The sequence below is a fragment of the Ostrea edulis genome, chromosome 8, assembly GCF_947568905.1.
Source record: "Ostrea edulis chromosome 8, xbOstEdul1.1, whole genome shotgun sequence".
NCBI lineage: Eukaryota > Metazoa > Mollusca > Bivalvia > Ostreida > Ostreidae > Ostrea > Ostrea edulis.
In genome coordinates this window covers 36,042,041-36,186,219 of record NC_079171.1, presented here as the reverse complement: position 1 = coordinate 36,186,219, position 144,179 = coordinate 36,042,041, and the positions used below count along the sequence as shown (strand labels likewise).

General features: G+C 35.9%; 3 protein-coding genes, 2 long non-coding RNA genes and 1 other non-coding gene across 16 annotated transcripts; 4 read left to right on the top strand and 2 right to left on the bottom strand.

Moving 5' to 3' along the window:
* Window positions 1-23,394: 23,394 nt before the first annotated feature.
* LOC125663151 (hepatic lectin-like) lies at window positions 23,395-28,026 on the bottom strand. The gene is made up of 3 exons (XM_056145976.1): window positions 27,952-28,026; window positions 26,210-26,297; window positions 23,395-23,833 (listed from the first exon to the last, which is right to left on the bottom strand). Exons 1-3 carry the CDS (start codon window positions 28,021-28,023, stop codon window positions 23,622-23,624), a joined length of 372 nt encoding a protein of 123 aa, XP_056001951.1. The 5' UTR covers window positions 28,024-28,026; the 3' UTR covers window positions 23,395-23,621.
* A 27,436-nt stretch (window positions 28,027-55,462) lies between these two features.
* Window positions 55,463-60,844, top strand: LOC125662593 (uncharacterized). Its single transcript, XR_007365447.2, has 4 exons — window positions 55,463-55,521; window positions 58,159-58,173; window positions 59,333-59,489; window positions 60,723-60,844. It is a non-coding gene; the product is annotated as an uncharacterized LOC125662593 (long non-coding RNA).
* A 3,418-nt stretch (window positions 60,845-64,262) lies between these two features.
* On the top strand, window positions 64,263-68,521 carry LOC125662592 (prisilkin-39-like). Its single transcript, XM_048894845.2, has 3 exons — window positions 64,263-64,378; window positions 65,303-65,317; window positions 68,183-68,521. Exons 1-3 carry the CDS (start codon window positions 64,345-64,347, stop codon window positions 68,407-68,409), a joined length of 276 nt encoding a protein of 91 aa, XP_048750802.2. The 5' UTR covers window positions 64,263-64,344; the 3' UTR covers window positions 68,410-68,521.
* Window positions 68,522-72,827: 4,306 nt separating this feature from the next.
* On the bottom strand, window positions 72,828-123,562 carry LOC125662582 (multiple epidermal growth factor-like domains protein 6). 10 transcript variants are annotated; one of them, XM_056145966.1, is made up of 25 exons: window positions 123,079-123,562; window positions 111,596-116,845; window positions 110,226-111,116; window positions 108,850-110,019; window positions 108,028-108,154; window positions 107,437-107,486; window positions 106,421-106,561; window positions 105,997-106,041; window positions 97,004-97,110; window positions 96,281-96,368; window positions 96,094-96,170; window positions 95,814-95,850; window positions 92,390-92,484; window positions 91,419-91,544; window positions 90,480-90,622; window positions 89,964-90,099; window positions 88,352-88,501; window positions 88,157-88,247; window positions 87,124-87,197; window positions 85,874-86,008; window positions 84,861-84,986; window positions 80,472-80,498; window positions 77,605-77,762; window positions 75,698-75,833; window positions 72,828-73,410 (listed from the first exon to the last, which is right to left on the bottom strand). In XM_056145966.1, exons 1-25 carry the CDS (start codon window positions 123,146-123,148, stop codon window positions 73,342-73,344), a joined length of 9,519 nt encoding a protein of 3,172 aa, XP_056001941.1. In that variant the 5' UTR covers window positions 123,149-123,562; the 3' UTR covers window positions 72,828-73,341. The 10 variants fall into 10 exon arrangements, 8 of the variants coding, with proteins under 8 accessions (XP_056001941.1, XP_056001943.1, XP_056001944.1 ...); XM_056145968.1 differs by lacking the exon at window positions 80,472-80,498 and having other exon boundaries at window positions 123,079-123,532; XM_056145969.1 differs by lacking the exon at window positions 105,997-106,041 and having other exon boundaries at window positions 123,079-123,532.
* A 1,726-nt stretch (window positions 123,563-125,288) lies between these two features.
* Window positions 125,289-125,371, top strand: Trnal-uaa (transfer RNA leucine (anticodon UAA)). The gene has a single exon. It is a non-coding gene; the product is annotated as a tRNA-Leu (tRNA).
* A 1,773-nt stretch (window positions 125,372-127,144) lies between these two features.
* On the top strand, window positions 127,145-137,702 carry LOC125655959 (uncharacterized). 2 transcript variants are annotated; one of them, XR_008797550.1, is made up of 7 exons: window positions 128,138-129,816; window positions 130,004-130,350; window positions 130,554-130,672; window positions 130,972-131,028; window positions 132,689-132,820; window positions 136,704-136,826; window positions 137,198-137,702. It is a non-coding gene; the product is annotated as an uncharacterized LOC125655959 (long non-coding RNA). The 2 variants fall into 2 exon arrangements; XR_008797551.1 differs by lacking the exons at window positions 130,554-130,672; window positions 130,972-131,028; window positions 132,689-132,820; window positions 136,704-136,826; window positions 137,198-137,702 and having other exon boundaries at window positions 127,145-129,816; window positions 130,004-130,343.
* Window positions 137,703-144,179: the final 6,477 nt, after the last annotated feature.

Below are 144,179 nucleotides of genomic sequence, written 5' to 3'. Positions count from 1 at the left end.
AAAAGAAGGAGGGGAAAAGTCTAATTTATGACTTAATAATGCTATCAAATTAGCAATACTTTTGATGTAAGTTGATATAGTGTGCTTGGCATATATCTTACTTACTTCCTTAAAACACAGGTCAAGATTCAAGACATACAAATGAGATTTTTTGGACTTTTTTACATACAGATTCGTACCTTGTTCTTTCATTTTTGAAATTATGTGAAGGTACAAACTACAACGCTATCGTCGGCATACCCCATGCAGCTCGTTAGCTCTTAATGAAAATATGCCGATATGAAGAGTATGCAGTCAATACCCTCGTGTATTTTTTATCTCAAATTTATTTTTTATCTTGACATTCTCAACTTTTCTTTCTGTCAGTATCGATAAACGTTAAATAGTCGCACTATATCTATCCAGATTCATACGCGCATAGTTTACAACTGTAGCACCTTCATTCAAAAATGGCTATCATTACAATATGTAAAGGTATTAAAGATAAACTCATTGGAAATGTAAATATGAAATTCATTTCTACAACACTATATCGTCTGCATTAACTAACACTACAAAAAAGTTTTGATCTTTAAGTTTTAAAGGACACATCGCATGTTTTCAAACTTTTTAATTTTTTCAGCAAAATTAATTCATTTCATGCCTAAAACTACTTTACATGTGTTTTCAATTAAACAGTTTGCGTAGTTTTCTAGTTTGAAAGCGATGAAATTTAAATCTTGCGATATGCATATTTTCTTCGATATTTTACGCGCCATTATCTGTGACGTCATATGCGACCTCGAGCGAGAAGATTTGAAAACAGTTGTTAGCCATTTCATAAACAGATTAGATTTAATTGACAAACAAACAATTATCACATTAACGGCTTGTAAATAACACTGCATTCGGGTGTTTTGTGCCGTTTAAGGGTGCACTTGCTGTCAGTAGAGAGAATTTGGACTGTGGTTTTTTTTTCAATTTTCGAAGGAAGGTATGAGAGACAACACGTGAATATTTTTTTTTCTCGGCACAACGACTTTGCCATAAAAAAAAGCACTTGGACAAAGACGTACATAAACTGCGAGAAAATGGTTCTATCGAAGCTATGGCACTGTTACATATAGGCCTACGGCATATACTTTCCGTTCTGCTCTCAAATTCAATACACACTCGCACCAACTGACCTTCACCTTGTAACAACATATAGGCAGAACTTTGCTAGCAGTGTCTACCAACTGATAGTTTTAAAAAAGAAATTTAAAGATAAAATATAATTGAACTTTCAATTATAAATAATAAAATATGATATTTCCCAACTTTGAATTGAATTATAATGCTTTCATTTTTTAAGGAACGCGTGTACGTAACAACAACAGCACGCCGCGCTCCCACTTCCTAAGTAACAACGTGTAGATATAAAATAATAATGCTTAATAAAATTGCTTGAATAAAATAATTTAAAAGTATTGTGATTTTCACAACAAGTTTGATCATTTTTATTACTTTTTTTTTTCTTTCGAAATGCACCCGTGATAGCAGGCCTAGTTGTCAATGATACATAATTGTATCATAATTTAGGCCTACATGTATCTAACTCCTCAAAAAATGAATTTAATAATAATTGCACTGTTTATTTTAGAAAAGCAACAACGCTAATTACAGTTGTTTACAGAAATGGCATTACCAAATAGTGTTAAGACAGTGATCCCATATCTAACACTACTTTTACAACTAGTTGATCGACGAAGATCGCATATGACGTCACTGTACCACGTGACTACCTATCTAATTAACCAGGCTTTTTGAAATCAGGGCTTAGATTTAAGTCCGTATTGTGGCTAATTATCGCAAGCATAAGAAAGACAAAATGCATATAATTCTGGATACTTTGAAAACACAAGATGTGTCATTTAAGTTACAGTAAGCATGTGTTCACCAGAGGACGCAGATCGTTAGGTCACTCTCATTCCATTCTACCCCAACCCACAAAAAAGAGTATGATCCGATATACACAATATTGACCGTTGTTCTGATTTTACATCACATTATACATGGTAGCCTTGTGGTTATGCAGGTGCGTAGCAGACCGCCTGCGTGTACGCAAATTCGTACACATCATTTGCGAGAGAGATAGAGAGACAAATATTTGTCGTTAAAATATCTGTGCTTAAAATAACTGCAATACATAGTGCCGGTTAATGATTTGATCACCATCAAGATGTCCATTCAATGAAATGCACGGTCCATGTTGAATTTCAAATCACCAACATCATGTTGAATATCACTTTAATGTACATCATAAATGTCCATTTAGTAGACGGGTCTGTATGTTCTTTGTTATCAGTAACATTTACCATATATATACAGGTCGAAAAGAACCTTTTAAAAAACCGTAGAACCAGATACATATAACTCGTGTAATGGTAGGCGTTGGCACAATAGAGAATCCTCACTGCACCACACATTGGTTAAAAATATACAACTGTAGGTGTCCCAATAGTGGATAACTATGAATAGGATACAGAACAAGATATATAAACACATCACACCGAAGTGCAGCGCACTTAGTGTAAACTCAAATTGGTGGTTGTAATTTTTATCAGTGTGTAGTAAATTTTAGGGACATTGAAGGTCCTAACGGTACTCCGTATGGTTTGAGAGTTTCCAAGGCATTTGATTGAAACAGTACTTTATTGTGGATTTTAGTAAGCAGGGCGATGATTGAACAGATATATATGAGCCCTCGATTTCAAGTGGTGATCTGCGGAGGTTGATAAATTTAAAATGCTTTTGAATCTTGGGTTGTGTATGTATATTGGGATTCTTAACAAACTGGTATAATCATAATTACTCTCCAGCACGTGCATGCAAGTGTGCTAAATTCTGATTGGACAATTTTCAAATCGCCATAACTTTCTTATAAATGATGGAAACAATATGAAATTTATAGTGGAAGTATATATATATCAAATGTATATTCAATAACATCAACATTGATACAGATTCATTCTCACGTGAGCGTGTATGCACGTGTATAACTTTTTTTTTCATTTTCCGGGTACTAAAATGGCCATACCTTTTGAATTAAAAACTGAAACGAATTCAAATTTATCCTGTAGATATATGGTATGAATGCCTATTGAATGGTTCAACAAAAATTCCATTATCAAAATTGCGTGCGCGTGAATTCGCGTGCATTGTAATTCTTTTATGTCAAAATTCAAGTATTGGTCAATAATATTTTTAAATTGCAATGAATAGTTTTGAAATTTAGGTTGCATATATGTTGTTGGCCTTCCATTCATTGATGGTGTCAAAATCATTTCCACGCACGCTCATGCACGTGCGCTAAATTCTGATTGGACTATTTTGAAATCACCATAACTTTTTTATAAGTGAAGCAATCGATTTTACATTCATACAGTAAGTATATCGTTCAAATGTCTATTGACAAGCAACAACAAAAATGCTGTATTGTACTTACGTACGCGTGTATGCACGTGCATTGATTTGGGTCTTCGTAGTTTAGAGTTGCTGTTAATTTCTCGTTTTCTCATTGAACTGTTGTATGACTTCTCTTTCAGTCATATATTTAGACTTGTAATGTATAAACATGGTCAAAATACTCACACGCACGTGCGTACACAGAATTTCCAGATGTGTACAACGTATTTGTTTTAGCATGAAATGGACTGAACGCTATAAAATAGTTATATATTTAGACACTACACAGATTGTTATGGTCAAAAGCACTTGTACTAAAACAAATGACACCACTTTCTAAGTGGGGGGTGGTTGGGGAACATCTGTTACAATAAGTACTAGTTATATATAGATATGGATACAGGAGAGGTTGGATTTAAGATAACTCTTTGAGAACATATATCTAATGGTCAATGATGAGATGGGAGTGAATCACAATCGCGTGATTTCAAACTTTTTCTAGCCCCGATGCTTCCGTTGCAAACGGCACATTCATACAAACACACACACATTATGAGTTCTAAAACATTACGATATTGAACTGACGAGGAATGCCAAGCTGATATACGGAAAAGAAGACATGGCTAAATTGCAGACGTGAAGTTGCTAACTTTTCTAACGTAGAATAAAGATTCGAAAAGCAGGCGAGCTTGGCTGAGTTTGCTGCGTCGGTAAGATCACGATTCGGTGGCACACCACCGAGTACTGTCTTGCATATTCACGCGTAAAATATATATTTAAAACAAACAAGGTGTGTTCATTAAACACAAATGCCCCTGATAATGGCCAATTCTAAAGATGACCAGTGTCACAAGGACAAATATCTTGGTACCAGTAGAAAGATTTTGTCACAAGAAATGCTCATGTGCACTATGAAACTTGTATTATAAATTTACTATTTAGAAGTTATAACGAATGTCATTTTTTTAAAAGTAGGTCAAACTCCAAGGTCAAGGTCACAGGGTCTAACATTTTGGTACCCATGGAAAGGTCTTGTCTCAAGGAACACTCATGTGAAATATCAATGCTCTACCACTTACTGTTCAAAAGTTATTAGCAAGGTTAAAGTTTCAGACAGAATAACAGAATGATAGGCAGAATTACAGAATGACAGGCAGGACAAATACATTAACACCCCAAACCCCGATCTTTGATCTCGGGGGCATAAAAATTATATTTTCTGCAAGATGTATTGTAGGTATGTTCCCGATATTTTGTTCTCATCCTCCATTGACTTTATTTATCTCTCGATTGGACCCCTTCGCAGGTTCATAAAATCTATTAAGGTCTATATTACGCCATCAACTACACGAAATACCTCGTTCCTATAAATAAATTGCATTAATTCGAATACTGTAAGCGAGTTGAAATCAATAATTAATCAACTGTGTGTTTGTATTCTTTTGCATATACAATATTTACAGGACCAAGTGGACAGTATACCATCTTAGTTAACTAATCACAACCAACGAGTGTAAGGTCAGGATGTAATTAATGAATGATTATGTAGTGTTGGAATTTTACTGCTTTTGAATATTCCCTGTGTCGATATATTGAACAAACTGTACAATGGAAACAAATATATGTTACCAGATTTGTTCAATGCAAGGTGAAGATAACGAACAGTCATCAATCTCATAACTCCTACAAGCAATACAAAATAGATAGTTGGTCAAACACGGACCCCTGGACACACCAGAGGTGGGATCAGGTGCCTAGGAGGAGTAAACACCCCCTGTTGACCGGTCACACCCACCGTGAGCCCTATATCCTGATCAGGTAAACGGAGTTATCTGCAGTCAAAAGCAGAGTGCCAAGAACGGCTTAACAATCGGTATGAAACACGTCAGACATCATTTGACCCAATGCGAGGTTGTATTGACGAACTAGATCGTTATAACGACCATATATTTAATTGATGCTGAACACTATTGTGGAAGTAAATATCTTTATCCAACTAACGAGATATACAATAAAAAAATCATACCGTTATTAACCAAGTCTGTTTATTATGCTTAATGATATTTCATTATTTATATTGATTGTAAACTTTGTTTCATCTAAGTGTTCCATTAAACAGTTGATAAGATTTATTTACAAATAATAATTAATAAAAATTGTAACAATAGCAAATTATTAACTTTCGGTAGTTGAACAATAAATTCGAACATAATCTACCCACACAAATATAGTAATTGCAAAATCCTAGTTCCCAGTATAATAGAAATCCAAATGCATGGAAACTGTCTAACCATAACTTTTGAAGTGTATTTTAATAGGAATGAATATTCTAGTAGAATTTTCAAAGGCAATGATACAACCATTACGTCATCTTTCTAAGAAAGAAAGTACATATGCTCTAAAACAAAATAGGTCACAGGTGTCAATTTCAGTGCAAGTAATGTACAACATCGAACTCTCTAGAAGAACCTAGGTCAGAGGTGTCATTCTTAATGCTAATAAGTACTACACAACATAAGCACGAGGGTGACTCAATAAATAACTAGTCTAACTTATTTCCGGTTGAGATCCACCTCTTCTTTTTCGATGCAATTGCCCTCTAGTGTGATGTACTTAAACTAACGGTGTTCAAGTGTCACCAGCCCAAATCTGAAAAAGTAAGTATTTCCATTGACCCACTCCTCAACTGCCATCAGACCGGAAATGACGTCCATGGATTTCCTTTTTTAAGTGTGGGAACAGGAAGAAGTTGCTAGGAGCTAGGTCAGGCAAATAGGCAGGATGTGATATTAATTCATACCCTTTTCGTACTACAGCATTCATTGCAACTTTCCAAGTGTGGACTCTTGCGTTGTCCTGTTGCAGCAAAACACATGTTTAGATAGTTTACCTCGGTGTTTTTCATGGATGGCGGTTCTCAGCTGCTCTAGCAAATTTGCATAGTAAACTTCAGTCACAGTACTTCTCTTGGGTAAAATGTCCAACATAATAAAGCCTTTTGCGTCCCCAAATACTATGACCATTCACGTGCCAGCAGATGGTTGCGTCTTGACCTTCTTTGGCCTCGGCCCTACCCACTGACGACTATGAGTTTTATTCTCTTGCTCATGATAATTACCCCAAGTATCATCAACAGTCACCAGACGCAAAAGTACATCCCCTTTTGACCTAAGACGCACCAACAAGGCCGTAAGATTTGCGAAATGATGACTCTAAACGAGACTGTTAAAACCCTTGCAGCAACAACTTGTTTGTCAGCAGCCTGCCTTGATTTGAAATACACAGAACATCTTTCGTTTGATGGATCCGTTGTGCATGATGTTTCGTTTGTTAAAAACCTGGGTGTATTTTTTGACAGAACACTAAGCATGCGAAAACAGGCAACTGCTACATCAAAGGCATGCTTTTTTCAGATCCGAAACATTGGACACATAAGACTATTCATTACTGAAGACGCCTGCAAGACTTTGGTCAGTTCGCTAGTGACTTCGCGTTTAGACTATGGAAACGCCCCTTTTATGGTTTAAATCTGACATGGTGTCAAAGTTACAGCGTGTGCAAAATTCAGCAGCACGGCTAATTACCAGAACTAAGGAAAATGAGCACATACCACCAGTTTTAGTGAAACTCTATTGGCTTCCAGTACATTTCAGGGTTCAGTACAAACTGTTAATGTACAAATTTAAAGCTCTCCACGTTCTTGCACCTGTCTACCTTGAAGAACTGGTCAGTCCATACAATCCATCAAGGTCTTTATGATCCAAAAACGCCATGCTTATTCAAATACCAAAAGTTAAGACCAAAACGTATGGCGACAGAAGGTTTGACAAAGCAACCGCCACATTCTGGAATAATCTTCCAAGTTACATCCGCGCAACGAAAATTCCTTCGAACTTTTCAAGAAAAATTTAAAAACTTACTTCTTCAGACTTGCTTATCACGATTTTATGTAAGCCATTTCCAGTGACATTATTAATATTCTTTTTTATGAAACCTTTTTGTATACATTTTTGGTAGTTTAATCACGATTTTGTGTAAGCCAGTACTAGAATTCATATTCTTTTTAATGAAACGAATTTTTTACACTGTTTTAGATATGTTCAGTTTTTAATTGTAGTTTATTGTTGTTTTAATATAAAGCGCTTAGAGTATTTTTTATTATATAATGCGCTATATAAATACTGTAAATAAAAAGAAATAAATAACCAAACTTTACCATATCGAATCAATTGAGAGGTATAAACACCATATAATGGAATATTGCTACATAAATATGGGAAGTTGACGATGGAGAGCTGAAATCATCCCGTTTATCATAAAAGTTGAATTGTTAGTTTGGTGTTAATATCTATTTTCAATAAGATATCTAAGTATGAAATAGATGTGGAGGACTATGTGATGTCTTATTTCGAGTTCAAAAGGATATATCGAATCAACGTATGAATGAAAATGATTATTATTCTTAGAAAATAGTCGTCAATGTATATAAATCTCGAGTTGAAGGTCATTGCAAGAAATGTTTTCTTCTCGTATATACGCTTTTGTATAAAGTCTGCTTCATACGAATATAAAAACAGGTCAGCTAACAAAGGAACACATTTTGCACCCATGGGAATTCTAAAAACCTTATCACCAAAAGACTACAAAGATATTGTCAATGCGGAACTCCAGCATATTTTTAATTCAAACTTCAGAGTACTTGTGCGTGAAATCAAACTGGTGTTTAACAAAGTATGTCTTTGGATGAGTGATGTCAATATTCGAATATTTCCTATATCCATTTATATTGATGAAGCAACTGTCTATAAATGTCAAAAAGTACAGCATTTTATTTATCTTGAGGAATGGTCGTTTAAAATGTTGATAAGTTTTATGTTGATTTGAGAAAGATTTAGAGATTTCAAATTTACTAAAACTTCTATAGAGGAATCCAGATTTCATTTTTACCACGTCTGGCATATGAAAGGTGAAGTTAATGAACAAAGATCAATTTTGTTGTTGTACTGTACAGTGCGTTTCAAGTTTATCCTTCACATATGTTAATATTTTTCAGAGGAGGAAATATAGGCGCTTGGAAAACATTTACTCGATCCAATAATGCGTTTTGCTTTTTATGGGTTTTCGTGAAGTTCAGAAATGCAGTATTTGTACAGTACCTCATATCCATCCATTCTGTTGATATTAAATGCGTTTAAAACTAAAGTATGATTTTGAAGAATTTCATCTTTTGAAAGGGTAGTTGGGGTATAAGTACGATTATGAAATGTGAAAACGAATGGCAAATTCGTTTAAAGTACAGTTGTAATAATGAGCCTTACAAACATAGACAATGATGTTACATGTTTCGTCAGATGGAACTAAAACATATTTCTCAGGTAATATATCTAATCCTTCCATTACCTCTGGTTTGCTAAACACAGAAGGATATATAGCAAGTATTTCTGTTTTGATGTGTGTAATACGATATTTTGATATTCCTCTGATACATTTAATCCATTCTGACACACTCTTCTTATTGGCATTTAGACCATCGTCTGGCATAATCTTCAACCTAATTCACATAGATGAAGTTTTGTTGCCAATCGAAACATCGGAGTTCTCTGAATTTAGGACCTTTCAAAATAATTGATTTCAGGTCCCCATTTTCAACTATATCAACATCACCAGTAATGACATGTCCAGCTGAACTATAGTTGAAAAAGACGAAGAACAAAAACACGTATGTGGATAAAGTTAAGGAAGGTCTATACCTAGACATTGCCAAATTTGTTTATAATTTAATGTTCGGATGCAATAATAGTATATTTGTAGGAAATGCAGGGTGTAAACTTGAAATATATTGGAATGCAAGATTGAACTTCTTTATCAGTAAATATGAGTTTAAGGAACTGACGACAAAGAAATATTGGGTGTATGTGTTTTTCACTTGTTAGTTGTCCATTGTAAAAGAGCCAATTGATACCTTAAGTTTTGGATACATGTAGAATTGTATAGAATATATCTAAATCACAATCATTTCTTATGCGAGGACACAAAGATGAATATGTCCATGTCAGACACTCGCACTATAGCTAATAATAGTAGATTATCGCCTGCTTATGTTAATATCTCTCAACTGGAACGGACAAATACATTGATGGTACAGGGGTTTCAACAGTTTCCTTTCATTTCGCAAAGTATATGATCGTTATAACAATCTACTTTGTTCATTACAACCTATCATTAGGTCAAATGATGGCTGATGTTTTTCATTTCCAACTGTTAAGCCATTCTTTACACAAAAGTTGACTATGGATTACTCCGTTGACTCGATTGCTGGCGCCTTCGGGCGATAGCATATACATTGCTGTTTTTGCAGTTAATGCGCATAGTGTGGTATTCTGGAAGTAGTCTCGAATTTTATTTTACGGTTAAATCCCTGATAATAAAAACATTTTCCTCAAGTAATGAAATGTATTAAATTGTATTGCTTGTGGGAGTTATGAGATTGATCACTGTTCGTTATCTTCACCTTGCATTAAAAGAATTGACAGGTAGCTATTTGATTTTTATTTTACGGGCTAATTACATAGTACACGGGTTCCACATGCTGATACTGTCACATGTATTCTGGTCACCTGCCCCACCACTTATTGTTCACTCGTTTTTGGTCCAAAAACGAGTGATCAATGAGTAGCGGGGACAGGGACCGGACTATGTAACAAGTGGCTGAAATCATTGATAAGGCTTACAATTACAATGTTTTAGATATCATGCTGGACATTCTGATATTAAGAACCGGATCGGACACTAAGAACCGGGTCAAAATGCAAGGTGAAGATAACGAACAGTGATCAATCTCATAACTCCTACAAGCAATACAAAATAGATAGTTGGGCAAACACGGACCCCTGGACACACCAGAGGTGAGATCAGGTGCCTAGGAGGAGTAAGCATCCCCTGTTGACCGGTCACACCCGCCGTGAGCCCCATATCCTGATCAGGTAAACGGAGTTATCCGCAGTCAAAATCAGTGTGCCAAAATAAAAAATCTGAAGCACCGCTCTTGAATCGTATTTATTAGTGGATCATGTAGTCATCCCTGGATGATTTTCGTTTTCCGTGAATGCGAATGAACTTGCTTTTATTAAATGTCATTTACCAATTTCTATCCTTTGTATTGCATTGAATTTAGGCTAATTATATACATTGTCTTACTATCACGTTTGCAATACCGATAAATGATATTCCCAAACTTAACTTGCAGAAAATAAAGGTCTTTAAAAATTATAAATTTTAGGTAATTTAAATTCCTATGATATAAATTTTGTAAATAATTAAACATTTCCCATGACCTCTACTTGCATAGTAGATAATAGAAATGGCGCTAGTACCTTGATTTCTTATTAAAGATAAGATTGTCAAGATACAGGAATCGCGGAGGGTGTGACCTGTCAACAGAGGATGTTTACCCCTCCGAGGCACGTGGTCCCACGTCTATTATATGCGGATGAATCTCAGTTTGAATATGCATGCAGGTGTGAAGCGTTGTAATTTATATCCCCATGTAACTTCACTTCTTACTTATGATATGGATATAAATTAACTGATGATATTATAACTGATTTTCTGTTCTTCTCCGTCCTGTCGTATAATCTAGACTTTCCTGTGCAGCAGAAGAAAACGCAAATCATTGAGACAAACAGTCTTTAATGTTGAGCAAACAAATTATTATGAACGCGTCCAATTATCATTAAGTATTGCTAATTATGATATATTTAGAGCGTGGATGATTAAGATTTGTGATGATCAATATGCAATAAAATATGACCAAAGGAATTTTGAATGAGATATACATAGATATAAGATTAGAACCATATGCATAATCGGGTCTTTAAATGAATGTCGCAGACGAGGCAACCTCCTTTCTTTTTGTACAATATACATAGCGTCTTTTAAAGATAGAATCAAGTTTGTTGGAATGGTTTCTCTCCAGTTCCAAAGGCGAATTGTCGTATGTTTTACACTCTGTGCGTCCCTGACCCCTGGGGAATTTTACACATCGTCGAACAAAGGACATCGCAAATTGAGTTTAGGTCGTGACCATGCTTATGATGGTGTGACGTCAGTGAACAAGCAATATTATGTTACACCTTTACACGAAACTAATTTTGTGACGTGTGTTCGAAATTGTTTCTTACATTCACGTAAATGTGCTGCCCTTCTGTACAGTGAAACCCTGTTATCCTGCAGCCTCCTAAAGTGTCACCTCAACGATAAACTGGTCAACAACAACACAGAGGGAGCTGATTGGGAATACTGGAGAAACAGTCAGGGTAATGAGCTGTTTTTCTTTTCATTTTTTTTATTTTACTCTTCGTCCCGCCGAGAATTTTTCACTTAAATTGTTATATGTCACCGGGTGTAGGTAAAAACCAAATTTAGACTTATGTTTAGTGCCCAGGGCTGTAACAGTGAGGGCGTTTTGACTTACCAACGACTGCGCCTCGGTTGACAATGGTTTTATCGGGGTGAAAATTTTTAATGTTACCCTCAACTACATGCAATATTTATATAGTAGCAACTGACTGTAGTGAAATATAATTATTGATATTATTATCTTTTGTTAGTATTTTATATAAAGTGCATTAAAATCTTGACAAACGTTTCGTGCGTACGGAAGGCTTTACTCTTTTGTTACCACAGAGTGATAAATCTGTTGTTTGTATTTAATTGTAGCTTGTGAAGAAGGTTGGACGCCTTTCGACGGGCATTGCTATTTCTTCAATGAAACAAAATCAACGTGGAACGATGCTGTGGTATAGTTTTCTACAAAATCAGAGTCAAAAGTATATTCAACTATAACACCCCAGATATCTCAAAATATATCCCGTGGGAATTCGGGTTAGAATAGGTCCTCAGTACCCTTGCTTGTCGTAAGAGGCTACTAAACAGGGTGGTCCTTTTGATGGTAACGTCTCCATATGAGTGAAAAATTTTCGAGAGGGACATTAAACAATATTCAATCAATCAATCAATCGGATGAGACCGCAAAAACACGGTAGGTGTGACACGATAAAGATCCCTCCCTGCTTAAAGGTCGTAAGTGCCAAGCATAGGCATAAATTTTGCAGCACTTCACCGATAGTGGTAACGTCTCTCAAAATATAACCATATATATCCCCAGATATCTCAAATCATAAACAAAAATGTATCTATATGTCTCAAAGCATCAATAGTAAATATACCCCCATACATCTCAGACCACAACAAAAATATCCTCAGATATTTAAAACATACAAAAATAATATCCCCATATATCTCAAAACATAAGCAAAAATGTCCCAGAAACATAAACACATATTTCCAGGCATCTCAAATTATAAGCAAAAAGATTTCCATACTTCTCGATTGATTTCGCCGTTTTGGAAATATTTTAGCCAGTCTACAGTGCCAGATATCTCAAAATTTAAAGAAATATTCCTCCAGATATCTCGAAACGTATATAAAAATATTTCCAGATATCTCAAAACATGTACAAACAATATCGCCAGATATCTGAAAAACATCAATGAAAATAACTCCAGATGTCTCGAAAGAATAAAACAAATATTGCATGATGCCTCAAAACATAAACAAACGATATTCCCAGATGTCTCAAAACAACTAAATATCTCCAGAAATTTCAGAACCTATAACAAAAATATCCAGATGATTAAAACCTTAAACAAAAATATTTCTAGATGTCTCGAAAATTAAACATCTCCAGATGTCTCAAAATATTAATAAAGATATCTCCAGATGATTTGAGTTGAGTTACACAAGTCCATTTTTCTCTCTTGTATATGCTTTATAAAAGGTTCACAATCTCTATATCGTGTTCAATCATAACTTATTGAACCTTGTTTTTATTGGTGTATTCAAATTATCTTTTAGAGGTATATTTTCAAACTCGTTGTCACCCTGTATGTCATTGTTTCACTATGTTTTAGGATATCTGCCATCGTCAGGGTTCGTACCTGATCGAAATGAACTCACCTGAGGAAAACACCTGGGTCACCAATTCGTTCCTTCTACCTGAAACTGGAGGTGATGAACTTTTTTTTTTATCTTAAGAATCTTTAAAATTGTATTTTCTCTTTCATGTTTAAAATTGCTTTAGAAATATCTGTATATTTCCTTTCATGTTTAAAGATTCAAAAACAAACTTATATGTTGACTTTGAAACATTACATAATATTAAGAGATGATTTATTGACTTTTGTTCACATTATTAACATTCGATACTACAGAAAATTACAGAACAAACTACAGACGTGAATATACATACAGATCAAAACACCTTAAAGACATTTGCGACGTATCTGACATTTTCCTTCAACATTGATTTTTTTTTTCATCGCATCGATATGAAGAGTTTTTGAATGACTTCCGAAATAGTTTTGAATTTTATACAGTAGTTATATTTACATACTCTATATAGTGGCGTAAATAGCTTAGTGGATATAGGTCTCACGGCGGGTGTGACCGGTCAACAGGGGGAGCTTACTCCTCCTAGGCACCTGATCCAACCTTTCGTATATCCAGGGGTCCGAGTTTACCCAACTATCTATTTTGTATTCCTTATAGGAGTTATGAGATTGATCACTGTTTGTTATTTCCACTTTTCATAGATCACGTAACTAGAAATGTACGGGTGGCGTTTTAGATGTAGGATTGTGCCAAAGATTTTTGCTATTTCTTTGCTACCATAATGTCCTTTTGTACAACTTACAGTAATGCATAAGAGCACTCTTTACATTTTTACTTCAACAATCTGGAACTTTTAAAAAATATACTAGCTCTAAAACAGACATGATCACGTCTTCCAATAGTCTGTTGGAATACCCATGGGTACAAATTGTGTTCCTTTGTGAGCTGAGCTGCTTTTATATTCTTATAAAGCAGAGTTCTTTAAAAACACTTCCTCATTAGAAAAAAATTATGTAGCTGTGGCCTTCAAATCGATATCCAGATACACGTATATCAACGTTCTATCTAAAAACACTATAATTTTCATTCATATCTCAATTAAATATATTTTGGGGAACTCGAAATAAGAAAAAAAAAACATCACTGAGTCCTTCACATTTGCTTCATACTTAGATATTTTTGAACATAAATATTAACGGTATACTGACAACTCAACGTTATGATAAACAGGGTGATTACAACTTCTTCATCATAAACTTCCCGTTCTTATGTAGTACTATTCCATTATCACATACATATGGCGTTTATATCTGTCAATCACTTCGATAAGCAAGAACGTGCTCTGCATATGATCAGCTTTTAAATCGAGGCAGGCTACTGGTAAATCAGTTGATGTTACAGGGGTTTCAACAGTAGCGTTTAAAGTCAGCATTTCGCAAATTACATGGTCGTCTGAAGATAAGTTTTACTGTTCGTTATCTCCACCTTTCATATGTAACATTCATAATTTTGACCGGTCGACAGGGGATGCTTACTCCTTATAGGCACCCAATCCCACCTCTTGTACATCCAGGGGTCCGTGTTTCTCCAACTCTATTTTGTTATTTTCGCCTTTCATTACTAGCCATCCAAATTTAATGTTACGTTACTTGTTAATAGTCTCCCGATGTTAGTATCTCATAAATGACATTCAGGATCATTCTTTACATTACTACCCGTCCATATTTAGGATCACATTACCGGTCGTTCTGATCTAGTTTTTCATTATTGGATTGTAGCATTCTGCGGTTCTTCCAAAAGTAAATTGTAGCGTTAATCAGAGGAAATTTGGGTTGTTTTGTCGTTAGACGATTGAGTAAGAATAAAGGAAAATGTCTAAGCATGCTTAATTCTCCTAGGCACCTGACCCCATCTCTGGTACAGTGTGTATATCCAACTTTCTATTTTGTATTGCTTATAGGGGTTATATGAGATTGATCACTGTTCGTTATCATGACCTATAATGCAAACTAGAGGTAAAGAATTCATGATTTTTTAAAATATAAAATAATGTCATATTATCAAAAGTTTTCAAAAACAAACCTGAGGTCGAAGTGAACACGAAGAATACTGTTGAAACATACGTATTACGGGAAAACGTTTTCTCTATTCATAAAACATTATTGGTATGTCTACTTTGGCAGAAAAATCTAGGTATCAAAATTACTTTTAACTTATCCTGCTTAATTACGGCAAAATTTCTAAACTGCCAAAAACTTGCATCTGCTTTTTTGTCCCCTACCGACGAAGTGGAATGGGACTTTAGGTTTGCACTCTGTCCGTCCGACTTTCTGTCCTTCCGGTTTTTTCAATAAGTTATGGCCCTTGGACTTAGAAAAAAGTATGAACTATGAGTTTTCCAGACTTTCTTTTGTTGTGCTTGCAGATATTCATTATATATTTGGTACATTGTTTTGCAATACCAGGTTACAGATGAAAATCGAATTTCATTTCGGTATTGAGTTTTCATGAAGTTATGGCCCTTGGACTTAGAAAAATGGCACGAATTATCAGTTTTGCGGACTTTTTTCCTCTGGTGTTGAAGATATTCATTTGATACTTGATACATTGCTTGATCATAACAAGTTACCGATCAAGTTTGAATTTGGTTTTCGTCCGTTGCTTTTTCACTGAGCCCTTGGACTTAAAACTATAACATGAATTATCAGTTTCCCGGACTTTTTTTTGTCCTAGCAGATATTCATTTGATACGTTGCTTTGCCATAAAAGGTTATAGAAAAATTCAAATGTCGTCCCTGTCTGCTGATTTCTCACTAAGTCATGGCCTTGGACTTAGACAAATATAATGAATTATCATTTTACATCCAAGTTTCTTTTTTCTGTAGATAAGAGTACTACACTCATTAATTCTGTCAAGTACAGTAATACAACAATGTAGTTAGATTATTCATTATCGCCTACATCTCACTATGTAATGACTTAGTGACGGACCTACATCTAATTATAGATTTGTCTTTTTTCCTGGTCTAGTCTTTGTACCTGAGTAGTAGTTGATTTCTAACTATTCCTTTTCTATCCTCGTTCCCCAATTTCCCCTTTACCATAACCTACATGATGTTCCGGTCCAATAATTTTTGCTACCGGTAGTGGAATATGTATTGCCATGCAAAAGTAACATTTGTCATGAATATTGAGTGAATTCTACATAAATTCTTAAAATTTCATAGTTAATTAATTCAATAGTTATCAAATTTTGGTGAAGTTGTTAAAATACGAAATTTTTAATGAATATATAGTGAAATTTAGCAGTGCGGAAATACTTTTGACCCTTGAGTGTACATGAAAAAGAATACCGTATAACTGGGGTTTTTTTAGCGGTAAACAAATTTTGGCATTATTAGCGGTGGTTCTGAAAACGCTAGGAATAATTCACGCTAACAAAACATTTACGATAAGCAGAGAGTATTGCTTAAAAAGCGAACAGTGTTATCCCTCTTTACACGCTCTAGGAAAATGTCTTGGAACTAAATAGAGTTATCCCTCTTGACCTACTCGTGGCATGCAAGATTTCATGAGATGTTCTCAAAGTAATTGACAATAAAAAATCGCTTTCACTGCAATTTCGTGTTCAGTTTTCTCTTGGCATTCATATTGTACCGGTATCCTATTGGGCAATGGCTAGCAAGGGGGCCAAGCGTGCCGATATAAAAGTATAGGCGTAGCTTGGGTTACCGAGGCAGGGGGTCTGGGGGGCTGTGCCCCCAGAAGCTATCGACATTTTAGCAACGTAAAAGGTGGGTTTTTTTTTTACCGAGGCAGCTGCCTCGGTTGCCTCAATGGAAACTACGCCACTATATAAAAGCCATCGACGACCAACGCCAAATAACGGGTGATTAAATTTAATCTTATAAATAAACATATCGATACCTTATCAAAATAACTCGTGCTACAAAATACGAGAATAATCACCGGTATTATGCAATTATTCATGTTTAATCAATGTAAAATCAAGTTATAGATCAATAAATTTATTAGCATTTCATTACAATTTTAGCCGCCTTTTTTGGATCTCTCTCCGGTGACTTTTTGCCAATTCAGCTCATATACGGCGGGAACACTATTTTATTTGATATGTATTTTACAGCAATTCCGTTAGAACTTGATTTTGGCTTTTATGCAATGTATTTCCTGCCTTTTGAAGTCGGAATATCTAGTGCTTGTATTTATATATGTTTTAGTTGAAGAAGAGTGTCCAAAGATATGGAACTGTCCTTGTTGGATTGGCGCAACTTACCACGCTTCTTCAAGTACGTTTGTATGGAATCACAGCGGCGGCGAAATGGTGGTACCAGAATGGGCGAACAAACAGCCTAACAATGCTACGGGAAACCAGGAATGTGTCGCCCTTTTGCGATCTGGCACAGCCAATGATATACAATGTAAAGGTGTGTTTCCATTCGTTTGTGAGAAGGATTGAGGAACACAGAAACAAATATTTGGTTTTCCAAGAATGTGAACATAACCGGGATTGTTCTCCGGAAAATTTCTTATTATACTAGAAATGAGATTATCTGTGACTCTATATCTTATGGCTACGTAATATGTTTTTGTTTCTTTCTAATTGATGTTCTTCCTGAACAGACTTGCGCATGCATAAATTCTGTACAGTTCAGTTTGTGACTTATTTTCGCTACTGATAATTTTATTTTACTTGATGAAGAACGTGGACGTGACCGGTCAGTTCAGGATCCTTACTCCTCTTAGACACCAGAACTCAATTATGGTATTTCCAACAATCTATCTTCATTTTATTGGAGTTTTTGCATTCTATATGAGATTGATCATTGTTCATTATTATCATATTTTCCATTAAGCTGGTTGTGTCTTTATTTTGATAAGGTGGAAATGATGTAAACAGGAAATCCCATTCAGTCAATGAGATGTGACACTTGACTCTCAAGATTTTAACAGCATTGTTAGATAAGGATTAAACCAATTTATTTAATCTACGCACGTTAAATCTATAAATTTAGCACTTCAGTTTCACAGAATTAAAGACGTTAGCTGATCCGCCGTTTAGTACAACCAAGGGGAATGCTATAACTTTGTAGGTAACAGCGAGGCAGCAAGAAGCGCTGTCTCGTGCTGCGAGCTCTAATGACTTAAGCGCGCGAAATAATCCGAGCTAAATCGAATCATTTAATAATTTTTAAGCCAATCCCAGAATTCCCTTGTCAAAAATGGCTGAGATCTCGCAAAGTCGTTTTTTTTTTTTTTTTTTGGACTATGATTGTGAATTTACGTGGTTTATCATCCTAATCTTATGGTATCCTAGCTCTAAATCTTTACGCGTAATGTTTATCGAAATGTAATGTTCATGAAAGGTAGGGTAAGATGAGATGTGAAGTTATGTGTACGTTTTGACGTACGTCATAATAAGAGCGACAATGGCGGATCTAAATACTTGCTATTTCCAATTGTAAACGTCATGCTACCGGAATAATATACGTATACAAAATATGGCATTAAATACAAATTGTGTATTACGACTGCAAACCACTTATCCGATCAAAATACTTAAGTCTCAACTGGAATTTACTATTCTAATAAGAAAAAAAGACTAAATTGTTAAATCCGATTGAAGGGAGCACAGGTACTGAAGCTATTTTAATGAAATACCGAAAAAATATCGATGGTATTCGGCCGGATCGAAATTATTTTTTTAATCTTTGATTTTTCAGCGTCTAAAAATAAAAAGTGCTTATTTTTTTTTCCTTGGCACGTTCGGTGATGAAAAGTCAAGATTATCCCCCCCCCCCCTCCCGATAGCCAACCATGTCATTTGCTATTAACGACAGAGAAATCATTAACATAATCTAGTTTTATGAATAAATCGTAATGTATCTTTACGGCAACAGTGGAGAGGGGCCGAAATATGTTGCAATTTACTTAATAATCATATGCAAAAGCTGAATTATTTCATCACTGTTATAATTAGGATTATGTATAATGTTAATAATATAATTCTGTTGGGGTTTTTTTTTTTCAGAAACATGCCATTCCTACAAGGAGATTGTTATATAAATTTCATTTTTTTTAAAACTTAGATAGGTACGCATAATGGATGTATGTGCAATATGAATAGTGTTGAATTTATCGATTTATTTGAAATCATTATTATATTGTAATGCGTTATTCTGTGTTCAAAGTCAGTGCTGTTCACACAGTTTTACAAACTTGAAAGGTTTACAACAAGACTTTGGCATTTTATCACACAATTAGTGACTTGGGAATATTGAGAGTAGAAATAAGGAAAGTAGAGGTAGTCGATAGCAAACAGCTCATAATAAGTCGCGCGTCATAGATTAAGAAAGTCAGTGAGGGCAGCTAAAATAAATTGTATATAATATTAAAATACTTCAATCTCATTGATCATGTTTATGTACAATAAGTTTTATGTTTTAATGATTTGATATAAAACCCTAAGAGGAAACTTAAATGGACTGTTTCTTGTTTAAAATAAACCTGATCAAAGCATGAACATTACAAAGGTGGCTGTAGGTGGAAAGGATAACGTTTTAGAGCCCGGAAACCATACTTCCAACTGCGATGTCCAGTGCGCTTGACCTTTGACCCCAAAATGAATAGCGAACATCTTCGTCCCATAGGTAATTCATGTGTATGATATGATGCCTTTAGGTGGAAAGATAACTCTTTAGAGTCCGGAAACTATTGCATCTACAGACGGACAACCAGATTTCAGTATACCCCCACAAATTTGTTGCAGAGGGGGGGGGGGGGGGTATAAAATATGTATACCCAAATTAAAGATTCTCATGTTCCATTAAGAGATGAAAATGATGATTCCTTTCATGTTAAAAATGTAAACCTTGTGCTATACTGATTCACTAGTAATCCCATCGGATGTAGTTTCTGTGCGAAAACCTTGAATTTGACATGTAAATCTTCTAACGTTGTTAATGCTAGTGAGTGTAACATCTGCCTGGATTTATGTGGGAGGAGCTAAGGGTTCACTTGATAAAAGAATATCCGAACACGGAGTTCAAATAAGTAATGGTGGTAACAAACTTCTCTATAAACATTTTAATCTCCCGACCAATTTACCCGCCAATGGGGTCAGGATTCTAGAAAATATACCAACATACAAACAATCTAACTTTGAGAAGATCACTGGATAAGAATGTAGACACATTTAGCTGCCTTTCCATACGGATACAATGCTAATGTACACAATGTAGAAAATTGACTAGTGCACAAGGAAATAGCGTTAATTTGATGGGACTTTTCGAAATACACAAAGACGTACATGTAAACTCAGTCATGGACATCGTGCATATAAAAGACCAAGTATACACGACATCACGCTTGATTCAGTTTTACCTTGTGTCAACGGACAATTAAGTCCATATCATATTCGCACAAAACTCTATTCCATTAAGAGTTTTTGCATACGTTATTTTAAGAAGCATAAGCTAGTCCATATTTGGATTTTTCAGCACCAGAATATAGAGGGAATTCTATGAGCATGGATGTTGTCCATCACAGGTTCTTCACACCACCGCGGATTTTGGATGATATTTCCTTCGATTCGCATTCATATACCGTCAACCGAAGCAATAATTTTCGTCATAGAAAAATTCAGTCTTGTATTCCAACTTATTTCAAGTTCAATTGTAGACCTGTATTTCCTAATAATATACTTATACTATTTCATATAAACTTCTTAATTACAAACCGATTTTTCAGTACTTACATATTGATTCTCTTACACTTAATCCACCTAGTTGTTTTTCATATTCTATCAATTATAGTCCAGCTGGACAAGTGGTAACTGGTAATGCCGATATAATTGACAATGGGGGACCTCAAATCACTTATTTTCAAAGGTCCTCAATTGAGATAACCTAGGTTTTTCTATTGCTGACACACCTTTATCTATATTATGAATTGTGTCGAAGACTACGCCAGGCGATGGGTAAACTATGAAAACAGAAATCAATACCTCGTCAGAATGGATTCAACATCAAGACAGGGCTCGCGGTGGGTGTGACCAATCGACAAGGGATGTTTACTTCTCCTAGGCACCATCTCTGGTATATCCAGCGGTCCGTGTTTATTGTGTATTGTGTATCTTCACCTTTCATTGGAGGATTATCGAAATCCCGTATTACACACTTGGAAACAAAAGTACATACCATCTACCCTTATGTGTTTAGTAAACAGGAAGGAATAGAAGAATTAGATAGGTAATGATAAAACTTGTAACAGCATAATTTTTCTGGGTAAGGATTTTATTACCGATCGCGGTAGCTCAGTGTTAGAGCGTTCGCTTCGTAACCGGGTCGTGAGTCCGGGCCGCGCTCGTGTCATTGCCGCGTCAAACCTAAAACGTTAGCATGGGTAGCGATTGCTCCTTCCTCAAACGCTCGGCTTTTATAAGTTAGAATCACGAGTCTTCCGGATATGACCTTAAAAATGGATGTCTTGTGTCGCGACAGGCGTTGGCACGTTTAAAAACTCACTGTCACGGCCCTGTGCGCTAAGTATATGTCTAAATTTGTGGTATTTCACTTACAGCTGATGTCGTCTCCATATGCGTGAACAATTCTCCACAGGACGTAAACAACCAATCAACAACTATATTTCAAACGACCTTGACATTGATTCCACTTCCGGTAATCGTATTTACACTGCGCTGTCAAAAGATGGAATTCTTCAAAACCATGCTTCAGTTTTAAAAACATTTAACAGCCCAATCAATGGGTCGGATGGATGAGTTACCGTATATATACTAAAATCCAAAACTTCACAAAAACCCTTACAAAGAAAGATAATTGCTGGATCCAGTAAATGTTTTACCAAGCCTATATATATTTCTCCTCACGAACATATTAACAGCTGTGAAGGAGAAAATTCAAACGTATTTTGACAAAAACATGTGCCAGAAATGGTGTAAAGTGATGTAAATCAAATGTGGATTTTAAAACTTTTACTAAATTCTAAATCGCAAAACCTTTCTCAAATCAACATCAAAACGTATGAATTTTAAATACTTTACACGACCATTCCTCACGATAAAGTTTTGACATCATAGACAGTTGCTTCTTGACCCAAAATGTAACAATAGGACAATATTCATATCTAGTGATTAGTAATCCAAAAATTACTTTGCTAAACACCACTTTGATTCCACGCATAAGTACCCTGTCTGTGAAATAAAAAAAAATATGATTGACATCCTCTTTAAACAATACTTTGGTAGCTTTGGGTGATCAGGTCTTCCAACAGTCTGTTGGAATACCCATGGGTACAAACTGTGCGTACGTGATAATTGAAATTCGCCATGCGTGATTCAAAATTCTTTAAAACAGGAGAAACGGGGGTGATGAACTTAGTTGAGAAAGATATGATAATTCTGCAGTGACGGCGACATATTTCCAGAGCAAGACATAAGGCTCACAGCGGGTGTGATTGGTCGACAGGGGATGCTTACTCCTCCTAGGCACCTGATCCCACCTCGAGTATATCCAGTGGTCCGTGCTTGCCCAATTCTCTATTTTGTATTGCTTATGCAAGGTGAAGATAACGAACAGTGATCCATCGCATAACTCCTACAAGCAATACAAAATAGATAGTTATATGAGTTATGAGATTGATCACTGTTCGTTGTCTTCACCTTTCCTTTCTTGTAATCCCCATCTCCCCCCCCCCCCAGCTTATGAAGAGCACATCACGTGACCCAATAGTGTAATCAATGGAGTGAACTCGTCACGTCGGGAGATATTCATTATACTCAATAAAATATTCATTTTAAAAAAAAGTTGTGTATCTCAGGAGATTTTTATTGAATTTTTAAATTGATCGAGTTCCCTCCTCTAATTTCATCGGACAATGAAGTTCAAAATAGAGAGAAATATCCATTTCAGTGAGAGTCGGGTCCCTATTTACACATTAAAGAGACTGTTCTATAAATTTTAATCACAATATCGTCAAATCAGCTATGGGCTTTGTCATGTACACTTTCACGAATACTCAGCAACAAATAAAGTACTTTAGACATATTTTACAGCAAATATTGGATGACACTGAGCAAACACTGATACATGTACTGTCTTAATAGCATCTACACGACCGTCAAAAGTTACAAGATACGGGATGTTCAGTTTCCCTTGCAATCCCTTTCTTCAGAAATTTTTCTCTGGATTCGATTTAGTCTCCATATACTAGATATATTTCTCACAGAGAAATGAATATTTATCGGTGCAATAAGCATCGCTCCATTTCCCGTGATTTCGGATCTCCAGACATTGCGCATGCACACCGTTGTTTGGTTCCCCTGGCACCCAGTTGGTGAAACTCATCGCAGTCTGGAATTGCTGCCACAAAAACACTCCTTCGGTGACGTCATCACGACCTCCACTCCAGAGTGAACCCCCTTAAAATAAAATACATATACTTTAACACGTACTTTGATTGATATTCATCAACACAAATACATTACAAATCATGTTGTTTGACCTTTTCAAATGATAGGTTGCTAAAATACATGGTCTCACTTTTATTGAAGGAGAAATGAAAAAATGTGGCTTAGATCAAAAGTGAGTTTGTCTCAATCAAATAGCCTGTCAACCAGATTACATTATAAGACTAAAATAATCAATTGATGAGGAACTAGGCTAGCGTGATAAAATAAAGAGATCCATGAGCCACAGCGCTCACCTGTGTCACCTTGGTCCTTCTGTTCCTCAGAACATTATTACCCCCAACTTACCCCATTAGGGTTATGATTCAAACGAACTGAAACATGGGGATGATTCATTAATAATTTCATCATATATTGTAATATCAAACTTTATTCAGTTATTAAAGACCCATTCTACCCTCCATGGCCATATCTTGAATGGACTTGAATTTATACTACCTAAGAATTTTTGCATATCGATGTATAATCCTAACTTTCCTGGTTTTGAAGATTTTAAAAGCTTCCCCAATACATCCCCTTTCCCCATACATTACCATATAAGATATTGATTACACGGTAGCTATTGGGGCCTTATTGCCTCCGTGGTCATGATTTCAACAACGTTGAGTCAATACAATAACTGTGGATGCTTGCATATCAATATGACTTATCATGACATTGTTACTCTTCAGAAAATGGGGTTCACTATCTAAAACGTCGGTCACCCTACCCTCTAGAGTTGGAACAAAATTGAATGTACAGTACTTCAGGATACTTGCATAGTAATATGACTAATCATGGTCCTGATGTTCTTGAAAGGATTTTACGTATATATTCCCATGTAAAGCTGGCTTTAATTCCCTAAGTTTATGGGCTATGATGTGAACAAAATTGAACATGCACTTTCAATTAATGCTTAAATATCATGATTTTTCATGATACTGTTGTTCTTCAGAAAATATCTTTAGAATGCTTCCCTATGTTTCCATTAACAAATATCTATGTTTCCCTGTTGTAGCCCCACCTTATCCATGGAATCATTCATGAATAAACTTGCATATTTTATGACTAACCATGGCCCTGATGTTCTTCAAAAGATTATCTTAAAGATAATTCATATATATTCCCATGCAAAAATGTTATCCCCTGCTGTGACCCTATCCAATCCCCGACGGCCATGATTTGACGAATTTTGAATTCACACGCATTAAGAAAGCTTTCACGTAAGTTTAGGCTTTGTTGACCAGTGGTTTTAAAGAAAATATTTAAAAGATGCCATCATTTTTTTTTCATTATTTCGCAATTGTCGCCCCTTTGAAAAGGGTTTGACCCTTTAATTCAACAATTATGATTTCCGTTACTTAGACAGAAAAAAGAAGATCAGAAAAGCACACTTGATGTCAGATCCTGTGAGCTAAACATTAAAATATATAAAATAGGTTCCAGTGGTTTGTTTTACGTATTTTACAGTTTTACATTAACATTGTGATATAGATATTATCATTCATTATCTCTCTGAATGGTCACTGAAATGTACCTGCTATTCAGTCGACTGAGAGGTCCCATTTCCTCATTTGTAAACTTATATTGTGATACGAATAGTATAACTCATTATCTTTTAAAGATGCAATATGCTACTGTACTTGACAAACATATTGCTGTTTATTATCTTATGATCACAGTGACAATAATACTTTAAAATTAACTCCCGGGTGTTCTTACGTTAGATCGTAAAAGTGCGCACAAATTATGCAGTACTAAATTTATCTATAAAAAAACTGGATGACTAATAATTTCAAATAATTAGTTTGAAGGTTTTGCCTCATCCCGTCACAACCCAGTGGTAAGAGGGATGCTCTTGCTTCTGTTTAGTTTATCTATAATGATGTAGTCAATCCATCTGAATGGTGTGGTCAATCCAGCTGTTTAGTAGCTATAATGATGTAGTTAAACCTTCTGTTTAGCATCGCTATAATGGTGTAGTCAATGAGGCGTAGTTAAGAAATGCGGACCTCACCGCTTGAAAAAGCACATCTACACAGTGCGTCCTTATTAGATAGAAAGTTTTACGACATTGTATACAGCGGTCTCAGAGGAATTGCGCTGACCAATGGGGGGACTGACAGATTCACAGATGGGTAAAAACATTATACCCTTCTTAAAGGTCGAACCAAAATTAAGACACCCCCCCCCCAAAAAAAAAACATGCTATTATACGTATTTCCCGAGGCATTGATTGTACAGTATACGCAAATAAGCATGCGTTCTGAGCTTTATATTCTTTGCAGGATTTATGAGACTGTCCATTATCTTCACTTTTTCAATGGTAATTAATTCCTTCATTATAACCTGCTGGAAGGAATTTTTCTTTAATCCAATCATTTTCATCCTGGTCGCCAATTTCAATAAGATAAGAAGTTTTCCTGTCACAGTCAGCCTGTAATATACAACATATTTGAAATGAAAATGGATTTAGTACGTGTTACAGTCAGTTTGTAATATACAACATATTTGAAATAAAAATGGATTTAGTACGTGACGTAAGTAACTCATAGAAACTTTTTTTTAAATTCTGGCCTGGAGGGTGTACAACTTTTACCATACTCAAACTCAGCCATGTTTGTTTTGGGTACAACTCTTAGCAAGTTCCAAAGCATACTTAAAACATAATTGAAAATATACTACATTTGAGTATGAGAATGATTTTATAGACGTTTTATAACCTTTATATTTGAATATGAGTACGATTTAGAGCACGAAGTTCAAGTTTGAGTTTGAAAACGTGCTCATAAATGTTTTATAACCTCCAGGGCTGGTATGAAGTATCTTTGGGATTAAGGTGATATAAATTATAACATTTCAAGACTTCTGTACCCCCGGGACTTTAGTAGTAGAGTACACACACGGCATAAATTGTCCAATTTCAACAAAACAAATTCTCTACAACCCCATATCTGTATGAAAAACTAAATGCCTAGACATATAGAGTAGGAAGGTGTATACTACAATTATAAATTTCATGATCTCCAGGGTAGATATTCAGACTCCAGGGCGGACATGTAGTATCTTCTTTAATGTTATCGATACTAAATTAATTTAAATACAGTCCACTCCACTTATATTGAAGTCGGTTATATTGAAATATCTGTTATATTGAAGTTAAATTTCATTATATCCGGAGTAGACTGTACTTCGATATTTAGACGGAGTACGAAGTCGTTTGCCAAAACTGTACATTTCATGATTCAAGGGGGTATTACAGTGATTTCTTTTCATCTTTTGAAAAACTTTCCGTTTGCTCATCCACTATACGAGTATTCAGAAGGAGCAGGTACCTCTTTACCATAATGATATCAGGACCCAGGGATTGGAGCCAAATGGGATGGAGCCAAATGGTTGTAATGATTAAATGTATTTTCATTTATGATTTTAAAGACATTTCGTTATTTCCCAGTAACTATATCAAAACTAAATGCATATCAAGGAAAGACAGAGAGGGGTTAATTGTGAATTTGCAACCCCCAGGGTTCTGACTAGGAGAGATCCAAAGAATAATAATACTAGAACGTTAATTCAAGACATTATATTCCGTAAAATATTTCACCAGTATGGAAATTTTCAGAGGCATTTGTGTTTGAAGACCACACCTTATTTTATATACAGATGTGGAATATTATACTTTAGCTTATATATGTATGTACAGAACAGAAAAATTATAGCTTTCGTAGCCGTTGGGGTTAGTGATACCGAGGTGACATAAAGTCCTGTGGGTCTCTTGTTGAACTGATGTATGCAAGGTGAAGATACCGAACAGTGATCAATCTCATAACTCCTACAAGCAATACAAAATAGATAGTTGGGCAAACACGGACCCCTGGACACACCAGAGGTGGGATCAGGTGCCTAGGAGGAGTAAGCATCCCCTGCCGACCGGTCACACCCGCCGTGAGCCCCATATCCTGATCAGGTAAACGGAGTCATCTGCAGTCAAAATCAGTGTGCCAAGAACGGCTTAACAATCGGTATGAAACACGTCAGACAGCATTTGACTCAAGTTAAATAAAATCATTTCATCACTACAGTATCTTTACCTTGGCGTCGTCCCACTTAGATCTAGATTGGTTGTAGAAATAACAGTGTCCACTAAACTCGATCCAGCCCATTTCACACGCTACAAAGAAATAAGACCGATGGTATACGGTGAAAAATTTCTAATGAGACCAATTCTCTATCAGTTTAAACAGCATCACTGACTGCATAGAATAAAGAACATGGACAATAGAGATACCGCAAGAATTTCAAACACTTTTGAAAAAAAAAACCTGTGTTTACTTTAATTGGCGAATGTTTTTTTGTTTGAGTGGAAATCAGTATATTAATAATACCAGAATACGGTCTTTACTCATCTGTTTACAATGTCGGGATGTTAGCTTAATATCAATTTACAATGCTGTAGTTTTTACTTATCATTTCACAATGCCGTAGTCTTTACTGATCAATTTACACTGTGGGGGTCTTTACATATCATTATCACATCACAATATTGACCTTTTTTATAATCACATAATACTATCGGAGTCTTTACTCGGATGAAAACGAAACACGCAAATATTCATATCTTGTGCTCAGTAATCGAAAAAAGTTTCTGAACACCCCTTTGGTTCTAAGCACAGGTACTCAGGGGTTAATATTAAAAAGATATTCGAGTTCCTCTTATATGCATAGTCGTTGGTAATCAGGTCTTCAGTCTGTTGGAATTTCCATGGGCACAAATTATGGCCCAATACTATCTTACCTGACTTTGTATTCTTATGAATACAAAACATGTTAAATACTTTATCAGTTTCTTGTAACGAATGGGACCTAAATGTTAACATTCAAAAAAACAAAAGTTCTTGTCTTTCGTAACGCAGAGAAAGCAAATGATTTTTCAATGGTAGCGAACTAGAAGTTGTTGGCAGCTTTGATTATCATGATTTTACTTTAAATGTTAATGGTAAATTTATAAAATATCGGTGTATTATCGCCGAGCAGGGTAGAAATGTATGTACCATATTCTTCGATTTTGTGATAATCTGTCACTAAATATTGTAACTAAACTTCAGGTATTTGATACTTATGTTTCAAGTGTTTTGAATTATGGTAGTGAACCCAGGTAACGTTGTTGAACAGGTACGTGCAGACTTGTGTAAGCGGATTTTACATGTAAAGAAGTGCACTCCATAATATATTGTTTACGAGAAACTTGATCTTGTGCCAATGTATAATTTACGTATGATAAAAATTGTTAAGTATTGGTTGAAAGTTATCAAAACTGAAAATTGTATTCTTCAGTCTATATATAATGATATGTTAATTTGCAATCACAAGAACTGTAATTGGCGTTGCCAAGTTAAGCATTTATTATTATCGAAAGGATTTGATGATGTATGGTTTAACCACTATGTAAAACTTATACGGTACCAATTTTGATGCACCAGATGCGCATTTCGACAAATAATGTCTCTTCAGTGATGCTCAACCGAAATGTTTGAAATCCGAAATAACTATGAAGTTTTAGAGCTTAATATAGCCAAAAACAGCGTGCCAAAAAAGTGGAGCCAAATTCGTCCAAGGATAAGAGCTATGCATGAGGGAGACAATCCTTAATTTTGAAATGAATTTCTAAATTTTATAACAGCAATTAAATATACATCCGTATTTTCAAGCTAGTAACGAAGTACTTAGCTACTGGGCTGTATAGACCCTCGGGGACTAATAGTCCACCAGCAGAGGTCTCGACCCAGGGGTCATAATGTAAAACTTATGTTAATAATGAAGTTTTATTTCTAGAATGTCTTAAATAGTGTTTAACTGACAACTTCAAGCAGTCACGAAATGAATTGTTTGATAATTCACCCAAATGTATTCTGTATAGACATCTTGTTAATAATGTTACCATTCAATTTTACTTGACAAAATCTGTTCCGGAAAATTTTGTTAATCTTTTAACAAAATTTTGATTGTCTGCTCACCAGCTTAGGATATAAAAAGGTAAATCTAATGGCACACCAAGACAAGATCGATTGTGTAATGTTTTGATTTTAAAGAAATTGAGGACGAATAAAATTTTATTTTAAAGGAAAAGGCAACTTAAAAAGATTTTTACATGATAAATGATAGGATTAATCATATGATAAAGATTTGTCATACAATTATGTTGATATATGGCCTAGATATGCTTCAGTACTAGTTTGAAAACGTCAAAAATTGAAATTCTCGCCATCTATAGAGGTTGTCATGATGTGTAACTCTTTTGTATTCAAGACCACAAAAACCAATAATTTTGACATCACACCGTCAGTTCCGGTTTTGATCAGATTCTAATATCATCCACAGGTGCTTGGGTTCACCCCCCCCTTTCCGAATAAGCTACATGAGTTGATTTAATTATTTTGTTTCTTGAAAATATTTCTAATGCATATCAACAACGTCTTGCATTACAAAAAATTAATTAAATCAACTCATGTAGCTTATTTGGAGGGGGCTGAACCCAAGCACCTGCGAGATCATCAAATATGGGCATGTGGTAGATCTTACGAATAAATAGATTGATGCCTTCCTGGCAAGCAGTTCATTACACTAATGCGAAGGGGAGATGTGAAAAGGGGTTATTTTTCGAAATTCCTGACCCAACCAAGTCATTTGAAAAGAAAATATTACGTAAGCTGTGGATCCATCATTTGCGTAATGACAAGTTGAGGTTCGAGAGATTTGTATGAAGAACGTGTACCGTCTGCCTAGTGCGCGACTCGACTGAACGTCTTCTTTTCCCAATTTCTTGAGAAAGAATGGGCACAAATCGATACGGCTCCAAACTTAACTATTCATGACTTGTCATGCTTACAGTGCTGCTGATGAAATAAACCGGAATAGACGGTGTGACGTCATGAATTAAACTCCAATGGTCACTCTCTTAGCGGTGGGTAATTTAAAATACATGATAGATTAATATTGCTTTAATTGTTAAACAAGGATTTTTGAAGTTAAACACTGTCAATTGCGATATCAGTAAATGGTACTTTATTCATAAAAACAACTATGTGATTAGGGTTGCCTTTCCCTTTAATATGTCTTTTGTACAAAAACCTCAGATCTGCATATATAAATTAATAAAAGGATTATTGGTCGCATGCTTGTCAATTCATAATAGAAAACTCTGTAATCTGTAATCTTTTTAACAGAGCATTACTCTTGCGATCTAATGTATGCAACAGACATGATCTCTCTCCGTATTGAAAATTAGATAATGATATTACGAATGCAATGCATCTAATGTATATGCTGAGGTTTTGTAAAAGGAAACTTGACTTATAACTATCTTCATGTATGTCTATCCTCTAATATTCACTCCACTTTTCATATTGTATCCATCTTATTTGTTTATACTCTGTAATTGAATATATGTATTATGCAATCGGAACTCCTCGAATATCTCGCACACTCGACATAAATCTCGGATGAAATACGATGGATGTCATGAGTGAATTTGATGCATGGCTAGCTATGAAGTACGTAACGTCGTGTAGTAGGCTGTGGCGTCATAGTTGACAATACATCAAATTCACTCATGGATGCCATCGTATTACATCCGAGATCTATGTCGAGTGCGCGAGACATTCGAGGAGTTCCGATTAATGTATTATGCTGGTGAACCGCAAGGCTTAAAGCCAATACACAATACAATACAATGAAGCAGAATTTAATCAAATGAAAAGAAAAATAGCTTGTTATGGCCTTCTACTCTTCGTTTAGATATATCGACTACGGTTTACATTTTCATTTATATTTCGATTTGATATATTTCAGTAAACTCGAAATAAGAGCACCATATAGTATTCCATATCTGCCTTATCTATGGACATATCCTTGAACATATACGTCCACGGCAAACTAACAGTATAACTTTATAATACGCAAGACGAGGTCAAGGTCAAGATATGCGATTACATAACACGGGACAATGCTGGTTTGATCCCTAGATCCTTGTAATATCAGAGAATTCACACGCCCTGTTATTTTAACGGGTCCATGTACAGAAAATGCATGTAGAATCAATTTTGACATTGATAATAAAATAAAAAAATAATGAATTTCATCGCAGTCGAGAACTTCGATTGTTTTGGATTTAGTTCCGTTTGCCTTTATTTCAGTCATTTACATTTTCGGTGAAATTATACTCACTTAAACATTGAAAGGTAAAAGTAAAATTTAACTTGTCTAATTAAGCCATCTAGAAATTATATCTTCCATATTTTGTTCGTGTGTGTTTGTCTTTGTGTGAAAAGTAAAATTTAACTTGTCTAACTAAGCCATCTAGAAATTATATCTTCCATATTTTGTTCGTGTGTGTTTGTCTTTGTGTGAAAAGTAAAATTTAACTTGTCTAACTAAGCCATCTAGAAATTATATCTTCCATATTTTGTTCGTGTGTGTTTGTCTTTGTGTGAAAGATTGATGAGATTGTTTGTTGAAAAAGAAGTTATACATGTTTTTCTTTAAATATCGACTTTGATGTTACCATTTGGTAGCTACCAATTATATATGTAAACATAATGTAAGACTTGTTAGATGTATTTTAACTTAAAGAATCTGAAAAAAGGAATTATGTACAGAACTGTTCAAATAAAAAACAATCAATTTACCTATTACGAAATATTCTGTGTTTTATTTCTTGAGAATTATAATGAAATTTGATATTTTACGTTATCCCCTGACCATTCTCATGCTAAAGGTAATGTAATTTTGTTCGATAACTGTTTTTGAATAGAATGTATTGAATTAACATATAGCTAAAGAAGGAAAATGACTAGTCTTGGAAATCAGTGTATCTAAAAACATCATATCTGACTAGAAAATATCCATGGCCAAACAATGAAAATCGAACTTTTTTTTTATTTCAAGGTGGATTTGTGATCATAGGTGGAAATTGTAATCTTGTTGAAGATGTAAATGTAAATGATTTCTATCATGATAATATATGGATATTATGCCAGACGATGGACTAAATATTAAAAAGAAGAACTCGATACGTTGTCAAAATGGATCAAAAGTATCAGAGGAATATTAAAACAGCGCATTAGACACTTTTTTGGCACGCTGTTTTTTGGCTATATTTAGCTCTAAAACTTCATAGTTATTTCGGATTTCAAACATTTCGGTTGAGCATCACTGAAGAGACATTATTTGTCGAAATGTGCATCTGGTGCATCAAAATTGGTACCGTATAAGTTTTACATATTAAAACAAAACTTCGTACATTTGTACCATCTAACCCTATGTGTTTAGTAAACAAGAAGTGATAAAAGAAATAGGTTACATGAGGAATATGTGTTGGTTCCAGCTGACAAACCTTGTAACAACATTGTATTTGTTTGTAGTTCTCATTATTACAACTGTATTTTAAACGAACTTGGCATTAATTCCACTTTCGGTAATCGTACTTATACTCTAACTGCCCTTTCAAAACATGAAATTCTTCAAAACCATGTTTCAGTTTTAGACATATTTGTAAAATACCCCAATCAATGGGTCGAATGAATATGAGTTACCGTACATATAATGGAGTCCTAAACTACATAAAATCTCTTGCAAACAAACATATATTGTTAAATCCAGTATGTGCTCTATCAAGCCCCTATCTCTTCTCCTCACGAAAATATACAACAACTGTAAAGGAGAAACTTCAAACTTACTGTGCGACTATATATGCCAGAAGTGGTGTAAATCAAATGTGGATTCTAAAAACTTATAAAGAACTTTTAGTAACCTTGAAATCGCAAAACTTTTTCTTAATTCAGCAATATCAAAATGTGTGACTTTACAACACTATACACGACCATTCCTCGCGATAAAATGAAATGTAGAATTTTTGACATCATAGACGGTTCCTATTTCGACAAAAATGGAAAACGCAAATATTCATATCTAGTGATCAATCATCCAAAAATAACCTTGTTAAACACCACTCTAATTCCATGCATAAGTACTCTGAAGTTGAAATAAAAAAGATATGCTGGAGTTCCTCGTTGACAATATCTTCGTGGTCTTTGGTGATCAGGTCTTCCAACAGTCTATTGAAATTCCCATGGACACGAATTGTGCTCCTTTGATAGCTGACTTTTTTTATATTCCTATGAAGCAGAGTCTATTCAAAAACTTGTACATGAGAAGAAAAAGTATCTTACTGTGGCCTTCAACTCGACATTTAGATATATCGACGAAGTTTTATCTATCACCAATAATAACTTTCACTCATATGTCGATTCGAATCTATCACCAATAATAACTTTGACTCATATGTCGATTCCATATATCTCTGTGAGCTCGAAATAAAAGACACCACAGTCCTCCACTTCTGATTCATACTTAGATATTGTATTGAAGGTAAATAATAACGGCAAACGAACAACTCAACTTTATGAAAAGCGGAATGATATCAAGTTCTCCATCGTCAGCTTTCCATATTCATGTAGCAATATTGGTTCCATTACCACCTGCGTATGGTGTTTACATCTCTCACCTGATTCGATACGCAAGAGCTTGTTCTGCGTATGGTCAGTTTTTAAATCGAAGCAGGTTTCTTACAAAATATTTTATGGTGCAAGGGTTCCAACAGTCTCGTTTAAAATCAGCATATTGCAAATTATATGGTCGTTATAACGATCAAGTTTGCCAATACAACCTATCATTGCTGTCTGACGTGATTGTTAGGCCGTTCTTGGCACACTGATTTTAACTACGGATATATCCGTTTACCTGATCAAAATCTAGGGCTCACAGCGGGTGTGACCGGTCGACAGGGGATGCCTACTACTCCTAGGCACCTGACCCCACCTTCAGAGGTCCGTGTTAGCCTAACTCTTTATGTTGCATTGCTTATAGGAGTTATGAGATTGTCGAGGATCTCTATAGCCCAGTAGCTATGTATTCCGTTACTAGCTTGAAAATACGGATGTATATTTAATTACTGTGATAAAAGTCAGAAATTCATTTTAAAATTACGGTAAGGATTATCTTCCTCCTGCATAGATATTATCCTTAGACGAATTTGACTCCACTTTTTGGCCTTACAAGTGTATTGTTATTTCGGATTTCAAAATTTTCGTTTGAGCATCACTGAAGAGACATGATGTGTTGAACAGCGCATCTGGTGCATCAAAATAGGTACCGTATAAGTTTTACATTGATCACTGTTCGTTATTTTCACCTTTCATCACCATGAACTCGAAATAAAAGACACCACAGAGTTGTCCTCTTCTGTTTCATACTTAGATATCTTATTGAAACAAAGTAGATACTAACGGCAAACTAACAACTCAACTGTATGACAAACGGGATGATTTCAGCTTTTACATCTTCAACTTCCCATATATATGTAGCAATATTCCATTATCACTTGCATATGGCATTTAGCATGTTAACCCTTGGTTGTCGTAAGAGGCGACTAAATGGGGGTTACCTTCGGATGAGACCGTAAAAACCGAGGTCCCCTGTAACAGCAGATGTGGCACGATAAAAATCCCTATTTGCCCAAAGACCGTTAGCCCCGAGCATAGGTCTAAATTTCGCAGCCCATCATCGGCAACGGTGAATTATCCATATGGGTGAACAAATTCTCGTTTGGGACGTTGAGCAATATACAAACAATCATAAAGAGTCCAAGAGTAGTAGTGCGAATTAATGTAGTGCACATTTACACGTGTTTGCACTGATGTCCGTATCTTTACAAGAGGTGTTGTAGAGAGATATACAAAATTGATTAAGGGGGAATGCTACATCAGGGAAATTTATATGGATGTATTTTGAAATAGAAAACTTTCACATTTACTTTATTTAGTCACAAAATGCAGTTTTAGTAGAAAGCAATCTGAATTTTTTAAACCCCTGCTGTACTCGAACAAGCGATATACGCTTCAGTAGTCCAGGTGCTAACCTTGTGAGCTACGCAGCTAGAAGATGATTTTGAAATTAATAGACTAATATTGCTAATATTTATATTTTCACCCATGTTTTAAAAGGAAGTCAGCCATTATGCCAGCTTAATATTTTTTGTTTATTAATATCTTTATGTAGGTATTAGAGAAAACATTCTGTATTAAATAAACGTTATGAAAATTTACTTACAGCTAGTTAATCGTAAACTCGTAAGTATTTTCAAGCAAAATGTGCTCATGAAACAACGGTGCACCCGTTTGGGCAAAGTCCAAGTTCATTAGGTAAAAGATATTGGCACCAACAGAAAGGTCATGACACAAGAGATACACAATAACTAACAGCGATCAATTTCAAAACTCATATAATGTAAAACTTATACGGTACGGTATAAGTGATACAAAATAGAGAGTTGGACAAACACGGACCATATGGTGGGATCTTATGAAATAAGCAATAACTGCCTAGTTTGTCGGAGAAATTAACACAGTGAAGCCTAAAAGGATTATCACAAAAATAGTTAGAAATTTAAGTATAGCCTCGTTACCACCCATTCAAAAATTATGACCAAGGCTAAAGTGTTTACGGACAAACAGATATAACAAAAACTATATCCCCCAAATCTCCGATAACAGGGACATGTCTATTTTAGTACAGGGGTGATGCATTTAGATTGGTTCACATGCTAATTATATGCCTACATATCATTTTTTTTTTATACAGCCATAAAGTAAACAAAGTTATCGTTATTCAATATCGCCTTTTTGTTTACCTACTCATGTATGAAATGAAATTTAAATTTTAATGATGGTTTTGTTCAATGATAAATAACGTAGTTATGTAAGCCCTTGTAATGTTCCAGTAGAATTCATTTCAAGACATGTCACCCATCGATACATATATATTATTACTACAGTAACTTGACCCGAAGAGTTGGATCACGCGTCGAGTTGACAGGCGCGGATCATCAGATCACACGAGACGCGAAGCGTCGAATTTGATCTGATGATCCGCGCCTGTCAACGAGACGTGATCCAACTCTTCGGATCAAGTTAGTGTAGTAATGATAAATAGTAATGATAAATTTATTATATACCCCTTTATGCATTTCAAATTCCCATTTATAAAATAATAAATGTAATCCAAATTATCAAAAACACAAACATACTATCAAATTATGTTTGGTGTACGCCGTTTCGTTTGTGACGTGGTCAATATTTTCCACAAATAACATTGCGTTGTTGCATTGTGACGGCATCAGTTTCAGAGGATACTGATACGGAATCAGAAAACCACAGTGTGGTGATCCGGAAAACCGGACCACACGCTGTGAAATCCACAGTATCAAAAAACGAAACATTGATGGGTATATAATAAATAAGTAGTTCTCCGTGCAATGGATAAAATGAAGGTTTATTTCTTCAAAACTTAGTCATATGCTTGTTTGTCTGAATATATTACTGAAGTAATAAATTTCAGAAAATGAGTTCTAAAAATGTATGAATATTTCATATGTAGTTAACATAAAGAATATCTTTATATCCGATGAAGCAATTAACGCGTTAAATCTGCATTTTAGAACACATGCTCAAAGGAGCAAATGAAATCATACCGCATAACCGCATTTCAATTCCTTCATATCTTGGGCGGGTTTTCGTAACCTTTTATATTCTCTATGATTATTGTATAACATTTTTTCACTGTAATGGTCATTGTATAACCTGTGGTGAATTTTTTACTCAACTTACAATTTCTACTAAACATTGCATCGCAAAATGTTACATCAATGTTCATTTATGAAGTGTTTTCCTAGTATAGAAAATACACCACTATTAGAAAAGTTCATTTTTACTTTGATGAGTTGCGTATGGATGATTCTTAGATCGTGTGTCCACTCGTTAACCTCAAGAAATATTGAAAGTTTAAAGAAAGGTAAAATAAACCAATTTCTTCTGGGATATGTTTGAAATATGGATATTTGTAGATAAGTCATGAGGTGTTCCGAAACAATAATGTGCGTGCACTGTATGAATCATATCAATGACAGATGTAACATCAGTACTGATCAAGAAAAGACAAGAATATCTATAATGGATGCTCTCTGAACTGCATTTAACCAAACAACTACTTCATATGACGATTGATTGATTGATTGATTTGCTGGGTTTTTTCGCCACACTCAACAATTTTTCAGTTATCTGGTGGTGCCCAGTTTTTATTTTTTTTATTGGCGGAAGAGAGAACCCAGGTACAATGTACCTGGGAAGAGACCACCGACTTTCCGAAAATAAACAGGGTAACTTTCTCACACTTACGGGTGCGAGCGGAATTCGAACCTGCACCAACCAGAAGTGAAAGGCCGTGTGAATTTTAGCGCGATGCTCTAACCCCTCGGCCACGGGGGCCCTTTCATATGACGAATGAAGAACAACGGTGGAAATATTATCGAAATGAAGGGTTTTTATATAAAGTCTGTGTTAAATACAACATGAGTGACTTTGTGTGAGAGTCATTTGCCTATTATGTATTTGTGTGGTATACATGTATGATCAATTCCTGTTCAAAATCTATTGAATTAAGATGTTTTTTCCTCATATAAGGTACATTTATACGTTCTGAGTGACATTGGCCTCTCTGAAATGACCACAGTCTGAAATCCATTTATTTATCTTAACGTTCTGAGTAACCCTGATCAATTTGTAATGAAAGTTTTAAGAGATGGGAATCAAAAACTGTTAAAATAAGGAACTTTTTATGTTCTGATTGACCTTGATTTTCGAAAATGGCCTTCAAAGACCTTGGTCCACAAGTCCTTGTCTCAAGGAAGATGTGTGATCAATTATATGAAGAACTAAACACGTTAACTCTGGATTTCCACCTATATTTCAACTGTATATTTAGCAATTCTGCTAGTGAGTTTATTTAAATGCAAAGTATAATTCATTACCATTGATTATCAACTTTTATATAAGTGTTAATTAATTAATTGCTTAATTACAACTGCTTTTGCTGACGGGTAGAAAAATATGTACGTTGAAATCAAACTTTAAAAGTTGTATATTTTAAAATGGTGATTAGTATCAATAAATAGCCGTTCATTTTGTCAAATTACTTTGTATCATTGAGTAAACAAGGGATATTAACCACTTTTACTTAAGGAATGAATTTCGTATTTTGGAGGAATTGAACGAAAACAAAGACGGAAAACTGCATCATTGCGCGTAGTTTTCCGTCTTTTTTTTTTTCGTGGATTTCCTCCATCCAACGAAAAAATAAGAAAAACATTCCTTATCATTTAATATTTTAAAACATTGAGTTTATATGATAAAACGTTATTTGATTTGAGTTGAATTAACGAGTTATTATTGGACTACATTCTGTAATTTCGAGATGGGCGTAGTAATTTTTGAATACACAACTTTAAAAAAAAAAAAAAAAACTAAATCCGCTAGGTCTAATGGCGACTTCCAGGAACTGTTGTTTACTGTTGAGCAAACGGTTTGGGTTTTTTTTGTGGACTGAAGAATGTAGTTTTGAAAGGATGAGTTAGAGATAAATCCTGTTGAGAGAAAATTGCAAGAATTTTGTTGAGTGGAACTGGAATTAAGTGCAAAGTTCGATGTCGGTACTAACGGAAAGAGTAGGACACGTGCGTAATCAAGCTGTGGGATACCGGGTAGGGTTCTCTTGAGGGTTGTCACGGCTTCCAGGTGGACAAGTGAGTGTTACAGAGGAGTTTTCGAGTTTTATCAGTGAATTCCCAAGGCGTCACAGCTGTTGTAACGTCGTACGGAAGTCTCGTTTCGGTGCCCATTCATAAACATATGTAGTCCGAAATATCTGACGTTTCCCTGGCTTTTTTATGATTTTGATATTTACCGTGCCTGGCAGGATTATGGAAGAACATATTATGCCGGAGTTCAAACCATAGTCGTTTTAAAGGGCTACGATATTGCAGTATCTCTGAGGCAGTGTGCGGTGTATCTGATATTTTGGTTCGTGACATGAAGGAAGTTGTTGCAAGGTGCAAACTGGACTATTGTCATCCCCGGTTGAATACATTTAACTCTCAGCCCGGAATTGCAGAACTCACAGGCCTCTGAATGTCTATCAATAAGCCGTTATATGATTGATCAGAGTGATATATATACCCCTTGTGGTAGAAGAGACGTGTGTTGTTATATTTGGGGGAGGGGGTCCTCAAATAGCCATGTTTATTACATTTTGCATAATTAATCATTATTTATATTTGATATTTGTTTGTTTTTGTTTCATAAATTTATATAGATCGATAGAAATAAGAATTGTTACATTTTGCTTTTCAGGATTCCTTAATCTATATATAAATACGAAGCATCCAGAGGAATCCCCAACGTTCCAATAGAAAGTAGTTCCGGCCATTTTTTTTTCTTCGTTGGATACAATATTCCAATAATTTTTCAACCAATGAAAAAGCGTGGAACATGTCAAATTAAATGATATGTAATTTACGCTTATAACAACACTCGACAATTCAGTAAATATGAGAAATGTACGCCTCAAACAAGTTATAATCTAATAATAAAAAACCGTACGTATATGTTTATTTCACAATTCTTGTGTAAATAACGAGAAATGAACATTCCTGTTTCAGCCACCTCCATCTTAGTATAGCTATAACTAATAGCCTGTTAACTAGCATTGGGTTTTACTTCACATTAAATTTAAGTAAAATAATGCGCATTGATTCCAATGAAATAGCTTAAAACAAGGTGATAATGCAAAATAAATATCGCGTTTTAAAGAGGTTCGCACCTGACATTTAGAGTAATGTCAATTTTTTGGGAAGTGTAGTTTTGATTTCTACATTGAAGGAGAATTAGGAAATTAAAAAGAAAAACTGGGGTTGCAACACTTGTTATTGAGCTATAGTTTTCTAAACATGACCTTTTCACACTTAAAATTTATTCAATTAAACTTGATTTTTCTGTTAGTGTCAACACAACATAATCAACACAAATCAATCATTACATAAAATAGATACATAATCCTGTCCTCTAGCACTACATAAGAAAAAAAAAGAAATTAATACTAGTAAAGGAAATAAATAATGACCTTTTTGCACTTTATATACGAAAAACTTCATGATAACAAAATTGTGAGTTTAATAGGACATATTAGGAGTAATGTCAATTTCTAAAATTTTACATAATTTTTAAGGTCTGGTCTTCCAATCTAAAATGCAACTAAAAAAAGTGGGGGTTGGAGATCAATTTTTTTAATTATCGGCAAAAATACTGAATTTCTATGCAAAATTTCAAGTAAATTAATTGAAACTTTTTTTAAGAATCGGTGTTCTGTTTGAAAAAATATATCAACCAAGTTAATAAATTACAACATTTGTACTAGTTCCAAGTCTCAACTACCTGTATCATAAATTATAACATTGAAATACCAGTATACGTACAGGGGTATAAACATAGACGATACATTGGATGAAACAGAAACTGTAATATCATGCAGAAATAGAACTTTTTGATTAGCGGATCCTTCCTCCACAAATTGTAGTCCCTGTCAAACTCTTTCAAAATCTGAATTGACACAAAACATTTCAACTGTATAGGGTTCATCAATAGATGTGTAATATGTTTGCGCCAATGGGATGAGTATTGAACCAGTAAATACTTAGTTGTAGCATCCTGCGAAGTTGTACTCAAAAGCTCAGGAGCTAACTTCCCTAAGTCCTATGAATTTCCAAATCAACAGGAAATGAAAATTAATAAGATTGAATAAATGGGGGGAAATTCAAATAGGACTCACGAGTCCTTTGATATTTGTTCGACATGACTTGCAAGCTAGGCCTATATGAAGTTACACAAAACACTGAAAATAAATGAAAACACATAAAGACACTCTATGTTTCCACATTTAATCCGTATCAGCTCCGTTTTGCGTTCACACGGAGCTAATGCGAAGTAAATTTGATGCGCATTAAAGATGCGACGTAAATTTTTATATGAAGTAAACTAATGCGCATGAAAACGTCCGTGTGGACGCGATTTTATATTTAATACGAATTGATATTTTTCATATAAACAGGGCATGAAGATACGGATTTCGGCGATGTGTGAAACTTGATACGTTTAACAGATGGGGAAAGTTCTTTCGCTAAGCGCCCGACAGCCTAGTGCCACAGAAGGTGTTAACACAACCAAATAAACCTCATTGCTATTCACCATGCATTGGTCAACCTATGTGGTACTTTATCTAAAAGTTAAGGAGGTATCTACACGAGCGCATACTTGTGGACATAAAGCAAAATAAAAAAACAAATATTCCAACAAATGAAACATGCTTTCACTCTGATATAAAACAACATGAAATGACATAAACCAATCTCACCGTTCGTATAACTGTAATAGAGCCACCCGGGGGTCGGATCCTTGTCCAATCCCTGTAGGGAACATCGCATTAAGCTACATTGCTGCTGTTCAGTTTTATACAGAAAACCTTCACAGACCAAGTCCCTATCACATCTATAGGCACACACCCACAAATCTACTCCTGTAAATGACAACAGAATGACCGTGGACGATCCTGGCAGGACATCGTCGACAGATGGATCTCTCCGATAGAGGGCGTTCTTTATGTTGCCAAATGCCACGCAAAAAGACAATACTGCGGAAATTAGAAAGCCCAAATTCATGACCAATTATTTCAGGTGAAAAATACACTGTTGTATTTGATGCTTTTACCAAGTACATAAGATGCGTTTATCCTTCTCTAGTGAATTTAATGATCTTGAATGCCAGGGTACAACAATGTTCCCCTTGATGAGGAATGACGGATGTTCCCCCAGAGAATCATATGGTTGATTTAAAGAAAAACAAGAAGGCAATCGATTACTTCATTTGCTTGTTTGAATTGATAATGGCAATTTTTAAAAAAATCAATAAATAGAAAACTGATGCCTGCAAGTTACACATGGGCATTAATGTTTCCCCTTTTTTTTTATTACAGTAAGCTTTATGTGTTGATGAACTATATCATTGTAGATTTTCTACATCTCGTCATAAACAAGTCCTGTACGGGATGAAACGTGAACGTAACGCAGTTACCAACCTCGCAATCCCTATAGAGAATACCAAATTAAGAGTAAGGCAGTCATGGGCACCTGGGCATACCAGAGGTGGGGTCAGGTGCATAGGAGATCATAACCACCGTCTTAAACAGGTAACCGTAGTAGTCCGTAGTCAAAACCAGTTCGTAAAGAACGCAACTCTCTTTTTTGTATTACTTATAGGAGTTATGAGATTGATCACTCTTCGTTATATGCACCTTTCAAGTCAGACAGTGAATGTTTGTTTGTCTCCACGGAACACATTGACAAGATTGGAAATATACAGCGTGACTGTAAAAAGACTTGACAAGTACAGGTACCGTTCAGCGCAGACGATCGTCAAAACATTGAATTGAAATTGTACATTTTGAAGTCATTCAAGTGTTTTGATAGTAACAGATGGCAGCCACGAACGCTGTATATTTCAAATCTTACCAATTAATGTTCTGCGATCTGATGTTAATTTTCTTGGAACAAATGTAACTTTGCATTACCCCAGGATTTGAACTGCATGATCAACTTAAGGATTCAAGAACACAGTATTCTACTAAAGGCACTGCAACGCCCTCAACTTTTGAAATATCTTCAAAACATGAATAAGGAAGGAATTGCAAGGATCTCTGAAAAATGGATATTTTATTCAACATAGATGTTAACGGAAAACTAACAACTCAAATTAATGACAAACGGGATTATTTCAGCTTCTCTATCGTCAACTACCCCGATCTATGTAGCAATATGTCATTATGAGATGCATATGGTGTTTAGGTCGCTCACATGCTTCCATACGTACGAGTATGCTCTGCGTATGATAAAGTTTTAAAATGACGTATACTACTTAAAAATAAGTTGATTTTACAGAGGTTTCAACAGTCTCGTTTAAAGCCGCCTCACACTAGACCGAATTGCATGAAATAAGCCTTGCGATGACTGGCGAATCAAAGTTTTGACAAAAATCGTTTTCCATGGTAATTGATAGTAAATTATAGTTAGCCTTCGTTTTTGGTTTCGTTGACCTTCTGAACCAACAGTTGCGATTATTCAAATTCGTGCTGGAATTTTGAACATGTTTAAAATTTCCCGACGAATTGAAAAATCGTCTATTATCTGCTTGAATTCGCATCTCTTATTTACTCTGTGATAATCATTCGTTTATCGTTCGTGTGTTATTGTCATGCATCGTCCCTCACCGCACTGTTGCCAAAACGGACCGATATCGAAACACCCTAAACGAAGCGACACGATGACTAAATATGACATGCGTGTATAAACGAAGACTTACTATGACAAACGTATTTTCGCTTGCCATCTTCTATGCGAAGGGCAACTAAGACTAACTTTTACTAAATTTGAATAGCGATGCATACACGAACGCAAGACTAAGAGTCACTATAGCAAACTATGGATTGCGAATTGATACGAACACGAGCGAGTTACCAGACGAAAAATTTGGTGCCATCTGAGCCTCTCGGACCTGCCACGCACCACGTTACTCATATATAAAGGCCCATCACCATGATTGTGCTTCATTCCTGGCCTAAATTTCAAAAGCACTTCACAGTTTTATATTTCAACTCACATTTTTAAAGATTCTAAAGTCGCCTTTTTATATTCCCACACACACACAAATGTCCGATAACGCCCGATCTATTCGTTCGTCTTCGTTTTCAATCGCACGTCATATCAAACCATCGCTTTTTTTCCGTTCGTCTTATCGGTCCATATCAACTCTTCCCTCGCCTTCGGCTACAATTTACTCTAAGAAGTGAACCGAAAAATCGTGATCCTTCGCAAGTCATATTTATCCTTCGCTTACCGTTCGTTGATAATATTTGACAATAGTTTATAATCGGATGATTTGAAGGCAATTTTATTTGAATTCGTCGAATTCGCGCGCATTTTTTCCATTTTCCCCATTCGTTCCCCTTCGTCTCCCTAAATTCGCTCAAGTGTGAGGCGGCCTTTAAAGTAATGTAAAACCTATACGGTACCAATTTTGATGCACCAGATGTGCATTTCGACAAATAATGTCTCTTCAGTGATGCTCAAACGAAATGTTTGAAATCCGAAATAACAATAAAATTATAAGAGATATTTTAGGGGAAAACAGAGTGCCAAAAAGTAAAATTCGTCTAAGGATAAGAGGTAAGCATAAGGGAGATAATTCTTAATTTTGAAATGAATTTCTAAAGTTTATCACAGCAATTAAATATTCAACTGTATTTTCAAGCTAATAACGAAGTACTTAGCTACTGGGCAGTAGAGACATCCGGGACTAACAGTCCAACAGCAGAGGCCTCGACCCAGGGGTCATAATGTAAAACTTATACGGTACAGATTTTGGAGCACCAGATGCACATTTGGACAAGAATTCCGTAAATTCTATAATCGTTATAACATCTAATTGACAAATGCAACCTATCATTAGTGTTAATGCTGTCTGACATGTCTCATACCAATTCCTATTCCGTTACTACACACTAATGTTTAGATACTAATTTTGACTACCGATTACTCTTTGAACCTGATCAAGATATAGTACTCAACCGTGACCAGTTAAAACGTAACATTATTGACGGAAGCATTGGAGGTTCTCAATAATTGAGAATAATTTTCCAAAATAAAAAAATCCACTTTGACTTTTATGAATAGTGACGGCAATGAACACCTCTGGTATATACGGGGTCCACATTTCCTCAATTCTCTATTTTGTATTTCTTATAGGAGTTATGCGATTGATCTTTGTTCGTTATCTTCACCTTTCCTCATTATAACGGTAATAGAATTTGCAAACCCCTTTGACATTAACTATATATGTATAACTATATACATTAGGGACACATGTACCCTGGGGAAAATAGCCAAACATTCTTCAATTTTTGAGAAATCTTTCCGAAAGTATTCTCCCCTTCAAGATAATTATCATTTATAAAATGGGGGAAATTTGAGATAATCGAGAATTAATAATTTTTTGGGTATATTTCAAAAAATCTTTTTAAGAACAACGGGGCCAAATTCAAAACTTGGCACAAATCATCCTTGGATGAAGAGAATTAAAGCTTGTTCAAAGTGAAGGATCATTATCTCTCCAAAGGCAATAAAGAGAAGGCAACTACTAGCTTAATATCCTACCAGTCGTGTATCGTGTGAGCTTCTTCAATACAAATTCTACAAATGTGATCTTACACAGCCTTGTTTTCAGGGTTGGGCGATTAAAACCGCCCCTGGTTTTAACCAGTGGTTTTAACAGTCCCGGTCAATACTCCCCAAGTGGTCAATGATGGTCAATAATGGTCAATTGTGATTTAAACTGTCCATTTTCCTATTTTTGTAAATTTCTTGCAAAGATAAAGATAAATTAAGTCTTTTCATTATATGGATCAATTGTTGATTAATATTTTTCATTAGATAATCAAATGTAATTTCATAAGTTTAATATATTTGGTTTGCTGAAACTGACCGAAATATCTTCAATACCTACCAGAGGGTCACAGTTCTCTAGCATAGCTTGACGATTGGAGACAGACCTCTTAATACATGTACCTGGACAGATTAAGAATAAAAGGTAGCTGGACATTACCTGAGCACATGAAGCAGATTTGACAGGTGTTAGTAACCATAGGATGGGACCAGAGATGACCACTGTGCCTGTTATTGTTATGAAAACCTCACCAACACACATCCTCAAATGTTTATTCAACAGTTAAAGTGAAGATTGATGAAACAATACTTATAGGTCGTTCTTGTTAAACTAAGGAATTTGAACAGAAAGTTTTACATCTTCCCCAATTCAAATGAATCATTTGTACATTATTTATAATATTATGACTTATAAGTATATCATAAACTGATAGTACATGTTATGAATTACACAATTTACCATAATGGTCACTTAAACATTTAAAATAACACAGACTATAATGACCAAATAATTTTCAATCGACAGTATTAACTAGTATTGACCGGTATTAACCAGTATTGACCACCGGCCAGGTCAATACACATATTGACCACTTTTTTGCCAACCCTGCTTGCTTTGCAAATTTTCTTTCAATCTTTGGAGGAAAAGAAAGTCTCACGATGTGCATAAATGAGACGGAATTTCCCAGCTGCCACTTCTTCTTTTGATACTTAGATATGCAGCTGTCCAGCATCTTCACCAATGGCATCATTGCTGCCCCTCAACATCACCAGCCAAAAGATTTACAGGATCTGAATTGGTTGAATATAATCATATGTGTACTCTACAGAAAAGTAGTGTATTAGTCAACAGAGTACCGATATAAGTTAAAATCATAATTAGTTCCAAGGGCTGTGAAATGTAGAAGAAAAATTCCGATTCTATATATCTAAGTTGAATTCTAATATTCAGCAACAATGGAAAACATAATGTGTTATTAGACTTACATTCCTCAAACACACCTCAAGTAATGAAAGAGTTTACAACTTTTGAACAAATATATTAAAAATCCAATAATCCAAAGCATTTTGGAATAGACATGCATGTTTTACTGTGTAGTACTGTACAGTTTCATGATGATATAAATTTGCCACTTCAAAATTAGCACACATACCTTTTATATTTCTTGCATAGATTGCCCCCCCCCCCCCCCCCTCCCCCGGGATTCGAACCTCGACCTCCTCAAATCCAGCATATTACTAGTAGCTTGAGGTGTGTTGACCGTTTACAATAAGGCATTCTGTAAAGTACAGTACAGGTCCAGCACTATCTCTATATTTACCTATATAACTTTATTCAGCTACATGTTGTTGTAATCTATTTCAAATATCGAATTTCACTATATATTTCTATAGTGGTTGTGCTGGATCTGCGTTTACAACGATTGAAAGTTTTAACATAAATTGTTTATCTTTCCCTTAAGGAGGTACGCTACACCAGAGAAATTTGCTGTAGATGAAAAGTGGAGGATATGTACAACAATATTTTGAAGTTGAAAATTTTCAAATTTACTTTATTTTGTCAAAAAATACAGTTTTAGTAGAAGGTAATCTGAAAAAATTTAAAACCCCTGCTGGACTCGAACCTGCGACCTACAGTTCATCATTCGGTATTCTTTTTTTTTTTTTTCTCTTTTATTGATTAACATTTAAACAGATATCACAGACTAATCATCAGTTACAATCACATTTAAAACACTTTGTATCTAAAATATGAACAATAATATTCCCTCTGTTTCTTTCAATAGAGGATTTCTATGTAAGAAAAACTTTTTAAACAGGTTCATTTTCTTTTCTAAAACAGTCAATTGATAATGGTTATATGAAATGTAATCATTCGGTATTCTAACCTACTGAGCTACTCGGCTAGGTATTTAAATGGAAAAGGAAAAGTCCAATATTGCTGATATCGATTTTTTCATCCATGTTTTAAAGGAAGTCAGCCATTATGACGATGTAGAGTACTACCTTAATACAGATCTGTAAGTGTAAAAAGTGAACAGGTGTGAATGACATTTTAGAAAAGTGAAATTTCTAGTGTATATGGTATATGGTGATTCAGCATCGTTAGCCAAGGGTTTATGGGGAGCGGAGTGGACCGAAAACTCTTGGCTAGCAAAGATGATAGAGATTAAAATTAAGGGAAAAAAATGTATCCACAACATGTTTCAGCTTGAAGGTGGAACCATCTCTTTCTGTAATGTCCAGAAAAACAAGTAGGAATTCCATTTTCACACAGTTTTCGTACTTGGTCCTTCATAATGACGTTCAGTGGGGATTTAACGATAACACAAGCCATGGGGTCCTCCGAAAGAAATGGCATCATCTGAAATATTACACTTTTCCCAAAACCAGTGGGTAATAAGCAAACGATGCCTCTTCCCTCTATAAAGGCACAAAGTGCAGTAAGTTATTCTGACTTCAATTCATAACAGATTCCCAATCTTTGCACGTGTTATTATATCCATGTTTAAAGTGAAAGTAGAAGTAGAAAAGTGAACGCTTATAACATTCACTTTAATTAATGTTGTATTGAACTTTTCTTTCTTTCTTATTTCAATATAATCCAATTTCGTACCTTGCAAATTCAATTCCTATAAGAAAATATATGCTTGTTATCAATAGATACTTCTGATAATAAGTGTGCACTTATTGCGCTATGTAATTAGGCTGCGTTGTAATCGCGGACGTACATTGTCCCAAAACGGTATGTGCTATGCGGTATATGGTAGTGTAGACACAGACGACTTTAGGTAGTATGAGCTCGCGTTTTAAATTGTAACTTAGGACAGTGATGTCATATTTGCATTTGTATATACATAGTGACTGACTTTGATGGCGTCGATCTACATACTAGGTTCATTTGCGGTTACGAATATAGCCGAGTATTTACGACTAAGCTGAAAAAAAAACAATTATGTCTGATAATCAAATACCGATTACAGGATCATAAGTATGTATTCCAGATTTTAATCCATGGATGTACTTTACATATAAATTAAGAAAATCTACAAGAAATGAAAAATAAGGAAATTACAGTGTTCGTAAAGTTTGGTCTTAGTGGTACGATATTTTGTTAAAGAGACACTACAGCTCATTTTCCACATTTTAATAAAGTGTTTTTGAAAACACGTATTGATAAAATGATAAATATCATATCGATACCGACAATTTTGAACAATTGGGATGCATCAATTTACTCTCAAATGCGCTTTGAAGATCGTGGGGAATTCAAATGTTTCTTCATGCTGACTCGGACTTTTGAATACTTCTTTACATCACGTGGTTTTAAATGACAGCAAAGGTGTTGTGTAGGAATCCCCTTCAAAGGGGTCCACACCTTTCAAGTATAAGATTATTCCCTGCTCCTTATAATAAATAATTATATAAATCATAGTTTCAACAGAAACCCTTCCATGTTCCAATTGACCGATGTTTTTACAACTAACACGTGTCGTGTTCAGATAAAAATAGCACTTACTTTTAAAACAGCGTCTTCGAGGATAGTCCCAATGGCAGAGTTAGGGGGGGGGGGGGCAGGATCCCCCTCCCTCTCGCCACAAATTGTGAGTGAAAATCCAAATTTTGCACCCAGAAAGCCGATTACTTTGGCTAATATTTGATTTTCACACACACCCCTTCGGAAATCCTAGATCCACCACTGAGTTACAATCGTTTCTCCTAGCCCTTTGTTTTCCAACAGTCATACTGATCGCAAGGTCAATTTTATTTCACATATGAGTTTTATCTCATTTTATTTTAACCTCTTTTCTCACAGAATCTGTCAAAATTCTGGATCTATCCACTACACTTTCTCTCATGGACGACATGCTGCACTGTTTACTGTCTATGCGCATGCGTCTGAAGACCGAAAGGAGGAGACTCGATATTTTTTTTGTATAGGCCATCAAAAAGTATTAAATTTTACGTTAAAATGAGAATTTTTGACTTTAAATAAGTGTTATTTTCACAAAGTTCATACATTCAACAATGCAACAAAACTTGAAAAAGCGCTGGGAAAATTGTGATTTCATGATTTTTACGCAAAATGAGCTGTAGTGTCTCTTTAATAAGGCGTATTTTTCATTGTGACGTCATGTAGCGTGACGCGTTCTCATGTACCTTTATAACAATACTGATTTTTTTTTCTCTGAAAGGTGTGCAACAAGTCTTGTGTCATTATATTTCTCTTTTTCCATTTTAAAGGGGCCTTTTGAGGATTTCCTCTACCGATTTTTCCTGTGGATTTTGCACTTTCACAGACAAGGCACCTGAGCTGTTATTCGATACTTAATTGGATGCACAGTGTATATAGATAAGTTTTCAGTTAATCAAGTTACGCATTGATCTGCTGATTCTACATGCCGTCACGGTTAGATTTTTCGAATTAAATTAAATTTATAACAATGCAGCGATTCTTAAACATTTCAACATCAAATCGATTACCAATTATCTAAATTGTTTAGTACATTGATTTCCATATTCGCAGATAATTTTATTGTAGAAAATTCATGGAACATTCTTCATAAAGTAAGCCGACGTGAAGCGTGTTATTTCATATTCTCTTGCATTTTCAGAAATAAAATTTTATTTCTTTAAAAGTGGGATGAAATTCAATTATTTATGATGTACCTTTATACTACAGAATACCGCGCACGCGACTCTTAAAATTCCCAGCTGGTTAGGAGATGTATAATTTATCGACCTTTGTTAGACCTACGTACGGAACACATAACACCGCTGGAATATTCATACACCCATTGACATGGATACCATTTTCTTCTTTAGAATTTACGACTTGAAAGAAAGCTATTTAGGATTTCCCAATGAGGAATAATTTAAGTACTTATGGCGCCGCGTGCTATTTCTAACATGTGTAGTGATCCCGTGGGGATCCGGGTTAGAATTGGTCCTCAGTACCATTTGCTTGTCATAAGAGGTTACTAGATAGGGCGGCCCTTCGGATGAAACCGTAAAAATCGAGGTTATTGTCACAGCAGGTCTGACACGATAAAGATCCATCCCTGCTCAAAGGCCTTAAGTGCCTAACATAAGCCCAAATTTTGCAGTCCTTCAACGACAATGGTGACGTCCCCATATGGTTGAAAAATTCACGAGTGGACGTTAAACAAAATACAACCAACTTATGCAGTGAAATAATATTTTGTATGCTGTTGAACATATTTTTATGCTTCTACTATACAAAAATATCTAGTCAAATTTTAAAGAATATACATTGTACCATACAGTAAATCACATGATTTTGGCGTCGGGAATGCTTAGAGGATGTTTCGTAAAGAAAAAAAAAAACCCGCTGTTTTTTTTTTTTTTTTTGTTTTTTTTTTTTTTTGGAGGATCAGTTTCATAAAACAAATTTAAATTCAAATGAACAGAAATTTTGGCGGTTTTTCCCCCCAAATCGCAAACATTTCAAGCACGCTAAGATTATCTGGCATCGGTAATCAAAACGAGGTTCGTCTTTACCGGTACCGGCTAATCAATACGATAAATAGGCCCGCCCGTACAAAGTGTAAAGATCTCTCAAATCATGGTGATTAAGGTTAGCATGGTGGCCCTTGAGACTCTGAATTTTTTTTTTTTTTTTTTTTTTTTTGCCTTCCCCCTTTTATACTGGAAAGAGGCTAGGTAATTTTACTATTGGACGGAAGTAAATAGACTGCGAAGTTAATTAGGCGCAGTACACTGCATGATGAATTATGATGAAATGCTAAAATCCGTTATCATTTTCTTAATGTGTCATGTGTATTGACAATGTCCTTGATTCAGTAGGTCGGTGACATCGCCCTTGTAACAACATTATCTATAGCAATTAATTTGACAGTGTATGTGCTCTACGTCCTTAGTTAAACTGTTTATGCTTAAAACAGACACGTACATGTACCTGTAACATCGTTTGTTTGTTGTTGTTTTTTCAAAGTGGCAGACCAGTTGGATAACAATTCGACACCCACCGCCCTAAAAAACAATAATTCTTGTTAGCATCTCGCAGTTTAGATTGTATAATGACAAGCGTGGAAGACGCATATAAATAATATGTATGTTGTATGCTTTTCGTAAAACACAAACAATTCATTATAGTTTTTAGAATATTTCGTTGGTCATAGCTTTCTCCGTGTGTATATTATCTTTATGGATCATTCAGGAACAATTTACCCATTCTGTGACGCAGAGACTTTGACAGCTTTAGCAGATGATGTGCCACAAACTTTAAAATATGCATGGCGCTCAAAGGTGAAGTAATGTTTGTTTTGTTGTTGTTTTCATTGTTTTGGGGGAAAATTTAAAGGTGATCCCCCATGGTGAATGCACAGTGTCTACCTACAGATAATGTAAATGTCCTTTGTGCTGCGTCGGGGTTGAGACTCGAAGCTAGGACGGAGAATCTCCTGGTTTTGAAAGGAGCATCATTACCACTAGATTACAGTGACGTAAATCAGAGGGACCGCCGACTTGTGACGTCATCCTTATGTTTATATTGAATGTATATCCTTTCGATTTCAGCGTCCTCAATAGGGTGCAAAGAAAGCGACTTCTGCTGTTAATGACATGAAGGAAAACATCGTTGTTTTTTGGTACATCCCAAGGAAAATACAATAGCAAGAACTTAGCTATACCAAACATTTTCACATCTCTTGCTTTGTGTATATACTATCTAATTGTTCGATCTGTAGTTAAAGTTTTTAACATGGTTTAAAATTCAGATATTCATTATATTCCATGTATTCAAAATCTTTTTTTCAAAAATCGATACTTCTTGATTGAACTGGAGTTCAGGAGTTTCACAAGATGAGCTGGAGGAAGGTACCCACATATATTGGTCACGGGTAACAAGAATCATGTCAAGTACCAGAGAAATGGTGTAAATTCGGACAGACAGATGTATTTTCTGATTGTATATTTATTTTTGTCAGGTGCACAGAATGAAAATTATGGGGATCTCAATGTTAGATGTACGACCTTACATTTGAATGACGACTATTTTCAAATTACCGGTATCGTTCCATTTCTGATTAAACAATTTAACCTAAAGATTACAAGTACCTGTTCGACATCACAGCCATTATATTACTATTTACAAAGAGATTTGGAACCGTTGTATCGAGAAATACCTATAATTGTTTGTTTTCATTCTTAACTTTCACAAGAATTCAAGACAAGTTGATGTTTACGTTACTGTCGCCACACATTGTGTGTAATACGTTAGAGAAAAGCTTCCCTGTCAATAAATTTCACCCTAAATCACCATGTAATATAAATATCGATTTGATTTGAACAGTATTTTATTCGTATATACATATGTATATTAATCACATATTCACTCTTTTATCCAGTGGGTATCATCCATTACATCAATTATTACACTATTTTCTTACACCGTTTGTGACGTCACAAACAAACGTCAATTTGACGTAGTTTGTTAGAAAACGGCAGAGAGCGAAGCAAAATTCCGAACAATAGTAACGTAAGTGAATATCCGAGGGGGGGGGTGTTAATGTGATAAAAAAAATATCCCATGGTTTGTGGTTTGATTTGATTTATATTTAACTCGTGTGTTTTTTATATCCTCGCCAAGGCTCGCGGTGAGAAAACACACAAGTCATTCAGTATAAATCATATCAAACCATGGGAAATTTGAGAGAGAGAGAGAGAGAGAGAGAGAGAGAGAGAGCAGGCGCAATGTCTATATAAGCTCTCTCCATTGACCACAGGTCAGTTATAACAGGGTCATGTCGATGTTTAATGATTGTCCATAAATCAGATCATACTATACATGTAATGGTGAAAGCAGAGGTAATCCTTAAAGAAGACCGATGCCGCTGAGAAATTAAAAATTCTAAAGATAATCAGACAACAAAATGAAATCAATTATTATTCTTGTTTTGGGAGAAGGAAATCATTTTTAGCAGCAGCAATTAGGACATGCAATTAGTCATCAATCAGCGGACAATCCCTCATGAATCCAAAAAGATTAAGATTCTTTTTTTATTTACCATTAATTCTTGTTAAAAAAAACTGCGATACTTACAAATCTAGGCGCGTCTCTATATTTATATATGACTCCCAGATAAAGAAATATATATGATGAACATATATTTAATATGTTTATTAAGTTAATTTAAGAATAAGATGATTATTGATATATCGAAACATTTTTTTGAAAGAAAAAAATACGAAATAGGTGTCAGAAATGCTTAATGTTACCGATATTTATGTTACAAGAAATTGCATTGTGGTATATGAATATCATTTCCGGAAAATTATTGCGATTTATGCGACTCTTATATTGTTCCCTCGCTAGAGTATAACCGTAATGTTCCCTGTAACAATTCAACTTGTAATGAACACCCAACAAGAAGAACCCGTCCCTCTGTCTGATAGCCCCCGTGAGGTCAGATCGATTAATCTCCCAAATGTACGTACGAAAACCAATGATATATAGGCAAGACCTTAATTAAACATTGATGAATGTGATGTTGAGGTAACCTTATTGGAGAAAGTGGGGAAAAAACTTGTGTAGACGGCTGACACATCTCGATATTCTTTGGGATGTGTACGAAGGAAAATTGATTGATTGATTGTATATTGTTTAACGTCCCTCTCGATAACTTTTCACTCATATGCAGACGTCATCATTACCGGTGCTGTTTTAAGTGTTGTTATCGTTACAGTATATATTTGAATAAAATATATTTTCTTCATAGTTTGTGTTTCATTTTTCTTGGGAGTTACTTGGATAATAGAATTATAATAAAATAGTCACACTCCCATCACCACACTTAATCACAGCTAATTCACGACATTAACAAGTGTCGCTAAGATGTAACCAAAAAAAAAACCAACCCCAAATTAATTGGTATTGAACATCTACTGCTATATGAAGCAGTGTTGTTTCTCTAATCAGGTCGACATTACCCCTACAGTTACTCAAACCTCCAATCCATCTCCTTAATGATAGGATCGATTGGATTTATATATCTGCTATGCATACATATATATCTCTATCTATGACGTCATAAAGCTGATAAATACCAGCGTACCTCCCAAATCAAAATCCAATCAACCATGAACATGAAAGCGATCAGTATCGTTTTTTTCCTGTCTGTGATAGGTATGTATAGCAACTTTAAATTGAGATCCTTCTATTAACTTAATTTGACCGGGGTAAAAAAAAAAAGGTGTTGAACGTCTCATGTTAATTTCCCTAGAGGTGTTGCATGAAAAATCGAAAACTTTAAGTTATTCAAATAGATGACAAAACAAATTGGAACGTATGTCTTGATTCAATACTTTTTGAAAATAAGTTTAAAAGTCGTGTATTAACAAAATTAGCCAAAAAATTTCGAGTTTAAATCAAGCAATAAGCGATTTATATGATTTTTAGAGTTAAAATGGAGGGGTATCCCCGAATTTCAGAAAAACTGCCTCCGTGAAACAAAATAAATTTAGCATGAGCATGTTCTTCGAGTTTTCCTCTAAAAAAATTGTCGCTTTGAAATTTTGTTTCGCGAAGGCATTTTTTTTTTTTGTTTTTTTTTTTTTTTGTGAATTTAAAAAAAATCAAAATGACTTCACTAGTATTATTTTCAACTTCACCTGTACGTTAATTTTCCTCAGTAATGTATGGTCTAATGCGTGGTTTAGTGGATAAGCTTTTTTTTTTTTCATATTCCTTTCCCATCTAGATTTTTATTTTCTAATTGAAACACGCTTCTAGTTTTTATAAATGTTTCATGTCAAATCTCTGTTTATTACTATGTGCCGAGTTTGAAATAAGCTTCCAACCTGGACACTGTTTAGTTTGTGAATAAGACTCGACAAACACGCCGAATACAGCATGTAATACCTGTGTTTTGATAGTCAAGGCTGCTAACGAGAACTTGTATGTTTTTCTGAATGAAAGTTGTTGACAAAGGCATGGTACCTTTTACGAAAAACCGTTGTGAACTTTACAAAGCTTTGCAAGAAAAACTTTAAGGCCAAACGAGGTAAATAACCATTAAACAGTTTGAATTTACATGTTTTCCAGTATCAAATTGCTATGTTGAATCAATTTTTACAGGTGCATGTACTTTGAATAATGTTGAATTTCATTAATGCGTATTAAACTTCCCATATATTGTTTTGTGGCCAGAGTCATGTACAGTTGCCAATTGTTGGTTGTAGAAAATAAAGAATACGAGTACAAGACTTTTTGGACTGTAGTAATATAGAATATTAAATATTTGATACACTCGTAACATATAACCGTATACATTATATCTGATACTCAAGAAAAAAAAGAAGACAATTTAATTTTCACGATTTCAAAAATTATCTTTAGACTACATGTATAATGTATTGACACATAAAATGTATTAGGCTTGTCCCTAGTACTGGGGAATCCTTCAGGCATTTAAATGGCAAATGCGCAATGAGTATAAATATGAATGAAGGTCAGTTCTACGTCACGAATGTTGGCAAGGAGCTCCGATTTGGGGAAAATCCCCGCTTCTGTGCAACACCCTCTTTGTCATAGTGCGAGATCCGTGGCCCTGATAGTGTGGTTGTTAATTGTGTTGTGTGTTGGTCTGCACTGCTTGTTGAGAATTTTTAATTATTTAGTACGCCTGTTGCTTTAAAACAGTTAAATGTGCATTATCTGTCATTTTGCCACCAAATCTTGAATTAAATGAAAATTGCTCGATCTTACATATTTCAGTAACATCACTAAAATTTAATCATTTCCAAGACTTTTCAACCTCAAAGCAGGCACATGAATGTGTAATTTTGGCGATTAAATAATTCTTGTCTTGTAAGACAGTCATTCTTCCTTGTATATCCCTTGACACTAAAAGCGGTTATATAACGTAGTTTTATTGGGTTTGTCTTGTCTTTGTACTAATTTAATGTTTATACATGTATTAGTCATTAATGCATATTCCCATGCCATTGAGAAATTTTGTGGGGGGAAATAGTTGTCATCACTTTCACAGCTAATGCCTCTAACATTTAGCCCCCCCCCCCCCTACAAAATGATGCTACCTCGTTGGAATATATACCTCTTTTTAAATAAAAATATATCTTTTTAACAGATAGTTTGAATACGTAAATAAAATGTACATGTAGTTCGCGATTTAGTTTCCCTTTGAACAAGTTCTTAGACGTTTTATCGATGAAAAAGTGAAAATAACGAACAGTAATCAATCTCATACATGTTATGTAATTCCTATAAAGAATACAAAATCAATGCATAGTAAGGGAAACATGGACTACTGGACACAGCAAAGGCAGGATCAAGTTCCCAGGCTGTTATTTTGAAACGAGATTTATATACTTAATCAAGGGTTGTCCGTGAAATAATTCAAGTTCATTCCATATTCAAGATTATGAATTATGTAATTCAATAGTTTTGGTGGCTTTAAGATTTTTGGATTTGTCAAAACTTAAGGTATATTCGTTATGTACTATCTGGTAAACTAAGATGTTCTTACTGTATGCGCAAGACCAGTATTACGTAATTCGTGTGATTTTAAAATCTGGATCAACCTAAAAAAAATAATTGGTTTTCACTGCATTTAAGCAGCGCTTGTTTCCGGAACAATACATTAATTTTCGAACTATTTGTCAGTTACACAAAAGTAAAATTGACACTTAATTAGCGATATTAGCGATCTAACTTAGCTCCCAATCAAGAAAATTTTAAATAGTGAAAATCATTATTGTATTACTTGATATTGTTAATATCTACACTCTTTTGTATTTGTAGTTGGAACCGTGTCAGGTAAGTAACAATTCTTTTGTCATGAGCTTTTAATCTATCTACAAATCCCTCATTTTGAGTATCGCTGCAACAGTGATCAAACTCACAAAGTTTAAACGTACAGAGTCTACAACATTAAGACAAGGGCAACCACCGACCCCTGAACACACCAGGGATATGAAGGGGTGTTGAGGAGAAATAAGCATCTCCCGTTTACCGGTCACACCCGCTGCTGTTTTCGTGTTCCTATGAGGCAGAATGTATTCAAAAGCTTATATATCAGAAGAAAAATATGCTGCGGCCTTCAACTCCATATTTAGATGTATGTAATTTTATGACGTCTTATCAATTAACAAAACACGTCAGTTGATAATGGACGACAATATGCGCTCATGGGAATTCCAACACACTGATGGAAGACCAGACCACCGATATCGGGTTGGGGGAACCATAATTCCGCTATAATAGTGGTATATATCACTATTATCATAGTCAGATTCCGCTATTTTCTCAGCCGTAGATAGCCTCGATTTCATCAAATTACATGCTGGCAGATTACAGTGCAAGTCATGGTGGGTTTGATTTGATTTTTTGTTGGTGGAAGAGAGAACCCAGATACAATGCACCTGGGAAGAGACCACCGACCTTCCGAAAGTAAACTGGGAAACTTTCTCACTTACCGGCGCGAGCAGGATTCGCACCCGCGCCGACAGAGGTGAGAGGCCGTGTTATATTAAGCGCGATGCTCTAACCACTCGGCCCAGTCATGGTGGGTATAAAAACGAACAATAATTGACATGCTTATGAATTTTATTAAATTTTTCTACCCTTGCGTTTAATAATGCGAACACGCTTTTTAAAGCGTAAGTTACATTTTTAGCATAGCAACCGGTGATTACGGAAATATTCAAGCATGTTCAAATCTCACTTTCTCTCACATATGTGCACAAGTTGTTGTTTATAACAACTTTGAACTCGCAATGGAAGAGGTTTGTCGAATCTACCGAGATAAATATGGCGGAATCTCACTATAATAGTAATGCACCACCAATAGAGCGGAATTTACGTTCCCCTGAAAATATTACATTCATATCGTGAGTTAATGAGGAACTCCAGCATCATTTGTATATTGTCTTCAGCACTATTTTTACCTATCCATTGCATTCTCGTTTCGTTTCAGGTGATTTACCGAACTTCTTTGTTCGTCAGTGGTATGGCAATGCCTTCCGTCCCCGGAGCCCATTGTCCAATCTGAGTCCCTACACCCGCGGTTACTATAACGGGCCGCCATATGGCTTCAGTTCCGGCCAGTCGTCCTCCATGGAGTTCGATTAAAGGTCTCATTTCTTTTACTGTAGATCATGTTTTATTCGCAAATCTTTTAACTGTTTCGTAAAATCACAAAACTTGCCAAAATATCAGTTTTGTATCTGAATGTTTATTGGTTACAGTAGATTCCTTATTTTACGCGAGTACTTAATATGGCGAAACGTATTTTAGCAACAGAAAATTAAAAGCGAATAATTCTATTATATCCCACGCAACGAAGCTGTGGAGGGTATAATGTTTTTTTCTTCGTTACCTTTCATCAGTCCTGTTCTTGTCAGCGCAACCCCTCTGAGACCGCTCTACATAATTTCGTGAATCTTTGTAGTTAATAAGGACACACTGTGTAGATGTGCATATTCCAAGGAAAATCGTATTTCATATTTTTTTCTGAGAGTTATGCCCCTTTTGATCCTGTTCTTGCAGTAATGCATAACATTACCATTCATTATGTGAGGCGTTGCCAAGCAATGTTGGAGCGTGGGGTATGTGAGCTTGCTCACTTTTACTTTCTTTCATTTTGCGAGAGATTTCTTTCGAAATTAGGCGATAGTAAACTCCTCATGTATAGTTAGGAGTCTATAGTACGTAGAATATCAAAGGTTTGTTTTCGTTTAGTGATGTACAAAGGCGATTATGATAATTAGATTAAACACCTCCTCAAGAAAATACCACGACCAACAGGACAATGAATTGATTCAGTCCTGATATTTTTGTTTGGTTTGGTTTTATACTGTTGAACGTCCCTCTTGAGAATTTTTCACTGTTATGCAGACATCACCATTACTGGTGAAGGGCTGCAAAAGTTAGGCCTGTGCTCGGCGTTTACGGTCTTTGAGCAGGGAGGGATCAAACTTAGTCACTTAATTCATTCCGTGCTCCCCAAGATCGGGGACGTATGGTTTTGGTGTGTCAATCTGTCTTTTCTCAACCACAGAACAAAACTGTTATTCAGTCAACTTAAACGTGACTTAACAGTTACTGGGTGGGGAAACTCTGTCATTCAGTCACCTTTAAGTGAAAGATTAAGTCGACTAATGACACAGATTCATCGTGTACATTTTCATCTTATCTCACAAATTTTAACCATACAAAATACGAGACCATTAGACCAATACTTGAAGATGTGATCTCCTGAAATCGGACGTCAATTTTATCAACCACGTTCAAGGTCAAATTTGCCATGGGGCATGCTGCGGTTTACCATGGTACAACATCACATATGTTTTGTTTTCTATTTTTAGATATATCCACTCAGCCAATGAGAAAAGACGTCCAGGCGTCCTTACCCCGATTTGTACTTCCGAATTTTGTCTGTTAAACTGAAGTTAATTTATCAATAAAGTAACTCTACGTTTTTGTACATTCATATCTCATGTTAGCATTAAACATCGAACTCTACACGAGGTGGAAATCGCATGTGGTTCCCTGTCTCTATTTGGCAAAGTGACATCACTTCATATGTGTACACTCAAACTTTTATCGGAAAATTATGACATCACCTATTGGCTTAGGTGAGCTAAAACCACGCGTCAATTATGGATCCATCAAATGATCTGCACTTGAAGAACTAATTAAACAGTATGTCCCAATCGTTCATTCACGCGCGGACGAGCAGTACGTCCTACAAGGTAGTCCAGAGATTGTGAAAAATTCCATCATATGTAACTTTTACAATGGTATACCCTTTTAAAAAAAGTAAATCTTCTAATGCTGGTAAAATATATGGGTCTGAAACAAACATTGAGAAACAGATTTATGAAAAAGTACATTTAAAGTAGCAATCACTTGTTAAAGATTATTTTGAAACAATTTTTTAACTTTAAGAAACTATGCTTGAAATTATTTCAACCTCTTTACTAGATAACTCTTATATAGAAATTCAATTCAGAGAAATACTACATTGTGACGTCATATTAGCTGCGTTTTTTTTTCCCCCCTTTCAAACCAAACAATTATTAACAACAACAAAAAAATCGAAGGTATGAAAAACCTTTTCTGGAATTAATAAACGTTTGTAGTACTTCCCACACTATTCATTTTATTTATGGGTTGTCAATTAAGTATACCGCAGCAACTGCGACATTTTTCCAGAAACATTATGGGTAATATCCATCATTTTTCAGCTGATGAAGAGTAAATCACATGAGCTATCATTAGAGCGAGCTTGATGGTGATTATTTCAAGTTGAAATTTGTCTCACGATGTTCCCAAAAATTCATCTAAATTGATTTTTTCTGCTGAATATTCGCTTGAAAAAAGCAAAGACATATGCTAATGAAAATGTGGGTTAGTGCAAATATTAGAACGTTTTTGGAGCAACATATGTCTCCATCTCCATCATATTTGTAAAATATTCTCAACTGCGAAGTGTAACCTGGACCTTAATGTTAATTACTAACATCAGACTCTGGCCAAATATTCATAACGTTTCGTGAAATGTTAATAATATATCATATGCATTCGGGAGTGTGTCTTTTTGAGTTTTTTCCGAAACTTAAAAGAGGAGTTTTGAACATTATCCATAATTTTGGATTCATTTGAGATTTTTATTTATTGCAAAAACATATACACGCAAGAGTTTTATTCCTGTATAGTCAGTAAAAAAAAATGTTACGTGATTCATGCAAGTGGAAATATAAAGCATTGCGACACAACATCAAATATTTACATTGCCAATGTATTTGCCTTTGATATATCTAAAAATTGTATTTTCTTAGTGAATATGTTGCTATCGTGAACAATGCGCGTATGGATTTTGATATTTCGACGACTGGGAATTATGACAGAAATGAAAGTAGAAAGTAATATAAGAATTGAACTTCATTTTTATATATATGATGAGCAACGCTTCATGCCGGCATACTTGTTTTTGATGAAATATTCGACGTGAAGCTTCGCAGTTCATATCCTCGCGCATTTTCATCAACCTCCTATCTCCTTCCTTAACCTGTTAATTTATTTAATGCAAAACGTGGAACAAGGTTTAGTTAATTTGGGAACTGATAACCAATACTTACTGGTAACAGTTTTTGATTGTTTTTTTGGTTTTTTTTTTATATGTCCCGACCGAGAGGTTAGAGCGTTCGCCCCGCATGCGGAAGGCCGGGCATTGACAGTTCCATCGCCAAACGCTCGGCATCAGGTGTGAATGTCACGGGTCCTCGGAGATGACCTTAAAAACGGATTTACCCGTGTCACAGTAGGTGTGGCACGCTAAAGAACCCTCACTGCTCAATGGCCGTAAGCGCCGAGCATAGGCCTAAATTTGAAGCCCTTCACCGGTCTTGGTGACGTCTCCATATGAGTGAAAAATTCTCGAGTGAGACGTTAAGCAAGATACAATCAATCATATGTATGTCCCGGCGATAACTTTCCACACAAATTGAGTAGGTTTAGGCATTTGCTTAGCGCTCAGGACAGTAGCGGGCGAGGATTCTTCTGCGTGCCAACGCCTGTCGCGACACCGACATCTCCGTTTCTAAGAAAAACCAGTGATTCTCACTTCTAAAATGCCGAGCGTTTTACGATGGAGCAATTACGACTTATTTTAACATCTCAGGTTTAACATGGCCATGACACGCGCTGGATCGAACTCACGACATCCCCGGTTGCAAAGCGAACGCTCTACCACTGAGCTACTGCGATCGGTACTGTTAACTGTAATGTAAGAAAAAGTAGTACAATGTACTTAGACATACTGATATCTGGTGTTGTTATTCCCCCGTCATTGATTGCGAGAGGGTATACAGTAACGGGACCTTTTTTTTTTTATTTATTTGTTTGTTTTACGGTTGTTTTTTTATTTTGGGGGGGGGGGGGGGTGCTCGGTCAGGACTTATATTCACTGATAGTCTACATTGGGAAAGGATCTTCTGCCTTTGCGGAGTTCTTGTTGATTTTTGAAATTGTGAAAGTAAATCTTTTAAACTTGAACTACAACTAAAATATTTCTCTAGTATCAAACTCACCAAAAATCATATTATATACACACCCGCAGCCAGGGGGTGGGGGTGGGGGTGGGGTGGGGGGGTCGTGCGAACCCCCCCCCCCCTTTGAAAACTACTAAGCACTATTAAAGTCGGCATTTTGTTTGAATTGTGACTATTAAAGTCGGGATTTTTTATGAAAATCATGAAAATTCATAGTAAAAAAGGCATGATTCCAAAATTCAAATAAGTTCCAGGAAATTGCTAGATTGCAGGATTTTGCACCAAATACCCCAGAGCTTCTGGGGGCCTTGAGCGGCCCCAGACCCCCTTGAAAAATCCTGCCTACGGGCCTGATATACGGTATTCCAATACATGATAGGACGGAACCCAGAAGTTCATCCGATGTAGTTTTCTTCTTTACTTTTCAGTAGTACGTGACTGAAACCTACTGCATTGTCGACCCTTCAGACGTCTTGAATCAGTATATTACACATATCATGTACACGTACTAATAATTCGTTTCATCTTGTACCAGACTCTGTATTGACGTGGTTTTGCTTTCCATCTTAAAAAAAAATAAAGAAAATGCGCAGTTAGAAATTCTTATTAGATAAAAAACCCTAGACTATTCAATTTGAATACCTCTCAAAGAAAGGTCACCCAATCTGCAATGTTTTTAACCCAAACAAGGAAAAAACATACAAATTCGGAGTAAAATGAATGAAGATGAATGGAACAATACGCAGTGACTGTTGAATAACTTTAAAGGCATGGGTTCGTTTTGGGGTTTTATGCTTAACAGCGCGTTTTTGACAAATAACAAGAGAGTAATATATATACCACGGAGAAATCAATCCAACCTCATCCGTTACACAGGAGACAGGTGCGAGTTTGTCCTTATTCCCCGGTGCTTACCTCTTTAGTGGATTTCAGAATGAAGGCTGCAGTTACCCTCGCTCTGTTTATCTGTAAGTTGTTTTTTTTTAAATATTGTACACAATTCAGAATGAGGATTTCGCTTGCGTTTGCCAAGCAAAATCCGAGCTCTTTCAGTTTTGTTCGTTGTTTTACGAGCTCGTCTGCAATGAATGCTCTTTAAATAAGATTTTGTGATCGAAGTATCTGCCATTTGACTGCCTGTGTAAGATAAGGGTTTTCTAGACTGTAGATTCCTTATTTTACGCGAGTATTCAATAACGCGAAATGGCTCGTGGACGTCAAATCGCGTGAAGATGCATTCGTGAGTGGTCCAGTGATCAAGATTTTTCACATGTATTTCATCAATATAAAAATTAAAGCGAGTACTTTTATTTCAAATGTAATGCTTCTCGTGAAATTACGCGATAATAAATTCCGCGCGTGTATTTAGGCGTCTACAGTAATATATATCCCCCCCCCCAAAAAAAAAACAACAAAAAAACAATATCATACATAAACCAGTAAAACAATGAAAACCTTCCCAATCAGAATGATATATCAGAGCATATCGTTATATGATGAATATAGAGGGTACAAATTGTTCGGGGAAATCCGCGCGCTAGATTCTTAGAAAAATTCTAAACAAAACCATGTCTACACGCAGACAAATACACGGACAGAGAGACAAATACACGGACAGACAGATGAATCTTCTATTCCAATATCCCTACATGTACTTCGTTTGCTGGGATATAAAGATAACTGTTTCAGGAAAATTTATTTATCTAGAATAAGTGTATATCAACTTCATTCTTCACGAATTAGATATTTAGCTGACTCTCTCTCTCTCTCTCTCTCTCTCTCTCGCAATAACCGCATTTATTTTATACATATCTGATATAACATTGTTTCCATATTTTATGCATGCAATGTGAAGATTTCCTTTGAAGCTAATGTACGTTTTCATTTTGCAGGTACTTTGGCGTTATGTAAGTAGTCTTTTCTTTTTCAAAATGGAATTTGAACACTTTCTAATATTTCGGGGGGTGGGTGTTGTTTTATGATGATATATACATGCAGTATATGGTATAATGATATAGTGTCTATGTTCGGTTATTTAATGCTACAAATCTATGAAGATTTGTATGAATTATCCCCCCCTCTCGCTGTCAATTTCGCTTCCTGAACGGTATGAATAGAAAAACGCTACCTCATGACCAATGGACCGCGAGCTGTTGTAGAGGCAAAAACATGGTCTTTCCCGCTGCATGTAACACGGTATCGGCGTGGTCAGAATATCAGCTCTTGTTAGCGAGCTCTGATACTGTCCGGATTTTTTTTTTTTTTGGCGTTACGTTTTATACTGGCTGATTTTAATTAATCATTGTATGATATATGTGACCTCTTTCTTTGTTTCGAGCGCTACATTATTTTTTTTTTCTAGAATGGAAAGTTTCAGACAACTACTTCGCAATGTTCTGTTGAGCTTTTATCATTCATTAGCTTTCGGCTCCACTGGAGAGACACTGGGAGACTAGTCTATACGTAATGTAGAATATATGATGAATCCCCATTCAGTGATACAGATTAGTTTAGGTCATCGTAACCTGTAAATAGATAAGCGGGTCCTACCTGCCATTAGGTTAGGTCACCGTAACCTGTAAATAGATAAGCGGGTCCTACCTGCCATTAGTTTAGGTCACCGTAACCTGTAAATAGATAAGCGGGTCCTACCTGCCATTAGTTTAGGTCACCGTAACCTGTATATAGATAATCGGGTCCTAACTGCTATTAGTGTAGGTCACTGTAACATGCAAATAGATAATCGGGTCCTACCTGCCATTAGTTTAGGTCACCGTAACCTGCAAATAGATAAGCGGGTCCTACCTGCCATTAGTTTAGGTCACCGTAATCTGCAAATAGATAATCGGGTCCCACCTGCCATTAGTTTAGGTCACCGTAACCTGTAAATAGATAAGCGGGTCCTACCTGCCATTAGTTTCTTTACAAGTGATGATAAATTCATTCTGCTCTTTATTATATTTTAAAAGACTTCTGTAGAATTCCTCTTATAACATCCGTGCCCCCCCTCTCAATGGCGACATTGAGTGTGTGCTAGAAAAGTTAAGAGATCTCTCCCCTCGATCAATTCCACAGATGTACGAGTGGTGGATCAAGAAAAACATTCAACTTGTGGTTGTCACTCAAGTTCGCAACATTTCCACCCATGGAGAAGATTGAAGACCCCAAATTGGCAAGAGAGGACATCTTTTTTATGTTCAGCCAAAGTTGGGGTGGGGTACAACTCCTCATACACTCTCTAGATCCGCCACCGATGTTTTAATTCCACTCAACGACAAAACCAAAAGTCAGCCTTGAATACATAATTATAAAGTTCACGATCCGTAATAAATATTCACATTTTTCTTTCAAGGCCACGGTTTCGATGGCTTAGGTTGGATTGATTATTGCTTTACGTCCCTCTCGAGAATATTTCAGTCATATGGAGACGTCACCACTGCCGGTGAAGGGCTGCAAAATTAGGCCTATGCTCGGCGCTAATGGCCATTGAGCAGAGAGGGATCTTTATCGTGCCACACCTGCTGCGACACCGGACCTCGGTTTTTGCAGTCTCATCCGAAGGACCGCCCCATTTAGTCGCCTCTTACGACAAGCAAGAGGTACTGAGGACCTATTCTAACCCGGATCATCACGGGATATGTGGCGTAACTACAACTCACGCCTATCAATAAAAATATAAGCACTCTCTTATGGACTTCTGTTTTATGGGATCAATCCTTTAAAGGAGTCACAAGAAAATAAATTACGATAGCACATTGCTTAGAATAACGTTCTGTGCAATATTTGTGATTCCTTTCGGTCCCTTGTATAAGGAAGACCCCTAAAACTTGATATATCGTCAAATAGGTCTTCTCATTATCTACAAATTCTGTGCTACGTATAAGGTAGTACTCTACATCGTCATAATGGCTGACTTCCTTTAAAAACATGGATGAAAAAATAGATATCAGCAATATTGGACTTTTCCTTTTCCATTTAGATACCTAGCCGAGTAGCTCAGTAGGTTAGAATACCGACTGCTGAACTGTAGGTCGCAGGTTCGAGTCCAGCAGGGGTTTTAAATTTTTTTCAGATTACTTTCTACTGAAACTGTATTTTTTGACAAAATAAAGTAAATTTGAAAATTTTCAAATTCAAAATATTGGTGTACATATCCTCCACTTTTCATCTACATCAAATTTCTCTGGTGTAGCGTACCTCCTTAACATAAAAATATATAGGATTTTCAGTTTTAGGGGTCATCCTTTGAATTCCTTTAAAAATGGATGTAAGTTATATTTATTAGAGTCACATCCGACCAATCATGAATGTATGTTCGGTAATGCTTTTTATGAGACAGGAAGAATAAAAACTTTCATACATTATTCCTGATAAATTCCTTATTCCGTAATCAATTATCATTCTGCTGTTATCAGCACGAACAGAACAGCCTTGCTTCAGTAAGCTTCACAAATTCTGTTTGTATTTTGATATGTTTAGAAAATACTTTTGATTCCTCTTTGGTGTCTTATTAAAGGGCTGCCCGCTAATATTTTCAGCTTGTTTTTGTCACCCAAGTTATGCATTTCCCGCACAAAGAGAAGGTTGAAAACGCCAAAATAACAAGAGAGGATGTCCTTTCTATCAAAAAAAAAGTTTACCCAAAGGAGGTGGGGTGCAATTCCTCATACCCTCTCTAGATCCGCCACCGACGTGTTATTTACGCTTGAAGCAAGTCATAAATACATATAAAGTTGGCGATCCTTAATCAATGATCACAATTTCTTTTCAAGGTCACGGTTTAGGATATTACCATGGATACAGGGGACTTAATTACGGGTATGGAAATTATGGATACGGAGGTTACGGATACGGTGTCCCTAATTACGGATACGGTAGATATGGTGGATATCTCCCACACTATCCTCACCACAGCTTTTACAGAAGAACATACTACAACCCAATTCACGGGCTCCACACCCACGGTAGTACCCACGACTACGACCACCCCGTGTACTGAGAGGACTTCGCTGGAGTGATGACAGGGGAATAAATACCAATGTCATTGTTAACAAATCAGATGTGTGGCGTAACTACAACTCACGCCTATCAATAAAAATATAAAACAGCTATTTTGGACTTGTGTTCTGTGGGTGTTAGTAGTATTCAGATGCCCCATATTAGAATAGGTCTCCAGTGCCCATTGCATGTCGTAAAAGGCGACTAAATGGGGCGGTCCTTTGGATGAGACCGCAAAAACCGTGGGCCCGTGTCATATAAGGTATGGTACGATAAAGATCCTTCCCTGCTCAAAGGCCGTAAGCGCCATACATAGGCCTATATTTTGCAGACATTTGCCGACAATGCTGACGTCTAGGCGTACATATGAGTGAACTATTCCCGTTAAACAATATACAACCAACCAAACACTCACAAAATATATTTATTGCATTATGTCATTTAATACATTAAAATGCAGATGAAAAGGCGAAGATAACGAATAGTGTTCAATTTTATAAGGAATACAAAATAAAGAGTTGGATAAATACGAATCCCTGGGTACACCACAAATTAGATCAGGTGCTTTAGAGAAATCATCATATGTTGACTAGTTTGAATTTTGATATTGTACTCAAAATTATGACGTAGGTCGCGGGTTTGCTTACGTCACAACTTCATGGTACACAAACCCTACGACTCGACGTCTTTTATGTGTATTTACTTGTGACGTAACAATTATCTTAACAAAGTAATACATAGGTTGTTGACTGATAATAAAGAACGTAATACTTACATTGTACGTTCCGAATACGCAAGTTCCGATTTATCAACTCTTCTGTGATGGAGGTACATTCAGTATTCCGTTTAACGCTTGTGTGGGTACAAGATGTATACATATGTATGTAAATAAGGATAAAAGTTATGAAAGCGTAAATTTTGTTTATATCAGCCGTTGCTATACATTCCACTGACCATATGAAGAATAATATTTGTTTGAATTAGGCCATTAAATTAAATATGAATTGATTTATCATTTCCTCTTTTGCATGAGTGATACTTTAATCAAAGAAAGTTGTAAATTATCGATTTTTATTTGAGCTTTTTTTATTATCAAATAATCATAAACTTACTAAACGTGCGTGTCCTAACAGTTTGGGTGGTTGCATGATGTCTGATAATCATCCTTTAGGCAATATATAAAGGCAGCAATAACCATTTGTACCCGACGTGTGTGGAAGAAAGTGTGTTTTGCGTCTCACTGTGCTTAAGAGTTCCACAAATGAAAATAACTATTGGGTAACTTGGAAATTGCGTAATACGTTTTCTTTTCACCTTGTAAAAACGCTGTTAAAAGGACTGGTTCACGATTTTTGATAAAAATATTTTTTATTTTTGATGTTAAATATCAGAAATATAAGTCATTTAATGTTGACAGCCAAAATTTTGACCATTTGAATGCAAGAATAAAAGCAATATTTTAGCCTTAAATATGTGTTATGTAAACAAAGACTCGAGTCTTTTTATGTAAACAAACAAACAAGTGAAATATTGATTTTGTAATATAATGCATCTTAAGTTTGCATAGTCACAAATTTTAACTTTTAGATGACACATTTCACCCCAAAAATGCTTGAAATGTGAAAGATATAATAATACTTAGATCGATATCCATTTCGTTTGAAAATTTCGTAAACAATAACATACCGCAATCTTTGTTTACAAAACAAATAATAAACTCTCTAAAATGAGCTTCTGTGATGATGTATAACCTTAATTTTCATGTGAAATCTTTCAAACACATTTGACAGTAGATTTTGATCATTAAAAGTGAAAACAAAATTTTGGGTAAAATCGTGAATCAGTCCCTTTAAATCATCGCACTTACATTGCTTCTCGACGGCATACTATTCATGAAATATCCTACATGTAGGTGAGGCGTCGCAGTTCATCCCACAGGATTTTGAAACAATCTGAGCAAACTGATATATATAGTATATAGTGAGATGGGAGCTAACAAAGCAGCCGAAAATTCTCGTTTACTCTCTTCAAACTCTCAAAACTTTGGTATTAATCGTGATAATGAATAATTTGTTTTCCTGTTGAAAGTCAGAATATTGTTCTGTTTTATAATACATAAATCGTTTAACTGACTTCACAGAAACTTTGAACAAATAAGTCAAACTTCTGAGAATTAGGTCGACGTCGTTAACCCTACACCATTTTCTCCATTCAATTTCCCTTCATTACGTTGGATTTTATGCATCCGTTGCAGTCCAACATAAGATTACCGTGTAAACTATAGCTACTTGTGGTCATCCTCACCGGCAGATCAGATTCATTTTCACCAGCTATTAGCCTCGACTTCAAACGAGTCAACCATATTGAAACTTTAAATTTCCGGTGCAGACACGCAGCAAAAGTTGCAATATTGCCCAATCGCTTTGCACCTTTTGAACTTGAGTCATTCAGTGCTGAACAACCACAATATGGTTCTACAGTAATAAGAGTTTTTGTGATCAAGGTTAAACTCTTAACACTGTTTATAATCGATTAGCAGGTAAGCTCTACACTTCATTTTAACGTCTGCATGGATTTGATCAATATGTCGGCGAGTTTATTCGTGAGATTCATTCACTGCACCATAATACATGGTATATTGGTGTCAAAGGATACGAGAGATGACGTCACAGCTGATGTGCAAAAGAATGGTACAATAAGTCGACCTTTAGCATTACTTTATTTTTCATGAATTTGAAAATGTACATAAATAACGTTCAACCATAAACTAACAAAAATATAAACGCCTAAAATACGTTTTAAAAATTCATGGATTTGGCTCATAATCAACATGTGCAAACAGGGGGGAAACTTACAGTGAAACACGTTACAGCAATCACTGTCTGAACTCCAAAAAAAGCGTATAGCGCTGTCAAAATCATTCGAGCCCAGTCCCCAGTAATGTGATACATAATGTTATTCTGCAAAGTACTTTTAACCACAAACTTTACAATCTATTTATTCTAAAAATTTAATTCTAGTAAATTATCTTTTCGAAATACGAACATTGGTTTCTTTTTAACTCCAAAACCTGTTCTAAGATAGAACGTTGTGAAACTTATCAAAGATCAAATCAGGTCATTTGTATCAATTAAAATATTTAATGTACATTACATAAAGACCATATTTCATGTGTAATAAATGGAGGGCGCGATTTTTTGTTATTATGGTATTTAAGGAGTATATTGAACGAAAATCATCTACATGGCAAACATGTGTATCGATCACATCAACTTGAGACTCCAATATCAGTCTGAGGGCATTAAGTCCAAGGGCTGATAATGGTCGAGGGTTGATATGGAGTGTGATACAGATTTTGCCATGTATTGTTGTTTGAGGTAAATATTTGAAAATAGTTAATTTTAAGGGCCTAATAACGGATAAAAGTTAAAAACACGAATATACTGTTTTTGGAATGCTTATATATATAATGAATGTACGTACCAGCATATTAAATAGATTGTTTCAGTTCTTTATAGTTTTATATTAGTATTTACTAAAAATTATCGTTACATTTCAACTCTCAATTTATCCAAATCTTCTCCCTAACAATTCCAACTTCTATCTGTATTGTTGTTTATCCATTTCTTCGCAAAATTTACATCATCTGCTTCTAAGCCGAAAAAATCCGAAGTACTCCGAATGAAAACTACAGAGGTGTTCCGGAAAAGTACGATAAGGGGTGAAATAAAGGGCAAAATAAAGGATGCTGATACAGGGTGTATAATAGGCCGCTTGCCTGTGTTCATTTCAGGCATAAAGAAATCCTGTGTCATATAACAAATATATAATTAACAAAAATAATCCACCCAAGGACTGTATAACATTTGATGACTGCTGGATTTATTTCACTTAGAAGTCTGAAGAGCATGTTTTATTAAAATATTTTAAGAAATTATATTTTCATACAAAGTCCATTGGTAAAACGTACATGTACTATGCAAGGTGAAGATAACGAACAGTGATCAATCTCATAACTCCTACAAGCAATACAAAATAGATAGTTGGGCAAACACGGACCCCTGGACACACCAGAGGTGGGATCAGGTACCTAGGAGGAGTAAGCATCCCCTGTCGACCATGAACTTCCTCTTTATGACAATACATTTGCCGCATGGACTTGATCTTGTAATCATTTACCAGACATGTGAATTTGATCGACTTGACTTTATTCATTAATTAACAGCAAACATTTATTTTGTTTTAAATCATTCAAATTTGTTTATTCTCCTTTTGTTTATTGTTAAATAACGGGGGGGGGGGGGGGGGGGGGGGGGGGTCATGTAGATCGAATTCACATGACTGGTTTATTCTTCTTTCGTTATAACGTCTCTATTTCAGTGCAAAATTCTCGAGCAATATACGATCAATCAATGAATCTTTTCGTTACACATTTTGTACCTTATAAACCTTTATCACACATGTGTTTCCTTCAGATTGTATTGCGCAATACTGGTTTCTCACGTGGTCCAACATTCAATTACCAGGTTTTGTTTCCCATATATATGTATTAAAATGTTCTACAGCGTGTCCTTGGGTGTATCCATGCCCATGCATGTAGTTAAACAATTGTCAAGGTAGCTTTGTTCTTTGCAAAAACAAAACCAAACAAACAAATAAAAAATAAAATATAAATGTGTACGCATGAAAGTTCAAAGGTCACGTTTACATGAAAGGTTTAGCCTTAATGTTAATTGCTCTTCGCCTAATAATAAAACTTGAACTCAAGTTAATACATAACATATTAGAATACACACATGTAACACCATAACATTTTTGGATATATATATTTCTTCTAACAAGACAATGAAAGAAACATTCTAATATTTCAAGCACCATGTAATAGCGTTGTTATTTTGACAACATCACAAATAATACAAATATTGTGTTCTCGTTATGAAGGAGGTGGTGACATCTTTGCTATATGTCTGTCCACTACGTCATGACAGAATTTGTATTGGGTCTGAAATTTGAAAAAAAAAAAATTATTTATCCGATTTATAGAGTTTCCTGAAAGGTGAAGATAACCAACGGTGATCAATCTCATAACTCCTACAAGCAATACAAAATAGATAGTTGGGCAAACACAGTTCGCTGGACATACCAGAGGTGGGATTAGGTGCCTAGGAGGAGTAAGCATCCCCTATCGATCAGTCTTATGATTTTATGATTTCAACTTTGCATAGACGTAAAGATTTCCAAACTCCACTGTGATGAAATAGTAGATAACGGGAAGTGATCAAAACCCCATAAAGAACACAAACATTAGACTATGGCAAACACGGACCCTGGACCATACCATAGATGGGATCAGGTGTCTAGGAGGAGAAAACACACCCTGTTGACTGATCATACCTGCCGTGATTCCTATATTTTGACCAAGTAAGTGGAGTAATCGGTAGACAAAATCAGTATGTAAAACTGATACGGTACCAATTTTGATGCACCAGATGCGCATTTCGACAAATAATGTTTCTTCAGTGATGCTGAACCGAAATGTTTGAAATCCGAAATAACTATGAAGTTTTAGATCTAACTATAGCCAAAAACAGCGTGCCAAACAAGTGGAGCCAAATTCGTCCAAGGATAAGAGCTATGCATGAGGGAGATAATCCTTAATTTTGAAATGAATTTCTAAATTTTATAACAGCAATTAAATATACATCCGTATTTTCAAGCTAGTAACGAAGTACTTAGCTACTGGGCTGTAGAGACCCTCGGGGACTAACAGTCCACCAGCAGAGGTCTCGACCCAGGGGTCATAATGTAAAACTTATACGGTACCAATTTTGATGCACCAGATGCGCATTTCGACAAATAATGTCTCTTCAGTGATGCTCAACCGAAATGTTTGAAATCCGAAATAACTATGAAGTTTTAGATCTAACTATAGGTATATGATGATCGGCATAGTATTGGTATGAAACTTGTCAGACAACATTCGACCAAACAACAGGTAAGTTATGTTTGCAAATAAGATCATTATAACGTCTTCAGTATTTGCGAAATGCTGACTTTGAATGGGTCTGTTTAATCCCCTTTAACATTAACTTATTTATCAGTAGCCTGTCACGGTTTAAAAAATGATCATATATAGATCTATCCCAAACAAGAGGTCCATGGGCCACATCGCTCACCTGAGTCACCTTAGCCCATATCCAAAGATTTTTCATTTATATTTGCATGTAAAACTTTGGTTCTTATTGGGTCCCAACCTACCCCTGGGGACCATGAGTTTTACAAACTTGTATCTGCACCATGTCAGGAAGCTTCCATGTAAATATAAACTTCTTTCACTCAATGGTTCTTGAGAAAATTATTTTTAATTTTTTCTCTATATATTAGTATGTAAAATTTTGATCCCCTATTGTGACCCTTGGGGACAATGATTTGAACAAACGTAAATCTGCAGTACGTCAGGAAGCTGTCGTGTAAATTTGTACTTTCTTAGTCCAGTGGTTCTTGAGAAGATTTTTTTAAAGAATATATCCCTTAATATTTGTATGTAAAACTTTGATCCCCTATTGTGGCCCATCCTACCCCCAGAGATCATGATTTTAATAAAATGGAATCTGCACAATGTCAGGAAGCTTTCATTTAAATCCCAGCTCTTCTGGCCCAGTGATACTTAAGAAGAGAATTTTTAAAGATTTTCCCCAATTATTGCCATTTTAATCTTTGTTCCCCTGTTGTGGTCCCATCCTACCCCTGGAGCCCATGATGTTTAAGAACATGAATCTGCACTATGTCCAGAAGCTGAAAACTTTCATGTAAATCCCAGCTCTTCTGGCATAGTGGTTCTTGAGAATATTTCTAAACATTTTCCTTGTTTATTCCCTTGTAAAACTTTGATCCCCTAGTGTGGCCCCACCCCTGGGGGCCATGATTTGAACAAACCTGAATCTGCAGTATGTTAGGAAGCTTTCATGTAACTTTCAGCTCCTCCGGCCCAGTGGTTCTAGAGAAGAAGATTGTTAAATGACCCCACCCTATTTTTGCATTTTTGTAATTTTCTCCCCTTTGAAGGGGACCTTGCCCTGGAGTTGAACAAACTTGAAAGCCCTTTACGCAAGGATCTGTTGTGCAAAGTTTGGTTGAAATTCACCAAGTGGTTCTGGAGAAGAAGATTAAAATGTTAAAAGTTTACAACGACGACGCTGACGACAGACAACGGACAAAGTTTGAGCAGAAAAGCTCAGCTGATCTCATAAATACAAAATGAACGTGAATTATTTGATTAAAAATCTTACAAAATAAGGAACTAGTTCTTTCCGTCTCGCTCGCATGTGATTAAGCGTGTACGGTAGCGCAACGGTTCCATCGGTGGAGATCCTCTCTACAGCCGCTGCACACACACAAAAGAGTCCACTACGATCGGCGCCATTTCTGAAACAATAAGATGTGAAAGGGAAACAAAACTTATACAATAACTGATCATCCGGGGAAATACCGGGGGAAGTAGTTGCACTTATAACCCCCAGATAAGTTTTTTTTTACAATCACACACTAATATTGTCTGAACAAGTCGCATGCATGGCGAGAAATATAAAAACTTTCTTTTTTCAAAATGCTCAAATTTTCGCGATTTATTGGTTAAATTCATTATTGTTTCGTCCTAAAGAATGAATAAATCAAAGAAAACACGTTCCTTTTGTTTGTTTGTTTGTTTGGTTGGTTTTTTTTCTCTTTTTTTGTGTGATAGATCAATCGAAGGGATCCAAAACACTTAAGCGTAGTTATTGCCCCTGAAAGTCCCCAATATGGTTGTGTTTAGAGACATGACACCATTTGCATAATCCCCACTTTCAAAACAAGGTCAAGGTGAAAGGCCAATGTTAACATTAAAATGGAATTTTACATATTTTTCAAGGTGTTTAGGCTCTTATAAAACACAGTGGATGCTCTCAGGCCTTACATAGAACTTACGATTATTGTCAACCCCCATTACCACCCCTTTCAGTTCTTTATGATTATATTTGATACTTTAAAAAGTCATCATTTGAGGTTTCTTACTTCTGGTACTAACATCTTCGACCTCGATTGGTGTGAAGGTCATATATACCTTTTTCTAATGTTTGCATTTTTCATAACAATGAAGCATTTTTAACATCGAGATTTGGGTCAAAACCACCTTTCCTTTACAAAACACTATGTTACATGTACATTGTCTTTAATAGAGTTTTTTTTTGGGGGGGTTTCATTTTGTAAACAGAAATATTCTTTAACATTTTGAAACCCACAGATGTTGGAAAGCGGCACTGTTGAAATGGTAGATGACATATGTACTGATTTTCAGGTTACAGACTAGGGGGACATACAAGATGTTTAGTCGTTATAAATACGGAATGCTTAATCTGATTGCCATCAAACTTTAACTGTATAAAGTGTTGGTAATTTGAAACCAGTAGAACACTGCCACTGATTTCCAGATCATACATCACATCCTTTTTATCTTTGAGTAGGGGAATATGCATATTGTGTAAGAAATATTTCTTGTCTCTGGGTTTGATTTTATTTATAAATAAGGGAAAATTAATCTCGATGAATAGTTTTACACCAGTATTGTTGTGCTTGTAGTAGATTGTTCAACCAAGCTTAAGATTGTTATTGTTATTATTCTTTACATAAGTCATTGGATCTTTAATACAAGCATGATATATAGAAGCTTTGTGTTTTAATTTGTGGTTGGTAATATATCAGCTTATAAACATTTTATTCAATGAATTGATAATTTCTTTGCCGAAAACATTGGTAAACAATTTGTAATCTTCAGGAGTACAATGTATATCATTAATATTAAAGTGTGTAGCCATGATTCAATTATGTTGTCATATTTTAGAGAAGGGTAGGTTTTTCACATTAGCAATTTCATGTAGGATTCTGCACTGCGTAAACGTGTGAAATGCGCAGAAACAGCGAATATCTAGGGTGGCGATAGTAACACGGAAACGCTGCAGAAACGTTAGGTTTCAGCAAGTTTCTGCTGCATAAACCATCCGGAATCGGGGAGAGCTACATGAAGCTTAGGTTTACGGGAGCCTTAAATCCATGTAATCTTGAAGATTCAAAATTGAAACTGCGAAAACCATTTGTTTTCTTAAGTTTTCGCACAGTTTCCGCACTATGGAAATCATATTTTTCATGAAGTGAAACCTACTTGCAGTGCACTAAAACAGGGTGATTGCCAGTCTGAGTTTGCCATGGCAACATATCGTGTATAACGGATAAAACCGGGGCCACAGAATCCGGATTTGGTGACGTATTGTTCCAGGAATTTATCTCATACTGCTGTATTTCCACGACGCCTTCCACATCCTGTTTAAAGATAAAACGTGTCACTGAATTATCTTTTAACATTGAATGTATTTCTCTGAATTCTCATTCAACATTGAATGTTTTTTGAATTTTCAATTAACATTTCAGGACGCACGCGATGTTTCTGACATTTCCTCTTAATAATGCTGGTATCTTCTTGATTAAAGGTGGCGATAACGAACAGTGGTCAATCCCATAACTCTTATAAGCAATACAGAATAGATAGTTGGGCAAACACGGACCCCTGGACGTGCACCATGTGTGGGATCCTAGGAGGACTAAGCATCCCCTGTTGATTATGTGAAGATTTTTGTGTGATTTCCAAAATAAGTTTGTATTTTGAATTGCAGTAAATATGACCATACTTTGTGTATTCGCCTGGGTGACTCAGTGGTTATATTATCTAACTAACAGTGTAAGGGTCCCGTACTCGATATGAAAGGTGAAGATAACGAACAGTGACCAATCTCATAACTTCTATAAGCAATACAAAATAAATGGGCAAACACGGACCCCTGGACACACCAGATATCCAATTCTTAATAATGTTGCAAATATCACGCACTCCTTTTTTTATATAGAACGTCTCAATATGAGTGACAAATTCTCGACGGGACGTACAAACAATCAATCAGTGGTTGCTATAGTAATATTCATTTACTGTAATACACAAGAGCTGATTTAGATTTTAGTTACAACCACCTGGAATTATGAAAATCTGCAAACTTTACAACAGACATGGTGATATATTCCAAGAGTTTATTTTTTAAAGAAACGAGATAGAATGCGAGCGAAATATCACGAAAAATTTCATATACATATTCTTGAGAAACGTCGCGCTTGTCCTTAACATTGAACGCGCTTCACTAAATACTTATTAAATTGTGAATGTGTTTCACGGAAATCTCTCTTGGGCTACAAGGCGGACACATTCGTCATTTCCTTTCATATTGGATAAGTGATAACATGAAGATCAAATGCAAGCCCACTACAAAATATTTACATTGAAACAGCAGAATGATGGGTTCTTATGAAGAATACCAGCGCAATAAGTGTTATCTTTGGAGAAGCTTAATTACAAACTCACTCTTTTATCTCCACAATGCGTACAGTGTAAATGCGTATAATTGCATATCATTTTATAACATGTAATAATACTTTTACAGAAAATAATGAATTCTATCCGATCATTCTCATCGCAGTTCTCGTTCTCATATAAAATTGAGAAAAGTATCTGTCATACAATACACGTGCAATGTTTATAGATTAAGTGCGTTCACTGCCTTTCTACTGATACATATTGCAAAATTATACATCAGTCGTATATTACAATGTCCAATATGTCTTTCATATGTCATCCTCCTTTTCATATAACGAACAGTTATTCAATCTCATAAATCCCATAAAGAATACAAAATATATAGTTGGGCAAACACGGACCCCTGGACACACCAAAGGTGGAATTAGGTGCCTAGGGGGAGTCAGCATTCCCCGTCGACCGGTCACACCCACCGTGAGCCCTATATCCTGATCAGGTAAACGATTATCAGTCATACATTACAATGTCCAAATGTGTCTGTCATACGCCATCATCCTTTTGAAATCTATTTTTAGATTTGTTGAAAAGAATGTATCATAACAGTTGTGAGGGTTATGATACTTGTTTTTATTAATTCTCAATGACATGAAACGAGATGAAATGAAAGTCAATAACACTAGTAATTGTATACTACTTATCACATGTATATGCAAACACAGTACAAGTAAATGTATGTAATAAATATTTAAGGACGGGTCCATTGGTATCGTTCTTGTGGGGACAGCAGGGGAAGGGAGGTAAGTCAGAATATTAAATCCAACTAATATGTCTGATAGCAAACAATTTCCGGTATTGCAAAAGTACAAATGACTGAAATTCATTATAATGAATAAGAACAAGCATCGAAAGGAGAAGCTGCAGGCAACAGAGCTAGGCATACATTTACATAAGCTGGTTTGTTAATACAAATGGGTATATGTTTTGTGACTCGTAAGCTCTTTTGGTTTTTCAATAGAATTAGGCATGGGTTTTGTAACCCATCAGCTTAACATTAAAATTTCCTTTTTAAGAATAAAACATAGACATCTGATTAGCATCCAATAAGCTTTTAGCGTTCCAATAGCACAAGCGATATGTTTGGCAATTCCAAAGTTTTTTGTTACACAGAAATTTTCTTAAGAAATGTAATTGCAAACTTTCAGAGGATAAGTTATATTAAAATTGTCAACAATGCTTCATTCATTGAAGACCCAGATCACTGAAGAATTCGTAAACGATCAAGGAACTGAATACAGAAGCAAATGGCAAATGCAGTAAAAGAAAATTACTAGCAATTTATTTACAAATTCATGAAATATGATAGAGAACAGATGGTCTGCCACAAGTGGTGATAAATGAAAGCAGAATAGCCAATTTCACAAAAATAAATGATGTGATATACAATGCATATTATAAAACCACATTAGCAGTCAATTGCAAAACATTTCTGTGAGACTTTTTAAGAAATATATATTCAAACGAAAATGTAGTACATATAATTACATGTTAAGTGTATTCATAACAAGTGTACAATTCGGAGATAATGCAAAGGTGTAGAAAACAAACAATTAGATAAACCAAAATAAAATTAGAAGATTATCGATCATGATGCACTGTTCTTCGCTACTCACTACTAAGTTAATACTGTCTCGTTCACTCTGAAAGTCGAAAAAGGTGGATGAGAGTACAACTTAACATGCGTATACAATCTACTCCGGATATACCGAAATTCAGGAAACTGACCCGAATTGTTCATTATCTATAAAGCTCAACATAACCGTTATTGAACTACGTGAAAATTAATTTTACTTCAATGAAAGGTGAAGATAACGAAGAGTTATCAATCTTATAATTCCTATAAGCAATACAAAATAGAGAGTTGGGCAAACAGGACACATGTACATACCAGAGGTGGGATCAGGTGCCTAGGGGGTGTAAGCATTAATATAACAGATATTTCAATGTAAACGACCTCAATATAAGAGATCTAGATTCATGTAGTGTGAGCATGTAAATAACATTGCCTCTAAAAGCAACTTTACCTAAAGGGTCTTACAAGATGTAACAAGTAAAGGGTTTATAGACCACAATGTTCAACACAGTTCTATTTCTCATACAGGTATGTAACGCACCTTATTGGAACATTGATTTTTTGTTCAGGAAAAGTTAAAACCGAGTATTCGTTGATTATATACACTGTATATCTCAGAGTCCTTTGCATATTTGATTTTTGTACAGCATATTTATTATCCATATACATGCATGTTCATCCTTTGATGAAGAGGGGCATAGTGTCAACAGAATTGTAAAATTAAAGTACATTCAAATCGTAAAATTTTGAAGTTCTTCTTTAGCTATTGGTGAACGACTTGGCATATTACATTCTTATATTGTGATTTATGTAACATGGGGATGCATGTATATTGTATTTTTTATCATACACGATTCTTTGATATTTGCATTAATTGTTTAGATGCTGATTTCATTTCATTTCGCAGTCTGGAGGTTCGAGTTCCATTCTTGATTCCGAAGCTGCGTCAAGCCTACGTTTATCATGATACAGTGATTGTTTCTTTGTCATGCTCCCGGTATAATAAGTGAAAATCATAAGACTTTTGGATATGGTTTTACCGGTCGCCGTAGCTCAGAGGTAGAACGTTCGCCTCGTAACCGGGAGGACGTGAGTTCGAGCCCCGCTCGTGCCATGGCCGCATCAAACCTATGACGTTAAGATATGTACCTGTAGTGAGTGTTCCTTCGCCAAACATTCCGAATTTAGATGTGACAATCACGGGTCTTTTGGATATGACCTTATAAACAGAGCACCCTTGTCACAGCATGCTTTGTCATGATAAAGAACTCTCATTGCTACGGCCCCGAGCGCTAAGCACAGGTTTAAAATGGTACTTCACCTTCAGCAGGTGATGTCTCAGAATGAGTGGAAAATTCTCGACGAGACGTAAAACAACCTATCAATAGGATATGATTCTTAAAACGTACATATAGGTATCTTATAACAGTAGTCGTAGGCACAATGAAGAGCTCTCTCTGCTACGGCCGTAGGTTCACAAGTCAAATTTAGTGGTTTCTCAGCTAAAGTTAGTGACGTCTCTATATGAGCAAGTAATTCCGGAATAGGACACAGACCGACAAAAGATGAAGATTATGAACAGTGATCAATCTCATAAATCCCATACGTTTGATGATGTTTTTTTCTGCCACACTTAACAATTTTTCAGTTATATGGTGGTACCCGGTTTTTATTTGTGGAAGACAGAGCCCAGATACAATGTACCTGGGAAGAGACCACCGACCTTCCGAAAGTAAACTGGGAAACTTTCTGACTTATCGGCGCGAGCGGGATTCGAACCCGCGCCGACAGAGGTGAGAGGCCGTGTGATTTTGAGCGCAATGCTCTAACCACTCGGCCACGGAGGCCCCAATCCCATACATAATAAAACACTGGGAACAACAACGCAAACTCGGATCATTGGAAACACATGAGGTTAGATTGGGTGTCAAAGAGGGATGAATATCCCCTGCTGACCGATCATTTCTACCATGACTCTCTAGTTTGATCAGATAAACCGAATAATTCTTAGTCTAAATAAGTAAGTAAAGGGACGGCGTAATGATTGGTAAGAAACACGTCAGACAGTTATGAGTTATGAGATTGATCACAGTACGTTATCTTCACCTTTCACATTATTAAAAAAAAGACATATAATTAGTTGCAATAAATCACGAAACGCCTCCCTTTTGCACAATTAAAGTTTCGCATTTATGTATTCATCACTGATTTCTATAGAGTCTAGTAATCTGTGATGTATCAATGTGACGCTGAATGCTAAAATAAGTACCATCGTAATGTACACACCCTACAGTGCTATTTATGATGAACTATATCTGAATTGTTCCTGTAAGACGATTTTTAAGGCTAATTGCAATAGGCAAAGTTGAACCTCCTAATCTAGGTCCACCCTGACTTTGGGTGAAGGACTTTCTCTGACAACTGTGTAAAGCCCTATTTTGGATGGTTGTGGGTTCAATCCTAGGTGGACCTGAGGTCTGGAAAATAGAAGTGACTTGTACTTCGCTGATCTCTCAGCATTCGAATCGAAAATATATGGGGTTTTTTCGGAACACATCTTGAAATGAAGTGACACATGTTGTGCGAGACGTGTACACGACTAAGACCCCTCACTGTTGCAGTTTGCACTGTGATACATGTAAATATTTTATACTTCACATAAGACAGTTATTGTAAATACGAGTGGATCATGGTCGAAAGAAAGTCTATAGAGATCTTCAGTCCTTAATAAACATCAACTTTCACTGAGGATAATGGCATATTGGAGTCCAGTATAGAACGTTTTTTACTGTAAATTTCTGGGTAAGAAATTGTACTTCTGTGGAAAGTTATAAGGACCCCTTGATCTAGTGATTGAATATACATATTTTACACTTTGAAAAAAAGTTTTTGATTAATGTTTGCCATAATCTTATACCCAGTAAGTGTACTTTTCCATTGTATTTCGAGCTGGAAGGTGACACGACTATTCTACTAAACCATTTTAAAGTCCTGATACTTTGTATTAACCTCCTATAGGCACCTGATCCCACCTCTGGTGTGTCCAGGGGTCCGTGTTTGCCCAACTATCTATTTTGTATTGCTTGTAGGAGTTATGAGATTGATAACTGTTCGTTATCTTCACCTTGCATAGTGATGATTTGATTGATTTTAATAAATTTGGGAAAATCAAATGATGAATAATGACAAATGCGGTGCCAAATAACACACAAAGTTTGAAAATAAAATTATCACTTCATCCTTTAGTTTGGATCAGATAATATGTTGTGATTATAAATGAAGAGTATGGAAGGGAGGCAAATGTTGTTTCATTGCAAAATGAATTCTGAAGCACAATATTACCCACTCAGGTTAAACTGGTATCACGTATACGACTAAGCTGCTTATTCAATTAACCATAGTAATATTCAAGATAATGAATATTTCGTTAGTGCAAATCTTGTAAAAAGAAGCCCCCAAAAATTGTGTACGAAATAAGCCACCTTCCCCTAATAATCCATATATTTGGCGGAAGAACCATGTAAATGAAATCAAATGTGAAGGAAAGTCATGCACATTAAATAAACCTCCAAATATTATACTTTGTCTGGACTGATGTCTCCATTTGTTACTCGTAATTCACGCTTTTACATGTATTAAACGTTATCCTTGCAAACGGTCATTAGGTGTTTCTTCTCGGAGAATCATTGTTTATGTCAACTGAGACCAGTGATGATATTGCATTATCGCTAAATAGCTAAACCCATTTTTTATAAAGAGTTGCAAGGGTTATGCAGTTTTTTCGAGATTTCATATGTACGAAGTAAAGATTAAAACCACGCCGGAATTGACAATTACGATCGTCTGTATTCGTTCATTAATGGATAATATTGTGGAGCAATGAAATAAGAACAAAGGTGTAAACTGAACACTTCAACTCCACGTAAACGAAGTACCTATGCCGTAGGTTATACAATTTATCAATGTGCATATTAATTTGCATATTCTTATCGACTTTTAAATACACACATCATTTTATTATACTTAATTTCGGCTGAAAGTTTGCGCATTTTAAGATAATAGAATTCAAGTGAACGTATTTCATTAATCGCATTTTGGGTGAAACTGTAGCTGCATGTCATATCTATTTCAAAATTACTGTAGTGTAGAAATTCGAATGAGAAAGAAAGATATCTTAAATCAAAAGCTATCTTCCACGAAAATGTATCCCTCTTGAATAAATACATCCATACATACATGTACATATTTATATAATGTTAGTCTAAAAAATAAAATTTAATCAAATGTAATACGATGATGAGTTCTTATGTATTGCATTTTATGCAAACGTTTCGATTTTCTGTAAACAGTTACCAATCAGATTGTAACAATCACAAACATAAAAATCATCTAAAATTTCAAAAGTTAGCTGAGCAGAATGTATGACTACCTCGATGCTGTAGTGAAGATCTATAGTCCTGCGGACGAAGTGTTCTTCCTCAGACACGACTTTCACAGCAATACGAAATGGTCCACACACAACACTTTTTCCGGGATCTGCCCAATATTTTCCATCCTAAACGAATACAAAGTATATCAAAAGGTGAAGATAACGAACAGTGATCTATCTTTATAAGAGACACAAAGGTGGGATCAGGTGCCTAGAAGGGGCAGGCATCCCCTGTCTGTCGTGAGACCTATATCTTTATCTGAAAAAAACGGAGTAATCCGTAATCAGAATTGATATGTAAAGAAAGGTGTACAATTTGGTATGAAACACATCAGACAGTACTTGACGTAATGAAAAGTTGTATTGGCAAACTATATCATAATGATGTGTATTTGTGAAATGCTGATATTAAATGAGACTGTTGAAACCGTTGTAATAGCAACTTGTTTGTCAGTAGCATGTTCTTTATATAACATATCTAACATCTGTGACCACTTTACAACATCACAATGTTTTATATAAAACACAACTTGTCTGTGCGACCACTGCACATACACATGTAGGGCTTAGAGCGGTGTGACCGGTCGACAGGATGATTACTTCTCCTAGGTACCTGATCCCACCTCTGGTATATCGAGGGAACCGTGTTTTCCCAACTCTCTATTTTATATTGCTTATAAGAATTATGAGATCAATCACTATTCGTTATCTTCACCTTTCATTACAATGATTGTTTTGATGTTGTCCGCCACACTCAACAATTTTCCAGGTATCTGGTGGCGCCCAGTTTTTGTTGGTGGAAAAAAGAACCCAGATACAACGTACCTGGGAAGAGAACACAGATCTTCCGAAAGTAAACTGGGAAACTTTCTCATTTACCGGCGCGAGAGGGATTCGAACCCGCGCCGACCACAGGTGAGAGTCCATGTGATTTTGAGTGCGAGGCTCTAAGCACTGGGTCCACGGAGGCCCTTTCATTACAATGTTTTATATTTATATGTAACACATCTTACCTGTGTATCTGTGTGACTACTGTTCAACATTACAATCGTTCTACATTCCTCCTGTTGTAGAAGTCTACAGAAATCAATCATGGTACGTACTTGGGGCATCTCCGTCACTATGTAAGCATACCTTCGTCTATAGTTCTGTCAAAAAAAGATTATTTTGATATAATGAGGCAACTTTTTCAAAACATTGCATATTTTTAAAACGGGTAACAAGTCGAACACAACACTGCATTGTCGCTAGCAATGTATATATGTTGTATATTTAGTTGTTTTGAGTGAGTTACAAAAGATATTTTCTGTGTATAATGTTGATGGGTGAATTCCGGTAAATATTTGCTGTGTATTATATTAATGGGTAAAAATCGGTAAAAATTTGTTGTATATTATGTTGTTAAATGAATACCGGTAATTATTTGTTGTATTATATTTAGGGGTGAATACCGGTAAAAATTTATTGTGTATAATGTTGGTGAGTGAATACCGGTAAATGTTTGTATAATGTTGATGGGTGAATACCGGTAAATATGTGTTGTGTATTATGTTGTTGAGCGAACACCGGTAAATATTTGTTGTGTATAATGTTGGTGAGTGAATTCCGGTAAATATTTGTTGCGTATAATGTTGGTGAGTGAATACCGGTAAATATTTGTTGTGTATTATGTTGATAGTGAATACCGGTATATGTATATAGATGATGTGAATATTACTGATGAGTGCATACCGGTAAACAAATTGCGTTGTCGAGTACATACCGGCAAATAAATTGCGTTGTTAAGTACATACCGGTAAAGAAATAGTGTTGTTGAGTACATACCGGTGAAGAAATAGGGTTGTTGAGTACATACCGGTGAAGAAATAGGGTTGTTGAGTACATATCGGTAAATAAATAGTGTTGTTGAGTACATACCGGTAAATAAAAAGTGTTGTTGAGTACATACCGGTACACTTGTAAATAAATAGCGTTTAGTACATACCGGTAAATAAATAGCGTTGTTAAGTACATACCGGTAAATATATTGCGTTTTTAAGTACATACCAGTGAATACATTGCGTTGTTAAGTACATACCGGTAAATATATTGCGTTTTTAAGTACATACCGGTGAATACATTGCGTTGTTAAGTACATACCGGTAAATAAATAGCGTTGTTAAGTACATACCGGTAAATATATTGCGTTGTTAAGTACATACCGGTAAATAAATAGCGTTGTTAAGTACATACCGGTAAATATATTGCGTTGTTAAGTACATACCGGTAAATATATTGCGTTGATGTAGTCGTTACATCCCTGAACACTCGACCACAAAAATACTCGACAGGAATCATCTGTAAAAGAAAAATGATTACATAGAAAGCCACAGTATACATACATCTCTACAAGGCAATTTTTCTACATACAAAGGCACATTATACATACATCTGTGTGAGGCAGTTTATTACATACAAAGGCACATTATACATACATCTGTGTAAGGCAAATTATTACATACAAAGGCACATTATACATACATCTGTGTAAGGCAATTTATTACATACAAAGGCACATTATACATACATCTGTGTGAGGCAGTTTATTACATACAAAGGCACATTATACATACATCTGTGTGAGGCAGTTTATTACATACAAAGGCACATTATACATACATCTGTGTGAGGCAATTTATTACATACAAAGGCACATTATACATATACATAAAGTTTCAAAAACAAACTATAAGTTAGAACGTCTGGCAATAACTTAGAATGTAAAGAAAGATAATCCAATACGTCAAAAAATAATTAAGATCGTTAAAATTTAACATAGAACGTGAAAAGATGCCTGTTGTCTTAAACGTCAAATGATAGCATAAAGCGTTAAGACTATAACTTACAATATTAACTTAGAACGTGAAAAGATAACCTAAAACATAGAATAATAACTTAAAGCGTAAGAAATATAACTTAGGACGTTAAAAAAACAAAGGTAAAATAGATCATCAAAAATATACGATAGAACATGAAATCAAAACCAAAGAACGTAGAAAGTCAAACTATAGTGTGGAGTGTAAACCATAACTAAGACTATGTATAGAAGACTAAAATTCTCCGTCCTCTGCAGCCGCCGATATTAACACCGGTCCGAAGTGTTACTCAACAAGACATATTATTCTGAGGAATCATGACAAGTCTAATATGATGTTCAGAGAATTGCTCATAGAAACACAAAAGACAAACAAATAGATAGTACAAATTATTTTCGATGGAACGTTCTCAATTTGAAATGTTATTTTAAGGGTACTTACGAGCAATTATCTTCGTTCTATTTTTCGGTTGGTTCTCTGGCAGGTGCGCGCTTTCATCCCTCTCGGCATATTGAGAAAGCGACTTTATTTTCTATTAAAACAATTTTATCTCTATATGTATGTTGGTCAGCAAATGGGGGGTGGGGGTTGCACAGCATAAAATTAAAGGGTCAAGGATCTGTAACGTGTACTTACTAGGAATTGCTGTTCTAGTTTTCGAATCGTAGAACCTTTCGGTATCTCCATCATTTGCGTGAAGTATTGTCTAAATTTGGACGATTTCACGACGCAGTTTGACAATATGAGTGCCTCTAATAAACATTCATGAATAAACCGGTATTGCTCCTAAAACAAAATAAAATATAATCAGTGTTACAAGATACTACAAACCGGTATTGGTTCTAAAACAGACGATGTTTGATATTGCAGTGCTATGGATATTCAATGTTATTATTTACTGTATTATTTAAAGTTGTTGATAATCAATATATGTAATTTAAACACAAATCCAAATCGTAACCGACAGGAGAGTAAACTACAGAAAAGACGTGTCATGAAATAGGATTTTCTTTGTTGCTTTGCAATTCTGGAAGACATTTTACAAAAGGTTTTGCAGCTGAAGATCAAAAGTACTTTTTTTTTAATTCAATTAATGTTCCATTCTTTTAAAGTGTAAATTCGTGGCATATCTAAAGAATAACATACGGTAATTCCAAAAGAAACTATTTTCAAATTATTTTAACGGAAACGGAAATATGATGGACGTATTCGAGTACTGTTCTTAAGTAGTCATAAGGCCTTTTGTGTAATGGACCCCTGAAAAATTGTGAAATACTACATTTCACCACTACATTCCCCCGTCTACTTTCTACAATTCGCTCTCTGGATCTTGCTCTCTCTTCTTTCTTTTTTTGGTAGAAATTTGTCATGCGTCATCTGATATTTTATACAATGGCTCTGACGTATTAAGGTACATAATTAAATAAGATAATGTAGTGGTATCGGATCATAAATTAAGAGATATTTATGTTTTCAATTTTCTCTAAGAAAAAGATTGAGAGTAAAACATTTGAATTGGCCCCAAGAGGTATAACAACTTCACGATGTCATGCAAACTTACGATACCTCGTTACTTTCGCCAGTAACGACCCATTCACAATATATTTTATTCTTTATTCCCTCTATGATTTTCTTGTAATAGAAAGAAATCAGTATTTTTAGATAAAGGAATGAAGTTGTATTTTACTACATCGTTAATTCCGAGAAATGGTCTTTGATAATCCAAACTCCCAAGACCTCATTCTAACAAATATCGAAGATTTATGGGACTTAGGAGCCATATTTCCCATAACTGAAGAAAATATGCATATGCAACACATATCATGTAGTTTGCCTGAATGGTGATAAGAATCCATGGTTGAAATGTTTCCAGATTTCGCTTCTTCCTCTGTAGTTGTGTAAATATTTGTTAACTCTTTACAATGTATTCAGATATTGAATTCTCAAACAGGAAGTAACCCGATTTCCGTCATGTACTTCCTCCCAGCATATTGGATATATAATGAAATGAATATTCATTTGCTTTAAAACACTTCGTTCTTAAAGGTGCAATTGTTGTGTTTGTCACATAACCTATGTCGATACAAATACAAAGATACTATCGATGTAAAAAGCTAGAAATTAAGCTACACTTATACCCAGAATAGTTACGAGAAGCGTGTTGTGTAGGTTGACGCCTAGGGATATTGATACCCTATATGTTTCATGCACAATGTGATACAATGAAGAGTTGGGTTAAGACACTCACTGGAGTTTGCACCATGTTGATCCGCTGTTCCCTCATGGTCTTCACACAGTCGAATATGTTCACTTTTTGTTCTTTTTCAGCTCTCTCGCACAAGCAATGCACAGCAATGAATGTCCCTGACCTGCCTACGCCGGCGCTGCAACGCAAGAGCATTGTCATAGTAATACACGTGACGGACCTCAAATAGAAAAACAAAAACAACAATATCTTGATATATTTATTTTAGATATTTAAGGTGTAAAAGGAAAGTTCATAAATAAGAAGTGGATGATGATGATGACGTAATGCTGACACGCGCTGCAGTACACCACTGTATTTTGAAAATGTAAAACATTATATTGAAAAGTTACTTTTTCATTGATAATTTTAATGTTTTATATAGCCATTTTGACGATTTACTATGCTACATTAAGACTTAATTGTATTCAACATAAGAAAATAATGTAATCGTATCATTAGCACTGTGCTTTAGATTACAAATTATGAACGTCACACGATTATTTTCTTTTCAAATACCTGCAGTGAACTAGTAGAGGCGAGTCATCTTGGATTGATCGGATCTTATGTAGAAATTCTACAAGAGGCGTGACGTATCTGGGAACGCCCTTATCAGGCCACGTGGTAAATTGACAGTGGGTAACCTCAAGCTCGTCTGAATCCTAAACATTATAGAGGAGGTATGGAATAATATATACTCAACGTTTTAATGCAAAAGTGAGATAGGAAGCAGTAATCAATCTCATACATCATATACAGATTACTTGGTCAAGCAAGAACCCCTCAAAAATCAAGAGGTGGGGTCAAGTGCGTTTGAGAAGAAATCACCTCCGGTTGTAGAAGTTTATATAGGTCTGACCGATCGCCAGGGGGTGCTTACTCCTTCTATGTACCCGATTCCACCTCTCGTATATCCAGAGGTTCGTGTTTTCCCAATTGTTAATTTTGTATTCTTTATGCGAGTTATGAGATTGATCTCTATTCTAAATCTTCATATTTTCATTACGTATCTAATAATTTATCGTTTGTCCTGTGTTTCGATAAAAATGGTACATATAAATGATTTAAAGTATTTTTCAAGCACCAACTCTGATCCCCAATTAGCTGTATCACAGGAGCACGCCAACACTCCCAGTATTTTTTTTCAAATAATGCAGAGTGGTATACGCACATAGTGTTGGAGTTGTTATTCTAACTGTGTTGTAGTGAACAGTTAAATTCGGTTTTGGGTATCCGTGTTGCACATTATGTTTTAACCAAAATATCCGGACGCAAATGGACACAACTCCATATTGGTGACCCTTATCATGAAAATATACACCACGGAAGGCAAGCATATTGAATTAAGAGCAATGCCCTTTTCATGATTTTGGAAGCATTTGCGTTTAAAGTGAGATGAATTAATATTGTATTTAACAAGTTGAAATAAAGGATATCATTGCATGCCATTGCACAAACCTTATAAAGAGTTAGATAAGTTATGATGAAATCTGCAAACTCCTCTTTTCTTTTGAATTTAACCCTGATTCCTGCGTTTTCATATTCGTTTTTGTCCGTCGGCCAGTAGGAGAGACACTTGTTCACCTATGCAGACGAGAAACAAAGTAAAAAAAAATATCCATACAACCAGTAAAGAAACTCAGTATGTCATAGTTCTGTATGAGGGTAGTGTATGTGTTCTCTGTTTTACACGTGTCGATGATATTCTTCAAATTACACCATCCAACCAGCTAATTAAAAAGGAAATTACTGAATTTTCACTCAGTGTAGCCTGCAAACGGCATTATTTGGTGGGGGCATAAGTTAAAAGGGAAATTACTGAATTTTCACCCAGTGTAATCTATTTCATTTCGTGAACTACATGTAAAATACTCGCATGTTACTTTTACAAATCAAAGCCCTGTGCTCTATAGTAAATAAAAACAACATAAAAAATAATATCTTAGTATGTCACCATGCATTACAGGTGATCATGGAGAGTAATTATTATTTCATTCTTTTATCAATAATGAGTAACTGCCTGCAAGAGATCAGATTTCATTTGCAAAAGAAAAAAGAAAACCACAGACAGAACACATTCTGGACAGTGCTACAATTATGCATAGAATAAAGTAAGTTCTGTCTCCAGTTTTTCATTGTTTTTATTCAAATTTTCCCACCTGCAAATGTGAATCCCAATAATAACATATCGCGGCTTGAGATACAAACATCAAAATAAGGAATCAACGCCATCGAGGACTAAGACTTATAAATTAGAATATTCCAAACCACAAACCTCATCCCAAACCAAGTCTTTCATTGCAAATGCTTTGAGTTATATTCAATTGATGGCGATATCATTAACATTCCTAATGTTTTTAAGAGATTTGCTCTACCTAAAAATATGCTTCTTCGAAATGTGTACTTGATCTCCATATTAATATACATACACCGCATTCAATCAGTTTTGTCACCATGACGATCACTGAGCATTTTGTCTGCCACACCATTCTCCAGAAATCATTCACCGTGCTCTCTGTTGGTCCTGCGTACGGGTAACACATGTAAAGTACACGTAAGCTACATCTATAATGCAACAAACACGGTTATAATGGGCTTATGTATCATGGATGAATGTCTATTGTTTGATTGATTGATGTTTTCTGCCACATTCAACATTTTTTCAGTTATCTGGTGGCACCCAGTTTTTATTGGTGGAAGAAAGAACCAAAATACAATATACCTGGGAAGAGACCACCGACCTTCCGAAAATAAACTGGGAAACTTTCTCACTTAACGGCGCGAGCGAGTATTAATGTCTATGATGAAACAAACAATATACATGTACAGTAAATCACAGTTATAATGAAATACTGATTTTGATTGATTATGATTGATTACGTTTTACGCCGGTTTGTTTTGTTGTTTTTTTTTTTGCAATATTTCAGCCATTTTACAGCGGTTAACTAATTGAAATATATTTAGTTGTGGGTGTTTGAGTTTCCCTGACGGCCCCCAATGAGTCTACTCTTTTTCGAAAATCGGGGAAACGATCTTTTGCGTGACAAGGGGGTTGTGATCCTTGACATGAGACACCCTTTAACGTCCCATCCGACGAACATTAATGAAATACTGCACATGTATATACCAAAAACAGACATAACAGTTATAATGAAATACTGTATATACCGAAACAGACATAACAGTTATAATGAAATACTGTATATACCGAAACAGACATCACGGTTATAATTAAATAATGTCAATACCGAAATAAATAATATACAGTAAATTACAATTGTTGTTGAATCCATGTCAGCACTGAACACGCTTATAACAAAGACGATTCTTATAGGTTGTAACGGTCACCTGAGTGTGTGCATTTTTAATCTTTAGAAATACTTGTTTTACCCCTATTTTACCCCTATACTTTTCATACTTCTCCGTTTTTATACCGAGTGAAGCTCGGACGGGCCGAAGGCCCGTCCGCGAAGCAAGGCTCTAAAGGTAACACGTATGTAAAAGAAAAAAAGTCAAAATCAGCAAAAGAAAAAGAGACAATCTCTATATACGTTCACTGAAATTTTCGTGATCCATATGGGCGCCGCCATTTATTTTTTTCATTACCTGCTTCAACAGTTATTCGTGTTTTATTTTGAATGCCAATAATAGAAGACTCTGACGTGCAATTCGTAATTTAAACTCTCAGTTTGTTCAAAGTGAATAGTATAATTATCATTGTAACAGGTTTTAGCAAATAATTACATATAAAACCGTAATACGACTAAATAGATGAACGAGTTCATGAGTTTCTTTGAATAAGAATATACGATAAAATATTACGGTTACTTTTTTACCAATTTTAATTGATTGGTTAATTTTGTTTAGTTTTAACGGCCTTTTTCATTGCATACGGAATGTATTATTGTTGTTTATAATTGTTTGCTTTGAAAAAGAGAAAAAGGTCGAGGCTAAATGTGACGTCACAATGCAGTTTACGTTGCCTTGCGTTATATTTCCCGTGTTCAATGAATAGGCGGATCCTGTAAAACTGTTGTCCCCATATAAACTTCTTTAATATTGAGATGTTACTGGGTGTTTAGCGCAACGAAAATTTCATTAAAAATATATTTTTTTTAAATGAATCATAATCTACCGTACTTAACGGAATTATAATTACCACTTGGGACAGTCTGATTAAAATCAGACCCCATACTCATTATCATATCGTTTGGTGTATATATGAGTATGGGGTCTGATTTTAATCAGACTGCACTTGGAACACTCCAATGACCATTACATGCTTCGCTCGGTTCAACGGTCACACCGTATACATATTAGTTTGTACTACATATGTAGATGGACGATGAAAGATATTGGTAAAAGTACACCACTCTAGGGTCTGGACCCTCAATCCCGATCTCATGAATTTCACAGGTCAATCCCGATCTCATGAATTCCACAGGTCAATCCCGATCTCATGAATTTCACAGGTCAATCCCGATCTCATGAATTTCACAGGTCAATCCCGATCTCATGAATTTCACAGGTCAATGCTAATTACTGTAAAAGTGGTTATTTACGCTGGGGGTTAATTACGCGTATTTCAAAGTCCAACATTACGCGAGGGGAAAATACGTGGTAACTGAATATAATATAGTATATCAAATATTTATGACGCGTGGGGGAAATTTACGCCCTTATTACGTCATCGCGTAAATAATATAGGGTTATTGAACTTATATAGGTGAATATTGGCACGAGTTAGCTGAAAAAATGCACGAGCTTGCGAGTGCATTTTGACAGGCAACGAGTGTCAATATTCACCAATAGAAGTTCAACAAACCCTTTTATTATAGAGCTAAAGTATTTAGTTGTTAAATTATATCCCTTTTCACTTAAAATACTCCAAAATACACAAGAATTCACCAATATTAGCATCTAAGGTGAAGGTGGGCAATATCAGCATGCATTTCTTAACTGTTCAATATTAAACCTGTCATTAATGCATGAAGCAAACTGATTTTGTGAATGGGGACATCATAGTTTACGTACAGCAAAACATTTTGTTTAAATAAATGAATATAATATCAAATACCGGCTCTGTCAGATTCGGAGGACCGTCGTCTGCCATTTTGGCTTGTTTACGTCGTTACGGTAACATCAATATTGAACGCTCATACTCGGGATGTTTAGGGCGCACACAATTTACGCAATGCAAAGTTAGCGTTTAATAAATTCTCAGGATAACATTCTCTAGATTTTACGCAGATTTTATAATAGACTATTTATTAGCTATATACAGTGTAATAATCAATTTTACAGTATAACATTTTGACCCCTTGAGTAGTAAAGACTATTTTCTAAGATATAATGCATTTTATTGTACGACGAACTTGCTCCACCCTAGTGCAGGAACTTGAACCCCGGGGTCGTGAATTTCACAGTTTTGGTAAATTACTCGTGTGTTATTATATACAGAAATCGTATCTATAGTAACTACTGCTGTGGTATAATTACTCTACAAAAACAACATAATCAAATGTCATGTTATATTAGTCCATTCAGTTACTTATTCTTTAGCTGTTTTAACTACATAGTGCTATAGATTATGCCAGGTTTCAATTTGTTATTTTAAATTTATAATGACGACGTTATGCGACATTTTCATGCCTGAATAAGCCGAAATGAAATGAGAGAAAAAAAAGGTACGGTCAAAAATAAAAATGATACATTCGCAATGATATATACGTACATGTATCGCATGCTATTAACTTTGACTTTTATCGTTGCTTTAGATATATAGTATTTCACATTGTAATCCATGAAATTTTTTTTAAATATATAAACTGAGAAAGTGAATTCTTGTCTTACCTTGTGCAGCAATGTACCTTTTTTCCTTTGCAAACCCCTGTATAATAAAGTACAATGTATTGGAAGTTTTGGGCATGATATTATCGTAACTGAAAAATTGGTTGTAGATCCTTGCTAACAAAAACAAACTTACTTTACCTCTTCAAATCAAGGTTACATTACCAGATACGTTGTATATCAGAAAAACATACGTTACATTTCAGTATTTTTTAATCTATATTAAAAACGAAAAGAGTTTATTTAAGCTATTTTTAAATCATTTAACTAATATTATCCTTACATTTATGAAGTTTGCATTTATATAGTTGGTCATCTTCTCGTTCCCCTCCACTGCCAGCACAACACGTGAGTGGTCATCTAAACAGCAAGTAACATTCATGTACTAATGTCAGGGGGTAGAATTTCAATTAAAATTCCATCGCTGTCATTTGTATAATCATTCATATTTATGAGAATATCATACCTACATGCATATATATTTTTGTATCTGTTTTTACTGATGTTTTCTTCTTTGACGGCCTCTGTGTGTGGCGCTATTTGTCCAACAGGAAGTCGCTGAAATATCAAACACTCCTACTTTTCAACATACTGTAAATTCCTAAATATTTGCGAGGAATTATCGCGTAATTTCGCTATAAGTATTACTCGCGAAATAAAATGACTTGCTCTTATCTTTATTTTGCTAAGATATGTGTGAATGTAACTATGCTTAATCAACAAAGCACTCGCGAAATTATGTCATCGCGATTTGACGTCTATGAATGATTTCGCGACATTAAGTACTCGCTAAAATAAAAAATCTACATTAATTATAGCAAGATTATTTTCAATTCAAATCTTTTCATGTGCATATTTGACTTAAGAATACGTTGTGGTGTTTGTCAAGAATTTGAAACTCGGCGGTATGTCCTTAAATATTCTATACTATCATCCATGTATTTGTTAGCAGTACATACATTTACTAAAATCGACGGAAACTAATCATTATACAGAAATTCGTGTTTTTAAAGAAATCGATGATTTTGTAGAATTTTATTATTTTACAAAAACTGATTATTTCACGTTTTGTATGAAATATATGCTTCTTGAATGCTTTCGTACGATCGTTAGATTCCCAGCTATTCAAACATAGGTTTCCATATTTACAACATCAGCCTCCTTAAAGTAAACTTTTATCAAATATCATCTACCTTGTGTTCCTTTTCAAAAGCGCCACCTGTTGCTAACATTCTCGCCACATATTGGTTTAACTCCCTCACAGTGACGTCACCACCTGCTAGCAAAACGTTGTCATAACCTGAAATAGCCTATCACAATTAATTATAGATAGGTTAAATGCTGTCAATAATGCTATATTACTGAAAGCTGTGACCCATTACCTTCTTGTAGGCCTGTCTACGAACAATCTCCAAACGTTTCAAATATATTGTAGGCTTCGGAACTCTGTATGTTTTACATTAAAGTTGTGCAGTTGTAAGCAGAACATTTTGTAACTAGGGCTATTTTCATTGAGCAGACAACAGTTCTCATAGAAGACATTGTAACTTAATGTAGTTAAAGAATATATCGTAACTAAAATTAGTATTTTCGAACAGAATGGATTTTCACTAAAAGTAGTCGTTTGAAATAGATTGTACAAAAGAAGCCTCTTGAAACAGATTTGTTACGAGATCTCTTCTAATGGTGCAAATTGTAAGTAGAAATGGTCTATTGGGAAAACGTGAAGATGACAAAAAGTGATCAATCTCATAACTCCTATAAGTCATACAAAGTGAACAGTAGGGCAAACACGGACTCCTGGACATACCAGAGGTGGGATCAGGTGTCTAAAGGGAGTAAACATCCCCGGTCGACCGGTCACACCCTCCTAGAACCATATATCTCGATCCAGTAAACGGAGTAATCTGTAGTCAAAATCAGTGTGTAAAGAACGACCTTAATGGGTGCATGCATGAAGTATGCTAGATAGCATTTACCCAATGATAGGTTGTGTTGGTAAATTAAATCGTTGTAATGACCATCAAATTTGAGAAATGCTGACTTTAGATGAAACTAATGAAACCCCTGTAATACGAACTTGTTTATCAGTAACCTGTCTCAATTTAAAAACTGACCATACGCAGAACAACCTCTTATGTACTGAATCAGTTGATAATGGAATGTCGTTACATAGATATTGGAAGGTTGACGATTGAGAAGCTCGAGTCATCTCGTTTGAGCTGTTAGTGCGCCGTTACACATTGTAACAAGAATTCTAAGCCAAAAAGTGGTAACTAAAAATTTTATATTAATAGAATATATTCTAACGAGAACTCTTTTACTGGAACATGTTTTGATAGGAGCATATTTTAACTAGGACTGTAACTAGGTCTATAGAAACATACAGCATTGAACTGTCACTGATTTCATTTAACAGATGGCAATTAGAACTGATCTGTTATAACTACAATTAGTGTTTTTGAACATATTGTTACAGTAGTTATAACTGTTCCAATAGAACAAATTGTAACAAGCAATTATCTAATAAAAGAGAGTTTGATGAGAAGAGTTATAATGGAACGTTGTAATTAGAAATGATATTTTTGAACAGATTGTGGATAAAAGTGTTGTGGTGGACATATTCCAACTAGACATAATTATACTGATTAGAAACATATTGTAACTAACACTACTCAAGGAACAAATTGTGACTAAAAATGTTCCAGAGAAGCATATCGTAAACAATAACACACTGCATTCTTTGTTTACAAAACAAATAATAAACTCTCTTAATTGAACTTCCGTGATAATATATTACCTTAATATTTTTGTGAGCCCTTTCAAATACATTACACAGTATATTTTGATCAGTAAAAATGAAAAAAACAAAATTTTGCAAAAAATCGTTAGTCAGTCACTTTAAATGATAGGTGAAGATAACGAACAGTGATCAATCTCATAACTCCTATAAGCAATGCAAAATAGATAGTTGGGCAAACACGGACCCCTGGATACACGAGAGGTGGGATCAGGTGCCTAGGAGGAGTAAGCATACCTTATCGACTGGTCACAACCGCTGTGAGACCTATATCCTTATCAGGTAAACGGAGTTATTCGTAGTCAAAATCAGTGTGCCAAGAACGATCTAACAATCGGTAAGAAACATGTCAGACAGCATTTGACCCAATGATAGGTTGTATTGGCAAACTAGATCGTTAAATCGAATTTTAGGTTGAATACACCTCTCTGACGTGTCTTATACCGATTCTCAGGCCGGTTGTTTGGTATTTTTTACATAATAATTTCGGACTGTCCTGTTTGCCTGGTCGATATGGGGCTCATGGCGGTTGCAACCGGTCAACAGGGGATTCTTACTTTTCCTGGGCACCTGATTCAACATCTGGGGATCCGTTAGTGCCCTGCTCTTAATTTTGTATTCGCTATATAAGATTTACGATATTTTTCACTACTGTTTGTAATTTTCAGATTACACTAGCTTGTGCACTGTTTGATTAAACTTGGCTTCAGATCAACGGATCGCGTTGACGCCTCGTGAAAAATATTGCGGTGTGAAGCGGTGCAGATCATACCCCCAGGAATTTTAAAAAATGAAACAAAATACATGTATTACCTTACAGTTACGCAATCAAGAATGTATAGAACAATGGCTTGAATACCCTTTGAAAGTAGATGTTCTATAGTTACAGGAGTCGACATTGAAAACATTTTTCACCTTTAACTGGAATTCTTATTTAAATAGTGTAGCTGACTGTAGGAGCGGATCAGTGGTTAGGGTGTGTGATTCACGACCGTAGGATTGTAGGTTCTAGTCTGCTCTGTCACAGTAGGTGTGGCACGATAAAGATTTCTCCCTGCTCAATGGCCATAAGCGGCGAGCATAGGCCTAAATTTTGCAGCCCTTCACCGGCAGTGGTGACGTCTCCATATGAGTGAAATATTCTCGAGTGGGACATTAAACAATATTCAATCAATCAATCTTGGCCGCATCAATCAAATACGTAAAAAAAAAAAGGTAATGACTAAGAACGTCACAGGTCTTTCTATAAGTAGAACTGTTACGGCCATTCATAGGTCTACATTATATTGTACTTTACCACAAGTGGTGACCGCCCCTCGCCAAACCTCGAAGTGACATAGAACAAAATAGGATGTTTTGTATAAGTTCTACAATCTAATTTCTGTGCAGTCCAAACAGCTGGCTCCACACAGGTATTTTGGAAACAAACTGTGAACATGATTAACAATATTCCTTATTGGTTGTATATTTATTTTAGTATCAATGAAATAAAATATTGTAAAACGAGAATTTGACGCTCTATTAAATTGAGAGCAAGTGACCTTTTGCGCTAAAGATTACAAGTGCGCCAATGATTTTCCATTTTAAAGTGGGTTTTTTTTTTTCTTTCTATTTTTCAAAAAGTTGCAGGTTATTCTGTTAATGACTGCTCTACCGGACGCGTTCACTCCGTAATGTCGGAATATCCTATACACACACTGATAACGGTGCACAGGGACTGTTTAACATTTGAATGTTGCTTAATAAACAAAACTATAACAAATTCACGGAGGTGTCATTGACACCCAGAGACTTTCTCCACAATGTGTCATTCACTTTAACGTAACTTGAAGCGTTTTGGTTGTCCACACCGACAATGCGTGTAGATGTATTGATATCACCTCTGTAATTTTATATGTACTCCACACAGAACATTGTTTAAAACAAATAACGAGTGCACAATCATTTATTCGACCATATTTATATACCATCATAGCATACAGATAAACATATTGTCACTTTCAAAAAGTCTGCAATAGAATTCTAAGTTAATTACAGACGGAGATACACAGCGTCTAATAGGTCCAGTCTGTCTTTGATTTCGCTCGAACAGGCCATTTGGTAGGGACTGGCTTCAGGACGGAGAGCTACTGAGATTACGTTGGACTGGCCAAGGAAAAAAATATAGCATGGGTCAAATCACAAACTCTGCGGTAAACGTATTTTTACCGGCGTGCTGTTTGAAATTGATTTGCGCCCATCTGTTGCGTTTGAGCTAAATTACGTATGCGCCAAATTTCCTCCATTTACGATAATCACCATGGCTTACATTGGAAGAATACTTTTCTCTCTGTTTGTATGTCTGTCTGTCAGTGAGTCTCGATTGAAACAATACGATACATTGCAAGGAAGTGATGTCATTTCATCTTTGAAATAACCTCGTTTATTCATTTAATTTCACAACACAAATCACATTTATTTTCTTCCCGTTATTGATAAGCACATGGTGGACATTAATGGTCATTTGAGTACCGGATTCACACCACGCAAAACTCAATAAGATGTGATATCTGTCCAAGCTCCGAGAACTGGCGCGGCTACTTAATGTTATTCATTAAATCAAGACCAATCATCCCCGTGGGAATTCGGGTTACAATATGTCTTCCGTATCCTTTGCTTGTCGAACAAGGCGAATAAATAAGCCAACCTAAGCTCAAAGGCCATAAACGCCGAGCATAGGCTTAAATTTTGCAACCCGGCAATGGCGACGTCTCGATATGAGTGGGGAAAAAACTTTTGAGTTAAACAATATACAATCAATCAAGACCGGTCAACAGGGGTGCTTACTCCTCTTAGGTACCTGCTCTTTCCTCTGGTGTGTTTAGGAGTCCTTGGTATTAATCCCATTAGGACAGTTCTAGTTGATGATAGCTACCATTTACATAAATACAACTTCCTGATACACCTCCCTTACAAAATAAAATATGAAGGATGGTTATACAGTCTACTTCGGATGTAATGAAATCCACGGGAGCGACCTGAATTGTTAATTATATCCAAAGTTCAATATAACCAATGCTGAACTACGCAAGTATTGCTCATGGGGAGTTTATTTTAACTTCAGTATAACAGATATTTCAATATAACCGACTTCAATATAAGTGGAGTGGACTGTATATATGATAGACAGACAGATGGATAGAAAGATTTGGATATTCTAATTTTAGCATTTACACCCATAACGACAGTGGATAAACCACATAGCTAAATGATTTTTAAAGTTCAAATATGTTTGATTTCATTCATACATCTGGGGGCTGAACCTAATAATAATAATTTCATAATAGCTCAATATAGGCAGTTTTCCTTGGATGACTGTATATTTTTTACGTCCGGCTTGAGATTGTTTTCTCTCACTCATATGGGTTACAATAGGCCCCCAGTTCCCCTTGCTTGTCGTAAGAGGCGATTAAATGGAGGGGGTGTTTGTTTGGCTTTTTATATATATATATATATATATATATATATATATATATATATATATATATATATATGTTTGGTCAGCTGTGTTTTCTAACATCAATATTCGCGAAATTAATCCTTCTGATGAGACCGTAAAAACTGAGGTCCCATATCACAGCAGGTGTGACACGATAAGGATCCCTCCCTGTTTAATGGCCGTAAGCGCCGAGCATAAGTCTAAATTATGCAGCCCTTCACCGGAAATGGTGAGGTCTCCATATGAGTGAAAGGTTCTCGAGAGGGACGTTAAACAATATATTATCGCAAAATTAGATTTCTATTGCATTTCCAAATTACTTATTTGCTCAGTTATGAATGTATAGAAAACTCCTATAGAGAACATTGAAAAATGTTGATTCTGTACCCCTAACAAATATCGGTCATCCATAAGCTATCAAATAAATGTAAGATGAGACTACAAAAGCTATTGTTTATTAAAAGTGAAAATCTTACATGACAAACACTAATATGTATGCAAGCGTGTGTTAACACCCGTTTTCTTAAAACTCATTCAAAAACAATATCACAAAAAAATATGAAACATAACTGGAAACAATCTGCAGTATATTGTAACATTTCCGAGCAAACACCGAAACAAATTAAATCATGTGTTACTAGTTCCTCTTTATCAATGCAAAATGGCAAGATATTAAAACAAAATTATATATGCGCAAACTTGATACACTGTATAACACACGTTGTCACAAACAATATGGCAATTCCGATTCTTTTGATTTCATGCACACACGTTATAAATATAAATAAATAATCATTATGGGGTTTCATGTAAAACTTCGAACAAAAAAAATCCCAGCAGCTATTCATTTGTACACGGTCAATTCTTTGAAAGTAAAAAAAAGAACAAATAACAAGTTAAACTACACTTCTTATCTAGATAAGCTTGACGTCACTAGCGTAGATTAGATGGTCCGAGTATAAGGCACAGACAGGATGATATTCATAGTGAAATAACTTTGCCAGTGTACATGATGCCTGTTTTACAAAACGTATCTCTATTTTTGTTGACGTTTAATTTTCACTATACTCCTTGAAATCACAAATTTCAGTCAATATAGCCTAGTCCGGACATCTCCATAGAATGTACGGTAAAAACAAAACTTAAAGAGAGGAAACTAAGGAATACAAAGCACGAATTAAAAGCTGCAGAGTTTAAAACCAGCGAAAATAAAATCATGGCACGTGACCCTATCAAGATGTTAATTGCACAATGTTGTCCTTGATGCTGAAAAAATGTGTATAGGTGGTGGCGAGTCTTTGGATTTCGGGTATGGTCCAGCATTAAGGATAGTCTGTTACTTTTATAATCGTATCTCGTGACTGGCGTCCATGACCTTTAAACTTCCTGTAAAATATTACAAAGCCACCTTAATTCAAAACTGTGAAATAAAACACCGACTGTGTGAAATTGGTCATAGGATCGCTAAAAGGTCAAATAATAGAATATTAATCCACACCATTTCTGCTTTATAAACATATATAGTAAGAATATTATACATTGTATATATATATTTCAAAACAATTACCACACAGCTAGGTATTCGTAATTTTCTTTGTGTAATTAGACATATAAACGTTATTAAGGATATAGCTACATTTCTTCAGAATGGAGGTTATAGTGACGTCACAAAGAAGAAAGATACACCGGTAAAATACGGAGAGACAGAATTACAGGTATACATGCTGAGCTTGCTCCGCGTCGTAAATTCATGAAAAATAGATATGTTGTCTTCAAAGCTTATTCAGAATGTATTCATATGGAAATAAACAAGCAGTAAGTTATTTAGAAAGCTAATGAAAAGGGGGGCCACTGTTGGCGTTTATCAACACGATGGAGAGAGAGAGAGAGAGAGAGAGAGAGAGAGACTAACTAGCTTACAGTATGTTATAGTTTAAGCAGTTTTTATAGAGTTCCTTTAAGCACTAAGCTAAGATATCCTTCGTTATCACTAGAACTAGTGTATTGGTGTGTTTTAGATTCCGTTCTACTAGTATACATGTATACACTGGCGCGGATCCAGGAAAACACTGTGGGACTTCATTGGTATTTCGTCTCAAGTAAGAGTTCTGCTTCCCTCAATCAAATATCATTTCCATGATACTCAATATTACATATCGCAAATTAATTTGCTTATTTGCATTGTTTATGTACAATATGTACAACTTATAAACTCTGGATCCGCGCCTTTCTGTGTATTTTGCTCACCCCTAGAGAACAACCATATGCAACCCTCTCCCTCTTCTCGCATTAATCACAGCTAGTAATTACAATTATGACAACTTTAATAATAAATCATTATCTTGCATTTATTGTTAAGAAAAATAAATCAATCGAGCACTATTAAACACGTACAACGACAAACACTTATACGCTCTTTGTTACATCGTCTTCGTCTAACCAAATACAAATAGATGTGTAATTAACTATTAATTAATTAATTAATATAAAACCTTCCAACACGGAGGGAAAATATCGATATTTAAGTGTGGTTTGTTAATTTCCGTCAGTTTTGTTTGGGTTTTTTTTTTTTTATTATCTTTTTTTCATTTGTTTTTTAATTCTTTTTTTTTCTTTACTTATTTTATTTGTTTGTTTGCATGACATATGTCTCTAACACACATTGACAACAAATTAAAGTATATTAATGCAAACATCAATCAATCAATCTTCAATACAATAATGTACCTTTCATAAACATAGAATTAATGTAATAAAAAAAAGGAATACTAAAATAAATCAGACATTTCCTTAAAACACTCTCTGCACCCATAACAAAAACATGCCACCAAAGTTTAAAGCTATATGCTAAAACAACGTCAACATTGCGCATGCTTACCTTTGCCGGAAAAAGAACTTCCACCCATCCGGTATTCATCATTCCCTTCTTCAAAGGAAGAAACCACACGTATTTGAATTAGAAACCGGAAATTTATTAACCCTTTACATCCTTTTTAATTAATTAGCATATCTAAAATTGGTATGATTTACAACGAAAAATCATTAAGCTGAATTGATCATATGATGATATCAAGTCTTTGAAATATTACATTTTTCCGTGGCAGAGCTATTTTTTACGTCACCAAGCAACACAGGTCTACATATACAATTAGTCATCTATTGAGACGGTTCTCTGTTAGAAACACCATTTACACAATCTATTAAATATTAAATTCTACTAAAACACCAACCACGCCCATTCAGTCATGTTATGACGTGCTTCTACTACATATGAAACGTAGTATAGGCATCGTTGTCTTCAAGTCAAAATATTTAGAGTAAAGCCACACAAAGGTTACCAGCGACAAGACAGATATATTATCATTATATAACGCTTCTAGCCGCAGTTATCGGCCCTTTCCTAGCAAGCTCGTAATAACCTTCACAATCACTAAAAAAGGAGAATTCGTTCTTTTTTTAATTCTTGTTATGAATATACAAGTATATATATACACATGTATATTGAATTTAATGGAATGTTTTTCGATCAAAACAGCTATATATGTGGAATGTACAATGTAATATGCAAGCGGTCATGATGAAATTTGATATTTAAATTATTTTAGGTTTTCTGGTAGAAATGAATTTCAAGATCCTCCACACTAAGTCTACATATTTAATCCCAGATGTAGGAGTTATCGGACTTTGTGGATGGCTATAGGAGATTTTATGGAAGTAAAATATTCAAGTCTGTAAAATACGTAACAAATTTAACATACTAAACATGTGTGCTGAGAAAAGGGTCTAAACATTGATCTAATTGTGCCCCTGTGTCAGATACAACAGTACGGTGCGTGAAGAGCTTGCTGGGGGTGGCCCGAAAACATGGCGCCAGAGAACAACTACACACTGCAGTCAGACGGTCTCACCTTCCTCTCCGTACGGATAGCTAATTTCACTGCGCCTGGTATCTTCTGTTTATAATGACACGTACATAAACATTAAGAACCTTCATCACATTCATATTCAACAAAGATCAAATGTCATATTCCAGAGCAGCATTTAATCCATTGCCGAGTAGTGTAACTCGAATTTGTTATACGTCTATTTGTTCTAATTCTAGGAATTGTTTAAATGGTTCAGATGATATAAGTATAACCAATAGCATGGATGGATGATTACAAAAATGTTAAATCCAGAACCTTCTCCGCAGTGTACAAAAATGAAGAGCACTTTTCTTGTGAACTTTCAAATGTTACAATGCAGGGGAGGATTTTAACATGGGGGGGGGGGGGGGGTATACGTGAAATTAACTTGGATGTGATGTTAAACAATATCTAAGTAAACACTCACCGATGTACTGGTTCCCCCGGAACTGACTCCCGTGCATACTACCGTGCATACTGCCGTGCATACTTCCGTGCATGCTTCCGTTGTAGGAACTCATTTTCTCAAATTGACCCGAGGGTAGTCTTTCGTCATCAAACGTCCAGCCTGGCAAAAAAAATAAAAATTAAAATGCATGTAGAAATTTTACACAGCCTGACAGAACAGGATAAAGTATCAAACATGTGTAGACAATATATTTCTCGTAAGGCTTGTGGAGATCGTTTTATCTGAATTCTCTTGATCGACGACTGGGCGAATTTAAAATGGAGCGACACCCACTTGAAGAGTGTAGAAGGGTCTAACACTTCCCAGTGACGTAGCTACCATGTATGCTTGTATGTTAAAGCATCCACCCCTCCCCTCCAAAAAAGGAAAATGGGTAAAGAAAAAATGAGAGAGAGAATGAGAGATCCGGATTTTAAAAATAATCTTATCAATATTAGTGTCACATTTAGTATATTCTCGATTATTTCCGGTGATAAAACCAGATGACAAATACGTCGCTGTTAAAGTACTGAACAAAATATTTTGTTCTTTAAGATATTAAAGTATGTACGTAAATTCACTTTCGGAGACTCCATCTTACACGATTAAATTGCCAATAGTCGCGGAGCTTTGCCCCTGGGCCCCCACCAGGCCTAGGCACTGCCACGGACCCGCTGGGAGCCTCAAAGCGGTCACAGACCATCTGCGTTCAGAAAAGCATCCATATAAGTTTTGCCCAGCTACGCCACTGGATCCCAGCTGAGAATTGTTTCCCCTCGGTAGGATTTCACTATCCCACACTCATACTGATGAAAACTTATGTTAATCTTATACACTATATTAACTGAAATGTGAAATTTTAAACCTAGACAGCTCTACATTTCTCCAATCTTTACTCTCTCTATGTCATTTTTTTTCCAGACGCACACGTGTAACAAAATATGGATGAGTTAAACGATGAATCTTTCATTTATGAAAAATCATTTCCACCTTACCGTTTTGTTCCTGGAAAGCTTTTATCGCTAACGATTTTTCTAAACGCCTCCTGAAACGAAGTCAATACCACTGTAAAACACACGACTGTGAGAACTTGATTGTAAAAAATCTCAACTATTGCAAAGAATTTAAAATTACGTCAACATTATCTTTAATTCAATTTAAACATGTATTGAGAACCTCAAGAGGATAGGACAACGGGCACAACCTATGTAGGCCCTCTCCAAAATACAAAGGTCAAATACAAATATAAGATTGATAACTTTCATGGAATCGTTGTAAGAAAACATAGTAATACACTTGCGAAGCTTACCAGCAAGTTTTACTATACTAGTATAGCACAGTATCGCTAGGGCGCATTTTAACATGTGTCATTGATATAGAGCTCACGGCGGGTGTGACCGGTCGACAGGGGATGCTTACTCCTACTAGACACGTGATCCCACCTCTTCTATGTCTAGGATTCGTTTTTTGTTTTTTTTGCCCAACTTTTTATTTTGCATTGCTTGTGGGAGTTATGAGATTGATCACTGTTCGTTATCTTCACCTTTCACTGTGGTACAAAAAATAAGGTTACAATGTTTGCTTACCTTGATCGTAACTGCTGTGTACATAATACACATACTATAATGATAATCAGCAGGAAACCTCCCCCCGCAGACAGGCCAACAATCAGAGGTAAATTGTCGTTGTCGGTCGACACTAACCTTTGGCTGCCTGTTGAAATTTACAATTTGAATTTAATGATAACAATTATGTCGATACTTTATGGAATAAACATAGATTTAAAAAAAAAAGATATCACCAAAGAAAATTTGTATCTTTATGCAAAGAATGTGAATGAAATGCGTTTCATGAAATTTTCATTAAAAAACTTTACTCACAAAATTAGTATTAAAGGATTAGTTTCTCAGTACGTATATGTACTCTGTCTTGACAAAAACTCATCAATCCTCTATAACAAAGTTATTTACCATGACCACTCCGGTAGCATGTGTAAAACTACAAATCACACCCTACAAAAATCAGCATAAAACACTCCAACACACTACAATTCTAATCCAGTTACATACGCCACCAACACTCCCAAGGAACATCAAAAACTGAACAATCTATTAATAAAGCAACACCACCATGTTATTCTCCGATGCCATGTTTATTGTTTAAACACACGTATTATAATTATAGTATTATAAAAGTACAGTATAACTGTATATCGCATAAGTCGGTTATCAACTTCTTCACACACAAAATAATGTATGAAATAGCTTTCAATTCAAATAAATATAATTCTAGAAAAGCAAAGTCAATTTTCTATTCTTCTACAACTATTGTTTGTTGGCAATCCACACCTGATGTTTTGGTATGTTATGAATGAGAAAAAGCCACACCACTCTACATAACATACTTACAACTCGGCCCTTCAAATCCACTCGCGCAATTTTGACAGGTGCCGGAAGATCGAATGCAAGTACCACCTAAGCACTTGGCATCACATTCCTGTTTGCAGTCAAAACCAAATTTCCCGGCAATGCACCCATCGAGGCAATTATCTTTCGATGTCTCACATCTGCTGTTAAGGCAGGTGGCGCTACACTGATCCCTACAGTACGTTCCGTAATAGCCGGTCTTACATCCGTGTAGACACCGTCCCGTCGGCTGTTCGCAACTTGTTCCTCCGACCGTATTGCATCCATTGCAGGATTCATTGCAAAAGGACCCAAAGAAGGTTTCTTTACAAATACCCATACATCTCCCCGTGTCTCTAGCACAAGATGCGGATTTGCAATTTATTGAACATTTCATTTCGCACCTCGATCCGTAGTAACCACTTTGACATCCATGTGAGCAGCTTCCCGTTGTTAAATCACATACTCTTGAATTATCTGTGGGTTGCACGCAGTTTGCGTTGCACTGATTAGAACATCCGGATCCGTAACGGTTACTTTTACAGGACGAACACACGCCATCAGCATTACACTCAAAACAGCCACCAGGACAGGGCTCAGTACAGAGACTACCATAATACCCGGGATTGCATCCGACACTGCACACAGCATTTTGTCGGTTGCAGTCATTATTTTTGCACTGAGTGGGACAAAGCAGATCGCATCTACCGCCGTACCAACCATTTACACAATTCCCACTACAATCACCAGTCATTTGGTCGCACGCGGCACCGATACAGTGCTCTGTATTACTGCAGGATCTATCACAGGAAGTACCATAAAAACCGGTGTCGCACTGACAAGTCCCATCCTCTTTTTTGCATTGGTCTAGGTAACAATTTGTATTGCATGTATTCAAGCAAGTGCTCCCCCATCTACCGACTGGACAGGCTTGGCATCCTATGTCTCGATTACAGTTTGTACAGTTCCCGCACTTTAGGGCACAGACGTCGCCATAAAAACCGGATACACATTCTGTACATCTTCCATTCCTACCACAGAGACCTCCTTTACAGTTTGAGGAACATCTTAGACTGCACTGCGCTCCGTAATACTGATCTGGGCACGCTAAACATGCTCCATCCCCAGCACTGCATAAACCATCTACACAAGCTCTGCTACATGGATTGGAACCTTAAACGAAAAACAATATTAAGCAATGAAATGTTTGACGTGCTTGTCAACTTATCGTCAGCAGTGTGTTAATATGTTATTTTCAAATGTTTTGTCTATAACGATTCATACAATAGATGATTGGTAGGGAGAAGAGTCACCATTTAAATGTTTGACCTTTGTTATCATTATTTATTTAACAGTTCATTGAATTAAGAGGCACTCACATGTTAAACCATACCACCCAGCTTTACAGCTCTGAAGGCAGGCGCCAGTCACTTTGTTACACTCTGAATTTTGACAATTCACACTGCAAACAGATTGACAGTCTTGTCCATAAAAACCATTTTTGCATCCCTCTACACAATTCGTTGATGTACTTTCACACTTGTTATTTTTGCAGTTGTTGTTGCAGACACCTGTGCATCTATCGCCATAAAACCCTGTGATACATCTGTTGAAGCAAACACCATCTGTTTGATCGCAGTTTGGCTGGCCATTGAATGCAGCGCAATTAGAGCAAGTTAAATCGCATTTTGCCCCAAAAAATCCTGGTTTGCATCTCAAGCAGTCAGCCGTTTTCTGAGAACAGATGTCATTTTCACAATTTCCACCACATCTGACATTGCATGCATCCCCATTCCAACCTGACGCGCATCCATCACATGCCCCATTTGTGCGATTGCAGAAAGAGACATTGCAGTTAGAACTACAGAAGAGACTGCACTTCGTTCCATAATGACCAGGGGTGCATTTCTCACAGTTACCCGATTCACGTTCGCATATTCCTTGCTCACAATTAGAATGACAGGCCTGGTTACATTGTTCTCCATACCACCCAGCTGTGCAATTTACAGTGCACTTTCCAGTTGTTCTGTCACAGCTTACACTGTCGCAGTTTTGACTGCAAGGACGTTCGCAGTTTACCCCGTAGAATCCAGATTTGCATGCTCCAATGCAAGATCCAGTTGACTTGTCACAGCCGAGATTGTCACAGCGAGAACAAGTTAGGTTACAGTAAGTACCAAAGTAACCCGCTACACAGCTTGTCTGACAAGCACCTGTTTGACGATCACAGTTTCCACTTGGACATCCGTCATTAGTGCAGTTTAAGTCACCTGTGAACATAGCGGCTATCATTAATCTTTCAAAATAAGAATTCAAATACTTTATATAATATACCTTGGTTCATTGAGGTCATTATTTTGCTTAAGAGTTTCTTTCCTACTTTAAATCATCTGCTAAATTCATATTTCTTACGTTTTAAATTCACTCAAAATAGATGAAGATGAAATACGCAAAAATAAATGAGAGGACGAAAATGTCTATGCATAGCAGAATAAAATAATGATTCGTATGAGGGCATATGGTAACATTTCGAACAAAATATCAATGAATATGAAATGAAAATTGAATACGAAAACAACACAATCGGGTAATATTGAAACTGAGTTATTAGTTAGCTTTACCTGTAGCTTTGGTATATAATTTGGCGCTTTGGTATAATTAGGCTTTATCGTGGTATGTAATGTTATTTCAAAATGAATTGGAGCACCAGAGGTGTACAATGCGTTTGACAGTGGCAATGAATACTTACATAGTGATCCATACGACCCCGGGCGGCATCCCACAATGCATTTACCAGATGTTCGTTCACAAATATCGTTGATACAGTTGAGGTTACATTTGGATGTGCAGTCGGAACCGAACAATCCCTGAACACATCCAATAGCACAATTTCTGTCTGTTCCAGAACATGCATGGGATTGGCAATCCAAAGAGCACATTTTTGAGCATTGATCGTTGTAGAAGCCAAGTTTGCAGCCATTTGAACATACGCCGGTTGTTCGATGACACATTGGATCTCCGTCGACCTCTAAACAATTCGGACATGAATTATTACAAAAGAGTCCGTAAAACCCGTTCTCGCAATCCCTATCACACTGTCCATTGGCTCTGTTACAGGTACCATCAATACAACTACCTGGACATGATTGTGAACAATCGTTGCCAAAATATCCAGGACGACATCCTAGCAGACAAAACCCGGTGTTTTTGGAGCATGTTTGATCACTGCCGCTGCTGACATTGCAGTTGCTATTACAGCTCAAATGACAACTGTCTCCGTATCTCCCTTTCAGGCAAATATTGCAAATCCCTGTCTGGATATCGCAAGAGGAACAATTTTTACCACATTGTTGAGTGCACCTCTCTCCGTAATATCCATTGTTGCAACCGTTTAAACAGTTTCCAGAACTTTTATCACATATTTTGCCTGCACAAGTGGTACTACATAACTTTCCACAACGGTCCCCGAAATAACCATCGCTACACGACGTTAAACAGAAACCTGTATTAAGGTCGCATACGGAACTTTGACATCCGGCGGCATTATTGCAAGCATCATTACATTGGACACCCCACCAACCCTCTTTGCATTGATGGGCGCATGCTCCGGAATCCTTATCACAGATAAGTTGCCCAACTGAAGACATCTTGCAGTTTGAACTGCAACTAGATTGACAGTTCGTCCCATAATACCCTGCAGTGCAATTTGCACAGTAGCCAGTGTCACGGAAGCATTCACTGCAACCTACGCATATCCGGGCGCAACTAGTTCCAAAATATCCTGGTTTACAGCCAGTTTTGCACACACCCGTATATTGTGTACACGCGTTATCAATACACCCGGTGCTGCACAGAGAAGAACATCGGTCTCCATAATAACCGTCGTTGCACTCAGAGCAAGAACCTGTCGAACGTTCGCATCGATTGTCCTTACATGTCGAACTGCAATTAAAAGAACACCCTGGTCCATAATACCCTGGTAAGCATTGCGATAAACACGTTCCATTATTTTGATGACATCCATTTGCATCGCAAGATGAACAGGTCCTATTGCAGTAGGTTCCCCAATATCCCGCTTTGCATCCGCTTCCGCAGACACCGTTACTCCTGGCACAGACCTCTCCCAGGCATCCAACACTACAGTCGTTTTCGCAAAGATTCCCATAATGTCCAGTTTTACAGTCACCAATACAATACGCCGTTGTTCTGTTACAAACTCCAGCACAAGAGGTACTGCACGGTAAGGAGCAATAATCCCCATAATAGCCTTGTATGCAGGAGCCGATACATTTCCCATCTTGTTTGTTACAGACACCATTTGCACAAGAAGAGTTACATGTTTTATCACAGTAATCGCCGTACCGACCATTTATGCATGCATTGCATATACCATTTACTCTATCGCAACCGTTACTACAAGTGACACTACATATCTGATTGCAAGCTGGGCCATAATACCGCTCTGTGCAAGGAAAAGTGCAATACCCGTCTTGTCTCCTGCATGTATTCTGCTGACAATTACCGTTGCATTGTGAAGTGCATTTTGGACCATAATAACCTGGATCACATGCATTACAATCTCCCGTGACTTTGTTACAGGTCCCGTTTATACAATTACTACCGCAGCCTGACTCACAGTACTGACCGTAGTACGAATTATTTAGACAAAGGCCCGCGCATGTTCCATCCAATATTGAACACCCGGAATTATCGCAGCTAAAACATTTTTGTTGGCAGTAATCTCCGTAGAATCCATTTGGACAATTCAAACAAATTCCAGTCGTTTTCTGGCAAGCGCCCTGACAACCGCTTTGACACATCGACGTACAATGGGAACCGTAATAGCCGACATCACAATTGGCTAAGCATGCACCTGTACCGTCGTCACATCCGGCATCGTCACATAAACTACAGGTTTGGTTACAATAGGTTCCGTAATATCCCTTTTTACATCCCGTACTGCAGGCACCGGTGACCTTATCACAAGTATCATTCTGACAAAAGGCGCTACAAGGTATTTCACAAAAGTTTCCATAATGCCCTTTCTTGCAATCTCCATCACAAAAGCCCGAGGTTTGATCACAAGATGATGAGCACTGGTTGCTACAGTCAATACCGCATTTCACTCCATAATAACCAACCCGACAACCACCAACGCAAACGCCATTTTCTTTTAGACAAGTCCCGGTAGCACAGTTTGGGTTACAGGGCAAATTGCAGAATTCCCCATACTTTCCGGGATCGCAGCTGCCTACACAAGCACCCGAATACCTGTCACAGGTGCTGTCTGCGCACGCAGCATCGCATCGTTCATTGCAATAATTACCTCGAAATCCATTCCCGCAATCATATGTACAATACCCAGTTGTTTGATTACATTTACTTCCGATGCAAAAAGAGTTACATCTAGATGTGCAGTTGAGACCGTGATACCCATCCTTGCAAGACGAGCAGTATCCGCTTAATTTCTCACAAGAAGCCGTTACACAGTTTGGGGTACAGAATTTGTCACACTTTTCTCCAAAGTAGCCAACCTCGCAGTTGCCGAAACATTTACCTTCCGCTTGATTGCATCCTTGACTGTCACATTTACTACATGTTGAATTACAAAAGGGTCCATAATACCCAATGTTACACTCCGAGCAAGTGCCATTGAAACGTTCACATGTTCCGCCTTTACACTGTGAGCTACATATTCCCGAACACGTGGGATTGTAATAACCCGGTTTACATGAGCCTAAACAAACTCCAGTAGACCTATGACAACCAATGGAATCGCAATTAACATTACACGATTTTTCACAAGTATTTCCGAAATAACCGGCTTTACACCCATTTGTGCAGTACCCACTATTCTTTGCGCATGTTAATCCATCACACGTAGACCTACATGTCTTGTTACAAGATGGACCATAAAATCCTACTTTACAAGATGCAATACAAGACCCATTAGATTGGTAGCAACCACTGTTGTCACAATTTAGACAAGAAGAGTCACAAAAGACCCCAAAATTACCCGTATCGCACCCTAGCTCGCAGTGCCCTGTAGATCGAAGACATCTGTTCTCGGTTCCAGCGCAAGTTTCCTGACACAGAAGGGAACAATAATCACCGTGTCGTCCGAGAGGACAGGGGTTGTCACACATACCAGTTGATTGGTGGCAAGATCCGATACAATACTCCACACACGGGGACTCGCACTTATTTCCATAATAACCGACGGAACACACACCGACACAGGAACCGGTTGTACGATCACATGTTCCTGTCGCGCAGTGAGAGCTGCAATTCAGCTGACATGTCAGACCATACGACCCATCATCACAAGCAAAGCAGTAGCCCGTTTCTCTGTCGCATCTGTTCTGAAAACATGTCTCGCTGCACCTTTCAGTGCATGTCTGGTCCCATGAACCAAGCGAACAATTCTGAGAGCAGTACCCCGTGTCCTGGTCACAAAGACTTGATGGACAATTAACGTTACAACCCACCGTACAATTAAATCCATAAAACCCTGTTTTACATGATTGACACTTCCCAGATGTTCGATCACACATCTGATTTCCACAATTGGCACTACATCGCAGAGCACATTTGGCGCCATAATAACCGGGCATACAGGACCCAATACACACACCTGTTTCAAACGAACAGCCTTTCGAATCGCAGTTGGAACATGGGCTTTGACATGTTGAACCATAAAACCGACCATTTGTACAGCTGAAGCAGTCTCCCGAACTTTTCGAACAAACTGAATTATTGCATGTAGAGCTACAAGATTGTGTGCATCTTGCACCATAGAGACCAACCTTACAATCACCTACACAATCCCCATTGGTCTTCTGACATGATGTAGTCAGACAACCGGGGGAACATGGATTGGTGCACTTACTACCATAATAACCAGCGTCACATTGACCATTGCACACACCACTTGATTTATCGCAACCAGCTGAATCACAGGTGATACATGATTCGTTACAATACAGACCATAGAAACCAGATATGCAATTAGATTGGCATACACCTGTGGACCTATCGCATGTGTTTGAGGAACAACTACCGGTACATATCTTTTCACAGACATCGCCGTACCGGCCGTTTTGACACTCACCCGAACATGATCCTGAGCTTTTTACACAGTTTCCACTACAAGTACTAGCGCAAGGTGTCGAGCAATAATCACCATAAAATCTGTCTGCACACTCGCCAACACAGAGTCCGTCCGATCTGTCACAATATCCCGTTTTACAATTCGCATTACACGGATTATTGCAAATATCACCAAAAAATCCGGCGTTGCATCCAGTTGAGCACACACCATTGTCTCGACTACATTTCCCTTCAAGACATCCTATGCTGCAATTCTTGGAACAGAAAGGTCCGTAAAATCCGGTCGGACAGTCATACGTACAATGCCCATCGGTGCGATCACAGACTTCGAGATGACAAGCAGAATTACATCTTTTGTCGCATTTGTCTCCATACCAACCATTATCGCATGCCCCAGTACAATTCCCGGCCTGCCTGTCACATTTGCAAGCCCCGCATGGTGTCTCGCAGCGATTATCGTAAAATCCGTTAATGCATCCGATTGTGCACGTGGCATTTGTGTAGGAACATTTCTGATCTATACAGAAAGGACTGCAAGTGTTCTCGCACCGGCGTCCCCAGTATCCCTCACGACATCCTCCAAAACAATCCCCGGTTGCACCGTTACAAGAATTCACGCACTGATCACTACATCTGTAACACGTCCCTCCAGCACTGTAGTAGTTACTATCGCAACGATCGCATTTTTCTCCAACCGAACCAGGCTTACAGCCTCTGAAACAGATTCCGTTGGTTCCGTCACACGTTGGTCCGTTTGAAACCTCTAAACATCCTTGGTTACACGGGGCACAGATTGTTGACGAGGGGAAGTAACCGTTGGTACATTGGGAACATGACGTCACACCGGAAGCTTCTACGCATGTTATGCAGTTGTTGATGCTGCACTGCCCTGAAATAAAGCAACAATACATTATACAGGGGTGAATCTGATATAATATTCAAACTATTTCTGATTAAATCTGCTATTGTCTTTTTTTTTTCATTGTGAATACAGGTATTTAGAAACTACATGTAATTCGGACAACATAAAACATACATTGAAGGGGGGGGGTGTAATGAATTTTGTCGGGATATTTTTTTTAATTTTAAAATTCGGAATGTCACGGTGGCCTAGATGTAGAGCGTTCGCCCCGCATGCGGAGTCTTGGTTCGAATGCCAGCCGCGACAGACATGAGTCATTAAAACAGGTAGTAACAGTTCCATCGCCAAACGCTCGTCATCAGGTGTTAATTACACGGGTCCTCGGCGATGACCTTAAAAACGGATACCCCTTGTCACTGCTTAATGGCCATAAGCACTGAGCATCTAGGCCTAAATTTGAAGCCCTTCACCACTATTGGTGACGTCTCCATATGAAGGAAAACTTCACAAGAGGGACGTTAAACAAGATACAATCAATCTAAATTCTAGGACTAATTATTCACACCTCAAAAATAAATAATTATCATGATCGTATGTTTTTTATCCGTAGGAATGCCCAAATACATACATATACATGTGCACTTTCATTAAAAAGTACATCCCAGTTCTATATAAAAATCATTTAAATTATATTATGGAAAATTAATTCAATATCAGGATTTATTTTTACTCATCATGGAACAGTTTAACTTAGCTAAATGTGGCACCGTGGGAAAGATACCGTGGATGATTTTACACGCCAGTTCAGGGAGTGGGGTCAAAGATCCGCAAAATAACCGAGATGTGAACGTCCAGTCTGCGGGGGCACCTGTTGATATCCAGTGAACTCTGTCATTAACGATAAGATGTGTCGGTAAATGTGTGATAACCATCTACGTCCACACACTCAGAGTCTTAATCATCGCTGTGCAGAGAACCTATTATTAACTCATCGTTATGTATCTGACAGCGTTTAGATTTTTACAAACTTGTTCCCATATTTCTTAAGTATTCTATGCTGATAGGAGTTTTAATATTCATTTACATCTAAAGTAGATAGTGTTTTTAGTTTCGTTATTTTATTTCATGTTTGCAATACGGCATCATTATGGACGGTAGGACGAATGGTATGATTCTTTACATTCGAGGTCCTGGAATTTCTGTGCAGGAATGTGTTCATTCATATAAATTACTGCTAACATTCAAAACATTTCAGACTGACATCGTGACATAGCAGTTTATAAACAGTAGAATTGGTGCATTGTATGCACCCCAATATACTAGTCACACCTAAACTCATTCCACATCTGAATTGTTCATCGGCTGATTTTGCAGATTAGCACCTGTACTTTTAAAGAGGTCACCTGGTGACCTAATTGACCCCCTCCTCTTCCGTTAAAAGGTATCCAGGCGTCACCGTCCCATTGTTTCAAATTTTACAAGATCAAACGAAACACAAACCGGTCTTTAAAAGGCATAGAATATAACAATTTTTTTGTCTTGTAGGGGAAACATTCATTTTATGCTTCATTGGAATTTCAATGCCTACAAATCTCTTAACAGCGTGCGCTAGGCCACTCGACCTCTGGGCAAGTTAAAAGAAATGCTTTTGACGACGATGGGAATATTCTCTCTCTCTCTCTCTCTCTCTCTCTCTCTCTCTCTCTCTCTCTGTAGAGATGTAGATACAAAGTAATCATACGTGTATATACACTTTCACGACTCTTGCTGTGAAAATACATATTCAAATAAAATACATAATTTATTATACTTAAATCATCGATTCAATTTGTATGTAAACACCGTAACTTCATATGTAACACACCTACAAAACCGGTTTTATAATTATAGAACAATAACTCTTGCCAACTATTGCAATCAATGATACGTAACATTATTGAAGGCGGGGCCGTTCGTCAAAATCTGAATGAACCTCACGTTATACCAGGCATGGCTAAATATATAAACTTTAACTTCAGAAAACTAGAGGTTTTTTCTTTCTTGTTTTTCATATGCAATAAAATGATATCCCCTATCTATGTTTTACTTCCTGTTGAAAAAAAAAATAACTAAAATGAAGAAACAAATATCTCAAGAGATATTAAAATTTAAAAAGCAATACCTATCAATATAAAACACGTAGAGCTGTATACTATCCATTTTTTTTTATTGTCTTAAAATCTAATCAAGGAAATATCAAGGAATTATTATAATTCCAATGTTATTTATTCCTTTAAATTAAATCCATTCCATCGCACAATGTACGCAGCTTTTTGTTTGTTTGGTTGCGTACATTATGCATATCGGCTTAAAAATACGTGTATGATGCATCTAGCATTCACACTACGTCTTTGTAATCGTTTTGAATACATTGGTATTCTATAGCATGAATCAATCAATAATTGTACAATGTTCAAAAAAATAAATAAATAAAACACAAGTATTTTAGCTGCGATTCACGGGAGACCATTGAAATGTGATATCCCAGAGCACGTATCGGGTAAAAAAAAAGAAAGAAGAGTTTTGATGCCTCATTAATAACGGGGGATAAAGAAAGTCATTTTATTCATCCATTACATATTAGTATTGCTTTCACTTAGAGAAGGGGGAATTCTAAATTTTTTTTTATCTATTTTGTCACGGAGTGTGTCCTTAAATATATGATGGCACGGAAGAGGTTTTTTAATCAATACTTTAAACAAGCCGGAGCTGGCACAGTAAGAGAATTGTCTCCGAAATAATAAACGGCAAATAAACGTGAAATATTTTTTGTATAGTAACAGGAACGGTTTTTTCAATCCTATTGTTATACCAAGTCTTTTAAAGAGAACAGAAAAGGAAGGAGACCTTTTGTGGTGCGGTGTGAAAGGTGTCCCAGGTCATTAAGGTAGCCAGGCAAGATTGTTACCCTTCACAAAACCGTGCAAAGTATACCAAGGGCGGATCCAGGAATTGCGGGGGGGGGGGGGGCAACCTTATGAGATAGGGGGTCAGGGGGACGCCTTGAGGTCTCAATTGGTTCCAGGGCGAGGCCCTTGTGGGGGACCAGGGCGCGAAGCTCCCGGAAGCTCCTGGATTTTAAAGATTTTATACAGGGATTGAAATAAGTTTCCTATGTAGTCATTTTTACTATTTTCTGTCATTTTTGATAAGTTGAAATTAATAAGATGACACAAATTTTAGAGTTTGTTTAGGGGGGTGTAAGTTCTTAAAATAAAAATAATTCAATAAATCAAAAGATTTTGTCACTTATTTCTTTGAGAGTGGAATAAATTCTTCCTTTTTTATCGATTATTTTTTTTCTAAACAACGATTTACCATAAATTCGAAAAAAAAATAGTGGGCGGCTGCGCTCCCATTAAACCCTCCACTGTATACCGTAGTATACATGTTTGTGAGTATTTCTGCTGTTTTGAATAGCAGACGATGACCAACAACATACGATGACCAATAGCAGACGATGTCCAACAACAGACGATGACCAATAGCAGACGATGACCAATAGCAGACGATGACCAATAGCAGACGATGTCCAACAACAGACGATGACCAATAGCAGACGATGACCAATAGCAGACGATGTCCAACAACAGACGATGACCAAGTCCAATAGCAGACGATGACCAATAGCAGACGATGTCCAACAACAGACGATGACCACCAACAGTCAAAGAACAAAGAAAACGTAGACTGTAGTCATACATATTCGATACAAATATTAATTTATTACAAATATTAATTTGATTTCGTTTGGGAATACAAGAATGGGTCTGCACCAGACAACGATACACTGTTCACAGCCACGGTTTACGTCTATCTTATTCGCGTATTATACTACGCATGCATACACACTTTGATGTTTAAATGCAAAATAATAGAAACTGAATGAGCAACACACCAAATAGCGGACACACCCCTTTTCTATGTGGATGGTTCCTCGTGTTTTCAGTATACAAGTACGTATATTTGACTCAATATAATTCAAATTTCGAAGTCGACATTTAGTCTGCATGTTAAATAAACACAACATAGTCATATTTGAGTTGGGCTTTTAAATATTTGCTTATCCCTTGAAATATTATTCAAATGTTGCCAGGTCTATTCAAACTAACCAGGAACGAACTCCTCTCTCATAACGTTTAGTTAGCAGATAAAACCTTGAAATCCTAAATATACATTATGCATATATTTACGTTAAATAAGAAATATAAAACTTCACACAAAGATCAGAACACCCGGATAATGAAATTTAGCACCAAACTGTCAGACAAAGACACTATAATGAATGCACTCAATGAGAATAACTGTTTCCGCCTATTTGAACAAGTCTTGTCCATACCTATAAGACCGAGTATAGCCTAATTCCGCCAATTTGATATTTTGGTACGTAAAAAATAATAATCTTGTTTATGATTAATTGTTTTACTTTCCCGTTGAAAAAAGCTTGAATAACTGTTAAATGAAGAAACAAATATCTTAAGGGAAAAAAAAAGAGAAACAAATATCTCAAGAGTTATCAAAAATCAAAAATAAAGTCTAACGAGATAAAACACGCAGAGTTACATACTATAAATTTTTTATTTTTTTTATATTTTGTCTTGAAGTCTAATCAAGGAAATGAGTGTGTTGAATTATCATTATAATTCCAATGTTATTTAATCCATTAAATTAAAACCAATCGCAGCACACAATGTACGCAGGTTTGTTTTTGGGGGTGGGGGGTGCTTGCAGTATTTTTTTTGGGGGGAGGGGTACTTGCATTATGCATATAAGCTAAGATGTATGCCTCATACAATTCAATGGCCGTGGAATGTGTAAATAAAATGTATGTCACGATCCAGCAATACATTAAACTTATTTGTAGATCTCGTTTGACCTCGGTTGGAAACGATCGTTTTAAATGTTTGTACGAGCCCCTGGACTTATCTTATTTCTAAATCTAATCAGTCATTGTGTGGATTAGAATTAAATGCTGTAATTCCATTCAGATGACATTAAGGAATTGCACGTCGCGTTCCGCCTAGTATTAGAATTAATCAATTAATACGCACTTTGTTGTGAAGCACTCATTAAGGCCTACCTTTCGTTTGATTTACAATTAATACTGGTATATACTCTATGCATTTCGTCCATTGACCCTTGAGAACATGTATTTGAATTGGGTTTTTTCTTCTTCTCTTTTTACACACCTCATTGATTTGTTATTCATATTCATAAATTGATATTCATAAACTTCACCTTGTGCCTCGTTTTCAAAACGCGTTCTTAATAGTATGAAATATTTACGATGCATGATTTACAACAGAAATAAGTCGATGGTTGATAAATCACATTACAGAGATCCGGGTATAGCATTTAGTTCTCTACTGTGATCGATGGGTATTGAATTATATTGGTCATTAATTATATCAATCACAATGAGATCGGAGGAGAAAAAGATTCACACAACATATTTTTCTATGGACTGATCGATGAAACCGGCATCTAGTGATAGATAATATAACATTTAAAACTGGGCAGAATAACACATTTTATGCTTGTCAAGAATTCTAGACAATTGCGAAGTGAAGTCAGCTGCTTTCTCATCCACTCGCCACCCTTAAAAAAAAAACCAAAAAAAAAAACCAACACATAAAAAACCCACCACCGATTCCACATTTGTACATGTCTGTACAGGAGAGTATATCGAATGCATATTACATAATATTTTCAATTATACAACAGGAAGCGATGCCTCGTCACACGCTGAAATTATTTTTCTATTTTGTTCATGAATGTGCTATTTTGTCTACCGTCCAGGTTGTTTTTTTTTCTCTGCCGTGAAATATGAAGCATTGGAAGTATATTTAAACAACACCACATCGGAGATCTTGAGACAACATCCTGATTGAGTCTTTCACATCACGCGTCATATATTGATTGAAGCATGTTAAAACAGGACATAAAAACCCAACTCTTACTATATACGAAGAAAAAAAAAACGTATTTTATTTATTCTAAATATTTATATGGACTTTCTTTTATTAACATGTACAATATAATGTAATAGACCACGAGTAAAGTTTAAATGCCAAACGTAGGGATGACAGCTTTTACTGCCAACTTGCCATGGATAAAAAGCCAGCAGGGTTTTCTGCTCCATAAACCCTGACAATTCTCATGTGTAATAATCATTTAGAACAGGTGAAAGCGTATTTAATGGGCGAGTGATCCAATCTTACCTCTTACGACAGAAATCCCCATGAACAAGGATAAGACGAGCATCAGAAGTCCACCCGTCTCCATTTTCATGTCTTCTCAGAATTCACGATCACAGCATCACCGGGTACTAAATCGATTGGAGTCCCACGGACGAAGAAACAAAACAAATGTATATCTAAACACGAATCAATGGCAGTTGGTGCTCCGTACCGGCAAATCGATTCTAATTTTCAATTCAAGTAGAAAAAAATATTTATTTGGAAATTTCTTCCGTCAAGTATATATCCAAACAGCAAAGTCAAAAACGAACGAAAAAAATTAATTGTCTCTCATGGATAAGTTGATGGAGTCGTGAATCGGTGGCTGTGCGCGATAGCTAGGTGTCCATTTGAAGTCCCCACCCTTAAACTTCCAAGCCGAGGCTTTCCAGCACTGTATATATACCTATACAGGTCCCCGTTCGTACGATTCGTTCTAATGGTTCTAGTTCATTTGATTCCTATTGTGTTTGAATATCGGGGCGCTTTAAACAGCTCAATGGGAATTGTAGACATTACTAATGTGACAATGGGGGACTGTTAAGACCAATCGCTGACGGTGTACACTGTTAACGAGATTTTCTGCTGCACCGCGTACATTCGAAGATAAAAAAAAGATATCATAAGTCCGCAGTTATATTTATTTTTATTATGAGCACCGCGTACGTTTTAGGATAAAAATGCAAGATATTCTACATGTACGTTTGCAGTTTCTTTGTGAACTTATTCTGCACATAATTTCCATGTCTCTTTTCGTATATAAGTTGTTTTTCTTTTAAAATTTACATTGAGTGCAGTATGATAAACGTGTAATAAATATCGTCCATACACTGTACCAAACTTGGAGTTTTTCGATAACTTACTTTTTTGTAATTTTGACCGATGCAATATCATTGATACGTTTGAATGTTCTTGTGGGGAACCTGAATGCTCATTTTTGTTTGCTAAAAACATTGATCTGCTAGCAATACACTTTTAAAAGAAATTTTTAGATTAAAGGAGCTTCATTTTTTTAAGCGAGAAACTATGATACATGTACGATGAAATCTGCATGTTACTTTTCTGCTGCATTCATAAATCTCTCAGATTCGTCTAGGTTTTCTAATTTCAGTCCTGCCTTCGGTCGATAATCTAAAACAATCATTTCATAATTATTCTATATGTATTTTATAACGATTCAGCACGCAAGAAAAAGAACTAGTAGATTGTTACGTGCTTTGTTTTTTTGTTTTTTTTTTACAAAATGAAATGTGTTTAAATCAGAATATCACGTGACATTCGCTGTGTTTCCTCCTCTCCCATACAAAGACTTTTCGTTGTCCCACTCAATCATGTTGCCGTTCCATTTGTATGTACAATATATTTAACTTTCAGTTTTAATTTCTTTATAAATATCTTCCCGAAGATCTAGATACCTCATCTATCTTACGACAGATTTCGTAGACCCATTCGGAACATCACTCGTCCTTTTCCGGGTATATTCCCCGGAAAAGACCGAGCGATGTTCCGATTGTTCAAGGTATCACACCGGTAATAAATTGTAGTTCCATATATTTAAAAGAAAATATTTTTACATGCGCGATTTTTCTCGTTTCTTCTTCTTTTCTCTTAATTTTTGTACCCCTGATTAGGAAATTTCGTTTAATTTGTAGAAATAATCAAGTGTATACAAAGGAATTATTTTAGTTCGTACCTGAGGTGCACTCCAGCTGTTTACACACAAGTGAAAAACACGTGGATTGGAGGGTAGTCTTGTTCGATCGCGGGTAATTGTTTTTCGAAAATGCCTTGTAGGGTGTTGTTTTTCCGGTGTCTTTAGACGAGACAGGTAACATAGAACATTTCCGACTGCGTTATTCGGCATCAATTCTGCAAACTGATTTTTAATAATTTCCCCCCTCTATAGTAGTATATAATGAAAATAATTACCGATGTAATACCTTCAATCATAGACTTTGATCTTCCTTCTTCCGGTGAATTCCGTATATTTCCTTTCTTAGTTATGAATGCTTATCTTATATCTATCATGTGTTTATTTCGAAGTTAAACGGAGCAAATTAATCAAAAAAATACAATTATGTTTTGAAGTTTCACCTCAGGTTCAGGCTAGACAAGGTACACAGAGTTACGCCGCTTGATCTGTGTTAGTAAATAAAACAGCTCGGTCGTAATATAAACACTCAGGGAATCAAAGTACGGTGGCCGAGTGGTTAAGGCGTTGGACTTAAGTTCCAATGGACGAATGTCCGCGTGGGTTCGAACCCCACCCGTACTAATATTTTTTTTCTTCCACCCGTTATAACATCACAAGGAAATCGCTCTGAATTACCATTTCATTTCAACGTATCAAATGTATTCATTGTATTTATATATTAACATGTGTTTTCATTGTATTTATATATTAACATGTGTTTTCATCGAGCACATTTTTACGTGTGTGTTAATCTAAACGGACATAGTAACGTCTCTCTCTCTCTCTCCGCGTTTACCGCATTCGAAGGTTTTAATGCAGTGCAATAAGACTTAGGGACCGGACAATATTCATTGGGGGTGGGGGGGGGGCAATTCCCTGCTACCATTTAAAAAAAAGAGTCCTATCTTTTAAGAATACACCCCCCCCCCCCAAACTGCTGTCCTATATCAGATGTGTAGTAAAAAAAAAAGTGTGTGTCCTATCTAATAAATAAATATGATGATATGTATGATTAAACAACACTTCTACTCCATTACCATTGTTATAGATCACATATAATAGTCCTCGAATTTGTCTGGAACATTTACTATTCTCCTTAACAAATGGTAAATATTGATTTCGTTTTTAATATCACAATCACACCTCGGTATTCTTTATCAAATTATTAGAGATGTGTTTAAACTTTAGTTAAATTCTGGTCTGAATCCTTCAAGTTATGACCAACACGATAAACCATTTTCATTTTCTATGATTGAAATCCATACTCGATGCAAAACTTACAAAAATCTAATTTGTCGAAAGGAATTTCACGCCAAATTGCGAATAGCAACATCCAAAACTCACTTGTAAATGTTGGCAATTTTATTTACAACTGAAAATTTTATTCACAGCTGAATACTTATTGTTATATTTAATTACTGGTTTTAATATTAAAAAATATTCAAACGTCCAGTATTTTATTGCAAATTTTCTCTAGTATATTAAACTTGGACATGTAATAAAGCATTCATACAATTCAGTATTATTGTTTGTAGGATAGATACGTTCTAGGATTTGAATTAAAACTTTGAAATACTTTTTTATATATATTTTTTTCATTGATTTGAAATAAAATTTTGCTGTTCATGTCCTATCGGAAAAAAAAAAATTTCTGGAGTACTATTAGTATGTAAGCCACAAAATATGCGTCCTATCGCATTTTGCACTGGTCCCAACTCCCCAATAAATATTGACCGGTCCCTTATACCCCACCCGCTCAAAATAAATTTTGAATAATTAAGCTCTTTTGTCATTGTAGATATACAGATCATGCACAAATATTTATTTTCCACATTATGATATGTGTGTATTAATTTATGCTGCAATAAACGACACTTCATAGAGCGCTTATAACCCCACACACGTTTGTTTATTTACTTTATAAATTATTTATGTTTGTTTGAGTGAAACATAAGTGAAATTTTAGGATTATAGAATTATTATGGTGATCAACTCATTTGGTCTATTGATTATGTACTGTAGGTATCTTTAATATATTGATTAAAATTGGCGGCGTTAACATTTCGCGTGACGGATCTAAGCGATGTGTGTGTGTGGGGGGGGGGGGGGGGGGGGGGGGGGGGACGTAAGACCAACCAACAGTAACACTACTGTTGTTACGGGAAAATGTTTTTATTAGCAAGGGTAAATTATCTTTCTTTTAATAAAAATCAATTAAATGATGTAGCTGGGCCTTCTTAAATATCCAAAAATTATACCAAACCACTACCAACAAAACCGAGGAAAGTTATTTCTGAGAGATCGGAAAAACGAGCACTAAATTAAATTAAAAAAAAATATTCCTTCTGAATCTTCTTTCAGAGATGTATGAATTAAATTAATCCGTCTATATCTACTACTAACGGACGAATGTTTAATTTTTTTAAACCCTGGGTTGATATAAATACACTGCTACCGGGCGAGTGTATAATTTCTTTTTAACCCTGGGTGGGTATAACTCCAGGAGTGAACGGTGTCTTATTTTTTAACGTACATTTTGTTTTCGTCTGCATAGATTTGTAATGTCTATACGCAAAAAATATGTGTAAAAGTTCTGATGAAAGACGAAACAAAAACATTGCTTTCAGTTTCTCACTGTAATGTTGAATATTTGTCAGAAATAAATGAAATCTTGAATCCACATCAGACTGAAGTACACTGAACATATCTAACGATTAATGTAATAATTAAAGTGACCAGGTGTTAAAGCATACGCCCCCCCCCCCACCCCTCCTCCCTCTATAGTACCCTCTCCCTGGAAAATCGGATAATGCAGGTTAGACAAAATGTGCCCCGGTATTAAATTTTCCTCCTGCACGAAATTATCAGTTTAGTTTTTTTTAAAAACCCATTTTGTTTAAAACACACAATACGCATTATCCTGGATAATTCAGGGTGGCCTCCTCGGTTTGAAACATGGAAATACTTAGTTTGATATTGACATATTCTATCTATTTTTATTTCCAAGGGCAGCAATTTGTTTAGATTGTGCAGTGAAAGGCAGTTGACCGCTGGATCCGTGTGTAAAACGTGTGTATTGCTTGTGACAAAAGCGTGACTCACTAGCAATATTTCGCAATGGCGATTATCTTAAGAGATAAGTTCATGGTCCTTCACTGAAAGTGTAGTATGCAATACACATACCTAGATCTAGACGGAGAAGTTTTTCTTGTTTTATTTCTAAGGAGCCGCAGTAAAACCACTATTAGCGTTCAATTTCATGCGTACATGCATTCAACATTTTAAGTTTTCAGTGTAGTTTTGGTTTTACTTGATACTTAAATTGTGTAAATATCTGCTGACTATATATTCTTTATAGTCAAGCTTAACATGTTTACAAGTGGAAAACTACTTTTTTTTATTGTACGAGTCTATTGTACATTGTAACAAAAGTTTTGTTAAATTTATTATATAGTGTAAGAAAGTTTTAGTATAAATCATTATGAGGAAATATGGTGGCTAGGAAGGGAGACGAGGAACCACATTTATTAAACACTGGTATGACTTTTTGTTTAATTTCTCTAATTCTATGACAATCATTTTAGAATACGGTTTTCTCAATAAGAAGTTAATAGTATCATTTTGGTTATACCCAACCATATAGGTGAGACAACGGAACTCAATCCCGTAGGGATCTGGGTTAAAATATATGTAGGTCCTATCGTAAGAGGCGACTAAATGGGGACGGTCCTTCGGATGAGACCGCAAAAACCGAGGTTCCGTGTCACAGCAGGTGAGGTACGATGAAGATCCCTCCCTGCTAAAAGCCCGTAACCGCCAAGCATAGGTGATGTCTCCATATGAGTGAATTTTTTAAAAGATGGATGTTAAACAATATTCAATCAATCAATATCACTAGTCTCTGGTGTCAGTCTACTGATAAATGACTTGATATAACAGAGTGTTGAAATGATTCGTTTAAATGATGAAACGAGAATACAGGAATACAAGCAATGTTTTAAAAAATATTTATGTATATATGTATCTATTGTCACATAGTGTATGGTCATTTTTGGAGGGATGATATCATTATATCAGGAAATTGATATGTTATATTTATTCCTCAAATCAAACATATTTTCAATATTGAATAACAATTATCTTAATGTAATAAATACTGCCTCTTTTCATTTTGTTGCCTTTTCGCCTCAAAATAATGACGACAAAAGTGTGAAATGACAGAAATCAGCTGCCGTACTAAAGGTTTCAGGCTTGTTGGGAATTGCTAAGGGTTGTTAGCTAAATTCCGTGCTTAATTTTTTTAATTGATTTTTTAGTAACTAAAAGATGTTTTAATAGAATATTCATGAATCTCGATTCTGATCTTTATCATGAGGAATGGTCATGTTAAGTGTTGAAAAGTCGTTTCTTTTGGCGCTGTTTTTTTTTTATCATTCATTTTAGGCACTTGACCCCACCCACCCTGGTGTATCCAGGAGTCCGTGTTTGCAGGTCTCTCAATTTTGTATTCTATTTAGGAATCATGAGATTGGTTAATACTCGTTTTCTTCACTCTTTAAAGAATCATCTGTAAACAAGGTACCGAAATTGATTGCTATATTAAAACTTTGATAATTGAGCCTGTTGAAAACATGTATCATTTTACAAACAAATACGCACGCTAGATATATTTTGTATGCATGTATAAAGAACACATTTCAATAGATGTGCTTTGAGGATAAGGACGTACCTACATGTATTATACTACTTGTGCCTAACTACTTATGTGCCTATTCACACACATATCCCATTCTTGTCAAGAGCTGCTTTTATCTACATGGGAGAATATTAAATCGGAAAACATGAAAGTGTCCGTGATTGTAGCCTGTATTTGTGGTGTACTTGTCAATAACGTGTACAGTCAGTACATAACATGGGACAGTAACGATGAGAAATATTTTCTGCCTGTCCGTATCAACTTGTCATCGCTCAAAAGGAATTACATCGCATGGAGAAGAAGATTGAGGAACTGAATGAACGTCTTCGTGGTAAGTTCATCTACAATATATTGTCTTATATGTCAAAACATTCATTTGTACGCTTACGTTATCAAACTCTGGAAATAAAATATGAAAAGTTCCCAGAATGCATTCGAAACAATAAGGAAATATTGTATACGTGTAGGTTAATAATATATTGAAGTATGCGAACTGAATTAAAGTCTTTAATATCAAGATCTAGTGGAGATGGGGAAAGCTGAAGGACCCCGGGGACCACCTGGTTTACCGGGAGTGCCTGGGCGCGATGGACGACCCGGAGAGCATGGACTTCCGGGACGGGAGGGAGACCGGGGAGACTATGGAATACCTGGGCGGAAGGGACAAGCAGGAATCCTGGGATTAGCTGGATGACCGCGTGGTTTACCCGGACTTCCAAGGGAAGACGGAAAACCTGGAAGAAGAGGACGACCTGGGAACAAGGGCCGAAAGGAGAGCCCGGACGACCTGGACTTCCGGGATTAATGGGAGCGAAAGGAGATCGAGGATTTCCGGGATTACCCGGGAGATAGAGGAAACTGTACAGTATGCTAAACTGAACTGAAATCAAATAACATGTCTTTTTTTAAATGCATAAATCTGCATACATCATGGTATTTGAGATATTGATATTCGAGATATCAAAGTTCAACTTTATTTTAGTAAATGCTATTGCTTATTTATCTAAAATGTCACTCAGTGCTTATGATATACCTTTGGACTTTAAGGAGCTTGAAATATACTTGCAGGTGGCAGCATGAAGGAGACCCAGGTGATGATACCTGTTGATGTATATGTGATACCTGTTGATGTATATGCAGCTGATGATGTCGACATAGAAATTAATTCTGTTGATCCAAATGACAAGGTACACAAATTCAAACTTGTTTTATTTTCTAGCGAAATAGTTATATAGGTCAATGTGATGTACCCTTAACCCCATGTATATAGAAAATATAAATACATTGGGTACTTTCATTAGTGTTATGTCAAATTTTTACCATAGCCTACATATATTTGGCAGATTGAATATTCATGGGATTAGCATAGCAACTAAATCAACAGAGTCATGTTCAAATTTCTAATTTTAGAGAAGTTTTGACTAAATCTACCTAGCTTTTAAATTTATTACTAGTTCTGTATCTAATATGTTTTGAAATTCTACAGGAAAGAGATGGCTTCCCTGTTGTCTTGGTACTTACAGGCTTTAATGTAAAATAAAAGGTCAGTAGCATATATTTGTGTTGGTCTAGTGATGGGTAAAAGTAACAAAGGTTGAGGTTTTGCTATAATCATTAGGAATACTACTCTTTACAGTTTAACTTCTAAACTCTTTTGGGTTCATTGATTGAATATCTAAAAGTTATTTCTGTTTTGTGTAACAAAAACTGATGTTGCAGGGAAATCCTTTTTCTGCCCCGAAGGTCAACATTTGAACAATATTGTCCATCCTGTAACTTTTCATCAACGTACCTGGAAATTCATGCATTTTTAAAAGGAATAATCGATTTTGTACGGAAGCCGATAGGTGCCAGGGTATTGAGAATTAATGTTTATTTAACTGGCGGCCGCCACTTAATTTATGTGGCGGCCGCCACTTAATTTAACTGGCAGCTGCCACTTATTATCTGGCGGCCGCCACTTTAACTGGCAGCCGCCATATAAATTAACTGGCGGCCGCCACATAAATTAACTGGCGGCCGCCACTTATTATCTGGCGGCCGCCATATACATTAACTGGTGGCCACCAGTTATTTTATCTGGCGGCTGCCACTTAATTTATATATGGCAGCTGCCAATTGCAAAACCAATGTAATTCGTATCACTGAGTGATTATTTTGGAAATATTTAGAATAGTAAGCAAACACACAGAATCGTTTTTCAAAGTGTATAGGGACAGTTGGAAGAGAATTATCTTCTACAATTGTTGACAAGCAGAAAAGGAACCTAAATTGCGTCTTTTTTCCAAACTTCGTACTCCTAAATTGGAGGGAGGGGGCTCCGCTCATCCTTAATAGGGGATCAAAGTTTTACATACAAATATATAGGGAAAATCTTTAAAAATCTTCTTCTCAAGAACCACTGAGCCAGAAAAGCGACGATTTACATGAAAGCTTCCTGACATAGTGCAGATTCAAGTTTGTTAAACTCATGACCCCCTGCGGCTAGGATGGGGCCACAATAGGGGATCAAAGTTTTACATAACTAATAAATAGATAAAAATCTTTTTTTTAAAAATTCCTTAAGAACCATTAGATGAAAGAAGTTTACATTTGCACGAAAGCTTCCTGACATAGTACAGATTCAAGTTTGTAAAAATCATGCCCCCCCCCCCCCCTCCCGGGGGGTAAGCACAGTAGGGGATCAAAGTTTTACATACAAATGTACATTGTATAGGGAAAATCATTAAAAATCTTCTTCTGAAAAATCACTCAGCCAGAAAAAAGTACAATTACATGAAAGCTTCCTGACATAGTGCAGATTCAAGTTTGTAAAAATCATGGCCCCTGGGAGTAGGTTCGGGCCACAATAGGGATCAAAGTTTTACATGCGAATATATAGGAAAAATCTTTAAATATGAGACAAGGTGACTCAGGTGAGCAATGTGGCCCATAGGCTCTTTTTTAACTTCTCTGAAACTACCTGGCCAATCTTTGTCATTCAAACTGGTTAGATTTGATATTTTGTTCATAGACTGTTGTATTAGCCTATCAATTTTCATAAGAAATGAAGGAAAAAACTTAGTGGATGTAAATATGATTTGATTAGGATGTAAAATCATTGGTGGGGGTACCCATGAATTCCACAAAAATTGAGGTACAACAAATTCTAATGTTGCCACAGTATTTATTTGAATAAAAGCAATTTAGGCTGTATTTTTCAGGACCAATATGAGATAAATAGTGACTATTTATCTGGAGTTGTGCACAATGAGCCAAAATTATCCAGATTAACAAGAAATGGCAGTTTATTAGAAGGAATGAACTTCCTACTAGTTGGATTTCCTTCAACTTAGGTAGGTTGTTAATTTATATTGTTATATTCAGTAATATATTCTCACTGTATTGACGAATAGTCAACAATTGAAATGGTAGCCCATCCAAAAGATATTGACCAGTCAATATTTTTTTAATACTGACCGGATAGGAATAATATGGAGATAATATTCTGATAATTTCAATGTATTGCATCCAATTTATAGATTCGTTGACTGACGTAAATAAACCTTCGCGAATCAAAAACAATGTGACATCATAATAGGTAATTAGTCAAGACACATAAACAATGGATGCACAGTGCAACGATTTGCTCGCAGAATTAACAGATACAAGGATTTGTAAATGATTGATGAGTAAAAAAACCAGCTAGTATGTCTGTAATATAATTCCTGTGGGTGAAGGAGTATTATCAGAGTCTGTTTGGGTGACAAGGATAATTTTAGAATGTGGATGGCATTGATAATGTGAGCCCCCTAATCAGTGTTGCCCTCAATTTCAGTCAAGATTTGTATAATATGTTTCTCCCAATTTTTCCTTTAATTCTTGCAGTTCTTCCAGGTATATTTGATTGACAGTAATTCTTAAAATAAAAAATGTACATATAAACTAAAATATCATTTATTCTGCAATTGGTGACATATTTTAAAACAGATGTAATTCATTCATTACTAATGAGCTAGTGATACTACAATAACATTGTGCAGCTGGTCCCATAATTAGTACCATACCCAACACCAAAAATATTGATATCCCCCCCCCCTTCCCCCCCAATTTGGAGACTGAAAATAACCAATTTAATCGGCATAAGCAGACTACAGTAATAGTGAAGTGTCAGGGACAAACAATTTATTTTAATTCGTTATAAACAGAATTTATTATATATCCCACGAGTTTATAATGCTTTTCAAGACTAGGCAGAATGAAACTTACTGAGCTGTAAGCATATATTCACCAGAAGTTTGTAACTATGAAACATTGTATGAATTGACTTAATAACTAGTTACTTATTTAAGGGATAAACTGGAATAATACAATCTAGACTGCCATAGCTCTCTGTATTACATGACTCTGTTTTATGTGATCATATTTAGTCCCATCCAATGTAATATTCTACATAAAAACACTATTAAGTGACCTTCTGCCTTAGGATATGAGCAACTGTGCTTTTTAGTACCAAAACAACATCTAAACTGTTTTAAGAGACTTTGAGACAAACCTATTTGTTTACTCCATTGTTCGTAATTGAAAAATGGTGTCCCAAGTTGACTAAAACATTATATTGTTTTGTTTTGTTAATTACATGTATATGAAGTCTTTACTCTTTTTCTCATAAAGGTCATTATCACTTATCCCTTAACTAGGCGTTTGATGACTCGGCAATCCAAGTACTCGTACCATGTCCTTACAATGACTTTTGTTAAACCCTGTATATACAGCAATTAATTTGACCTCTAAACAGCAATTTTGTTTTGCATAAATATCTGGACATTTGAAAAAGCACTTTTCAATTTATGTATTTATATAAAGAAATCATGTAATCAATCTGTGTTTGAAGGATATATTGGTATCTTAGTCAATAAATAAATATAAATGGCAAATTGCAAGTCGGACACCTGGAACATTGTTTGAAATATTTTTTTTATGCAGTTAATGTTCAGAATTATCTTGATTTATTAGTGATGAAATTTCCTGTGAAACACTTTGTAAAAGTGTACAAAAATTTGTATGGTTACAGATAACATAACCAAGATGTGCATTACCTGCCAGCCAAAAATACATTAACATACTTTTATATCCCATTTGTTTCAAGAATTTTATTAATAAAGTTGATGAATAAACTCCCCTTATACCATTTTGTAAGTAATTTTTTACAGCATAAAAGCATCTAAAATTTAAAACAGTCACATGTGCATTAATTAAAAACTAGTTTTTAGATATAGATAACATTTCTGGAGTTAGTATAGTTTCAGGAATGAGGAAGCCCTGGAGACTAGTCTTGGACTGTTTAAAAGGGACTCCCTGTCTTGTGTGACTTTTTAGGTCACCTGAATTCATTCAGGTGACCTATTGCTATCTGTTTTTGTCCGTCGTCGTTCGTCGTGCGTTGTGTGTTAACATTTGAACATTTTCAGCTTCTTCTCTGAAACCCCTAAACCAATTTCAACCAATTTTGGCATATAGTATCTGTGGGTGGAGGGGAACAAAAATTGTGAAATTCGTGGTCCCTGCCCCCTGGGGCCTGAGGGGTGGGGCAAAAACCATCAAAATGAGTGTAATTTTAAAAAATCTTCTTCTTTACTCCTGGACATCAAGAAGCCAAACTGTGGGCATAATTATAATGAGCGTTGAGCCCTCTACCAAAATTGTGAAATTCATGGCCCCTGGGGCAGGGGTTCTTGTGTAAGGGTGGGGCTCTATTGGTCATATAGTGAAAATGTAGAAATTCTTTGAAAATCTTCTCTGTCTCTGGGTATTAAGTAGACAAACTAATAGCATGGTAATGATGAGCAAGGATGCCTCTTTATACCCCCCGCAACAAGTTGTGGGGGGGGTATACTGGAATCGGGTTGTCCGTCTGTCCGTCCGTCCGTCTGTAGACGCAATGGTTTCCGGGCTCTAAAGCATTATCCTTTCCACCTACCGTCACCATATGATATATATGGACTACCGATGGGATGAAGATGTTCCCTATCGATTTTGGGGTCAAAAGGTCAAAGGTCAAGCACACTGGATATCGAAGTAGCAGTATGGTTTCCGGGCTCTAAAGTGTTATCCTTTCCACCTACAGTAACCATATCATACATATGGACTACCCATAGGATGAAGATGTTCCCTCTCGATTTTGGGGTCAAAAGGTCAACGGTCAAGCGCACTGGACATTGAAGTAGCAATATGGTTTCCGGGCTCTAAAGCGTTATCCTTTCCACCTACAGTCACCATATCATATACATGGGCTACCCATGGGATGAAGATGATCCCTATTGATTTTGGGGTCAAAAGGTCAAAGGTCATACGCACTGGACATTGAAGTAGCAACACTCAGAAAAGAGGTAGTTTATACCTATTACCAACACCCTTTGGGAGATTGGGGTAAGCGGGGGTATTCTTAGTGAGCATTGCTCACAGTACCTCTTGTTAAAAATTGTGAAATTCATGGCCCCTGGATCAGGGGTTCTGGTGCTAGGGTGGGTCTCTATAAGTCATATAGTGAAAATGCATTATTTCTTTGAAAATCTTCTTCTCTGTCCTTGGGTATTAAGTAGACAAACCAATAGCATGGTTATGATGAGCAAAGATGCCTCTTTGAAAATTGTGAAATTCATGGCCCCTGGGTCAGGGATTCTGGTATTAGGGTGGGGCCCTATTGATCATATAGTGAAAATGCATTTTATTTCTTTGAAAATCTTCTCCTCTGCTGCTGGGTATTAAGTAGACAAACTAATAGTATGATAATGATGATCAAGGATGCTTCTTTCAAAACTGAAATTTATGGCCCCTGGGTCAGGGGTTCTGGTGCAAAGGCGGGGCTGACCACATAGCTATTCAATGTTTCTTCCATCCAAAAGTAAAATTCTTATATTTAAACACAAACCTAATTCAAACATTGGAAGGTTGTTACATGATACTCAGGTGACCTATAAGGCCCCTGGGCCTCTTTTTTCTTCTTAGCCTCTTGAATGGTCACATAAGACTTTGAGTCTAGACTATAGTTGTTAATATTAGAATAAATGCTATTTGTTCATATGATATAAAATTCCCAATATCTTTCTGTTTTTACATTATCTTTTCCATTTGAATGGCTATGGGTACCATTTCCAATTGTTTGAAAATAAATCATGTTTTATAGCATTTCGTTTAACAAATATTGCTAAAATTTGTTTCATATTATTTCTTCATCAGAGGTTAAGGATTTGATTACTATTCCGTCCAAGGAGATGCCAATCAGCAGTGAGTCCATCATCATCATTCCAGATGGAACGAATGAGGAAGTTAGGGCATGTCTCTTGCAAGTCCAAAAACTGAGTAAGTTTTAAATCATAGATATATGCTAATTATGTCCTATTTTTATCATTAGGTATTGTTACTATGTTCAATTTTTATTGTCTGAGCTTTGTCAGATTCAAACACAGGGACTAAGCCCGTTTTGGGCCCAAACTCTGTGATACCATGATAAATATAGAGAGGGGTCTAACTCTGACCCAGATAAAAAAAACTAACCACTTGGTCCAAATGCCAAAAAAATCTTAAACTAGGTACGCTATGCGTAATTTGTAATTTTACTTGCATAGATTAATGTTTTAACTACTTGCATACCAAATTTCAAGCCACAGGTTCTTATAATAACAAAAATATACATCATTGTTCTCTTGATTTCACTTGTTTATTTTTACTAGGACATTTACCAGTCCAGGTCACGGAGTCATTTCTCGCCTATTACAGCAGCATTCATTGAAAAGGGAACATGGACTATCGTACCAAAGTACAGACCGAGAAAAAATGAAGAAAAAGAAAAGTACCTGCCATGTGCACACTGTTTGGCCGTTGTTGTAGCTACAGACTTATGGAAGCACCAAAAGTCATGTCCAGCAAACAAATCTCAACAAAATTTAAAATATCCTGTATGTGAAGGACGTTTGCTGTTACCCTGTTACTCTGAATTTTCAAAAAAACTACATCAAATTGTTTAAAAAAATTCTTGCTATCTCCTTTGTATTTTAATACATATCTAACATGTAATGATAATAAATTATCATAGAAAGATTAATTTATCTTCGTAAATGCACAGTTTATACAAAGACCTTATCTTGTCGATTAAAGTTTTTAAAGTTGCTTTCATAATGAATTTTTCGATTAAATGTTAACATTAAAAAATAATCCTTATATTCATTATTTGAAGTAATAAATATTAAATATATTTATCTTATACAATACAAACTGATATTTATATCCCCCAACCGAAGTTCAGGGGGGTATACAGGAATCACTATCTGTCCGTCCGTCCGTCTGTCTGTATGTGCAGATTCGTGTCCGAGCCATAACTTCTTTGTTCTTTGACATAGGCATACCATATTTGATACATGAGTGTATCACCATGAGGCGATGTGTTATGTACCTTCATGACCTCCATATGACCTTGACCTCAATGTCAAAATTAAAGGTTTTTACAATGGATTTGTGTCAGGGCCATGCCTTCTTTGTTCTTTGACATAGGCATACCATATTTGACACATGAGTGTATGACCATGAGACGATGTGTTGGGTACCTTCATGACCTCTATATGACCTTGAACTTTGACCTCGAGGTCAAAATTGATTATAGGGTTTTGACATAGTCACACCATAAGATATGGGTGTATCACCATGAGACGATGTGTCATGTACATTCATGACCTCTTTCTGACCTTTGATCTCGAGCTCAAAATTATAGGTGTGTACCCTGTATTTGTGTTCGGACTATACCTTCCATTTTCTTCTACAAAGGCATACCATATTTTTACACTCAGGAAAGTGGTAATTTATACCTATTAACAACACCCTTTTGGAGATTGGGGTAAGCAGGGGGTATTCTTAGTGAGCATTGCTCACAGTACCTCTTGTTATTTTTGTACCCTAGAAAATGCTAATCCCGGAATCATTAATTTATATCTTTAAACATGTGTAAAAAGTATGGAAGACAAACTTAATTTTTGCTCGAATTGTCCTAGCTTTGCATGCATCTAGTCTAAGAATGTACTTAAGTCCTACATAAGCACGGTCTTAGACTTAAGTACCCTTTATGTTATGAGCCCCAGTTCATAAAAAAATCATGGTTGACAATTTGATTATCTTGTTATTGGACGTAAGTCATATATATTTACAAGTATCGATACTTTAACAGGTGTACCCTATGTACCCCATTGTTGTTTTAAAATTATGACGAAGATTAGGAAGTCTCCAAAGTTAGGATAGCTTTGTTAGCGCACTTATGACTAAGATATGTTGTAAGTTCGTCTTAAAACACATCTTAACTCTAGCATGCCTGATGATCGAGACAGTGACAAGAGTATCAAATACGTTTACAAATAATTAGTACTTCACAAAATCGGTAAACTGCAATTTAAAAGCTATTGTATATGATTCCTAAAAAATAAATGTCATGATAACTAGAATGACGTACCGTATTAGTTTATGATCTTTGATTTAAACCCCTATCAAATCTGCCTTGGGATGATTGTAAAATTTCTTTTAAAAAATCGAAGGAAATATTGGTAGAAATATCTGCGGAGCTTATTCCATTGCGCAGGTTAGGATCAGTTTGACCTCAGTAGACTTTGTGTACAAATGTATCAAAGCCTTCACTTGACGGTGTATATTTAAACAAAAAAATGCTTTTTTTTTTGGTGGTTCATGCGGATATGAAAGTAACGGGCGTTTCAAGAAAATAGTACATCATATAGAAGGCAGCCAATTCTTCCATATATGAAAGGTTACTACAACTACATTTGAAAGTATGACGTCAGTCTATGTACATGTACATGTAGTCCGTTCAGTCCGTGCTCTCAATGTAGGTAAAGTTTCGATCGATCACAAAGTAATCCACGCAAAGTCAACCTCAAAAGTATAAAATACGACACCATTTAACAATATAAACCATATTTATTATAATTATTTGAAAAAAAAATGAACAAAATAATGCGTTTGAGGACAATTTTTAAAAAAGTTTAAGGAGTGCGTATATATCTATACGCGGACAAATAGGTTTAAACTAGTTAAATCTTGACTCGCTTTTATCAGTAGCTGTATGAACACAATCGGATTTCTTTGAAAAAAGAGGGGAGAAAATTCTCGGTAAATGTACATATAGAATTGATCTCGGTTTGCTGTATGTACATATAGAATTGATCTCGGTTCGCTGTATGTACATATAGAATTGATCTCGGTTCGCTGTATGTACATAGAGAATTGATCTCGGTTCGCTGTATGTACATATAGAATTGATCTCGGTTCGCTGTATGTACATATAGAATTGATCTCGGTTCGCTGTATGTACATATAGAATTGATCTCGGTTCGCTGTATGTACATAGAGAATTGATCTCGGTTCGCTGTATGTACATATAGAATTGATCTCGGTTCGCTGTATGTACATATAGAATTGATCTCGGTTCGCTGTATGTACATAGAGAATTGATCTCGGTTCGCTGTATGTACATATATAATTGATCTCTGTTCGCTGAATGTACGAGTGGTTATCAAGTTCATGAACTAATGACATATAACAAAAAGTACTCGTTCGATTGCAATGAATTTTATTGTAATATTTATTAGACATATTTTCTGTAAGTGTGGAAAGTTTCAGTGTAATGCATTCTTGTAAAAGCTTAGTATACACTTTTATATATTTCACGATCAGTTACTTCGGCGCAAACTCCGCGCTTCGGTTAATGTCATGCGACGTTATTGTGCAAAATGGTAACGTAAGATTATTATCCATTGCTTTCTAATCCATTTATTGCTATGTCGTACGTACGAGATACTAAGTCGTACGAACAAGATACCAAGTCGTACGTACGAGTCGAGATAAGTCATTATTACGAGATAATATATTGTACGTACGAGATACTAAGTCGTACGAACGACATACTAAGTCGTAATTACGAGATAATAAGTCGTATAAACGACATATACTAAGTCTTACGTACGACATAATAAGTCGTCATAACGAGATAATAAGCTGTATTTACGAGATAATAAATTGTATTTACGAGATAATAAGTCGTTATAAGGAGATAATAAGTTGTAGTTTCGAGATGATGAGTCGTACGAACGACATAAAAAGTCGTAATAACGAGATAATAACTCGTACGTACGAGAAACAGAAAGTCGTACAAACGACATAAGTCGTTATAACGAGATACTATGTCGTAATAATGAGATACTATATCGTAATAACGAGATACTAAGTCGTAATAACGGGATAATAAATCGTAGTAACGAGATACTAAATCATACGAAATAGATAATAAGTCTTACGGACGAGATAATAAGTCGTACGAACGAGATGGTAAGTCGTAATTACGAGAGAATAAGTTGTACGTACGACATAATAAGTCGTACAAACGAGATAATAAGCCGTAATAACGAGATAATAAGTCGTACAAACGAGATACTAAGTCGTAATACCGAGATACTAAGTCGTTATAACGAGATAATAAGTCGTACAAATGATATACAGTGAGTCGTACGGACGAGATATTTTAAAAGTGGTCTTAGCGAGATAATAAGCATCAAAAATACACTCATGAACACTTTAGTCTTTTACATTTACTAAAAGCTACATATTCAAAGAGTAGGGTTTTTGACTATACCAGTACAGAGCAAAAATTTAGCATTGTCCTGACCTTCATTCCCTATGTCTCCAAAGGAAAACCGAATACTTTTGACACTATAATTTAAAGCTTTTGTAATTTCTCCAAACTTTGATGGAGAGTATGTTCATTAGAATTTTTATACCGTGCATAGACATATAACCAAGAGGCAGTAGTAACTCTTGCTTTTCATGAAAGCTTGTATGATACTTAATGATTTACTATGAACTATTTACCAATTCTCATTCTTATCAAGGTCAAGGTCCTAGAATTTGATTACAGTCATATTTTAGATTGAAAACTTTTACAATGACAGAAAACATCAAGCTTATGCTTGGTATGCTTGTGATCTTGCACCTGGGTCTTTATCAAGATTTTAAAACTTTCTCAAGAGATATTCCTGAAACTGTGACAATATGCTTGACACAAAGTACGTTTATGTTCTGACAGAGTATTATGAATCTCAAGGTGTCTAGGTCAAGTTCATGTAATTCAAATTACAGATTGTACTCATGGGAGTTGATCAAAGAAAACTAGAGCAATGCTTCTTGCTGAACAGGAACTAGGTCTTCATTAGTTTTGAGCTCATTTGAAGCTAAAAGTTTTCTGGTGTCCATTTATTTATATCTATCTGTCCATCTGTAAACTTTATGATTTTAAACTTATTTAGAACCGAAGGGCCAACTTTCAACTAATCCTGGCACAAAACATTCATACATGTAGGTTGAGTGAAATATAATTTGTTCAACTGAAGTGTCACACTTCTGTCAAAGGAAAAATGTGCAGAGAACAGTAAAAATAGATTGCTTCTCAAGAACAATTTCATAATTTACAAGACATGCAGTATCTTCATTATACCGTATCATAAAATATTAAGTTATATAAACCACGATCTCTGGGTCCTCTAGCCCTACGTAGGAATAACAAACGTTAATTCATACAGTGCGTTTAATAGATCTAGATATCTAGCCTAGCAGCTAGGCTAGCCGCTATGATCTTGAACGCAGCCCTGACATTAATGTGTAACTTCTTTAATGTCTTGATAACAACTGAAAGAAACTATCAGATTTTGCGTCTTTCATACCTTTCCTTAATCGTAAAGTTTAAGTATGTACTCGTAAAGTAATCGTGTCTATACGTAAAGCGTTCGTAATGACTCTGAAAAAGCGTAAAAGCGATTGTAACCCGACGTGAATGCAATCGTAAATATCACTTAGGCATTCGTAATAATCCGTAAACAACTCGTAAACTATCCGTAACATATCGTAAACTAGCCGCAAAGATTCGTTAAAAAACTTTTTACGAGTGTTTTACGGATTCTTACGAGCAATTTACGTGTTCTTGCGACCAGTTTACGATACTAAAGTCTTACGGATTGTTACAAGTTATTTACGGGTTATTTACGGAAAATGAAATCCGTGGACAATCGTGAATTTTTTTGACATGTCAAAAAAGTTGCCCCTACTTTCACGGATCCTTACGAGTGTGTGCGAGTTGTGACGAGTTATTAACGGATACCGACGAGTGATTTACGAATGGTTGCGATTGACTACGAGTCTGAGATCCGTAAGGACTCGTAAGAAAAATCCGCGAGTGTGAAGGTGGTATTATGCAAAATCCGCATGGCTTCAATTTACAAAATCTGGTCCACTGCATAAGTATTTTCACCTCAGAAATTTGTTTCGCTGTCTTGTTTCAACGCCCGCTGGATCAATAACTTGAAGCAACAATCGAACACTCTCCTGATTCACAACAAAACCATTCTTGATATATTTTAGTGTAACAGTTTATATCCTTGTAACTGACCTGATTTATCAACTTGTTCCGTTATAAACATAGCCACAGCAAGAATATCCGAATAACCCTTGCGGCGAAACAAACCCATATTTGCCAAAAGACGTCTCAAGCTTCTAATACTAATCACGATCCCATTATAAAAAGCTAGCGATTGCAAAATTTCTTTGTGGTTAGATCCTAACTTGAAATAAAACTTCACAAGCTTGTCAACTGTTTCTACGCCGTCCATATTTGTTGTTTGGTGAAAGTATGTCATTTATGCGGCTTAATTATGTCGTAATAACGACTTATTATCTCATAATAACGACTTATTATCTCGTTCGTATGATTTAGTATCTCGTTATTATGACTTATTATCTCGTTATTACCACTTAGTATCGAGTTATTACGACTTAGTATCTCGTAATAACGACTTATTATGTCGTTCGAACGACTTAGTGTTTCTCGTACGTACAAGTTATTATCTCGTTCGTACGAGTTATTGTCTCGTTCGTACGAGTTATTACATGTATCTCGTTATTACAATTTATTATGTCGTTCGTACGACTTATTATCCCGTAACTACAACTTATATCTCGTTATAACGACTTATTATGTCGTACGTACGACTAAGTATGTGTCGTTTATACGACTTGTTATCTCGTAATTACGATTTATTACATATGTATGTCGTTCGTACAACTTAGTATCTCATTCGTACGACTTAGTATCTCGTACCTACGACGTAGCAAAAAATTATATCAATTGGCAGCAATACGCTTCCGTACGAAAGAAACTGGATGAAACTTCTCCTAATCATAAGAAACAAAACGCGCTATTTCTTTTGTCTTGAAATTATTGCGAAGTCGCAAAGGAATTAGTCAATCAGTATTGATCGTGCTGATATATACCCATAAGACCTATAGCTATGGACATCCTATTTTTTCGTCGTCATTAATACTTTCTCTTTTTAGCTCACCTAAGCTGAAAGCTCAAGTGAGCTGTTCTGATCGCCTGTTGTCCGTCGTTTGTCCGTCTGTCTGTAAACTTTTTTTCGACTTCTTCTCCAGAACTATTGGGCCAATTTCAACCGAACTTGGCCATAAGCATCCATGGGTGATGGGCTTTCAGGTTTGTTCAAATGAAGGGCCATTTCCCTTTCAAAGGGGAGATAATCACAAAAATGCAAAAATAGGGTGGGCTCATTTCAAAATCTTCTTCTCAAGAACCACTGGACCAGAAAAGCTGAAATT

Bases quoted from the DNA above. Each gene is read 5' to 3' on its own strand.
- LOC125662592 (XM_048894845.2), top strand. From the start codon at position 64,345: ATGAAGGCTGCAGTTACCCTCGCTCTGTTTATCT.
- LOC125663151 (XM_056145976.1), bottom strand. From the start codon at position 28,023: ATGGGCTGGATCGAGTTTAGTGGACACTGTTATTTCTACAACCAATCT. The intron at 26,298-27,951 runs GTAAAGATACTG...TGTATATTACAG, and splicing joins CTAAGTGGGACGACGCCAAG to GCTGACTGTGACAGGAAAAC. The intron at 23,834-26,209 runs GTTATAATGAAG...TTTTATTTTAAG, and splicing joins AGAAAAATTCCTTCCAGCAG to GGGGTTCACTCTGGAGTGGA.
- LOC125662582 (XM_056145966.1), bottom strand. From the start codon at position 123,148: ATGAAAATGGAGACGGGTGGACTTCTGATGCTCGTCTTATCCTTGTTC. The intron at 91,545-92,389 runs GTATGTATATTA...TCGTCTGCATAG, and splicing joins CAAAACTGATTGAATGCGGT to GTGAACAAGTGTCTCTCCTA. The intron at 84,987-85,873 runs GTAAGATGTGTT...GTATTCGTTTAG, and splicing joins GTAGTCACACAGATACACAG to GATGGAAAATATTGGGCAGA.